This window comes from Budorcas taxicolor, chromosome 10 (genome assembly GCF_023091745.1).
Source record: "Budorcas taxicolor isolate Tak-1 chromosome 10, Takin1.1, whole genome shotgun sequence".
In the NCBI taxonomy this organism is placed as follows: domain Eukaryota; kingdom Metazoa; phylum Chordata; class Mammalia; order Artiodactyla; family Bovidae; genus Budorcas; species Budorcas taxicolor.
In genome coordinates, this window is record NC_068919.1 from 35347934 (window position 1) to 35462919 (window position 114986).

At 48.4% G+C, this 114986-nt stretch overlaps 5 protein-coding genes and 1 non-coding gene across 9 annotated transcripts; 3 read left to right on the forward strand and 3 right to left on the reverse strand.

Moving 5' to 3' along the window:
* Nucleotides 1-299: 299 nt before the first annotated feature.
* On the forward strand, nt 300-45952 carry RTF1 (RTF1 homolog, Paf1/RNA polymerase II complex component). Its single transcript, XM_052646332.1, has 18 exons — nt 300-509; nt 12439-12549; nt 22112-22259; nt 22655-22859; nt 31134-31248; nt 31928-32039; nt 36338-36473; nt 36968-37145; nt 38058-38140; nt 39289-39376; nt 39478-39585; nt 40169-40246; nt 40776-40897; nt 41071-41128; nt 41567-41644; nt 42112-42207; nt 42945-43056; nt 43291-45952. The coding sequence occupies exons 1-18, from the start codon at nt 300-302 to the stop codon at nt 43395-43397; spliced, it is 2145 nt and encodes a 714-aa protein (XP_052502292.1). The 3' UTR covers nt 43398-45952.
* On the reverse strand, nt 30072-30177 carry LOC128054937 (U6 spliceosomal RNA). The gene has a single exon (XR_008200078.1). It is a non-coding gene; the product is annotated as a U6 spliceosomal RNA (small nuclear RNA).
* Nucleotides 45953-54251: 8299 nt separating the features above from the next.
* On the forward strand, nt 54252-62107 carry ITPKA (inositol-trisphosphate 3-kinase A). Its single transcript, XM_052647125.1, has 7 exons — nt 54252-54740; nt 60385-60481; nt 60565-60781; nt 60905-61109; nt 61347-61448; nt 61742-61813; nt 61904-62107. Exons 1-7 carry the CDS (start codon nt 54252-54254, stop codon nt 62105-62107), a joined length of 1386 nt encoding a protein of 461 aa, XP_052503085.1.
* Nucleotides 62108-62740: 633 nt separating this feature from the next.
* Nucleotides 62741-68545, reverse strand: LTK (leukocyte receptor tyrosine kinase; the record flags this gene model as incomplete). Its single annotated transcript, XM_052647357.1, is given in 15 exon segments — nt 62741-63145; nt 63148-63207; nt 63309-63364; nt 63367-63424; nt 63484-63581; nt 63683-63773; nt 63855-63948; nt 64073-64176; nt 64270-64365; nt 64367-64394; nt 64587-64680; nt 66590-66677; nt 68139-68279; nt 68282-68313; nt 68389-68545. Coding segments are annotated over 15 exon segments (1602 nt in total), but the record flags the coding sequence as incomplete, so codon positions are not given.
* Nucleotides 68546-73192: 4647 nt separating this feature from the next.
* Nucleotides 73193-89664, reverse strand: RPAP1 (RNA polymerase II associated protein 1). 3 transcript variants are annotated; one of them, XM_052646267.1, is made up of 25 exons: nt 89616-89664; nt 88599-88855; nt 88162-88310; nt 87790-87879; nt 87232-87352; nt 86172-86393; nt 85119-85298; nt 84010-84125; nt 83291-83389; nt 82159-82260; nt 81771-81938; nt 81456-81638; nt 81197-81331; nt 80931-81101; nt 80346-80503; nt 79723-79881; nt 79368-79569; nt 78836-78945; nt 78412-78607; nt 78088-78240; nt 77744-77889; nt 76422-77178; nt 74008-74184; nt 73807-73866; nt 73193-73703 (listed from the first exon to the last, which is right to left on the reverse strand). In XM_052646267.1, exons 2-25 carry the CDS (start codon nt 88777-88779, stop codon nt 73551-73553), a joined length of 4188 nt encoding a protein of 1395 aa, XP_052502227.1. In that variant the 5' UTR covers nt 88780-88855; nt 89616-89664; the 3' UTR covers nt 73193-73550. The 3 variants fall into 3 exon arrangements, with proteins under 3 accessions (XP_052502227.1, XP_052502228.1, XP_052502224.1); XM_052646268.1 differs by lacking the exon at nt 89616-89664 and adding an exon at nt 88970-89028 and having other exon boundaries at nt 85143-85298; XM_052646264.1 differs by lacking the exon at nt 89616-89664 and adding an exon at nt 88970-89028.
* Nucleotides 89665-95485: 5821 nt separating this feature from the next.
* Nucleotides 95486-114253, forward strand: TYRO3 (TYRO3 protein tyrosine kinase). 2 transcript variants are annotated; one of them, XM_052646469.1, is made up of 19 exons: nt 95486-95578; nt 98748-98931; nt 99168-99268; nt 99839-100009; nt 101479-101565; nt 102320-102435; nt 104797-104974; nt 105663-105808; nt 106337-106481; nt 106866-106995; nt 107079-107179; nt 107466-107561; nt 107892-107972; nt 108397-108489; nt 108899-109020; nt 109429-109538; nt 109713-109872; nt 110068-110204; nt 112798-114253. In XM_052646469.1, exons 1-19 carry the CDS (start codon nt 95572-95574, stop codon nt 113186-113188), a joined length of 2556 nt encoding a protein of 851 aa, XP_052502429.1. In that variant the 5' UTR covers nt 95486-95571; the 3' UTR covers nt 113189-114253. The 2 variants fall into 2 exon arrangements, with proteins under 2 accessions (XP_052502429.1, XP_052502430.1); XM_052646470.1 differs by lacking the exon at nt 95486-95578 and adding an exon at nt 96864-96999.
* Nucleotides 114254-114986: the final 733 nt, after the last annotated feature.

Here is a 114986-nt window from a genome sequence, read left to right on the forward strand (position 1 = left end):
ACGGTGCCCTCGAGACTCCATCAGTGTCAGACAGTCGAAAGGCTCCTTAGAGCAGACCCAGATGCTTGCGGCTCCAGTCCAAAACAAGTAGGCAGTACATGAAGCTTCGGCCCCACAGCAGAGACACACCCAGAGCTTCCAGTTGCGGGCGCTGGGTACAACACCGTCGTTCACCGCCCGGAACCCAGCCGGGTGTCCCCGCCTCCCACGCTGCGTCGGGGGGGAGGGGCGGGGCTTTGGGCCCCGGCGAACGGCGTGCGCCGAGCGGGGGGCGGGGCCAGGGGCGGAGCGGAGCGCGCATGCGCGGTCGCCTTTGTGTGGGTCGAACAGCAGCAGCGGCGGCGGCGGCGACGGCGGCAGTGGCGGTCCCACTGGCAGGCGGGCAAGAGGGGAGTCCGGGCGGCGTCCGGCGTGGGAGCCGGGGGACCACGATGGTAAAGAAGCGGAAAGGCCGCGTCGTGATTGACTCAGACACGGAGGACAGCGGCAGCGACGAGAACCTGGATCAGGTTAGGACAGGCCGCGGAGGCGCGGGCCAGCGGAGCGGGAGGGCTGAGTCCCGGCCACGGGAGTCGGGAGCCTGTCGGGCCCCGGGCCTCCTGGCTGGAGCGCCCGGCCTGCCTCGTGTCCTGAACGCCGCTGCCGCCCCCTCAGTCCTCCCCGCAGTGCCCGCGGCCCTTGGAGTCTGGCCGGGGCCTGGAGACGGAGCCCGAAGGACTTGGCGCCTTGGGCGGGGAGGCGGGGCAGGGGCCAGGCTGGTGGGCCTCGGACTGGGGGAACTGGAGGAATCCTTGGTCTGCCACGGCCAGATCGGGGCGGCAGGCAGCAGGCCAGGCGATCCGGCCACGGAGAGATAGAAAGTATCGCTCGCCAACCCGGGCGTTTGGGAGGTTTTGGGGGCGGTGCGGGGGGTGGGAGGCGGGAGAGGGAGGCCGAGAAGGTGCAGGCTGTGGAAGATGAAGTTTTTCAGACGAGGGTGTGAACAGAGTGAAGGGCAACCTTTCCGTGCTTGGCGAAGAATACTTAGCTGTGGACACGAATCTACTTGGCAGCTAGGGTGTTTTGTGTTTGTTAAGGGTCCCCATTGAGATGTCAGACCCAGGAAAGCTCTTGGGAGGAGGAAAGTGGGCATAAGTGGAGAAATATCTAGGGCGGCATGGAGGCCCTTTTCATGCAGCATCCCAGAATTCTTTCTACTTGAAAGATGTTCAGGAGCCATTGAAACTAACTTTACGTCTCACTGTCTTGGGGTTGCTTGAACTGTTTATATACTCTGGGAGATACTATAGGGAGGAAGCTGTCCTTTGTAGCAGTGCTCCAGTGATAACAGAAGATTCAAAGAGAGTTTTCCCCCATGTTTAGTGAACAAATTATATACAGAAAGGATATGCAAGAGCTAGTAGTTCTGTAAGTTGAGTAGAGGACTGAACTTAGAATCTGAAATTTTTGAGTTCTAGGCTGTGCTGTTTTCTAGCTATGTATCTTTGGCCATAACTGTAAAGTCTAGATAAAACATCAGCCTTGTGTATCTGATTGGGTTATTACAAAGGATTGAGTATTTGTAAGAATTAATTGATACAAGCACTTGAAAACTAAAGCTCTTCTACAAATGGCTTCTTGGGAGTCCTCTGTATTAGGTCAGAGGTCTCAGGACTTAAATATTAGGGCATGAAAGGGGAGGACTTTGAGAAAGAGGGACTGGAGAGGTATTGAAGAAAAGAGGGCTCTTTTGAAAATGGTGGTATAGAGGTAGGAGATGAGGAAGTAGTAGGGCCTGTGGAAAAGTATCAGAGGGATAGAAACCTTGTTATGGGATAGAAAGTGAAAGGTAAGGTGAAAATGTTCACAGGAGAGACTCCTGAAATATGTAAAAATATATTCTTGACTGTAAAAGTTTGGCTGATAAGTTTAGACTGGCACTTAGGATTAGAACTTAAAAAACAACTATTTTCTAATTTTAAAATGTAGGTTTTTCTGATGATAACATCAGTTACCATTTACATAGGGCCTGGGGTGAACGTCCCTAGATCAGGAAGATCCCCTGGAGAAGAAAATGGCCACCCACTCCAATATTCTTGCTTGGAAAACCCCATGGACAGAGGAGTCTGGAGGGTTCCAGTCCATAGGGTCGCGAAGAGTCAGACAAGGCTGAGTGACTAACACTGGGGTGAGCTAGTCACCTATGTGTTGTGTGTGCTTAGTCGCTCAGTGATGTCCGGCTCTTTGAGACCTGCAGAAGGGTACTGTAGCCCCGGAGAAGGAAATGGCAACCCTCTCCAGTATTCTTGCCTGGAGAATCCCGTGGACAGAGGAATTCAGCAGGCTGCAGTCCTTGGGGTCACAAAGAGTCGAACACGACTAAGTGACTGAGCACATACTGTAGTCCATTAACCTCCTCTGTTGGTGGAATTTTTCAGGCAAGAATCCTGGAATGGGTTTCCACTTACTTCTCGGGGAGATCTTCCTGACCCAGGCATCAAACCCTCATGACTGTGTCTCCTGCATCGCAGGTGGTTTCTTTACCCGCTGAGCCGTCCAGTCACTTCAATTAAGTGCTTTATTTACATCGTCAGGTTTTCAAATTCTGATGAAGTAGGTACCATTTTCCCCATTTTAGATATAAGAAAAATGGAGCTTGAAGATATAACTTACCTAGATTCACACAACTTGGTAGTAGAATTTGAACCCAAATCTGTATGACTGCAAGGCCTATGCTCTTTCCATATACCAACTATTCTGTGTTTCGTATTGCAAAATGATGTTTCATAGTCATTTTCTATGTTACTCGAATGCATGTTTGTAAAGTAGATTGAATAGAGGAAATTGATACATCAATTTAAAAGATGATTTGGGGGGCTTCCTTGGTAAAGCACTCTTAAGACATCTGTTCTGATGATAAATGAACTAAGCTGTAAATTATACTTTGATTTTTTTCCACAGAAGCCTGACAAATAAAATGAGTAGAGAGCTTCCTTTTGTAGCAGAAAGATTTTTCCTTATCCACAAAAAAGTTTTTTCAAAGTGGAAACTGAAGGGATTACAACTTTAAACCCAACTTTATCTATTTGTAAAAAGAAATTCGCATAAAATTTGTAAGTAATACCTAATACATTTTAACAGCAATTTCAGCTTTCTCCTTTTCAACTCATTGGCATTCTTTTTATCAGATGGGAACCAGATCAAAATCCCCATTTCCTGTGCATCCTAACAGGCATCAGTGCCTTCTTTCTCTTCAGCCCTGTGCCAGGCTTTCAGAGGAATCAAAAAGTTCTGTGCTCTCTAGAAGTTTTCCCAGAGATCTTGAGCAGAAGTTCAAAGTCAGCCTAGTTTTGCGGTCTTTAGGAATCCTCAGAACAAAGTTAATGCCTTCTGGGCCTTACCTCACCAAGATGCCTTGGTCTATGCCATCTATTTCTTGGTCTTCGTTGGTGGGGTATAGCATTGTATTTGCTGTCTAATGAGCAGGCCTTGTGGAAAGGAACAAACCATGACAAATCCCTGAGTGTCAAGTGTGAGAATGGAGCACAGTTAGTAAGGAGATCCTTTGTCTATGAGTTTTCCAAGTGGGAATCTAAGCCATTATGTCAGAAATATTACCTCCAAATTAGTCTTTACTGAAGGTGAGGCAGGTCAGCCTTCTACACTGGTTTTTCCTGGTGGTGAGAGAAAGAACATGTATGTATGAAACTGCTTGGGTTGCTTGTTTAAGATGTACTTTGCAGGGGCTCCCATCCCAGACCTACTGAATCAGAAGACTCTCAGGGGACTCTATCCTCTGAGGTAAAATACGGCATTTTACCAGTTACAGTCCAGGTACTTATTTGTGTTAAACACTGAGACCACTGTCTGTATGCAAGTTAATCTTTTTCATAAGACACTGTAAGTAGTTTGGGAGAGAAATAGCTTCCTGTCTCAGCCATAGTGTGTGTGCACACATAACCAAAGGAACTTAACAGAGATGTTTAAGGTGGCTTCCCTGGTGGCTCAGAGGTTAAAGCGTCTGCCTCCAATGCGGGAGACCCAGGTTCAATCCCTGGGTCGGGAAGATCCCTTGGAGAAGGAAATGGCAATCCACTCCAGTATTCTTGCCTGGAGCATCCCATGGATGGAGAAGCCTAGTAGATTACAGTCCACGGGGTCGCAAAGAGTCGGACACGACTGACCGACTTCACCTCAAACCTTAAGGTGGCAAAGCAGCTGGTTTTTCTAATCTCTGAAGCCATTTGAATTGTTGGGATGCTTTTTTTGAGGCCTGTTTGTTTTTTCCCTTTCTTCTTGGTGGGGAGAGGTATGTAGTAACTGAATTGGAGTTCTTTGAAATTTGTTTTAACTTTCAAAGGTTTTAAAAACTCAGACCTTTGAAGGATTCATTTTAACATCTGACCTGATAGTGACCTTATTTTTTATGTTGGCCACACCTTTTTTTCAACATCTTAGAATTGCAAATCATGGAGTTATTGCTTTTGGTGCTTCTTGGGAAAAAAATAACACAATTTGAGCCAAATCTAGGCTTTTTTACCCCACCATGTACCTATATGAAGATAATATGCCACTCTTTTGGAATAATATTTATGTAGTGGGTCCTGTAATATGAAAAGCATCCAAGACAAGAAAGGAATCCGAAGTTGTCTATTCAAGTCAGTACAACTCAGTGTTTATAACAAGAACTTTACTCTGCCTTTTTCAAGGAAAAAAGAAAAGCTACCTGCAGTTATTTTGTAGTTTTCATCTTTATTTAAAATGATGGTAATTGTGTTATCCTGTCCTCTTTGCTCATGCTACTTGAAGTAGCCATAAATTAAACTTTTTTTTTAATAGGCCCTTAAGTATTTTATAGGAATTATTTTTAGACATTATGTGTTTAAAATATCATTCTTATAAAGTATCCTTCCACAAATCTTTCACATAAAAGTTGGGACATTTAGAAGTGCTTCTTATTAATATAGTCTTTTTTTTTTTTGTCAGTGCCAGGTCTTAGTTGTAGCACATGGGATCTTCAGTCTTCATTAAGGCATGCAAACTCTTAGTTACTGCATGTGAACTCTTAGTTACAGCATGTGGGATCCAGTTCTCTGACCAGGAATCCAACATTCCTGCATTGTGATCACGGAGTCTTAGCCACTGGACCACTAGGGAAGTCCCTAAGGTCTTTTTTCATGAGTCAGAGCAGTTTGAAGTCTAGGATGAAGTTGTGAGAAGTGTCAGTGTTAACTTCTGTAGTTTTTAAATATGTGCCATGATGTTGTATCTCGCCTGATGTAACTCATCTGCCAGTTTCAGTTGACTTTCCTTTAGAAATAGTGCAGGGAAGGTTGAGTCCAGTGGGAGCCATAACAGGCTTTTAGGAAAAACTGAAAACCTGTCTTTCAACACCCCTTCTCTTGGTTTGTACTTATTTGCTCCCTTCCTAAGTTCCCCAAAAGGAAAGATTTTTTTCTTTTTTTTTTTTTAATCTTTCAACAAATGTGTTAGACAGTGCTAGACAATAAGGCTATTGGATGAACAAAATGGAAGCAATTCCCACCTTCCAGGAGCTGGGAGTAGGGGAGCACAGAGGGAGGGACAGGTGCTGAAATCGCTCAGAGAGTCATTTCCTTAGATTTGTGTTACATCTTAGGAAGGAAGAACAAAGATGCTGTGACAGTTTGACCTGGGACCCAGTGCTAGCCTGATGGGAGTGACATTTAAGCTGAGACATGGAATATGGATTAGGGACAAGGAGATAGGTGACTGAAGAGTACAGGGACATGTGAGTGTTCATGGTTGAGGGACCAAAATGTACAAAACCGTTGAGGCAGGAAGGGCCTAGCACCCTCATGAAACTGAAAGAAGCAGAGTGACTACGATCACTAGTTGGAGAGAGAGTGGTCCAAGCGAAGCTGCAGAAGCAGTCTCTTTGGATTCTTTGAAAATGGAAAAACCAGTTTAGTGGATCACAACCAGTATTAAAAATAAAAACAAAATTGAATCAAATATAAAAAATAATTGTATGTCAGACTTCATAAAGATAAGTATGTTTCATAAAGATATTGTTTCATAAGGTCTAATTTATCTCTCTGGGCTGAGGTTGAAAAGAAGTTTTAAGCCACTGGCAGGATCAGGTCAGCAATATTCAGGACTGTGAACTCTATTCTGAGGGTAATGAGAAACCAGTGGAGGATTTTAAGCTGGAAGAGGTGTTCCTCTTTGTCTTTTGAAAAGTTTTCCCAGACTGACATGTGAAGAGTAATCTAGAGAAGGGACACCAGTTAGGTGGCAGATAGAGGAGTCCAGGTGAGAGATGGTGGAGAGGGTAAGTTCCACTAGGATGGAAGCTCCGAGAGGGCAGTGGAGTGTCCCTGCATCTAGAATAGTGTCTGGCTTGCTGCATGTGCCTTGTCAATATTTGTTGAATGAATGCCTAACTTGGACCAGTGTGGTTATAGACAACGGCAGAAAGTGGATTCAATAGGACATAATATTCACGCTATGAAACTGTGAGTTTGATGATTGATTGGATGCTGGGGGTGAGGAAGAGGATGTTCTGGCATGAGATAGGGAACCCTGGAGGAAGATCAGGTTTAGAGGTGAAGAGTAAATGTTCAGTCTTAGATGTGTAGAGATTAAAATTGTCTTATGAGACTCAAGTGGAAGCATTGTAGGTAGTTGAAAATAATGCCTGCCTGACACAGAGTAGACAATTAATAAATCTTTGCTGAATAAGCAAATGCTACTTGTGGCATATCCATGGTAGAAAGTTAGATTCTAACTTTTCTGTATAGTAGGGTTGCTTAGAGATAAAAAGGACACTGTCAGATTGGGAGTTCTTACTCTAGCCTCTGCTGTAATACTGATATCTCTTCTATAAGGCCCAATGTGCATTAGTTAGAAAGTATTCAAAGAGGGAACCAATTACAAATAAACAACAGTAATAGAATTTTTTAAAGATTTTTATGTACTTTTTATTTTGATTGTGTTGAAAGCTGATTTTATTTTATCAGTTCTGTGGCAGTGTGGGCCTTTATAGAGCACAGTATTTTATCTATAACTATAATCACTTTGCTGGTAATTGGAAGAAGTTGCCACAGTTAGCTCCAGTCATGCAATATGTAAAAGAATGTTATACTGTCACTTTGGAATTACTTATTCTGAAGGGTTTTTGTGTTTGTTCATTGGTTTGGTTTGTTTTCTTTTGTTTTTTAATTACAAAAATAGTGCATGCTTGTTGAAACAGTTCTAGCAAAACAGAATGGGACATACATGTATGTACAGATACATGTATGGCATACCTGTATCCCACAGACATGTGTATACACACTGGCTGTGTTCCTTATTCTTTAAAAATAACCGGTGTCCACTGTTGGAATGATGTTCTTCTATCAACAATTTTGATATGAAAGAAAAAATAGGAATTAATCTCAGATTTACACTTCTGTGAATTATTACTCTTTACTCAGCATCTCTCAGGTCCTCCCACTTCCTTGTGTCCCTGTGGCTACTTAGGCTGTCCAGGCCACATCCACTCTGATTGCCCTGCTGTGGACCCCTCGGTACTTCTTCCCTGGCCTTCTAGTCTATTCCTGTTGGTCAGCGTGCTCTTCTAAAAGCCCTCTCGGGATGGTTACTTCCCTAGCTTAAAATCATTTGATGAAGGCTCCCCACTGCCTTCCAATAACATTTGTTCTCCTGATCCTGCTTTATAAACCTGGGAATGATGTGGTTTCTTCTCGCCTCTAACCTGCCTCATTCCATCATCCCCTACCCCTTGCCTAAGAAGCTCTAGTCACACTGGTTCCCTTTCAGTTCTTTGGTTAAGCCAAGCTGTTGCCAGTCTCAGGGCCTTATCTATTCTCTCTGTAGACTTCTGTCCAGAAGACTGCTGCACCCCTGTCTCCTCTTGCCAGGTTTCTAGTCTCAGCCTAAATACCATTGCCTCAAAGAAGCAATCACCCTATTGCAGATAGGTGTTCCATCCACTTGACAACCACCTTCTCAGCACTTATTACTAGATATAATTGTTTCTTTATCTATTTGTCTCTCTCCCTCACTTGATTTTATTTATTTATTTTAAAAATTTTATTGGAGTATAGTTGATTTATAATGTTGTGTTAGTTTCAAGTGAACAGCAAAGTGAATCATTTATTCATATACCCCCTCACTTGGTTTTCAGTTCTGTGAGATCAAAGGATTATGTATCTTCATGACTGTCTACTCAGGACTTGGTATATAGTAAGTGCTGATAGCAGGGGAACTATTAATATCTGTCCCAGCTTGCCAGGAACCGAGTTTCCCAGAATTCAGGACTTTCAGTGCTAAAACCAGGACAGTCCTGAGCAAACCAAGATGTCTGGTCACCCTAATTGGCAGTAATCACTTATATCAGTTGTATTTGTGGAAAGAATAAGTGAAAAATACATGCTAATTAACTATTAGGGGAAAAAAACCTCTGAGGTTTATCCATATGAGCTTTTATTCTCCTTATCTGGGGTACAGAATGTGTATCCCACTTTCATGTGATCATGGGAGGTTTGATTAAAGAGATGAGACTTAATTTCCTTAGAGTAAGGGGAAGCTAAATTGCTTTATTACAAGTTGATCCCAACATGGCATAACAAAAAGCTCATTGTGAATGATGGGGTTGGGGAATTCAACCCTCAGGTTTATGAATCTTGACATATTGATGGATTAAAATTATAATTTTAACCAAAATAATACTATTTTAATAAATATTACCTTAGTGTAGTTAGGCTTGCTTTGTTAGGGTCTGAGTTTTGGCCACCTAGTTTAGTGTTGAATATCAAGCAGTGTTAATGACACTCCTCTGGAAGCCAGATGTGGCATCCTACACAGCCTTACCTGCGGTGTGTTGGGCATTGGCATTACTCTCAGCAGATCTTTAGTTCAGCTTCAATTTGATAAACCATGCTGGCACCCTACACTGCCATGGCATCCTAGAGGAATCCCGAGAAAAGAGGTTTTCACTAGCTGTGATGAAATACAGAGAGGATGGTGAGAGAACCAATGGACACACACCAACATCATCTCAACCAGTGTGGCACAGTGAAGTGGGCCTGGCAAGAGAGAGCTGCAGGTGGATCTACCCCCATTCATGAATCAGTTTTAATCTGGCTTTTGTGAGTATTGGTGTTAGATAAATCCACCCCTATAGGTAACAAATCTGTGTGTGCGGTATTGGCAAGACCTTTCTGTTGCACATTAGTGTGTTCAGCTGATTTATGAGCCCTCAGAATGTAAACGACTTAACTGTGAAGAGTAGCCTTTCACACTTTTTAAGGTCTTTGCTGCTCTGTGCTGTTGTTAATATGGTATTTAATGCTGTAGAAGAAGGACTGTGCCTGTCAGATGCAGTTGTCCACTAATGAAGAGCCATTTGCTAGGTTTTTATCTTTTATTTTATTTGCTTATTTATTGTTAAATTTTTATTGGGGTATATTTGATTTACAGTGTTGTGTTAATATCAGGTGTACAGCAAAGTGAATCAGTAATACATACGTTCACTCTTTTTTAGATTCTTTTCCCATATAGGTCAATTACAGAGTTTTGAGTAGAGTTCTCTGTGCTATACAGATAACTTGCAACGGTTCTTATTATTTGTCTTAGGTTTTTAATATTATGTGGAATCTCTTTAACAGGAAGACAGTATTAACATCTTAACACTTTAGTTACAGTAACTGTTAATGCATATCTACTGCTTGTAATAGTCTGTGTTTCAGGGAAGAATTTGATTGCCAACATATCCAAGTCCATGTTATAATGAGTTGGTATTATTATAAAACAGAATTCTGTTGCATTTGTGAACCTCAAAGGGTCAGAAAAAAATTACAAATAAGAAATCTTTCCTATTTTTATAAATTTGCATGAAGGTAATGTAGAAAAAAGATAATAGTAAAGGCCATACACAAATTACCATATAACTCGGCATTTATCCAGGAGAAATAAAAACTAGTATTTACATGAAAACCTGTACATGAACCAATAATTGCCCCAAGCTGTAAACAATCCAGATGTTTTTCAACTGGCAGATGGGTAAAGTGTGATGTATCCATACAATGGAATATTATTTAACAATAAAAAGAAACAAACTGCCTATTCCTGTCCCAGCAACATGGATGAATCTTAAATGCATTATTCTAAAAAAAAACCGGATTCAAAAGACTACATGCTACATGATTACATTTATATGATATTTTATGATAGGCAGATGTATAGGGACAGAAAACAGGTCTGTGATTGCCAGGGGATGGAGGGAGGGAGATGAAGAGCACTAACTTCCTGAAAAGGCTGAAGGTCATACATACTCTACTTTTTCATATGAAAGTAATGACTCCTATTGACCAGTGCAAATTACAGCAAAATTTGGAGGGCGTGATGGGACTGTCCTATATCTGGTTCACAGGAGTAGTTCAGCTATATTTGTCAAACTCATAGAACTGTCCATAAGAAAGGATAAAACACACTATATGTAAATTACATACTTGTTTTTACAAGACTATAAGCACACAAATATTGTTGCAGTTCGTATTTGGTCAGTAGGAGTTACCATTTTGGTATGAAAAAGGAGAGTGTTCTTATGATCTGAAACCTTTTCAGGAAGTTAGTATGCCAGCTCTGTCTAAGGAAATGAGAAGAGTAACGTTTCATGACTGCTTATGAAGACAAGATCATGTCAGCTGTTAATCTGAGAAGGTCATTTTCTCATTCTGGCCAAGGAGGGTATACTCCTAAAATAGAAAGAGACTGGAAGAGGAAAACAGATATTTTATAGCAGTCTTTAAAAATTTTGTCTTGGCTGTTAATCTTTAGTTGTATAGCACCATCATCATCAAGGAATAATGCTACTAGTATTTATTAGTTGTATTTTTCTCTTTTTTTGGCATAAGGGGAAAATGTAAACCATGATTGAAATAGGAACTAGGATTTTATCTGTCCTAGTTTGAATCCTGACTCTATCATACACTGGCTGTATTATCTTGGGTAAATTACTTAACCTTTGCTACTACTTAGTTTTTTTTATCTTTAAATCGGGAGGGGTGATGATATTTACCTTAAGGTGTTGTGAAGATTACATGTTAGATGCTTAGAAAAGTATCTGACATCTGGTAAGTGCAATATAATTTTGGTCTGGTATTAATATTATCCAAGAGCAAGAACCAGAGCAAGTATCCTTTTGTTGTGTTTTTGAGTGGACTGAGTTGGGGAGAACTAACAGGAGAGGGGAACCATACGAAAGAGCAAATCCTGGTTGTAGCCACAACTTACTAAATGGCATGTCTCTTCCCCTTTAATCTCTTAAATCACCAGGCAAGGCAGAGATGGTGAATGGAAATATTTGGGTTATCAAATTAGGATTCTGATGTAGTGGTCAGCATACTTCCTGCTTGGCCCTGGGTTAAGCACCAGAAATGTACTTTTGCCCGCCCTGGTTTAAGCATTCAGAAAACTACCTCAGAAACTTATTGGGCTTCCCTGGTGGCTCAAACGGTAAAGAATCTGCCTGCAATGCAGGCATCCTGTGTTCGGTCCTTGGGTTGGGAAGATCTCCAGCATTCTGGCCTGGAGAATTCCATAGACAGAAGAGCCTGGCAAGCTATAGTCCATGGGGTCACAAAGAGTCGGATACGACTGAGCAACTTTCACTTTCAGAAACTTAACAGTTTGTCAGCTTATTCTGAACAGCGCCGCAGATGCCAGTTTTACCGTGAATTTTATATATATAGTAAGAAGATGCTCAGAGTATTGGCTATACCACTAAGGACAGGGAGCAGATTACCTCTGTAGACATGGTCCTGAGAATCAGTACTTCTGTAACTTATAGAGGAAATTTGGGGGTAGCCTGGGGCTTCCCTGGTGGCTCAGATAGTAAAGAATCTGCTTGCAATGGCGGAGACCCGGGTTTGATCCCTGGGTTGGGAAGATCCCCTGGAGAAGGAAATGGCAACCCACTCCAGTATTCTTGCCTGGAGAATCCCATGGACAGAGGAGCCTGGCAGGCCACAGTCCATGGGGTTGCAAAGAACTGGACATGACTGAGCGAGTAACACATATGGGGGTAGCCTACAGTTAAGTTTTCTAATCACTTTTCCATTTCAGACATACACCTCCCATTGAGGGGACAGAGTTTTTAATTTTTTTTTCCTGTGCTTTATGGCTTGTGGGATCTTAGTTCCCCCACCAGTGGTTGAACCCAGGCCCTTGGCAGTAAAAGTACAGTCTTAACCACTGGACCACCCGGGAATTCACAGGACAGATTTTGAAAACATTTCTTTACCACTTAGAAGTGTGGCAGTCTGACTGTTCATGTGATGAAAGTTCCCATGATGGTATTTTTTGATTGCAACCACAAAGAGGTAGAAGAGATTTAGGAAAAGTGGGCATTGTAGTATTTTTGGATGTATTTTCTCTGTAAACAAAACTCATGCGGCTACTTTGCCCTCTCAGGAACTCTTATCCCTGGCAAAGCGGAAGCGAAGTGACTCTGAAGAGAAGGAGCCACCTGTGAGTCAGCCTGCTGCCTCCTCAGACTCGGAGACATCTAACAGCGATGACGAGGTGGGTGTGGAGGGGTGGGCCTCTGACGGGCATCTGAGAGTCCCGACAGCCTCTTTTCCTTAACCTGAGACCTTCCTGCCTAAGATCTGTAAGAACTTCTTAGGGAAAGAAAATTGTGTCTGGAAAGCTCTCACGTTGTGATGTTCTCTGTACTGCTAGTTACCCAGCAGGCACCTCTGCAGTGCATCCGTGACCATTTTTTAGTTTTTTATTTTTAGCACTCTTACAGAAGGGGCACAACTTGTTAGTCATCATCTCTTTTATTTTTTTTGTCAACTTTTTAATCCCATTTCTATGTCAGAAAAGAAATTCTATCAAGAATGCCAAATTTTGGTGGAAAATACTTTAGAAAGACAAGAAGCTTTCTTTGAGTAGACATAATCAACATTCCCCAAAGTGGTGTCTAGGTATTACAGAGAAATATCCAGCTGTTCAGTGTTTAAGCCAAGGTGACTTTCCCAATCTGCTGCCTTACCATCAAACAAGGCCTTAAAAGATCCAGAACTTTAATGGAAGAGAGAGATTAGGGGAAAGGTCTTTGAAACACTCCTACATGTTCCTCATTTGATTTAAAATACTTTTCTACCCCTTAGTAATTTCCTGGAGGTAGACTGGATATCACCTTTGTGTTTAATCTCTTACCCTGTAGTCTAGGAAAAAATTTTTGTTTAAAAATTTTTTAATTTTTGTATTTATTTATTTCATAGTTTGGCTGTGTTGGGTCTTCATTGCTTTGTGCAGGCTTTCTCTAGTTGGAGTAAGCAGAGGCTGCCCTTCATTGTGCTGTGCGGGGTTCTCATTACGGTGGCTTCTCTTGTTGCTAAGCACAGTGTACAGGCTTCAGTAGTTGTAGCACTCGGGCTTAGTTGCTCTGAGGTGTGTAGGATCCTCCTGGACCAGAGATCAAACCTGTGTCCTCTGCATTGCAAGGCAGATTCTTAACCACTGGACCACCAGGGAAGCTCCTTAGGAGAATATTTTTAACAGTGTACTAACAATATCTTGTTTTAAAGTTCCACTGAAGTAAAAAAAAAATTTTTTTTCTAGTATAATAAAATTTAGTTAACAGCCAGAACAGTATTCACCAGTGCCCTGCATATGCAGATTAGGAAAGATTGCATTCTGATTGACTGTAGTGATATTCTCTTAATCGTAAATAATTTAACAGACCTGAAATTGTTTTGACTATAAGAGGTAGTAAATGTGTGAATTTTATTTTTTGTTTCATTTATTTTTCATGGAGGAACTGTAATTCCTCTAAAATTGATAAGTAATCTAATCTGTTAGAAAAGCAGTAGGCTTTATGAAATAATTTGCTTTGTTTTTTCTATTAAAAAAGAAGCAAAAATAGAACAGAAAAATCTTGAAATAATTCCCTTCCCCACTATTCCTACGTTAACTATTTTCATTTTCCATGTTTTAGAAGTCAGCTGCTACAGTGTAATCCCAAATCTGTGTTGTGTTTGGAATACCCTGTAGCATGTTTATGATCTTTGTACTTCCTTAAGGAAAAAATCAGTAGCTATCCTTTGAAGCTCCATAGTACTATCATTAGATCACTCTTGAGTATGCAGTTACTACAAGGATTCCCTTCATCCTTTTGAACTGCTTCTATCAAGCGGTCAGAGTATGTATCAACTCACAGCATTAGAGGAGCCCAAATATGTGCTAGGGTAGATTGAGCATCATAAACATGTCTCCAGCTTTGTCACTCTCAGCTACTTACCAACTCTTGAGTCTTCATCCTTAGAATGCTACCAGCTACTCCTGTACTTACTAGAGAAAAAGCTGACAGACAGGCTGCACCCTGTCTAGTAGGGAATTAAAGTTTGAGTAAGTTTCCCCCCGCAAAGTTCTTAGCTCTTGTAGCTGCCTCCACGTCCCATCCCCCAGGCTCACTGGCTTCTTGCAGCTCTGCTCCAGTCTGCTCACCCTTCACTGGAAATAGCAGTCTCTGTTTCATGGCCATTCTGAAAGGTGCCTCTTTTTTGGTCTGCATTATCAGTTTCTGGCCCAGGCTACTAGCTTAAGCACAAAGCACTACAAAGTTAGGGTGAATATTTCATTATTTTCGACAATTAAGAAAGCCTTTTTTAAAAAATCCTACCAACCACTAGAGAACTCAGTAGTATGGTAAACTCAGATTTATGGCTGCCATGTATACCTCCCAACACTTTTCCCCTCCCATGTGACTCTTTTATGGTTCATTGTCATTAGCAATGATAAATACAGATAGAAAGAATCATATTGTTCCCCTCAGATTTGCTGGAACAGAAAATTTGTCAGGAACAACTGAGTTAGGTTAATGGGTGGTTTGTCTTAAGGAGAGACACGCACTGACTTTAGAATAAGAAGATATCTAGCTAACTGGTAGGAGTGGGGAGGGAGATGCAAAGAAGATATGAAAGTTTCCTATCCAGAAAAAGTGGGTACAGTGGATATTAAGGTTCAATTACGAGGACTTCCCTGGTGGTCCAGAGATAGGACTCGGTGCTTCTGCTCCCTGGGGCATGGGTTTGATCCCTAGTCAGGAAACTAAGATCCCACAAGCTGTGTGGTATAGTCAAAAAAAAAAAGAAAGAAAACGTTCATTTCAGGAGGGAATAGTAGAGATTTCATTTATATTCTCTGTCGGGGGGGAGGGAATACCTAACTTTAATGGAAGAAAATATGCTTTGGTATTATTTTTGGTGAGTGAATTATTCTCAATCATACCTTGGGCACATGAGAAAATAAGAAGTAGAACTCTTCCTGTAACCTTTCATTGGCCGTGCCTGGGACATGGGGAAACACACCGCAGTGGTAGTTTATAGTGTTGTGTTGTGGCGTTTTGGTACCGTCATTTCTTGCCCCTTCTTGAGCGCATTTGATAAGAGAAGCACCACCAAGGGTGCAGACAGGAGTGGTGGGGAAGAAAAATAACAAGCTTAGAAGGAAGAGAATTAGTGCTCATTCATGAGATGAAGTTTAAAAACAAAAAAGTGGCTGAAACAAAAGTCTACTAGGAGGAAGAGAGTTCTAAATCGCGTAGTTCAGAGTCCTTTTTAGAAACATGGTGGGTCTCGTGGAAACAGATGGCTGCATCTAGGTAAGACATAAGAAGAAAGCCTAGATTTTCACTTGGTACCAGTAAAAATCATGTTAGATACCAAGAAAACCTTTTTTGTTGTTGTTCAAAGCAGAATATAACTACATTAGACAAAGTAAGGGGACATCAGACTTATGTTCTAATACCCTCAGCCTGACTGAGAATGATTATTTTATAAAGCTTCATGTACAGCCCTGTTTTCTACACTTTTGAGAAAGAAAAGTATCGGGCCCAGCCCTGTTATTCACTGCTTGTCACACCAGGTTTTTCTTCCCTAGAACTTGTGTCAGCCCTCCTGGACGAACTTCATGCTCCAGCTTACCACCTCTTCAAAAGTCTGGTCTCTTCTTGCTTTCCCCCATTCCATTGTCTTCTACTTTCTTTCTTTCTGAAGCTTCTTCTCTTTCCCTTTTATCCCATTAATCTTTTGGGCGCTCCCAGGTTGATCTAGTTGCACTCCTATTCCACTACTTTATTTATTGCTTGCTGGCTCCAATATTTTTAATAGGACATTTTGAAAAGGATACTACTTTTACTTAAAAAATTCATTTAGTAATAACTTTTCCACGAAGTTGGCCGAGATACCCAAGAGCAAAGTTTTGTTACTGCTTTACCATGCAGATAATAATCAGCACGTACTTCCGATAAAGGCCTTCACCGCCAAACTAATGTTTTCAGTGTGTATATTCATTTAGTAAGGTTTTCATACACACAATACTTGTAGAAAAAGATGTTCCATGGAGATGAATTATCCCAATACTAAAACTAAACTCTTGAAAGTTTATTATATTTGAAACTTTCAGATAAGTTTTGTCAAATATAGTTTTTTAAGCTGATTCAGTCATGGTTATGAATGGCAGTACTTGTCCTGTGAAATAATGACTTCCAGAATACCAGCGCAGGTTGGGGTGCCTTTCCTTTTCCCCCCACTGTTGTAGGTAAGCAGTGGCCATTGTCTCATCTCCTAGTGATGGCTCTGCTTCCGGCTTCCTGTATCTGATCTCTGAGGTCAGGAAGCCAGGGCCCCATAGAGTTTGTGTGAATATTCTTCTTGAATTTAACAGGAGTAGCTGTTTGAATTGCTCATAAGCTTTTTTTTTCTTAACGTACTTCTTGGTTCTTGGCTATGTAGATTAGCATACTGTAGCACCTCATTTTCTAGAGACCAAAAAAATCTCATCATAAGAAAAATAAAGTGATTTTCATGGACCACTTGCTTAAACTGTGTACAGCAAATTCTGACACCTCTTACCACACAGTGCAATGGAGTACTGATTATATTTTACTTTGTTTTTTGGTATCTTTTCTGTTTCACTTTTTATCTCGACAACCACATTGTAAGTTTTTGTGATTGCGTGTAGGGATTCTTGTGATTGTGATTTTTGTGATTGAGTGTGTTTTCCAGTTAAATATGCATGATTGCTTGATTATAAGGTATAGTAGTGTTCTTTGTACTGTGATTAATTTCAAAGTAATTAATTTCTTTTAAGGAAAAAGAAAACTTGCTATTCCTCATGTCCTTCAGGCTGACATTTGCATTTACTCTTTAGCTTGGCTGATCCTTTTCTATCTTCAAGGGGAGAAAGAAAACCACCTAAATCAGGAACCATGCCCTCTCCACACAGCTCTCTATCGGCCACTGTTTAGATCTAGAATAATGACTACTGAACCCTTTTGACAAATGCTTCCCTTTAGTATAATACTCAGTTCATATAGAATCCTACTCCAAGGGGTCATAGAGATCATTTGGATTCCCTTATTACAGATTAGAGAACAGAGGCTCACAGAGGATCTGGTTTCCTCTTCCCATCTTAAAATAGTGCCCTCCATTTATATAGAGCTTCATGGTTTCTGATGTGCTCTAAACATCTTTCATTCAGTCTCCTTTGAGTCTCACACTACCCTGATATGTGGTCAAGTATTATTCCTTCTTTACAGGTAAGAAAACAGTCTCAAGTTGAGGGCTTGGGCCTTATTCCAATTCTTTGAACCTCTATTCCTGTAGTTTATCGCTAGCCCAGCTATTCTTAAACCCTACTTACCTCAAAGTATGTCATTTCACTCTAAATTCATTTCAGGAATAACTGCACTGCAGTGGTTTCTACTCTGGGTCCTGAGACCTAGAATATGATCTTCCTTGCCCATTAGAGATAACCTCTCTGAAATGCTGAAGAAATTGCTTTTCTGTCTCCAGGATACTCAGAATATGCAGCATGTCAATGCCACCCAAGTCCAAAGCAGCCACGCCCCACCCCATGTTCCTTCCTGTCTTTCAGCTGAGTGCCAGGAAGGTCAGCTGCTTCCCAGAGTAGGGACCTGCCTATAATACACCCTACACACTCAGTCTGATACAGGGTGATGTAGTAGTTCCCAACCCTCTTTGTATTATTAGAAAATTGCCATCCATTAGAGTATCTGTTACAGGAGTGAGAGTCAAAGTGCTAATTTCTTTTAATTTATTACTTAAGAAAACATCTTACTTCTAGTCGCTGTTTTAGGTTTCCATCACTGCATATGTACATAATGCTTCCCTGGTGTTTTGTGTGGGCCTGCTTGCATATGAGTGCAGGGGAGAGCAGGATGTCAGTGCGTATGAGTCCTGACTGATCCACTGATCCTTTCCCTTTTCCAGATTGTTTTTAAGCAGCTATCCTCAGGGGATTCTCTGGCTCTGTGAAAGTGAAAGTGAAGTTGCTCAGTCATGTCTGACTCTTTGCGACCATATGGACTGTAGCCTACCAGGCTACTCCATCCGTGGGATTCTCCAGGCAAGCGTACTGGAGTGGGTTGCCCTTTCCTTCTCCAGGAGATCTTCCCAACCCAGGGATCGAACCCCGGTCTCCCGCATTGCAGGCAGACGCTTTACCATCTGAGCCACCAGGGAAGACTGGTTCTGTACTCGGATGCAAATCGGCAGGCACTCGCTTTCTCATTCTTGTCCTCTTTGTGGTGCATTTTAGAGCACTTTTAAAGTCACCACAGAGCTTGCCATTCATTATAGCCATAGTTCCCAAAGCAAATTAAGAAAAGCCAGGTCATTTCTTCTGCTCTCTCCTGGTTGGAGAGAGCCCAAGAGTATCTCTTTAATCCTATCCTGTACTCTTTAGACTCCCTTTACTACCACCCTCTGGCAATGAAAGAATTAGTTTTCCTTCTTAGAGTCAACAGAATGAGTCAATCTCTGGGCTAATGGCTGCTGTTGCTGATGTTAAGTCGCTTCAGTGTCCGACTCTGTGTGACCCCATAGATGGCAGCCCACCAGGCTCCCCCACCCTGGGATTCTCCAGGCAAGAACACTGGGAGTGGGTTGCCATTTCCTTCTCCAATGCATGAAAGTGAAAAATGAAAGTGAAGTCGCTCAGTCGTGTCCAACTCTTCACGACCCCATGGACTGCAGCCCACCAGGCTCCTCCATCCATGGGATTTCCCAGGCAAGAGTACTGGAGTGGGTTGCCATTGTCTTCACCGGGGCTAATGGCTGGGTTAAGATTATTTCTACATTGATTTTGCCTGCCAGAATTCTTGACCATCTCCTTTATGGTTTATTAGGTTCTGTGATCTTGAGAGGAGAGGTATTGGGCAAATATTTAAAATATGTACTTTAGATGTATTTAGACCAAGAAAACACTCAGAAACCTCTGGATTATAGGAATAAATGTAAAATATTACAAATATGACCTGTTATCCAGGGGAAAAAAATCTTTTGGGAGACCAATCAGAACCAATTTGAGTCTCTTTCTCTATGTTAAATAGGAATAATGAGACTGGGCCCCATAGTTTAAGTGATTACCTTTAGGTGGTAGAAATACAGATTTTTTTTTCTTAGCTTTAAAAATACTATTTTTTCCCCGAAGCTTCATATAATGAACACATATTGTTATTAAAGATGTATTCATAAGAAGTTTTATTTTTAAAACCAAAGTTACCTGCTGCTGCTGCTAAGTTGCTTCAGTCATGTCCAACTCTGTGTGACCCCATAGACGGCAGCCCACCAGGCTCCCCCATCCCTGGGATTCTCTAGGCAAGAATACTGGAGTGGGTTGCCATTTCCCTTCTCCAATGCATGAAAGTGAAAAGTCAAAGTGAAGTCACTCAGTTGTGTCCGACTCTTAGCGACCCCATGGACTGCAGCCTACCAGGCTCCTCCGTCCATGGGATTTTCCAGGCAAGAGTACTGGAGTGGGGTGCCATTGCCTTCTCCACACATAGCTTTCTAGCACTTCCTGAATTGAGTTCACCTGTGTGGCCTTGTATTTAAGCCCTTTTTGCTCTTACACACTCCCCCCTTGCCCTCACCCAGGATTTCAGAATTTGACTCTGTTGCAGATGAGTAATACTAATCTGTGGGCAGAAGTAGACCCTAGCCCATCTTGATACACGTGACCTCGGTGAGCTCAGCCTTTATGTTCTGAGCCTTTCCATATTACCTTCAGGTAGAAGTACAAAGGGACCTCTTTATACAAAGAAGGGATTTCTGTACAGTCTGAAAAGACACCCTGCTTAGAAGAGATGGGTTATGCTCATTTTCATGATCAATATTTATTGACTATCATGTGCCTAGTTGGGATATTTCTTAAAACAAGTGTAATATCTCTATTATTAGCATAGGAAGTGAATATATTTTAGCTCAGTTAACTAAGAAACTGATCACTTTGGCCTCTTGGATTCTTTCAAAATGACCTAGAAAGTATCATCCTGGAATGATTAAAATTTGAAATGGTTGAAACATAGCCATTAAAAGCATTAGAATTTGTTTCTAAATGGTAACTAAGTGTTGAAATATTAAAAGTTTGAGAAGTAAATTCACTTATAGAGTTGCCTTAACTATATATCACTTAATATATAAATGGTGTATTACTTAATATGTCATTTATTCACTTAAGGTATCATCTAGAACATTTAGCTGTTTTCTTTTCACTTGTCCCTTCTTCCTAGCTCCTGAGTACAAAAATAAAGTAGCAGTTAAAATAACTGAGTAAATTAAAATGAAAAATTAGAAGATTAAAGTAGCACTCTTTCACAGTATTTTATCAAGGTAAATTAACAGACTGTGGTTCTTAAAAATAGCTCATCTGGAGCATTTCTAAGATGGAAACCTCATCAGGACTATCCCGCCACCCACACCCCCTAAAAAACTCCAAAATAAATTTACTTCTGATCTTGGCTATTGTTAGATAGGTTCTATAATGATCATATTATAGAAGGAACAAAGACTTGGTGCTTTTAAAAAATATTAGATATAGAAATTTTATGTCAATGCCAGATTTATAATTCAATCTATGATGTTGGAAAGATAAATGTTATTTTTTATCCTCCCCCTCCATGGTTGTTCGTTGGTTTATTTAGTATTGTCTGAGTTTGCTTTACTGAGTTTTTTAAATTTTTTATTGAAGTATAGTTGATTTACAGTGTCGTATTACTTTAAGGTGTACAACAAGGTGATTCAGATATATCTATATCTATATATACATATATTCTTTTTTAGATTCTTTTCCAGTATAGATTATTATAAGATGTTGAATATAGTTCTCTGTGCTATACAGTAAGGTCCATGATGGTTATAAAGATTATTTTCAGAGTACATAAAATGAAGTTTTTCCAAGTAAAGTACTTTTCACCTAAAATCATTCTCCTAAACTGATGTTACAGTATCAAAGGAGGTATGGTTTAATGTAACTAAATAGTCTCTGTGAATTTTAATAATGATTTTATGGTCTTTCAGTCTTATCAAGTGCTTGATGAAGGTGATTTTTTTGGCCTTGGAGTGATTATGTATCGCCAGCCTGTTACTTTGATAATACAAATCGCAGGTTCCTTGTATTTAGATGTATGGGATCTCCTATTTATGATCCGATTTAAGCACTGTGTTGTAGTGTAATATTGCAGATTTTTTTAAAAAGATACACACACATGTATATTTTTCAATGATCTATTATATGCTTTCTGCCTTCTTGGAGTTGGTACCAGTGCTACTGTCCATGCCAAGCAGTGGCCTTCATCCTTTTCTCTCTGTGTGTTCTGAAGTTCTCTCTTGCTAACATGCTTTATTCCCTTGCCTTCCTGGGACCCACTCCAGAACTAAACTATGCACTGTGTACTGAAACCCAACATACCAACCTCTAGCAATTACTGACCTCTCTGCCACAGGAAACATTAGAAGCTGTTTTCTGTACTGAGTTTTAGTTAACTCAGTTGACTTGCCATTAAGATGGCATACTTGCTTTTCTATTGATAAAAAGTTATTAATTTTTATTCATTGTATAAATTATCTACTGTCTTTAAGAAAGTATAAACCAAAAGTTACGAAGTTTTAAGTAAAATTTCAAAAATCATTATCTTTCTTCCTATAAAAGTGTATTTATGGATTCAAAGCAATAGAGACTCTTGAAATTATTTCGATGAACATCGGAAATTCTTAACTCTCGAATCTTACAACTTTTCTCAATAAAATTCCTGATTCAATTTTCCCTGTAGTGGACTTTTGGGAGCAATAAAAATAAGAAGAAAGGAAAAGCCAGAAAAATAGAGAAGAAAGGAGCCATGAAGAAACAAGCGAATAAAACTGCTTCCTCAGGCAGTTCGGACAAAGACAGTTCAGCGGAGAGCTCAGCTCCTGAGGAAGGTGAGTCAAGTCAGACCTGGGAGTGAACTCTTACGTGGTAAAAGCTGCAGAATCAGAAATCAGGGAAAGGTACCTGATTTACAGTATAGTCTCTGCCTTTATTGTAAGCCTCTCTAATCTTTTCAGTATCTGTTTAAAATCTGAATGAAGCAAGAAAAATACATGCAATTCCAAAGCATTAGTTAGGTCCTTGAAACCCACAGGAAACCCACGAGGAGTCCCTGCATTAGAATCTCTGTAACCTGTGTTTGCGTTTGCCAAAGGCAGGCCAAGAATTTTCACCAGGGAAGTGAGATGAACATGTTCCGCTTCACCTAGGAGAGCTGAGGAGGAGTGATTATTAACACGTGTCTTCTGCAGCATCACCTAATCTTGTGTTTGGGCCTGTGCTGCAGGTGAAGTGTCAGATTCTGACAGCAACAGCTCCTCCTCCAGTTCAGATTCAGACTCTTCCTCAGAAGATGAGGAATTCCATGATGGCTACGGAGAAGACCTCATGGGAGATGAGGAAGACAGGGCCCGTCTGGAACAGATGACAGAAAAGGAGAGAGAACAAGAACTGTTCAACCGCATAGAGAAGAGGGAGGTGTTGAAAAAAAGGTAAAGTAGTAGTTCCTTAATGATACAGTAATAGAGTAATTTTCCGAAGTTCACATTTGGAGCCCTGTCTTCCTAGGGTTTAAGACTTAAAATTTTGGGAATTCCCCCGCAGTTCAGGGATTAGGACTCCACCCTTTCACTGCTAAGGGCACAGGTTCAATGCCTGGTTGTGGAAGCAAGCCTTGCAGCACAGCACCCCCCATCCAAAAAAAATGACTTGAAATTCTCATTGTTTATGATTTAGAAATCTGACTATCCTTCTAGGATGGTTTTTGTTTTTTTTCAAACTCTAATGTTAAATTGCTTTTTGGTATACAAAGGTGTTTCAGTATTTAGGATTACATGTGTAAATGACAAAAGTCTTTCCTTACCTCCTAAAAGCATTTCAAGGTGAAAATAAACTTGGCTTTCATCTCAGCAAATAGTCCTCAGAACTAGGATTATTCTGTCCCTACCTGATCATGTGAAAGAAACATAGAAGTGTTTTCTTTGGCAGCAAGTAGTCCCATTTCACCTGGGACCCTGGTTGTCCCTTCTGGAGACCATGTTAAGTCTGGTGAGTTATCCGAGACAAGAATGTTTGGCTTTCAGTCAGCAGCAAGTCATAGACATTGGTATGAGTGTGGATGCTTCCACAGTTACCTATATTGGAACAAACAGGACTTAAGAAACAGTACCAGAGTTGCCAGATGGTTAAGAATGACTTCGAAAATTTCTATTTCTGAACTGTGGAGAGCATAGCAAAAGGTTCACAACCAAGGCCAGTAGGGCCCTATGGTAGAATCACCAAGTAGCTCTAGAGTAGTGGGTAGCTTATCTCAAGGTTGGTTTTTATGTTTTTCACCTTGTATGAATGAGGCAATTAAAGAATGTTTGCAGTGAGGAGAATTAAGACAGAAGTTCAGAGCCATTCTCAGAAATTTAGGGGTTTGTAGCTCATTTGTTTAGCTGCAGGGCAGTACATGGTTATTCAGAAACTTTTGTGTAAACATCACTAGCATCCTAATGTGAGATGTAGTGGCAGCACCAGTAATGAGGCATCCTTTTTCGTGGTGTTTTGTTTTTTGGTGGTGTTTTGTTTGTTTGGGGGGTTGTTTTGTTTGTTTTGGAGTTTTTTGTCTTTGTTTTGACTGCTTTGCGCAGCATGCTACTGCTGCTGCTGCTAAGTCGCTTCAGTCGTGTCTGACTCTGTGTGATCCCATAGATGGAAGCCAACCAGGCTCCCCCATCCCTGGGATTCTCCAGGCAAGAGTACTGGAGTGGGTTGCCATTTCCTTCTCCAATGCGTGAAAGTGAAGTCGCATGCGGGATCTTAATTCCCTAACCAGGGATCCAAACCATGCCCACCGCAGTGGAGGCTCAGTCCTAACCACTGGACCGCTGGGGAATGTGTTGGTTTTGGTTGTTAGGTTCTTCCCCTATTCTAGAGCTTTCCCTTTTTTAGTTATTTATTTACTTACTTATTCAAGCTTACTGCATAAAGGTAACTTGGTTGTGTAAAGAGCACTGATATTTTCTGTCAGAAAGTCTAGGCTCAAGTCCAACTCACTAGCCAGGTGATCTGACCCTCCTTCTGCCTCAGCCTCCCCTTGAGGGATTGTTGTTCAGAGTGAGATGATACATGTAAGAACATAATATAAATATAAACATTTTAAATCAAGGTATAGTTGATATACAGTATTATATAAGTAACATGTATAGTGATTCACAATTTTTAAAGGTTATATTCCATTTATATTGTTTATTGTTGTTCAGTTGCCAAGTTGTGTCTGAGTCTTTGTGACCCCATGGACTGCAGTACACCAGGCTGCTCTGTCCTCCACTATCTCCCAGAGTTTGCTCAAATTCATGTCTATTGAATCAGTGATGCTATCTAACCATCTCATCTTCTGCCACCTTCTTCCCCTTCTGCCTTCAGTTTTTCCCAGCGTCAGGGTCTTTTCCAGTGAGTCGGCTATTGATGTTAAATAGACATAGTATTGGAGCTTTAGCTTTAGCATCAGTCCTTCCTATGAATATTCAGGGTTCATTTCTTTTAGGGTTGACTGCTTTGATCTCTTTGCAGTCCCAGGGACTCTCAAGAGTCTCCTTCAGCACCACAATTCAAAAGCATTTATTCTTTAGCACTCAGTCTTCTTTATGGTCCAGCTCTTAACATCTGTACATGAATACTGGAAAAATCATAGTTTTGACTATATACAGACCTTTGTCAGCAAAGTGATGTATCTGCTTTTTAATATGCTGCCTAGCTTTGTTATAGCTTTCCTTCCCAGGAGCAAGCATCTTTTAATTTCATGGCTGCAGTCACCATCTGCAGTGATTTTGGAGCCCAAGAAAATAAATCTGTCATTGCTTCCACTTTTTCCCTCCTGTTTGGCATGAAATGATGGGACTGAATGCTATGATCTTAGTTTTTTGAATGTTGCATTTTAAGCCAGCGTTTTCAATCTCTTCTTTCTCCCTCATCAAGAGGCTCTTGAGTTCCTCTTCCCTTTCTGCCATTAGAGTGGTATCATCTGCAAATCAGAGGTTGCTGATATTTCTCCTTGCAATCTTGATTCCAGCTTGTGATTCATCGAGCATTTCATATGATGTACTGTGTATAGAAGTTAAGTAAGCAGGGTGACAGTGTACAGCCTTGTTATACCCTTCCCAATTTGTATTGTTCGTTATTGTAAAATATTGGCTATATTCCATGCTGTACAATATATCCTTGTAGCTTATTTTATACGCAGTAGTTCGTACCTCTTAATTCCCTACCCCTATAGTGCCCCTCCCCACTTTCCTCTCCCCACTGGTAACCACTAGTTTGTTCTCTGTGTCTGTGGATCTGTTTTTTTGTTTCTGTTGTTATATTCATTAGTTTGTTGTATTTTTTAGATTTCACATATAAGTGATATCATACAGTATTTGTTCTTCTGTGTCTGACTTACTTCACTTAGCATGTGCTATGTTGTCAGTCGTGTCCGACTCTTTGCGACTCAGTGGACTGCAGCCCTCCAGGCTCCTCTGTCCATGGGATTCTCTAGGCAAGAATACTGGAGTGCCATTTCCTCCTCCAAAGGATCTTCTCCACCCTGGGATTGAACCTGCATCTCTTAGGTCTCCTTCATTGGCAGGCAGGTTCTTTACCACTAGTGCCACATGGGAATCCCCTTTCTTAGCATAATCCCCTGCAAATTCATCCATGTTGTTGCAGATGGCAAAGTTTCATTCTTTTTTATGGCTGAATAGTGTTCTGGTGTGTGTGTGTGTGTGTGTGTGTGTGTGTGTGTGTGTGTATACACACCACATCTTTATCCATTCATTGCATATCTTGGTAATTGTAAATAATGCTGCTATAACCATGGGAGTGTGTGTATCTTGTTGAATTAGTTTTTTGTTGTTTTTGTTAAATATTTACCCAGGAGTGGAATTGCTGGGTCATATGGTGATTCTGGTTTTAGTTTTTGAGAAACCTCTATACTGTTTTCCACACTGGCTGCGCCAGTTAATTTTCCTCCATTTGTTCTCTGTGTTCTCTTTGATGATAGCCATTCTGTGAGGTAATAATACCTCATTGTGGTTTTGATTTGCATTTCCATAATGATTAGTAATATTGAGCATCTTTTCATGTGCCTATAGGTCATCTGCATTTCCTCTTTGGAAAAATGTCTTTCCAGGTCTTCTGCGCATTTTTAAATCAGGTTTTGTTTTTGTGATAGTGAGTTGTATGAGCTGTTTATATATTTTTTATATTAACCCCTTATAAGTTTTATCATTTGCAAATATTTTCTCCCATTCAGTAGGTTGTCTTTTTGTTTTGTCAATGGTTTCCTTTACTCTTTAAAAGCTTTTAAGTTTAATTAGGTCCCATTTGTTTATTTTTGCTCTCATTTCCTTTGCTTTAGGAGACAGATTCAAATAAATATTGCTATAATTTATCTCAAAGAGTATTCTGCTTATGTTTTCCTCTAGGAGTTTTATGGTTTCTGGTCTTACATTTATGTCTTTAATCTGTTTTGAGTTTTTTTTGTTTGTTTGTTTTTTTAAGAAAATGTTCTCTAATTTTTTTCTTTTGCATGTAACTGTCCAGTTTTCCAGCACCTCAGATATTAACTTTTAAAAATAACTTTATTCAAAAAAAAAAACTTTATTCAGATATATTTTTACACACCATAGAATCCACCCATTGAAAGTGTTGAAAGTGATTCAGTGATTTTTTTTTTTAATATATTGATAAAGAAAGCTGAGCGCGGAAGAATTGATGCTTTTGAACTGTGGTGTTGGAGAAGACTCTTGAGAGTCCCTTGGACTGCAAGGAGATCCAACCAGTCCATCCTAAAGGAGATCAGTCCTGAGTGTTCATTGGAAGGACTGATGTTGAAGCTGAAACTCCAATATTTTGGCCACCTGATGGCAAAGAGCTGACTCATTTGAAAAGACCCTGATGCTGGGAAAGATTGAGGGCAGGAGGAGAACGGGATGACAAAGGATGAGATGGTTAGATGGCATCACCAACTCAATGGACATGAGTTTGGGTGAACTCCGGGAGTTGGTGATGCCTGGCGTGCTGCGGTTCATGGGGTCACAAAGAGTCGGACATGACTGAGCGACTGAACTGAACTGAACTGAAAGTTGTATAGCCATTGCCACAGTTAATTTCAGAACATTTTCATCACCCCAGGAAAAAACCCTGTACTTACTGATACTCAGTTCTCTCTATTGCCTCCTAGCCTTAGGAAACCACTAACTTACTTAGTGTCTTTGTAGATTTGCCTAATTCTGGGCATTGTATATAAATGGAATCATAAATATATAGTCTTCTGTGCCTGACTTCTTTCACTTAGCATATTTTTGAAGTTCATTCATGTATCATGTGTCAGTACTTCGTTCCTTTATATGGCTGAATAATATTCCATTAAGTGTATACGTCACATTTTGTTTACCTATTAATCTGTTTTGACATCTTTTTGCTATTAGGAATAATACTACTATGAACATTCATGTACAAATGTTTAAGTATCTATTTTCAGTTCTTTTGGATACGTACCTAGGAGTGGAATTGCTGAGTCATATGGTAATTTTATGTTTAACTTTTTGAGAAACAACCAAACTGTTTTCCAGAGCAGCTGCATCATTTTACTTTCCCCCAAGCAATGTATGAGAGTTCCAGTTTCTCCATATCCTTGCCAACACTTGTTATTTTTCCATAATAACTATCCTGGTGGCTGTGAAGTATCTCATTGTGGTTTTGATTAGCATTTTCCTGTTGACTAATAATGTTTAAAATCTTTTCAAATCCTTGCTGGAGAAATTTTTGTTCAAATGCTTTGCCTATTTTCTAAATTGAGTTATTTGTCTTTTTGTTAAGTTTTAAGAGTTCTTTATGTATTCTGGTTACTAGGCCCTTATCGTAGAAGGAAATGGCAACCCACTCCAGTTTTCTTGCCTAGAGAATCCCGTGGACAGAGGAGCCTGGTGGGCTGCTGTCCATAGGGTCGCACAGAGTTGGACACGACTGAAGCGACTTAGCATGCATGTATGCGTTGGAGAAGGAAATGGCAACCCACTCCAGTATTCTTGCCTGGAGAATCCCAGGGATAGAGGAGCCTGGTGGGCTGCTGTCTATGGGGGTCGCACAGAGTTGGACATGACTGAAGTGACGCAGCAGCAGCAGCAGCAGCAGGCCCTTATCAGATACATAATTTGCAAGTATCTTTTCCCATTCTGTAGGTTGTATTTTTTCACTGTCAAGTATTGCTTAATGCACAAAATTTAAAAATTTGTGTGTATGATAAATGTTTTTTTTGCTTGCTCAAGCTTTTGGTATCATAGCTAAGAATTTATTGCCAAATCCAATCGTGAACTTTTACCCCTATGTTTTCTTATAAGTTTTATAGATTTAGTTCTTATATATTTTTTTTTCACAGACCTTTTTTCCTTTATTAAATGTGTAAAAACGAGTTCTCATTTTTACAAGCTCAAAATCAGACAAGTATATGAGGGTATATAATTGGCACATATAAACTGTACCCACCAAAAAGCTCACTGCAGACACAATCCATACTACATTCAACGTCTGCATATTTACATGATATTTCCTGCAAAGTAAATACAAGATTAACTCCCATCACTTTAGTATGTATATGATATATGTACTGAAACATATACAAACATAATCAAAACAAAGGCAGTTTTTTCCAAACAAAATACCAAAGGCAATTTTTTTCAACTCAAGTACCAATTCATTATTTTGTACAAAAAACAGCAAGACTAATTTAAGGGTTCTGCTCAGTTTTAGTCAGCAAGATATGTGTGTATGCTACTGAAATACAGCTAAAGTTTTAGATTTTAATTACCAAGGTAACAGTACTTCTGTTTTACAATTGACCTAAAAATAGTGGTGCATGCTCAGTTGCTCAGTAGTGTCAGACTCTTTAAAACCCCATGGACTGGGGCTCACCAGGCTCCTCTGTCCATGGCATTTTCCAGGCAAGAATACCAGAGTGGGTTGCCATTTCCTTCTCCATAGTTCTTATATTTAGATCATCGATTTTTTAAAATTTTACATTGGAGTATAGTTGATTTACAGTGTTGTGTTAGTTTCAGGTGTACAGCAGAGCAATTCAATTATACATATATCTGTTTTTTTTTTAAGAATCTTCTCCCATATAGACTATTATAGTGTATTGAGTAGAATTCCCTGTGGTCTACAGTCTGTGTTGGTTATCTGTTTTACATGTAGTATTGTGTATATATCAATCCCAGCCTCCTGATTTACCCCTCTGCCCCTCATTGATCCATTTTCAGATCTCTCTCTCTTTTTTTTTTTATGGTGTGAGGTATGAATTCAGCTTTATCATTTGGTGTAGTTGTTCAGTATCACTTGTTGAAAAGACTGTTTTTTCCCCAGTCTTGGCCCCATTGTTGAAAATCACTTGTCTGTGGATGTATGGATTTATTTGTTGAATCTCTTCTGTTCTACTGATCATTGTTTATTGTTAGGCCAATATCATACAGTTTTGATTACTGTAGCTGTATAGTCGGTTTTTAACTTGTGAAGTGTTAAGTTATCCAACTTTGTTCTTTTTCAAAATTGTTTTGACTATCTGAGGCCCTCTGCATTCCCATAGGAATTTTAGTATTGGCTTATCAGTTTTCACAGCAGTGAAAAGAAACAGCTGGGATTTTTTTGTTTGTTTCATTCACTTTATTATTCCCTTTATAAAAAAAAATATGGAACGCTTCACGAATTTGCGTGTCATCCTTGCGCAGAGCCATACTAATCTTTTCTGTATCGTTCCAGTTTTAGTATATGTGCTGCCGAAGTGAGCACACAGCTGGGATTTTTATAGGAATTGTGTTGAATCTGTTTATCAAATTTGCAAGTGTTGCCATCTTAAGTCTTTCAATCTGTGAATATGGTATCTTTCTACTTACTTAGATATTGTTTAATTTCTTCCAACAGTTCTTTAGCTTTTGGCATAAAAGACTAGCACTTGTTTTGTTAAATTTATTCCTAAATATTGTATTTATTTTTTTGGATGCTACTGTAAATGGAATTGTTTTCTTTATTTCATTTTTGGATTACGCACTGCAAGTATATTGAAATACAATTAATTTTTGTATATTGACCCTATTAAGAGCTAAGTAAAAAAAAATTTTATAATTGAAAAAGAGTTTAATATTCTTATATTCTTATTGTTTATCCCTTCCATAAAATTCCTTAAATTCACACAAAACAATAGTTTTGTTTCATAAAAGCCTAATTTTTGTTACAGGGAGAGAGCCTCAGTTGCATTTGTTTTAAGAGAATAGCATATTTATTCACGTTTGTGGTGGTAGAGCTGAGGGAGTTACTTTTCCTAAATAAGAAAGATGTCGAGTGGTATTTTTAAAATATAGCCTGTGTCTTGACCACCTTCAAAATGTGACAGTGATTGTCTGTGGCTCCATTATGTTTCTAATGAGACTCCATTGGAGTTAATCCAATAATTAACTCTTTTCTTCCGTTTTGTGAAGTTGAGGAAGAGCTGTGTATTACCAGCAAGATACAGGAGGATCCCAAATATCTTCTCTCATTTTTAAGTCTATTTCAGCTGAATGCTGTCCAGTACTTTTGGTGTGCTTACATTCAGTATTTCTAACATACTTAATATATTGGAGTTTCTTGTAGGAAACTAAAACATTAACTCTGTCCCCCCTACTTATTTTCTTTCTCCTATCTAATAGAAGTCAGTCCTACAAATATTTCATTGCCACTTAAAAACCAAACAAATATCTTTTAAACAGATTTGAAATCAGGAAAAAACTGAAAACAGCCAAAAAGAAAGAAAAGAAAGAAAAAAAGAAAAAGCAAGAGGAAGAGCAGGAAAAGAAAAAACTGACACAGATTCAAGAATCTCAGGTAGGAGATACAGTAGTCCTTGTTATCCAAAGAGTAATACCTCTGTTTTGAGTGTGTATGTATGTTTATGTAAAAGATGGGTTTATATTATAATCAGCTTAGGTCAGTTAGTGCAAGACTGTTTATGTGGTGTCTTCATCTTGTAGGTTTCATTAATCTCTGGACATATCATTTCACCATTAGCTGTGCTGTTTAACTCCTTGGGAATTCTACTGAAGTCTGCATGTAAAAAAGCAGCTCAGTTGGTGTGTGAGCATTCCTTAAGGGAAAGTTGGTAAACTTCCTGTCCCGGGTAGCTAAATTGGTTATGATGTTTACTCAGGTGTCTGTCATCCTGGACTTGGTAATAAATGTAGCTTGGAAAGTTAGTCATCTCTGCGTTTATCACAAAAAGCTTTGTTGACAGTATTAAAAAAAAATTAGCTATGATCTAGGGAGTCCTTCCAGAAAGTGTTTACTCTGATATTTCTTTGGCTTTCTCTTTGTTAGCCAGGTAAGACAGGACTGACTATACTGCTGAGTCTTCTTTGTCCACAAGAGGATGCTGTCTCCCCTTAAGCAAATTTCACTTTCTGCAGCCAATATAGATTCACATTGGAGAACTGAATTATTGTTAGTTACAGAGAATGTTATCAGCTATTGGTGAAGAGAACCATCCTACATATCTTTCCCTTCGCAGGTAACATCCCACAACAAGGAACGACGTTCCAAACGGGATGAGAAACTAGATAAGAAATCTCAAGCCATGGAGGAACTAAAAGCAGAGCGAGAAAAACGAAAGAACAGAACAGGTAAGTGGGGAAAATGTAATGGCTACTTTGTGTCTTTGATCATATGATTTGACTTCCCGATGCCATTTTTATCTCCTCGTTCACCCTTTTAGCTCTCAAGTGTAGAGAATAGTATAATAAACTCATGAACCCATCCTCCAACTTCAGCAGTCAGCTCATAGCCAATCTTATTAAATCTGTACTGCCTTTTCCTTTGGGTTATTTTAAATATTTATTTTTATTTATTTGGCTGCACCAGCTCTTAGCTGCAGCATGTGAACTCGGGAGTCTCAATATGTGGAGTCTAGTTTCCTGACCAGGGATTGAACCCAGGCCACCTGCATTGGGAGTGCAAAGTCTTAGCCACTGAACCACCAGGGACGTCCCTCTTTGGGTTATTTTAAAGTAAATCTCAGCATCATCACATTTTAACCATAAATACTTTAATATGTATTTCTAAAAGATTAGGACTCTTAAATATAACTACAGTACCATTACCACAGCTAAAAAAAGTGACAAATATTTTCTTCCAGTCTGTAGGTTGTCTTTTTGTTTTATTTATGGTTTCCTTTGCTTTGCAAAAGCTTGTAAGTTTGAGTTGGTCCATTTGTTTATTTTGCTTTTATTTCTATTGCCTTGGGAGACAGAGAAAACATTGGTGTGATTTATATCAGAGAATGTTTTGCCTGTGTTCTCTTCTAGGAGTTTTATGGTGTCATGTCTCATATTTAAGTCTTTAAGCCACAAAATGGTGATATCATTCTTTCATCTACTATCTGTTACACTTATGTAAAGAGAAACTTACCAGCTATTCAGTTAACACCAGGGACATTCTGTATTTACTAGTTCTCTGAAGAATGAGATAGTTCCTTAGCAAACTCCAACTGTAACCAGTGAGATTTGTTTGTTTGTTTTGAATATCTTTGGGAACTCATGGATTTTTAACATACTTTATGTTTTTATTCCATTGCAGTTATTATTGTTGAGACTCAATTTGTCTTATCTTCAACCAGTTGTAGCCTGAATTCTTTTGACAGGAAACAAAGGCCTTAGTCTTTAATAATCCAGTGGTCTTTCGTAGCTTTCTTGCTTTCTGGATTTAGAGTCAGCCATTTCTCTAAGGAGCCCAATTCATCTTTGCGCTTTGGGGTGGGTTTTTTCCTCCCTCATGAGAAATTGTATTTTAACCATAGTCTAAACACAAGAACACTACTGGATTGGTTATTACTTCTAAAGTCTTTTTGATATCCAGAGCTAGGATTTTTTCTTTTTTTTTTTTTAGGATACATTCATTTTGAGCCTCATACTGATGTATCTGTTTCAAAACTAGGATGCCAAGGGGTTTTTTTTGTTTCATTTTGTTTTGTTTATGCTTTATAACAACTTTCTTGAGGTATAATTAAGGTACCATGATATTTACTTGTTTAAAGCATACAGGGCCTGTAATATATTCACAGCTGTGTAATAAAACTCAATGAGTTTTCAAATGTTTCATTACTCTAAAAAGAAACCTCATATCCCTTAGCTGTCACCCCCTCAGTCCTGTTATTTCCCAGCCCTAGCCTAGTCCTCTTATTTCCCAACCACTGGCCTACTTTCTGTCACTATGGACTTGCCTGTTCTGGACATTTCATATAAATGGAATCATACACTATACGGTCTCTTGTGTCTGACTTCTTTTACTTAGCATGCTTTTAGATTCACCCATGTTGTGGCATGTATCATACTACTTTTTATGTCTGAATAATGTTCCATTATATGTCTGTACACGTTTTATTTGTCCCTTCACCTCTTGAGCAACACTGAATTGTTTTCACTTTTTGACTGTTACAAATAATGCTGCTCTGAGCATTTATGTGTAAGTTATTGGGTAGACAGATTTTCACTTCTCTTGCCTATACACTTAGGAGCAGAATTGTTGAAGCATATGGTAACTTTGGTGTTGGAGAAGACTCTTGAGAGTCCCTTGGACTACAAGGAGATCCAACCAGTCCATTCTGAAGGAGATCAGCCCTGGGATTTCTTTGGAGGGAATGATGCTGAAGCTGAAGCTCCAGTACTTTGGCCACCTCATGTGAAGAGTTGACTCATTGGAAAAGACTCTGATGCTGGGAGGGACTGGGGGCAGGAGGAGAAGGGGACGGCAGAGGATGAGATGGCTGGATGGCATCACAGACTCGATGGACATGAGTTTGACTAAACTCCAGGGGTTGGTGATGCACAGGAGGCCTGGCGTGCTGAGATTCATGGGGTCGCAAAGAGTCAGACACGACTGAGCGACTGAACTGACTGACTGATGGTAACTTTGTGTTTGACCTTCTGAGAAACTGCCAGGCAGTTTTCCAAGAGACTTAATCATTTTGCATTTTCACCAGCAATGTATGAGCGTTCTCCTCTGTTTTCACATCCTCACTAACACTTGTCATCGTCTTTTTTATTATAACCATCTTAGTGGGTATGAAGTGGTATCTTATTGGTTTTGATTTACCTTTTCTAATGACTAGTGATACTGAGCATTTTTTTGTATGCTTATTGGCCATTTGGATATCTTCTTTGATGAAATGTCTAGTCAAGTCCTTCGCCCGTTTTTTAATCAAGGTCTCTGTTTGTTGTTGTTATCGAGTAGAAGGACTTCTTTAATTATTTTCAATTTTAGTCCATTATCTGATATATGATTTACAACAGTTTTCTCCTGATCTATAGGTTGTCTGTTTCCTCTTGATAGTGTTGTTTGATGCATAAAAGTTAATTTTGATGAAGTACTATTTATCTTCTGCTGTTTATCTACTTTTTCTTTAGTTGCCTGTGCTTTGGATATCATATCCAAGAAATCATTGCCAAATGCAGTGTCATAAACTTTTCCCCCTACTTCCTTTGAAAATTTTGATAATTTTAACTGTTAGATGTAGATCTTTGATTCATTTTCATTTTGTCGTATGGTGGGAAGTAAGAGTCCACTTTTTTTTTGTCATGTGGGATATCCAGTTTTCCCAGGACAAGGTTTTGAGATGACTGTCATTTCCCTATTGATTGGTCTTGACATCCTTGTCAGAAATCATCTAACCATAGATACAAGGGTTTATTTCTAGACTCTCTATTTCATTGGTCTGTATATCTTTCAGATGAGTTTTTCAAAGTCACTTGTTGGGAGTTCCTTGGTGGTCTAGTGGTTAGAATTTGATGCTTTCACTGCCTTGGCCTATGTTCAATCCCTGGTCAGGGTCCTGAGATCAGGTGGCGTGGCCCAAAAAAAGTCACTTATTAGAGTTCTTTTTGTGTGGTTGTGCCATCAAGTGAATACTTCGTTTCATTTTATTTGTGATCTGTAGAGATGATATTATTTTTTTTTCTTTTATGATTATATAAAATACAAGGTTCCGAAGTCAAACTTTCTAAATAAGGTATGTTCAAAGAAATATAGAACCTATACCCTTCTGTTTCACTCCTTGCCTCCCTCCCATAGTAGGCAGCCTTCCTTTTTAGTTTTTTAAACAAAAGGAGCAGATTCACCTTCCATCTTGAATTAATGGCAGCACATTATACACACTTTTCTCTACCTTGCTTTTTTCACTTACTCATACATTCTAGAGATAACTCCTTAGGTCGAGCAGTGGTTGGTAGACTACCTGTTTTGTAGTGATTTGATTGGAATACAGCGATGCCCATTTTTCATAATTTTCTATGGCTGCTTCCTGTCTACAGTAGCAAAGTTGTGTAGTTGATACAGTAACCATATGAAGCCCATCCTAAAATATTTACTATCTGTTCATTTAAAAAGATTTTCTGACTCAGGATGCAATGTAATGGCTCAACTTGGCTCATTCCTTGTTTCGCAGCTGCAGGGTGGCTCACTGGGTCAGTGTGCTAGAGGTGATTCAGCCACTCCCCTTTGCAGACATTTGGGTTGTTTTCAGTCTTGTGCTATTACATGTAGTGCTGTAAATTCAAAATAAGGTTTCCCTGAAAGACTCTGAAGACATCTTTAGTTTTTCCTCATTTTTCCTGCCCATCTCCAGGTGTCTTGAGAAAATAAAGGCTAGTGTCAGCAGAGTTGGTATCCCTTTTTGCCCACTTAGTGACTATCTTCCAACACCCTCCCTCACCCCCTTTATTTTTGTCTGCTGGGGCTTGACATTTGGTATGATTTTAAACTTTCTGGGTAACTCACTTGTATAGATAGCCCAAGTAATCACAATCCAGGCCAGAGATGGTGGAGCTATCTAGTAAATCTTTTTCTACATTCCAGTCCTTTTTTTCAGAGATGAAAGATGTTTCTTATTGAGAAAACCTTAGTAAACATTTCCTTTTTTTTTTTTAAGCTGAGCTCCTTGCCAAGAAACAGCCACTGAAAACTAGTGAGGTGTACTCTGACGACGAAGAGGAGGAGGAGGATGACAAGTCCAGTGAAAAGTCAGACCGCTCATCCCGAACAACGTCATCCGATGAGGAAGAGGAGTAAGCTGTGCACGTTTTGGTCTAGTAGTCAGGATGGGTGGGTTCTACGGGGAGAGGTTTAGTGTAGTTTCCAAATATCTCCTCCTGTTTGGCGACAAACTGTGGTTTGGTCCAGTACCCTGAATTGCCGAGCTGAGTTTGTGAGCACATCTGCCAAACAGGCTTCTGCCTTTGGCTCATAGGCTGCGCCCCTGAACATTTCATCAGGATTTAGCAGGTAGGAATTGCCTTCATGTCACCCTCAGATTGGCCAAGAGCTTCCATTAGTTTTCTTTCTCTGATAGTGGGTTATCTGGGATAGCAGCCTCATTCGAGACAGTTCACAGTCCTGGTCAGGAACAGGATTGTAGTCCCACTTTCCTGTTGCTTCATGTATTTCTCCTGCTGTGTGAAATCACATATACTTTGGTTAAGTTTTAAGAAGTTCGTATTTTTTATTTACCTTGATCTGTTAGTACATGAACAGTTTTCCCAGCGTCCTTTGTTCTTCACAGGAAAGAAGAGATCCCTCCAAAATCACAACCGGTCTCCTTACCAGAGGAATTGAATCGGGTTCGATTATCACGGCATAAGCTGGAACGTTGGTGTCATATGCCCTTCTTCGCTAAAACAGTCACAGGATGTTTTGTACGGATTGGCATTGGAAACCACAACAGCAAACCAGTTTACCGGGTTAGTATTTCTTTCCTTGGACAGTTGTAGGATGTTTTAAATATAATGATTCTTGGCTAAGAGTATGAACTGCTGAACAGACCTGTCACTTTTCTGCCACCATTTGATGGGAAAATAGATTCCAGTAGAGATGTCATTAGATTAGCCACAATCTGAGGCAACCAGGGATCAAGCTGACCTGCTGCCAGAAGAGTACTTGGAGCCCAAAAGTTTAGATTTAGAATAATTTTTTCTATCCTTCCATATAAAAGCAAGACGGGAGACATTTATGAAGTCTTTGTCAGGAGTTATGTAATCTGGAAGATTTATTCATTTGAAAAATGATGAAAAATTTCCACATTACATACTAAGTGACTTCTGGAACAGGGAGTTATATTGAGGTTTAAAAAATAAACAAAACCTTCCAACCTATTGAGATTATTTTGTGAGTTCCAGCTCTGCTTCTGTGGTCTGGATGACTAGAGCATAGCTGGTTGGTTTGTTTTTTCTTTTCTTTTCTTGTTTGTTTTATTCTGAGTTGTTTGATTTTAACCTATGTTTACCCCCTTGTGTGAGGACCAGTGGCCATGCCACGTCCCAGAAACCTTGGGAGCAGAAACAGACATCATGGTCTTCACATTTGATTGATAAAACTGACCTCTGAAAGCCAAGTGCACCCCCAATAAGGCAGAATTAAGTTAGAGGGGAATTTGCCAACGGGTCCCACCAGGCTAACTGCGTCATCACTTACTCTGGGCACAGGTGCTTGGCTGTCTGAGTCCTAAGCCTGAGAACGGTGCCCAGAACACCTTGAAGCTATGGGGCTCCTCTCAGTTTAGGGTCACTTGTTTGCACTCAGGCAGATGAAGCCAGAGGGTGGGGTGGAGGACTTCGAACGAGTGTGTTGTAACTGGTGTCTCTGTCCTCACTTAGGTTGCTGAGATCACGGGTGTTGTGGAAACCGCCAAAGTTTACCAGCTTGGTGGCACCAGAACAAACAAAGGGCTACAGCTACGGTAGGAGAGGTGCTTCCGTGGCCGATTCTGTTCCCACTGCAGACAGGCATGGCCTGCTGGGGCTGTTGCTTGCTCCCAGTGTTCTCTTTCTTATAATACTGTTTGTGTTGTCCCCACCAGGGGCTTGGAGGGAAACTTGTGTTCTGCCCTTGCCCATAGGGAAGGTAGGATGTAGCTGTCTCATAGGGGACGTTGAATGGTGGAACACATAGAAGGAAGACGATCACAAGATCCGCTCCTCCCAGAGTCCTGCAGGCATTCCTCAGTGAGTGTGGGCAGGAGGCTTGCTTCTGGTCCTGGCTCCATCACCAACTAACCTGATCTCTCACAAGCCAGGTCACCTTTTTGGATTTAGTTTGTGCCTCAATAACTTGATGTTGACTGAATGCTGGCTACATGCCACAGTTGTAGGCATCAGGATAGAGGTGAGAACAAAATACACAAGTCCCTAGCTTCTTGGAGCCTGAAAATTCTAAAGGCCCCGTGTGGGAAGGAATAGAAGTAGCTTGCCAGGTCACTGCAGATACTGGGTCACAGACACACCTCTGCCATGGCCTTATTTGGCCTCTGTGGTCTTTCTGTTCTCTTCTCCCATTCCCATCATTTCTCCTGGACTGTTGAAAAGAGCCAGTTGGGTTAGGCAGTAGCCATGACATGCTAAGAGTGACTGTCCCTGTGAGGCAGGCACTGACTCACGTGGCTGGCACAGGGATCAGCAGAAAGGCAGTGTTCTTTCTCTCTAGGGATAGAGCCTGCTTGTCATTCATACCTCCGTAACATTTCACATTCTTGATGCCAGTTGACTGTGACCGATTTCACTATAGACGGACTTTTGAAGCACTGGCTAAGTCTACTCGCTTCCAGTGCTCACGCTGATGCTTAATCATGGCTGCTCTTTAGAACAACCTGGAAGGTTTTTTGTTGTTTGTGTTATTTCAGTGGCTGGTTCCTACTCCCAGAGATTCTAATTCAGTTGATCTAGAGTTGTGCCTTGCCACTGGAAGTTTTGTGAATCTTCGTAGATGATTCTAAAGGGTGGCCAAGATGGAGGCCCTCAGAAATAGGCAATGTGGAGTCTGGTGGGATTGATCTGCTGGCGCTGCAGTCAACATGGCCATTCCTGAAGCTGCTGCCTCTTTTTCACGTAGACACGGCAGTGACCAGCGAGTGTTCCGCCTAGAGTTTGTCTCAAACCAAGAGTTCACTGAGAGCGAATTCATGAAGTGGAAAGAAGCGGTGAGTGAGTAGACAGCACCTCCCTAGCAGTTGTTCATGAAAATACTGACAGAGCCTCTTTCCAAAATTCTTAACAACCCTTTCATTGCATTTTGGTCCAGATGTTCTCTGCTGGCATGCAGTTGCCCACTCTAGATGAAATCAATAAGAAGGAATTATCTATTAAAGAAGCTCTTAATTATAAATTCAATGACCAGGACATTGAAGAGGTAAGAAACCTGGTATCCCAGAGTCTGGAGACTCATCAAGAGCCAAGTGTTAGAGGAGATCACGCCTGTCTTTTCTTTCCTGTATTTTGACATTTTTGGCTCTACCACTATTGCATGAGGAAGAAGGAATTCTCTTATTACTACCTTAGAATTTATAGTTCATCAGGATTTTCTTGTACATTGTCACCTGAAGTCATAGCCTAACAAAGTAGATTCAGGGCTCAGGGATCTCTGTTCTTCTGCTAGGCTTGGTCCTTCAGGAGTTTCCTTTCTCCGAGACATTTTGGTAAAGTTGTGTGATCTCTGTTCTCTTAGACAGTGGCTAGCCTTACAGTACAAGGTCCTTGGGCTGCTGCTGTCTATTGGTGCATGTTCCTTCACGCTAGCCTGGAAGACTCTCTGTGACCCTGGAAGCAGCATAGTACCCCTTGGAATGAACTCGCTCTGTATGTGGGGCGTGGCACTGCCATAGGAAGAGCAGCCCTCTTTTAACTATCTGCTTACCTCCACAATGGGCTCACCTGTCCTGCCTAGAAAAGTAGTTTAGGAATACCTCACTGCTGGTGTCTTCTCTCTGGTACAGATTGTAAAAGAGAAAGAAAGATTCAGGAAAGCTCCACCCAACTATGCTATGAAGAAAACACAGCTTCTGAAGGAAAAGGTGAGGCCTTGTGTTGGAACTTCTTTCCCTGTCCTGCAAGGAGATACGGAAACCAGACTTGTTCATCCTCTGCCAAGTCAGTAGTGGCAGGATTGGGAGAAAATGCAGGGCTTGACTGTAAGCAGCATAGATTTTCTTAGCATCTGGGCAGCATCCCTTGGCTGTTTTCCTTTCTCTAAATGGAAGCTGATCTTGCCTGTTCCATTTTCCTCCACTTCTAATCGCTTTAGTTTCACGTGTAATAAGATAGACCCCAGGGTAGTACCAGCACTGGGTCCGAACAGACGAATGATATTGCCCAGCCCCACTGTGGCAGGTGGCTTTCTATTCTTCATGTCAGGGTGGGATGAGCCTTGTTAGGGTGAGTTAGCCAGGCGGGGCCTGGGTTCTGAGGTGTTTGGTTTTGCTATTCCTTCACACCTCCTGTCATTTGTTCATCATGTGAGATATCTTGCCTGTGTTGGAAGGAAGGGGACACTTGATACAGAGCCGGTCATGGCCAAAATCTCATGCACCTCTCTGTGTACAGGCCATGGCTGAGGACCTGGGAGATCAGGACAAGGCCAAACAAATCCAAGACCAGCTGAACGAGCTAGAGGAGCGAGCAGAGGCCTTGGACCGCCAGCGGACCAAGAACATATCTGCTATCAGGTGTGCTTCAGGGCCTGTTTGGATTGGGCTCCTATCCTTGGTCCACAGTTATCAGGCGAGCTGTGGCCTTGGATGTGCTATGCTCCAGTGGCTCCACATACCTGGAATCAGGCACCATGGTTCCCGCCCTCCTTTCACAGCCCACTGACTCATCCCTCTTCCTCACCCCACAGTTACATCAACCAGCGGAACCGGGAGTGGAACATTGTGGAGTCTGAGAAGGCCCTTGTGGTGAGTGAGACAGCTTAATCTGGATCACTAAGTATAGTTTTAATTAATAAAACAACATGTAATATTTTCTGTATCTCACCTGAGTATGTTTTCTGTTAATTATTAAAGTAGCATGTACACTTAACACACACATAGTCTCTCTGTCTGTACACATACAACTGTATAAGGTATTATAATAGAAAGCAGCAGTCTTCTGTGTTAACCCTCCCCATCTTTAGATTCTGTTCCACGCATATTTATTTTTATCAGTTTCCAGTTTTTTTCTTTTTGTTATTGTTCCCATAATCTGTTCTGATGTTCTTGAAGGGAAAAGGCTAATAGACAGCCTTTGACTTTTTCAGGCCCTTGCAAAGACCGTTACTTATACATACGCTTATGATAAATGAGAGGCGTGGCGGGCAGGAGATAGAGTTCTGTAATACATGCTCTCTGTTTCAGGCTGAAAGTCACAACATGAAAAACCAACAGATGGATCCCTTTACCAGGCGACAGTGTAAACCTACCATCGTTTCTAATGTGAGTGCCTAAAGAGGACATATTTAGTCAGGACCTAGATTCTGGGACATAAATGAATTCCATTAGGAGATTAATAAGCAAGTTAAAAATAATGTTGTCTTAGTGGGATTTGCTTGCCTCAAACACTCGGGTCTGGATACTTCCTTTTTTATCTTACTGTAGGACATACAGGTAGTAAAAACCTGGCATGGATTTTAGAAACCTATGGACTAACGTGCGATGCCAGGGCAGGTTTACCAGTGCAGCAGGCATGATGAATGTGTAGGATAGGTCGCCTAGCAAGGGCCTGGCTGGGCTGGACTTTAAAGCTTTTAACTGTCCCTTTTTGTAGCCTGGAGGAAAACCCCACTGAACTGCTGATGGGCCTACTGTGGTGCTTGTGTTAGTGGTGGTAGGTGGGACAGAAACTGGTGGTGGGACTGTGTGAGTGTTGAAGAGTCTCTAAAATAACTTCCTTTTTCTCTCAGTCCAGAGACCCAGCTGTTCAAGCTGCCATATTGGCCCAGCTGAACGCAAAATACGGTTCTGGAGTGTTACCAGATGCTCCAAAGGAAATGAGCAAGGCAAGTATAACACTGAAGCTCGGCCACTGGCCTGGACACCAGAGCAGGCGCTTCCTGGTTTGGGCTTGATTGTCCCCACCTGGAGGAACTTGGCGTCCCACTTGTAGTCCTTTCTTCATCCTCATTATTTACAAATGTAATAAACAGCTACTGAATTTTGGTCAGATGACGTAAGTTCTGAACCCAACACCACTACGTCTAATGAAGGTCTAATGAAACCCCTGACTGTGGCTTTAGGCGGCTGACCTCTAGCCTTCTAATCCACATTTTCTCCTGTGTAAAGTGGGGTAATATTATATGCCCTGCCTAACTCATAGGACAATCAGGAGTAGATGATAAGTAAGGATGAGACAGTTGTAAAAGTGAAAGCTCCTTGTAAACTGAAATGTTAAACCGAGAGAAACTGCCCATTTAGAAGCCATTTTCTGCCTGTTCCTAAGGAGCCCAAACTCCCAGAAATTCCAGAGATCTTGAGTCAGGGGTGATTTGTTGTCTTAAACCTACCCTTTCTACCCTCACCCACAGACATGAACCTTCCCTTCCCTCTCCTCCTAGGCTCAGAAATGAAACCTCTTTGTGGACTCTCCCTGTCCTCCCTCTGAGAGAAGAAATCAGAAGAGTCTTTAATAGGAAGAGCTAATGAACTTGAGCAGCAGTTTTCTCCGTTAGTGGTTGCTGCTGCTGGAAGTCCAGTCGCATTTACCCCTTTGTAACTAGTTTATCTCTTCCCGTCGCAGGGTCAGGGAAAGGATAAAGATTTGAATTCTAAATCAGCCAGTGATCTCTCAGAAGACTTGTTCAAAGTACATGACTTCGACGTGAAGATTGATTTACAAGTCCCCAGCTCAGGTAGGTGAAGGTAGAGGTTGGCCATGGCCAAGGACCAGGGTGGCTCCATGATTCTCAGCCAGCAAGGAGGCCTGCTTTTGGGGAAGAAATGGGGATGTCTAGTCACCTGTATTTATGGAGGCCAGAGTAAGATAGGCTGCAGGTCCGTCTTGAGAGGGAACAGGGACCCTACCTGGAGGAGTGAAGCCCAAGACCGGGGGACCTCAGATGCCGGTTTGCTCTTCTTTCCTGTAGAATCAAAGGCCTTGGCCATCACCTCCAAGGCTCCGCCGGCCAAGGATGGAGCTCCGAGGAGATCTCTGAACTTGGAGGACTACAAAAAACGACGAGGGCTTATCTGAGCGCACCCAGCCTGCTGCGTCTGACCCCGCATGCCCATCACAGTGTCCCACTTTTCCTCCTTTCCTCTGATTTGCCCTCACTGGGCTGGAGCAGCAGGAGAACTGGGAAGAGACTCTAAACTGCCAGTCATCTGTAATATAAACCATTTGCTGTATAGACTTCCCTGGTCTGCAACATCTCCACTGACCCCCAGGACCCACCCAATGTGAACCTGGGCTCTCTTGGGCTTTATCCATGTCTTTAGATTTGTGTTTGCCTTTTTCTTTTTTTTTTTAAACCACAGTTCATTGGCCACTCTGCACGCATTCAGTATTACCGTGGAGCTGGGGTTCTTGCTGGAGCCCCCAGCAGCAGCACTGGGCAGCATCCTGTGCTGGATGGCCCTGGACCCAACCATTGAACATTTGGCCCCCGGCCCTGGTGGGAGTGGGGGCTGGGCACCTGCAGACCCCTCTCCTCTCTCTCATCTTTCTCTTCTTCCGATCTTGCGGAAGAAGGGTTTTCAAAACCCAATTTAATTTCCAAAAAGTGTACATTTGTGGGGAGGGAGGGGGTTCTATTTGAGAGAGAGTGTGTATGTGTGTATGTGTCTGTAAGTGTGTGGATTTTTTTATCATTTTTTTAAAATGCAGTACTCTTTGTATCTGTCTGTCATGGGGCTATAGCTGTTTCAGATTTTTTTCAGCTGTACTTGAGCATCTGAAACTGCAAGAAAGAAACTCATTAAATGTGATTCTTCTTACTAAACGGGCCTGACTGCTGTAGCTGTGTAACTTCTCCCCCACCTCCTTTTTCCCATCACCCTCCCACCTCGGAGAAATCTCCCCAGTTTGGCCCCTGCCCTGTCAGCTGTGTCCTGGCAGGTGGGAGGGAAGCCCATGGCTAGGTACTAGGGAGGTACAGGTGTCTTGCTCAGCCCATGTGTTCAGCCCACAGCTTCTTGGCTGAATGTAGTGTGTCTTTTCCCCGCCCCATGTACTTGTCTCTTCCTAGTGATTCTGTTTTGCCGTTTCAGCAAGAATAATACTGTGTTCTGTTTTTTAAGAGAAAGTATTCAACATGAATGTGGAGAGAACGAACACAAAGATATAGGTTGCAGATGTTACAAGCATGTGCAGTTCTGTGTGTGTGTATACATATATATGGTAAGCATATATATTGTTGTGCAGCTAGGGTGAAGCCAGCAAAGAAGTATGTATGTCTTTATAAAATGTTTGCAAAGAGATAAGCTGACTGCTTGATAATCATTCTCAGGTGTAAAGCTCCAAGTGTAAATAAAAGTGGCATTTAACAAATCTTTTCAGAACAAAGTACAGCTGACTATATAAAACAAGAACTAAGCTAAAGGAACAGCTGAGAGCTGCTGATTCCCACAAGAGGGAGAGGAATCTCAAAGCCCTGCTTTGTATCTCTTCACCCCACTTTCTATAAGAAAGTAGGATGATGGGAAATCACGGATTAAGTTGTATTTAAACAAAAAGGAACTTGGTAACTCTTCTGGGTTTAGTAGAGCCTCAGTGTTGCTTTAACTTAGTTTACACTTTTTTTATTTAAAAAAAGCAGCAATCAATGTTTTTTTAAAAAGAATTGTGACTGTAAAATTGATAAATATGACTGTAACACAGCTTATATGGTGGCTGTGACAGTTCAGTTGGGCAAAGGAGTGGTGGTGGACTCATTAAAATCATATATACTTGAATAGTCCATTGACCAAAACTCTTTATAGACTGTTGTGTAAATGTGGAATCACAGACTGTTAAACATTGCCTGGACTCCAGAAGAGTCCTGGAGGCTGCTGGGACCTCTCGTATCATGACAAACTTGGACTTTTTCTTTCTTGTTTTAAAAGACACGAAATGATAAGAATCCATATAATTTGCTGGAGACATTCTGATCCACCGTGTAGATCTGTATTTAGTATCATTTGGATTTGGAGAAGTGTCGGTTACATTATGGCTGTGTAATAAAGTTTTTATTAAAACTGCATCACACTGTAGCCACTGTGCCACTGCCTACCCACACGCAGCTGCTGAAACTTTCGTTCTGAGACGCCAGAAACAGCAGGGAGCAGAGCCAACCAAAGAAGACCGCCAGTTAACTTCTCACCTGAGTAGCGTATTTTGGTGATTGGAATCAAGACTGAGGACTTGTCTGCAGTCTCAACTGAGGCAGGGCCTCTGAACTGAGATCTTGACCAGGCATGATACATTGGCTTTATCCCACCAGCGGAGCTTGGAGGTTCGAGGTACCTCTTGTGCTGGGGAATGGCAGCAGTGGCCCACTGCTCCACCCCCACCCCACCCCCCAGGTGGTTTCAGTGTTGAAGGGTGTGGCACCTAAAGCTGCTTTATACATTTTTCACTTCCTTCCAAGAAGCAAAAAGGCCAATGTCCGTATGCCGAGCTCATGATGTATAGAGGTCTGTTTGTCTGTCTTGCTTCTGACAGGTGCAGGGAAAGTCTTCCTGCCTACAGCTTTCCTTCAAAGAAAATGCTTTTGTTTTCTTTGTTTCTGTGAAGTCCTGACCTGTCACTCAAACTGTACAGATATTTGTAAATAAACTTTATGCCCTGTTTTAACAAGGGAGTCAGATTTAGTCCAAAGACTGCATCCTGAGTGGCAACTCTCAAAGTTACGTTTTAAAAGTCCAAGAGAGCCTCTCGCTTGGCTTCCCTCCCTCCCCCTACTCTTAGCCCTGAACCACCACCACCCCCAAGTGAAAGTGTCTGTTGTTAACTCTTTAGCTACCCAGTTCCCCAGAAGCCTCTCTCAGACAATGGTTGCCTAGAGCCAAGGCAACCTCCAACTGGCCTAGTTTACTTCCTACGTTGGAAGATACCAACAAGCTCTAACAGAACTAGGTAAGCCCCTGATACACTGCCTAACCCTAGAGAGAGTGTCATCCTTCTATAGCTTTCAGTTGGCTGAGGTATAATTTCTTTGTTAACCTGTTTTCTGCCTGTCGTGAGTATGAAGGGGGACCCAGGGCTTGTGAGTATGGCTCTGGGGGTAATACTGATATACTTCCCTTCGGGCCCCAGCTGGGGACATCTGTAAGGCTCCCTGCCCTCACTACATGAGGCTGTGTCTCAAACCTTTCTAGACCTGGGAAGGTAGGGGGTGGCAACGCAATGGTACAAGCCTCGTCCAGGCCTGCCTTTGATGTTGGGAGAGGTGGGTCCCTGGGGCTCACCTAGCAACTGCATCTAATGAGGTTTTCTTAAACTCCCTATCACACCAGCCACCTGATTGTTGGAAGCAGTGGGCTCCTGGGCTCTAGAGAGCAGAGATTATAGTCCAGCCTACAGGACAGCCTTGTCTAGTTATTTCCCAGGGTTCTCTGCTGTGAGGCAGCCACTGGCTGTGGATGGAGGAATGCAAAGGGGAGAGGGGTGCGGGGTCTATTGGCTATCTCATGGCAGTGATGTTCTGGAATGGGGAAGTCACAGGCCTCCAGCTCAGATACTTTCATGTGACTTTCCTGACTAAAGTGGGCAGCTGAACTGCTTTGGGGAGGAGAGGTTTGGAGGGAGCAGCAGCACTAGGGGGTGAGGACAGAGGGGCAGTCTGCCTTCTCTGGAGGGTTCCCCAGGCTGACCCCCCAGGGCCAGTTTCTTGGCCCAGAATAGGGGCTTAGTGCAGCACAGGCGTATTGAGGGCTTCCAGACTGTGCTCTGGATCTGAGGGAGAGCCTAAAAGCCACAAGGTAAGCGGGCTCAGTGCAGCATCATGCCCCAGCTCCACCACTTAACTACCTAGGGCTGAAGCTGGTTAACTCTTCTGAGCCCATTCCCCATCTTTAACATAAAATCTATCTGGAGCCTGTTCAAGATGAAGTGTTCCTTTTCCCAGTAAAGGTTTGGTAGGTGCTGTTGTCAGAATAGAGGTCATTAGGCCTCACAGGAGAGACGGAGCAGAGTGGAGGGGTGGGGGTGGAAGGGGCAGTGTGATGGAATGGGTCAGAAACCACAGAATAGCCCCAGTGCCAGCAGAGGGCATGAAGCTCCAGAAGCTGGGCCTCAGCTGGCTCCCACCTAGGAGTGTGTGTGTGTGTGTGTGTGTCCCAGAGACTCAGCTGGCATGTGTGTGTGTGTGTCCCAGAGACTCAGCTGGCATATGTGTGTGTGTGTGTCCCAGAGACTCAGCTGGCATATATGTGTGTGTGTGTGTCCCAGAGACTCAGCTGGCGTGTGTGTGTGTGTGTGTGTGTGTGTGTGTGTGTCCCAGAGACTCAGCTGGCATGTGTGTGTGTTTGGCCCAGAGACTCAGCTGGCTCCCACCTAGGGGGGTGTGTGTGTGTGTGTGTGTGTGTCCCAGCGACTCAGCTGGCATGTGTGTGTGTATCCCAGAGACTCAGGTGGCGTGTGTGTGTGTGTGTGTGTGTGTGTGTGTGTGTCCCAGAGACTCAGCTGGCTCCCACCTAGGAGTGTGTGTGTTGAAGGGTGGGAGGAAGGTCAAGAAACTCTTGTCTCCCTATGGAGGTTCTGATGATCACTGGGGCTGGCCAGGAGAACTGTCCAGAGAACTGTCCAGCTGCCTTTTGGTCCCAACTTGCTGCTGCTATTTATCCTCTGCAGCCCCAACACACACCTTCTTTACTGACGGTGGTTCTGAAAGCATCCTCCTGCTCTCAGCCTTCACTGGCTCCGGAGGCCTCCACCTCACCACTGCCCCAGGGGACTCAGAAAGACTGTGAGGCCTCAACTCCCCAACACCACAGGGAGTAATTAAAACATAAAAACCGTGTCAAACTGGAAAATGAGTGTAAAGAAGTTCAACCAAGTTCCGATCTCTTTCATGATGACTTAATAGTATCTTCAGAATATCACTTTTCATCTCTTTTAGCTGTCCATGACCCTGCATTTTCCCCAGTGGTTCAATGGTCTGCCTGCAATGCAGTACATGCGGGTTCAGTTTCTGGGATGGGAAGGTCCCCTGGAGAAGGAAATGGCAACCCACTCCAGTATTCTTGCCTGGAGAATCTCATGAACAGAGAAGCCTGGTGGGCTACAGTCCATGAGGTCACAAAGAGTCAGAAACGACTGAATGGACTTAGCAGGCGCAAACGTACGACACTGTGTCGCTAAATTCATGCGGAGAACACATCTTGCTCAGCCATAAACACATCCACCTCTCCTGAAACGCACAGGTCTATCCCCATCGATTTTTCCCTGGAGAACTACTCTTCACCCTTCAGCGCTCAAAGGTCACCTCCTCCAGGAAACCTTCTCTGATTGCCCCTTCCCGCTCCGGTTTGGGAGCGCCTAGGCTTCTCTAGGGCAGCACACACCACGCTGTAGTACTGTTACCTGTGAGTCTCCACCTCCACCCTGGGAGCTAGTTAACGCCCAATAAACGCAGTGGAGGAAAGAGGGGCGAGACCAGCTGACTGCGTTCTGGGATTTCGGACCCCACCACTCCCCTCTGTCGTGTCCCCAGACCTCAGCGCACGGGGGAATGAGATGGCGGTGCTACGCCGCCTGCAGTAGAAGCCCAGGCTGTCCGCGTCGTATGGGTTCAACCTGAGTCCCCGAGAAAAACGGCTGTGGCAGATGGGAGCTATCCCCTTACGCCCCGACGAGTCAACAGCCTCGGCCTCTGTTCGCCCACTCGCGACCTCACAGAGCTTGGAGTCCAGGTCCGAGTGCCCCACGGGGCGGTGACCACACCGCCTGCACGTGCATGCCCTGGCCATGCACGTCTCCAACCGTGGACCCCGGCCGGGCGCGCCCCGGCGGCCTCCCCACACCCGCCGTTGAGAGCTGGGGCCTCAGATTACTCGGTGCTCCTGGTGGCTGCGTGAGGCGCCCGGCGGCGACTGATGCCGAGGAGGAGCAAGCATCAGCTCCATCAGCTCCACGGACCTAGGGCCTGCGCGCCGCTTCCCAGCTTCCCGGTGGCTCCTGTTTCCACCTGGCCACTGGAAGCTCTCTGCGCACCCCGGGTGGAGGTCACGCTGGCAGGCAGAGATCACAAATATAATTAGGGGATGCACCCACCTGGGGCGGGGAAAGATCTGGAGGTACCCTGGTAGGGATGTGGGGGACAGAGAAAGACTGCATCCCTGACCTCAGACACTACCAGTCCCCTCTGGCTCCCCTTGGCCACTGGCAGAGATTCTGAGGGTTCTGAGTTTTAGAGAGAGGGAGGAGGGGAAATACAGGCTCCTGGGAGGGATGGGAAACCTTGTTTCTGAAGTGTGTCAGGAGAGAAAATGTTCTTACTGAGCATACACAGGTGTGGTGACACATTTTGACTGTTTTGGAGGAGGGTGATTCAGAGGGTGGCGGGTCAGTGAATGCTGCTAGGTCCCAAGTTTTATCAGAAGATATTCCCAGGATATTTCCACAAATTGTATCAATTATGGGGTCAGAGATTGCATGGGGAGGAGGAGAAACCCAAAGGCAAGGAAAAGGGTCTGGGGTTGTCAAGTGAAGATGGCTGTTCACTCCTCTTTCCAGGAGGAAGGAGAACACCAATTCTTCCCCATTTGCAATAACCCTGGCTCTGGCAAACACTTCAGCACTGTCTCTACCATGCTCTGGGCAGAAAAGGGCTTCAGACTGACCAGGGTTGGAGAATGAATGGTTTGCCGGAAGCAGCTGAAAACCAAGGTCTCACTGAAAGTTCCTTGGAAACAGTAAATATAGCTTTTTAGCAACCTAGGGCCTGTTTTCTTTCTTTTCTTTTTTAAAACTGCACCGTGTGGCATGTGGGGATCGTAGTTCCCCAACCACAGATGGAATCCATGCCCCCTGCATTGGAAGCACAGAATCTCCTGGGGCTGTTTTCTGTTGTGTCCTTTCTCATTCCCTTCCTTCAAAAGACAATGTAAAATGATGCGCCACCACCCCTAGTAAGGGATCATTCTTGCATCCCTTTCACCTACCACAATGCCTTGTTCATAGCAGCTGCTTGCTGCCGCTGCTGCTAAGTCACTTCAGTCGTGTCCGACTCTGTGTGACCCCATAGACGGCAGCCCACCAGGCTCCCCCATCCCTGGGATTCTCCAGGCAAGAACACTGGAATGGGTTGCCATTTCCTTCTCCAATGCATGAAAGTGAAAAGTGAAAGAGAAGTCGCTCAGTCGTGTCCGACTCTTGGCAACCCCATGAGCTGCAGCCTACCAGTCTCCTCCATCCATGGGATTTTCCAGGCAAGAGTACTGGGGTGGGGTGCCATTGCAATGAAAGTTAATTTGCTCTATAAATGACAAATGAGTCATAGGTCACGGAATATTGGAATCTTGGGGTCAGAAACTCCCTTGGAGGACACTAAGCCTCACAGAGCATGTCTGGGAGTTGTTGTCTTGAATGAGAACCTGTACCACCTGTCCTAAAGGAAACTATGCCACCACCACCTTCCCAACATATATACACACACGCTCTCACACACTCACACACATCTCATGGAAGCTCAGCTCTCACTGGAAAGGCTTTCAAAACAACAGGTGGGGGCTTCCCTGATGGCTCAGTCCTAAAGAATCTGCCTGCCAGTGCAGGAGACATGAGTTCAATCCCTGGTCTGGGATGACCCCACATGCCAAGTGGCAATTGAGCCTGTGTGCCACCACTGCTGAGCCTGTGCTCTGGAGCCCAGGGGCTGTAACTACTGAGCCCAAGTGCTACAAGTACTGAAGCCCTGTGCCCTAGAACCCATGCTCCACAAGAGAAGTCACTGCAATGAGAAGCCTGCACACCACAACAAAGAGTAGCCCCTGCTTGTTGCAAATAGAAAAAGCCTGTGTGCAGCAAATACAAATAAAGTTACTAAAAAAACAAACAAACAGATGGCCCACTCATCCTCTCTCTCCAAGGTGAGAGGCCCTGCCCAGGGGTCTTGGGAACCAGAAACTGGCATAGAAATGGTGCGTAGTGACCTTGCTCCTGCCACTGGGGCCAATGGTCCTGTACTGTGAGTTGCATAAGAGGCACAGAGCTAAGTGAGGCAGGCTAAGGAATAAACTAGAAACCTCTCACTCAATCTCACGCACCCCTTCCACAGCTTTTGTGCCCCAGGGTAGTTAACCCCAGGAGGGATGTAGCCCCCATGCCTGAAAAGTCCTGAAGGACACAGAGGGATGAAGACTCAGATAACCCAGGATGCAGGCATCTAGGGTATAGGAGGATCCCTGAACAAAGAAGCCACAAGAAGAAGGATCAGCTCTCTTCTCAGACATGTAGCTGACCTTGTGGATAAAGCAGAGGGATTCTCATGGCCAATCTCAGATCAGCCACCTAATGACCATCAAAACCTTGAAACAATCTTCTTGGCCCCCGCACATCTATTTTTTGCATCATACAAGAGGCCATTCCTATGCCTATATTGTAGTCAGACTGACCTTCTCCACACCCCTCTAACTCACATCCATCTACTCAACTTCAAGGACTGGGAAAACTGAGGCAAAAAACAGAATTCCAGCATTTGAAAGGTCATTCCTGGCTCAACTAGGAGGACATGCGGCCCCTTTGACCTTGTCCCACAGCTCTATTGGGACCCCTCCGCCCTGCCCCAGGATTGTGCCTATGTTCTCTGCCTATGAGAGGTGCAGGCAGACTCTGCCTTCACTGGATAAGGATCTAGAGACTGAACTGCAAGATGTTAAGAAACTGAGCATAGCACAAGAATAGAAGTTAGGGCACACTCCCCCACCTAACCGTGTGGCCTTGCACAAGCGCCTTAACCTCCTTGGTCGAGTCATTTAACCTCTTTGTTACTTCTGCTATATTGTGAGGATGGTAGAGGCATATAAATGTACTTCCCACTTGAAAATCTATGAAATTAACTCATTTCAATACCCACTCGAAGGTTTGTCCTTACCTTTCCAGGGAGGAAGGCCTGAGCAGGTATGGCAAAGAGCTCTTTTTTGGTTGCCTGCCTTGGGCAAGTTCCTGATACAAGAAAAAGGAATTGCCCTAAGTTTCCTCATGGCGGTCAGGATGACACCAGCTCCCAGCCTGCTTGTGCCTCCAACATTGCCCATCCATTGAATGCCACACAGGTGTGAGCTGCATATTCCCTCTTCTCACTTCCCTTCCCTCCTTTCCAGTTCTAAAAGGTCCTTGTTGCCTCTCTCCACTCTGGTTTTGCCCCCAGGCCCCCCTCTGAGGGTACTACCGTCCCAGCTCCCCCGCTAACCAGGGGAGCTCTGAAGGAGGGATAGAAATGAGTGCAGGTGTCTCTGGTCCTTCAAGCCCTCAAGTACACCCCTTACACAAACACTCAGGCTCCTCCAAACCTCTGTGCCCCAGAGAAGGTAGCCATGTGGCTTCCCAGGTTCTCCAGAGGACTTGAGTATTCAGACTCCTGTATTTCCTTCTTTCTCTTACTCCTTCATGTCTTCTGTTTTTCTTCCCTCCTCCCACTCTTTCTTCTACTCAATCTTTCTTCCTTGGGGTTTTCCCTTTTCTTCTTTGCTGAAGGCGCCCACTGTCTCTCCTCCTTTTCTCTCCTCCTAGGCCATTCTCAAATTCCGGATGAAGGGAGATAAGGAAAGGAGATAAGAGTTCCTTTCTGTCTTCATCAGCTCAGAGGCCATCCTTCTGAGGGCTGTATCCCCACAGGTCCCCCAGTAATCTCTAGGCATCAGAATCCCCAGTGAGGGATGCTCTCTCATGGCATTTGGAGAAAAAACAGGAAATGTTGTGAAATGCTGAGTTCTACACAAAGCAGCCTTTGCAGCTCAGTTGACCACTAACACGCAAAGTGGCCAAAAGACCTACCACAACGATGCTACCGATGAGCACGATGTGGTGTATGAGATCCTTCTCCAACATCAGCACTGTCTTCCCAGTTTCACAGCCACAACTCTGTGGGTCAGGTGAGGTTTACCTACATCTACAAGTAAGAAAATCGACTTAGAACAGTGACTAGACTGCCTAAAATCACATCTGGAGTGTGGTGAACCTGAGGCTGGCTCTTTCTCCCACCCACACTAAAATTATTCTTACCATTTCGAGATATCACATCTTTCATTTTATTCTCACAGCAATCCTGTGAGGCGGACAACAACCCTGTCAAGAAAAATCAGTTCAAGGAGGAGGAATGACTTACTTCCAGCCCCACAGTAACTCCAAGCCCTGAATTCCAAAAGGAAAGGAGGAAGAAGGGCTCGCCGCCCCCATCCCAGCCTCCGCCAGCCAGCAGCCTGGGATGCTGCCCGGTTCTCCGCCAGGAAAACGTGGAGAGATCCAGGCTCCGCCCCCTGACCTTGTACTCTGCCAGCCTCGAGGAAAGGGAGTGGGGAAAGCCTCAGCTGGTTCCCAAGACACAGTCCCCACTTGGGCACACGCCCTGGGGTGAGGCTTCCTAGGGAAGCCGAAGGCCTCGAACTCCGCGCCGAAGAAGGGGGAAAAGCCCCCAAGACCAGGACGCCTTAGCCCAGAATGAGTGGAACGAGGAAAGGAGCCCGAGGGGACCGGGTGCGAGAGCCAAAGCTGGACCAGCTCCACCCCCGCGGGGTCAGGGCCCTTGGAATTGCCCTGGAGGAATCCCTGTGGAGTTGGGGTGTCGAGCGCGGCGTGGGGCGGAGCAATCCTTCCGGCCTTCCCCAGCGAAGCTGGGCACTGAGAGGCCGCGAGGGCCAGTCCCGGGTTTTCTGTATATCCAGGAGGCCTGGGCTTCCCGGCCACCCCGGAGCCACAGGGAGCCTTCCCGGCTGGGCAGGAGCCCAGGAAGGCCCGCGCTTTCTCTGAAAGTGAAAGGAGTGGGCGGGGGGCGCGGCCGAGGCGGGGCCCAGGCGGGCTGCGGCGCAGGCTCCGCCTCGGGGCAGTCTCGAGCCGGGGGCGCCCAGCGTCTCCAGTGCCCGCCGCGCCGCGGGCTGGTGGGCTCCGCCACGGCTCTGTTACCGGGAAATGACCCTGCCCGGGGGCCCGACGGGCATGGCGCGGCCGGCAGGCGCGGGGTCCTGCAGCCCCGGGCTGGAGCGGGCCCCGCGCCGGAGCGTCGGGGAGCTGCGCCTGCTTTTCGAGGCGCGCTGCGCTGCGGTCGCTGCCGCCGCCGCCGCCGGGCAGCCCCGGGCTCGCGGGGCCAAGCGGCGCGGGGGACAGGTCCCCAACGGGCTTCCGCGGGCTTCCCCTGCCCCAGTGATCCCGCAGCTGACTGTGACGGCCGAGGAGCCGGACGTGCCCCCGGCCAGCCCCGGGCCGCCCGAGCCGGAGGGTAGCTGGCTCCCGGCTGTGGGTTCGTCGCACCTGCAGCAGCCGCGCCGCCTCTCCACCTCGTCGCTTTCCTCCACTGGCTCCTCGTCGCTGCCCGAGGATTCGGAGGACGATCTTCTGAGCGACAGCGAGAGCCGGAGCCGCGGCAACGTGCAGCTGGAAGCGGGCGAGGACGTGGGTCAGGTACGGGCCGCGGGGCGGGGCCGGAGCGGGGACCTGCTTGGAGCTCGCTGCGGACCCACTCCCGCCCTAAGCTCCCTCCCCCGAGAGTCCCCTTCTCCCTCTTTAGGCAGTGGGGTCGGTGGGAGGCGCCGGGACAGTTTTTACTCCAGTTCTACAGGCGAGTAGGGGCCCTGGGGGCGTCTAAGAGAGTGAGGAATCCCCGAGACCGGCCATGGGGACCGGTGGGGCGGTAGGGCAGCGTGACTTGCCGGCCGTGAGATGGCTGGAGGGATCGGAGGGGCTTAGCGTTGCCCGGCGAACTCTCGCCGAGACGGGAGGACAAGCCTCCCTCTCTGCCGCCCCCTCTCCCTCGCCGCCGCCCCACCCCCGCCGTTGCCACGGTTTCCCTCTCCTGAGTGGGAGTGGAGCCGAGCTCCAGGCTCCGCTCGCGAACTGCCGCCGTCTGCTCCGGCACCAGGCTTGGACGCGGGCAAGGGAGGGGCGCGGGACAGCGAGCTTAGGCAGGGGGCGGAACGCTGCCCTCCTCCGCTTTGCTGCTCCTAATTCTGGCCGGGGAGGGTGGGGGAGGTAAACTGAGGCTGAGAGGGTGGGACCAGTCTGCCAATCTCCGCCCTTTGATAACCCAGGCTAGGGTGCGGTGCAGTCATTCCCCGTGCCTGCCCCTCCGGGTCGTGCCGCGCCCAGGATAGCCGTCCCGTCCCCCTTGTTTTAATCAAGGCCAAATACTTTAAATAACTATCCGCGGTCAACGAGAAGGAGTTGCTCTAGATCCACGTTATGCAAGTGTCCCTGGAGTGGAGGGAGAGGCGAAGGGCGCCCTCAGGCTCTGGTGGCTCGGGGCTTGCCCAGAAGGGCGGTGAGAGCCGCGGACGTGCGCCGGGGCGGCCGGGCCTGCGGGACCTAGGCTCCCCCCCGCGCTCGGATTGGACGAGGCGCGAGAGTCACTGTAATGGCTTGCAGTGGCTCCGTGATTCAGTTACCCCTGAGACTTACATTATCCTCAGGGCGACGTGGTTTGTGACACAGAAGGGAAAAGGCAAAAGTCTCATAGAGCAGGAACCCATCCCGACACCAGGCAGAGGGCGCGGGGAGTCCCTCTCTCCTCCCTAGGGGCAAGGGTACCCCTGACCCCTGACATTTCTGGTGTAACCCTGTTCCCTGAAAGGAGGCGGTTCCGCCCGAGGGTTTCTGAGGCGGTGATGAGGGGCAGTGAGAGGACTCCTCCCTCCCCACCCCCGAAAATCCGGAGCAGTAACTGTGGGCCCAACGCTCCCCCCGTTCAAATCTTTGAGAGCTGAGAGGCGGGCGCTGGAGGCAGGGAGCCACGAGGGCAGCCCCCGGCTTCACTCTTCCCTAAAGGCGGAGGAGGACCTGCGGCTCAGGACTGCTTACACGTAGGCAGGCCAGCTGGGGTCAAGATTGCGGGGACCAGTCGCAGCTGTGCCCTGGGCGTCTTCGGCCGGCCTCTCCCACTCTGGGCCTCCCCGTCACCCGGCGCGGCAGGAGCTGGAGCAGATGGCCGTGGAGGGCCCTTCCAGCTCCAAGGCTGCGAGTACCAGGCCTTCCCAACCCCCAGCCCGCCGGGACCTCCCCGAAGGCAAACAGCCACGGCGGTGGCAGATAAGCCAGGGGCTGTTGACAGAGGCCGCCTGCGTCCGCGTGGAAGGGCCCGGGTCGGACTTTGCCTCGCGGAGCGGCACAGCGCGCCCGCCTAGGCTGGCTTTAGGGCTTCCCCAGGCAGGAAGCAGAGCCCATGGGCTGGCTGGCCGTGAAGGATGCACCTGGGAGAAGGGTACTGCGGCAGCACTCCTCAACTCTCAGCTCTCCAGCCCCTTGCAACTCCGGCCTGGGTGGATAATGTGAATAGCGGGAAGCCTTTGGGAGGCTTGCGTACATCCTTCATCTTTTCTTTCTAGAAGCCGCACACTGTGTGCCCAGAGTCTGGAGCTGGGCTCCCCCTCAAGGTAGTTGGGACTGGGCAGCCTGCCTCCTTCCTGCCTCCTTTCCTACGGTAGAGGGAAGAATCATGGGGAAGAAAAACCATTCAGGCCAAGAGAGGAGTTGGGGGCCTGTCCCCAAGGGCAGCTGGCATGACATCCTTAGGCCTTGTCTGCCTCTTAAAACAATTTTGGGGGTGTTGCCCTAGCAGAAGAGAGGTTGTTTGACTCTTGTTCATTTGATTCTCTTCTCTCAGTGCTCCAGGATGGGTAAGGAGACCTGGATGCCATCCTGTCCTGGGCCCAGAACTCCCACACTTCACTTTTCACTAATTATAGAGCAGAATTTAGGTTAACAGACTTCCTTTTTAAAAAGCAAATGCCCCTGGGAGGGTGAAGTCGTGGGTCACTTATACCTTGGTGCAAATCATTTTATAAATTTAAACTGATTGTTCTCACCACCATCACCAGGAGTGCTTATTTGATAAAGTATTGGGAACATGGCAAGGGGGTTGGGCTGGTAGAGAGCTTTAGCCAGAGTCTGGATGGCTGTAGGTAGGGCATGGAAGTCAGGAAGAGGGGAGATGAATACCAAAGACAAAGAAAGTAAAGGGCTTCTGGCAGAAGATACACAGAGTGTCTGGTGTGATCTGGTGTGATACAAGAAGCCGGAGTCCTCAGGGCTTCTAAATAGAGCTCAGACAAAGGAGGGTCTCAGGCTAGTATTCAGCTAAGCTCTGCCCAGAGAGAGATGCTTCCTGTCCAGCCTCATGGGTGAAGAATTATCAGAGGGTCCTCCTGTGACTTCATCAAAGACTCTCACATGGTCAGCTCTCCTGAGCTTTTTGTCCCAAGGTGTCTGGGTAGCCTCTTACTGTGAGATGCTTTCTCAGACTTCTATTTGCCTGGGCCAGGCAATGGGGTTTTAACCCTTTTTTCAGCCAGGTTTCACTCTGTAACATAATAAATCTGCTTTCTGATATTCACACAATAAAAGCTTTACCTGCTCAAAAATATCTTCCCTGCTGTTGTTCATGTGCCAAAATCCCCACCCACTCACCAAAGAATGATTCCCCAAGAACCATTCTGGATATATGCATCTTTTATGCATTATGTTCCCTGGGGGAGGTAGCTCCCTCGATGAAGATGGCAGAATTCCATGATGCTTGCATCAACTCCTTCCATATCCGATCCTATCCATTACTGGCAGAGGAACTAAATCCTATCATTACCAACCAACCTCAAAAGGTAGCTGGGAGGGCTCAAATGGCATAACAGGTTTGAAAGCCTTCTGTAACCCACATGGCTGGAAACAACCTTAGTCTTTGCTGCTCTTGGCTGATATGATCTCACAAAACTGGGGTGGGGAGAGTGGAGAGAGAACCTGATGTTATCTCAGTTTGGGAGCAAGTCAATGCTATATTATCACACATCACTCAAGAGATAGTAGCTCAGGCCTGCAGGTACTAAATCCTCTTCTACCAGGTCCACCTTTCACCTTCCAGCCTCACTCACTGCTCCTACATGATTGCAGAAGAAAGGATGATGCAGTTCTCCCATCTCACCTAACCCAAGGCTGATTCCATCTTCTACTGGGGTGGCTACGGAACTAGATGAACCCTATAATGAAGTCCATCCTGGCCCGACTGTCCCCCCAAATTCTGCCAGTAAGTCCCTAAAGCTTCCTGAAGCCCCACTGCTAAACCCATCCCTTTGGATAAACTAAAGGTGTCCACCCAACGAAGAGGGGTCCCCAGGCAGATCTCAGTGTTTCCCCAGAGATCAAAACACACCACCTTGTGGCTGCAAATTGCTTCATCTTATACAAAACTCTTTTTCATGCAGGGTCCATTTGACCTCTGGAACCTGCTGGGACAATTGGAACATGGGGGTGGGTTTTGAACTTGAGCTTAGGGCAGAGACTGGGAGGCCAGCTGGAAGCAGGGATAACAGGAATGTTACTCTTTGAACTTTGATTGCCTTCTGTAAAATGGCAATAGTTACCATCTCAGGCAGCATCATGAATTTCAAACTGAGTGTGGGGGAAGAGGGTATAGGATGTGCCACTCAATGTACCTGGCACATACATCCTCCTGGAATTTTATTTGAGGATTTGGAGGTGGGAGAGTTTTATAATAAAACTTGGATTTATTATGCAGCATAATGCAAACCTTGTATGTATTTAAAGAGTGAAAAAGGGAGTTTCGAAAGAGATGTCATGCTTCTAGTGGGCTGCTTCTGGCTACACCCCCAGATCCCTGGGGATTGGACACGTGATCACACCCTACTGTGCCATGTAAGGACTTCGGGAAGAAAGCAGGAGCAATGCTGTCTGTTGGAGATGAGAAGCCTGGCGTGCAGTGGGCGGTCAGTAAATGGTGGCTCATGTTATGGCAACAGCTAGGTCCAGAGGAAACAGGCTCACACAGATGAAATTCTCACTTGAGTTCACTCAGCTAAAAAGTGACAGAGCCAAGACTGGAAGCAACTTCGGACTCCCCCCTCCAGTACTCGGTCACTGACTCCCATCTCCTCCCCATGAAAAGTGGTTTTATAGTCAGCAGCCTCCTCTGCTTAAGCCTCCACCCTAGTTCTCCCTCTCACTCTGGTGGATTGAGTGAGAACTGGATTCTTAGGTTCCAGCCCTGTGGAGGCACACATGTCATTCCTCTAAAAGGCAGGCACCCTGGGAGGAGGCAGCAGACACACTCTTTAGATGAGCAAACCTGTGCGCTCCAGTGGGTAGACACAGGAGTGATGAGCTTGGCGTGGGAAGAGGAAAGGTTCAGAGTATCAGATGATCTCAGACTAGACGCAACGGTCAAAAGGCAAAAGGTACACCAAAATCTCAATTTCCCTCTCAGTTTCATCTAAGATGACAGACCCTCCTCTCTGTACTCCATTTTCAAAACCCAGGTTTCTGGGTCCAGGTTGGGGCACCCTGGCCGTGTCAACTGGTAGGGAGTGAGATGGCATCCAAGGATAGGAAGAGGGCCTTCGGGAGCACCAAGCCATTCTTTCTTCAGGCTCTACGAGGTTGGGCTCCCTGCCCTGGGCCTGTGTAATGATTTGTTTCCATGTTTGTCTTTCTCCCTAAATGAGAGGAACCAATGGTCCCAAGTATTAAATGATAATCCAGATTTGTGCAGGTAGTGGTCCATGCCAAGGAATGGGACGGGTGGTGGGGGGTGTCACACTGAAGTCTCATTTACTACTACTCACAACAACCTGGTGGGAGTGGTTATTTCCCCATTTACAGATTAAGAAACTGAATTCAGAGGCTTCTCAAGCCCCAGAATATCCCGAGGCACTGGTAAAAGTGCAATGCTCAGAGTTTCCCTGTGGTAGACCTGAAAATCTGCTTTTTTTTTTTTTAACATCACGAGACTGTCTTCCTTACAAAAGTCCTAAAACCTCTACAGAGCAGTTCAGTAACCTGTCCATGCAGCTGTGGAGCAGCAGAACTGAGCGTTCTGACGCTAAGGCTGAGGCTCTTTTCAGCACACTGGGTATCTGTCATCTCCAGGCGCTTGTCTCAGGGTCCGCCACACAGGCTCACGATAAACTTCCCCTGAGTGAATCAGCCGTTGAAGCTCCACGCATGAGCTGCTTAGGGTAGGGTGGGACGGGGCGAGACCATGTTCCAGAGGAAGGATGGCTTTACTGCTGAGACACTGACTGGCAGACCCGGGTCGTGTCGCTTTCAGAAAAGCCACTGGCAGAAGATCCGGACCATGGTGAACCTGCCGGTCATGAGCCCTTTCAAGAAGCGCTACGCCTGGGTGCAGCTGGCGGGGCACACGGGTGAGCACAGGGCCGTGGCGGGTGCCGGGGGAGGAGGCCGGGAGGAAGGAACTTAAGCGGCGCTAACCAGGGTCTGCTCTCAGGGAGTTTCAAGGCAGCGGGCACCAGCGGACTGATCCTCAAGCGCAGCTCGGAGCCGGAGCGCTACTGCCTGGCGCGGCTCATGGCGGATGCGCTACGAGGCTGCGTGCCCGCCTTCCACGGCGTGGTGGAGCGCGACGGCGAGAGCTACCTGCAGTTGCAGGACTTGCTCGACGGCTTCGATGGGCCTTGCGTACTAGACTGCAAGATGGGCGTCAGGTATGCGTGCCCTGCGGGGCGGCTGGAAACGAGTAAAGGGCTCAGGGCGGGAACCCAAGGCAGTGCTCGACTAGGTCCGGGTGTGCGCCCGCTTACGCCGCGCCGCTGCCTGCGCCTCCGTAGGACTTACCTGGAAGAGGAGCTGACCAAAGCCCGCGAGCGGCCCAAGCTGCGGAAGGACATGTACAAGAAGATGCTGGCGGTAGACCCTGAGGCACCTACCGAGGAAGAGCACGCGCAGCGCGCGGTCACCAAGCCGCGCTACATGCAGTGGCGAGAAGGCATCAGCTCCAGCACCACTCTCGGCTTCCGCATCGAGGGCATCAAGGTGGGCCAGGACCGCGCCGCTTTGCACTTCCCGGGCCCTTCCTCCGCCCCAGCCCCACTGTGCGGTGTCTGTCCTCCGTGTTGACCTCCCACCCCGACTGCCCCCGGAAGAGGCACCTTCTGGCGGCCGTCTCGCTGTCCCTGGCATTCAACGTCCCGGGAGGTATCCCTGCGCTAGCCAGATCCTCTCCCTTTGGGCGCACACGTGGCCCCTGACGATTTCTGCCACCTTCTACAGAAAGCCGACGGCTCCTGCAGTACCGACTTCAAGACCACACGAAGCCGGGAGCAGGTGATCCGCGTCTTTGAGGAATTTGTGCAAGGGGATGCGGAAGTGCTGGTGAGCGTGAGATCCCAGAACCCTGAGATGCTGGGGAGCCTGATACCGAGGGGTGCCCCCAGGTCAGGTCATCTGACGCAACAGCCTTCCCTACGTGACCCCCATCCCAGTGTTTATCACACTGCGCTGTTATTGCTTACAACAATTCTGGGCTGCGTGCCACGTGGGGGCCTGCGCCTTCCTCACCATGGTATTTGCCAAGCCAAGCATGCATCGCGGCGTTCTTCATAATCTCACAATCGCAGAGGTTCAGTTGGTATTTAATTTGTCCTCCTCTTCTCCACCCTCTCCAGAGGAGGTATCTGAACCGCCTGCAGCAGATCCGGGACACTTTGGAGGTCTCTGAGTTCTTTAGGAGGCACGAGGTAAGAGGGGCAGGCTCACATGTCTGTGGTCTGTGAGGGACGAGGGTGGAGGGCTCCTCCACCGTGGCCTGACGGTGGGGGACTCGACAGGTGATCGGCAGCTCGCTCCTCTTCGTGCATGATCACTGCCATCGCGCCGGTGTGTGGCTCATCGATTTTGGCAAGACCACGCCCCTCCCTGACGGCCAGACCCTGGACCACCGGCGGCCCTGGGAAGAGGGCAACCGAGAGGACGGCTACTTGCTGGGGCTGGACAATCTCATTGGCATCCTGGCCAGCCTAGCCGAGAGATGAGGCTGGGCCCCTGTCCCTGCTGACCCGAGGGTCTAACAGATGGAGCTGCGCCTGCGTCCCCGCCATGCATGCAGGCAAGAGAGACTGAAACCTCGCGATGCAGAGCAGTGTATACCGCCGTGTAGGGACAAGTGCCAACCACTGTGGGACACACTGCACCCGCAGGGCCTGGCCCCCTACAAGCCCCAGTGTTCCTAGAGCCGGCGACAGGAATTAAGCAGGGGAGGGAGGAGGAGAGCTGGGTAAGTGGCTTCTTCATCCCAGCTCTTCTGAGGGGGCTCCATACCTCTCCAGAGAAGCCAGATAAAGAACTTTGTTTCACAGGCACTAGATCTACTGGTCTGAATTCCCACACTACAATGGACTCCCCTTCCCAATAAAACTCAGACACCAGCTTTGCCTCTGGCCTCATCCCCTCTTTCCCTCTGGCCCCTTCTTTCTTGGTTCCCTAGCATCTCTCAGATCACTGTGGTGTATGAGAAGAGCTCTTTTTTAGAGGCATGTGTAGCATTGGGGGCTGCCCAGGTGGAGGATGCTAATGGGGTAAGGGCAATCCAGGGAAGACTTCCTGCAAGAGGCAATTTCAATTCCCCACCTACACCTGTGGGTGGGGGTGGCCTCTAGCCCCACATATCAAAGGCTGGGAGTGGCCAGGCTCTTGCCCAGGAGGCCTGAGACTGGTTTCCAGGATGGAGAGTTCAGTGGTGCCAGGCCAGCCCTGAGACAGGCCCAGACATGCAGCCCAGACTGCAGGAGACAGAGGCTACATGGGACACAAGCCGCCTGGAAGCCTGGGGAGGAGTGCAGGAAGGAACTGTCACCATCAGTGCCAGAGTCCTCACCCTTAGGACCCTGTGGCACCCAGGAGCCACCGGTGAGATTCCAAAGGTTCCAAGGTTGGTTACTCCTGGATTCAGGGGGCTTGAGGCCAAAAGGCAGCTGGGGACCAAGGAGGCTCCCTCCCCAGTTCTTCAAGCTCCCTAGACTCAGTTCCTGGGCCTGTGGAGATCTTAGGCCCACCAAAGACAGGCTCCCCAGCCCCGTCCTGCTCCATGATGGGTTAATTCAATTGAAAGGGGTGAATTCAGCACAACAGGGTTCTTCAATAGGAAGGTCGGGGAGTAGGAGCTCACAGTGTTGTTTTATGGTTTCCCTCCTGGTCCCCAAGTCCAGGATGGTTGGGGCAGGTCAGATGGCACACCTGAGTGCTGTACTGAAGATGCTCCAAGATGCTGGCAAAACGAGGGCAAAGTTCAGCTGATGCTGTCAACACTGAGTCATGATACAGTACCTGGGGAGAGGAGTTCATTGCCAACCCTGGCAGTGAAAAACCTCCCCCTCAAGACAACACTCCACACTCACACTGAGTCATTCACCCCCACTCCCCTGCCCCATGACACAGTCGGCACCTCCTGACTGGTGCACCCAGAGCAGGGCATATAGCCCAGTGAGATCTCCCAGAGCAGCATTTAAAGACCTGCATCACACATGGTGGGAACTGAGTGCAGGGGAACCCATCAGGAACAGTTTCCTTTTCCCTTACATGAGGTGACCCAATGTAGTGAAGTGCATGTTATCACCAGGAGTCTGTCTTGGATGCAAAGATGCCCTCCAGGGAGGCTTCTGGGGGCCCCCTGCAGAGCCTGGGCCCCTCTTGTGGTAATAACTGGCCCTACAGGAGGAAGGAAGGGAGCGATGAGCTGTTCAAATGGTCCAAAGGTGCTGGTAAACTCCCTTGGAGCAACACATGCCCAGGTCCTACACCTGTAAATATTGCTTGCATCCAGAAGTCTCCAATCTTGGCCACTTGGCTGGATCCAGTGCAGCTCAGCAGGCAGTTCCTGGTGGCCCAGCAGAGTCAAGCTCACTGCCAGAACTCCAGCCTTGATCTTTTCTTTAAAAGTTATGTAAAAGGGCTGTTCCTTGGGGAGGGAGCAGGATGGGAGGTCCCCAGGGCTAGATCACTCCGACCTGCGGATGAAGTGATTTTCTTCCAGGTAGTAGCAAACCTCGGCTATGTCCTGAGCCAGCTGGAGGAGGTCTTGCATGGCCAGAGGTGATGGCTGGGCCTGGGTCAGGCAGAACGCACATCAGACCATACAGGTTTGGGGACCCGTGAACAGGTCTTTAGGTGAGCCTAGAGGGCTGGAAAACGGTCACACCAGCTGCAGCTGGCTCTGACTCAGGAAACCCTTCATGTCCCCTCCAGACACCAACTCCAGCAGAATTAGGCCAGAGGTAGCCCTGATGCACTCACAGTATTCTGATGTTCTGATGGCTGAACTCACTGAGCCAGTGGTGCATATACCCCATCACCAGCAGGAAGAGAAACCATGCTCTAGGCTCCACAAGGCTGGAGAGGAGCTCTAGCTCCCTAGAGCTGCTACCTCTCAGCCCCAGGGTGAAGAAAAGCTATTTCTGCAGGTGGGTCAGGGTGCCTCCCTCCCACTTGCACCTCTGCCCCTGGCCCCGGGTGCACCCCATGATGAGCGCCTCAGTGAGGAAATCCAGCTCATCCTGTGGACAGCAGAATTCTGGCAGAGTCCAGAGAGGGAGAAGGGCTTCCCTGGTAGCTCAGCTGGTAAAGAATCTGTCCGCAATGCGGTAGACCTGGGTTCGAGCCCTGGGTTGGGAAGATCCCCTGGAGAAGGAAAAGGCCACCCACTCTAGTATTCTGGCCTGGAGAATTCCACAGACTATCCATGGGGTCACAAAGAGTCAGACGTGACTGAACAACTTTCACTAGGGAGGAAGACAACAGAGCTCCTGAGAACCCCAGACACTTCTAGAGGGCGAGTTGACCCTATCTCCAGCCATGACTCCTTTCTCAGAGACCCTTCTCCTCTGCTCTCAGTCAGAAGCCCCACCCCTCTCACCTTGACAGTCACCTGCAGAAGGCTGGGGTCCCCAGGAAGGCCAATTACCAGTCCCTCATAGGTTTCTCCAAAGACACCACGGGCCAGGGCCCTGCAGAAAGGCAGATTGGAAGGGAGTGGGTGGTTGGGTCTGGGGAAGCGTCCCTGAGGGTCTAGAGCCTCCTTAACCTCCCCTGTCCCCTGTTCACTCTCCATATGCTCAGCTGGCCCTCTCTGAAGGTCTGAGCTCTCTGCATCATGGCATGTCCCCAAGGACAAGCTCTGCAGGGGTGATGGTGACTAGGGCAGAGTCAGGGCAGAAGAAAGGGCAGGTGTGGGGTAAGGTGGTGGGGTGGGATTCTGTGCTAAGTCTTCCCTTGGGTCCCTTCAGACGCTCTAGGGTAAAGACAATCCTTATGCCAAAGGAATCATATTTAGGGTCCCTACCATCCCAGAACTGGGGATGACAGCTGACTTTGCCAGGTTACTCCCCCTTTCAGGGCTTCTCTGACTTCCATCTCCTCTATACAAGGGGTTTGGATGAGATGCTCACTGGGATCCATAATTCACCACAGCAGGGAGCAGGATGGAGGCTGGGGATTCAGAGTGCATAGGCTCTCAGAAGGAGGGAGAGGATTCAGCTGAGCAGAATGAAATTGGCTGAGGAAACCTCCATAAGCCCTGGGGGGCAGCATACAGGACTGGCCTGGGCCAAGCCTCACCTGGAAGTAGTAGGGGTTGGGGATTGTCCTCATGGTGGAGATGTGAAGCTTGATGATCTGGAGCTCAAGGCCTGGCAGCTTCATCCACCACGGGTCCTGCCACTTCTTATGGTTCACCAAGGATGGGAGGAACACTGGCATATTCTCTACCTGCCCATCAGGCCCACCCTGACCTGCCCCCCTGCCCAGGACATCTCTCCAGATGCCCATTAAGATAAATGTTGTACTCAGGCCTCCCCAGGTGCTTCTACTCTTTAGAACCCTAGGGGAGTTTGCCACTTCTCTCCTGGGAGTAGAGGTTTGAAATCAACTATGTCTGCCCCTGGAACCCCACAGAAGCCTGTTGGCTCCGTGAAGAAATCAGCCTTGCCTGCTGGGTGCTCTGCACACAGAATCAGGACCCCACACACCGTAGGAAGGCTCAGTGTCAAGACCACCACCACAGCCATCATCAGAATCAAAAGGCCTGAGGGGGTGGGCAGGTCCTCCAGTGGGAAACTCCTCTCTGTCCCTCTATGCCAACTTTTAGTGATGCCTCAAGACTCAGCTTGAGTGTTCACTTTTCCATGATGCTTTCCTCACTTGTTAAATGAATGCAACTACTCCCTCCTCATCACCCCTAAGACACTTTACACCTCCCATGGCAACCGTCACTACAAGATATATGTAGATATCTAGATATAAATGTAGACATATATAGAGACAGTGATCAGTATCTCCTCTACCACACTAGACCACTAGACTACATGCTCCCTGAAGGTAGCGCATGCACTGATACACCTCTAATCCCCTGCCCAATACTCAGCACAGTGCCTGGCACACAGCAGATATCCTTCCCAGTGCACTACTGCTCACCCCCTCCCATAGTCCCACAAGTCCAGACCTCAGACACAGGCAGGACATACCCATGCAGGTGACGTCATCTGCAGCCAGCTCCATGCCCTCTGGGCACATGCAGTTGGCCAACTGGAGCTCGGCCTGGCATTGGCAGATCTTCAAAAGGCAAAGGCAGCAACTTAGGTCTAGTCGAATCTCCACCTCTCCGTGACTCTCCATGACAATGAGTAAAAGAACTGATATTGCTGGGTGAGGGTGGGGGCGTATGTACTTTTTCCAGTCTCATGGTTAATTTTAGCCCTAAACTTTGGAATGAGGAGCAATGCCAGGCATTTAGGGAGGGTGGGAGAGTTTGGGGGACTTCTGTCAATCTTGTATGCTTCCTTTTCTGGGATCCTTGAGCTTGCAGGTTGTTGAAGAGAATTCAGAGCAAGAGATATTTTGACAAGCAGACCAAAATGCCCCATTCTGGCATCACAAGTGACAGCCCAGCTCCCAAGTATTCCTGAGTTGTGCAAGACCGGGTAGTTCACAGGGCAGAGCTGGTGGTCAGATGGGAGGGACTGAGGGAAAGGGCTAGACTAGGCTAAAAGGTGGGGGATAGAGGCCAATATCTGCCAGAAGCTGCAGGCAGAGCTCACTGTTGGGGTGTATGACAAATACTGCACCCTTCTCATCAGTCCAGGGGATGTCAGTCTCTGAGGCATCACTCCCTGCCAGAAACTGAGATAGAGGGTTTGGCTATGAAATGGGAGAAGGAAGAGGAGCACACAGCTCCTCACAGACAGGAAGCTGGCTTATACAGCAGGGAAGCCGGAGTCTCCCCATGGAAACCCCAGTATAGCCTTGTCTACACTCACATCACACTAGTGCTGCCGGATGGCAGGTGGGAGCTGAGGGGCCAGAGAGGTGGGAAGAAATAATAGCTGGAATCTTCAAGCCTGGCTCAGGTTGGCTGTTCCTTGTCTGACTGAACCTCTCTAATCCCATGTTCTCAACTATAAAATGGAAGAGGCCCAACCCACACACTCCACTTCTACAACAATGGAGATAATGTGTATAAAGTACTTAGGAACAGTACTGCGCAGACAGGAAAGCTCCGTTTCTTTATAGGAGTGGTTTCCAAACTCTGGAGTACATGAGAATCACCTAGAGACTTGACTAAAACACAGATAATGGGGCCCTCCCCTAAACTTCTGATTCAGGAGGTTGGAGGGAGGCTGAGAAATTGTATATCTGGCAACTTAGGTGGTGCTAATGGCTCAGCCACCACACTCTGAGAACTGCTGACTTAAACTACCCCTGCCTTTCTGCCTCCCAGCTCAGCTTGCTAATGCAGCCAGCTCTAAGTTCCTGGGACTACTACAGATCAAGGATGCGACATGTTGTGCTGACAAAGATCCTGGATGTAAAAGAAAATCGAGGGAGTCCAGTCTGCGCGTGTGCTTTGCAACTTGACCTCTTTTTCTGATATTTATTACTCTACCTGCTCTGGCCTGGAAGGCGGGCTCAACACTTTTCCCAACAGTCTTCCGAGGGACTAGGTCTGTCCTTAAGGGTGTAACCTCACTTCACTCTCGGGTCTGCCTCGCTGCCCTCCCCAAGTGTGCACCTAACCGCTGCCGCCGCCCCCCTCGCAGTCCTGGCCCCGCGGCCTCCGGCGAAGCCGCCGGCTGCCACCCAGCCAAGCTTAGCCCAGACCTCCGCGTTGCCCTGGCTGCCCCGACCCCTTCCTCGCTGACTCGCCGGTGGGGAATGTAGGGAGCCTGCGAGGTCCAGCCGCTCCCTGCACCTGCAGAGAGACAAGGGGTGGCTGGCCGCGGGGACGGGAAGCACGCCCTCCCGTCCTCGCAGCCCGCTCCCTCACCTGCCGCCCCGCCTCTTCAGCTGCTCCTGGGCGCCACCGAGCGGCTCTCTAGTTTCTGGGCGGTGATCTGAGTACCCCCTCGGTCCTGCCGCTTCAAGTACGCCCGACCGCCTCCTGCGGCCGCCACCAGCAGCGGCTTCGGCTCACCCGTGCGTAGTTACACAGCAGCGACATGCAGGGGCTCGCCCTCCAGCCGTCGAATGAGAAGCCGGGCGCTGGGCAAGGGCTCGCGCCCCAGGGACTAAAGATAGGGGCTCGCAGTCAGGTCCCCGGCTTTGGGGACACCAAAGAGATCCTGTGAGTGCGCGCTTGGTGGGAAGGACCCCAACACCTAGCTCTGGAGGACCGGGGCAGCCTGCGCGGAGGGAAGCACGAACCCGAAAGACGTAGGTGGCGCTCCCACCACCTCCGCCGCCTCCTGCCCAGCGCCACGACCCTGGGACTCCTTAGATCCCATTCTTCGCCGCCCTCTCCTCAGCGGCACGGAAACTCCCGCGGGGAGTCCGGTGCCGGTGCTGCAATCGGTGGAGGCCCGGGCCCTCCCCTGCCAGTGCTGAGGTCTGAACCCCGAGAAACGCCCCTCCTTCCACCCAGCCCCTGCTCTGGGGCGCTTGAGCCGCGTCCTCTCCCAGCTGCCCCACGAGGATGTAAGGCGGCTCTCCTACAACCAAGGGAGCAGATGGCAGAGACGAAGATTCCCCGTGCCAGTGATAGGTGTCTATTGGCACCTTTGCTGCCCGAGGCGCTATGGGCTGAGATCCTGCGGAAAGCGGGCTCTGGGTCCCTGGCCCTTGACCATTGGTCCTCAGCCTGCCCGCCTAAGGTAGAGATTAGTGATGGAGAAGGTTCCAGAAGTTCTTATCTGAGGGACCTAGGGGATGTAGTGTATTTTGAAGGAATGGGGAGATTAGGTATGCACACCATAAAATTAGATTTTGCACTTATTTCAAGAGGCTTAATGGAGATGGTGAGGGAGGCTCAAGCCACCTCTTGCAGCAGCCACTGGTTATGAACATACCAATTGGCAGGAACAGGTGCCTGGGTATAGCTAACTTGGTGGCAACTATTGCCACCCCTTCCAGGGTTTGGCTGGAAGGGACAAAGCTGCTTGTCACTGAGGGATACACCAAGACTCAAAATGGAGCAGAAGTACCCTTAGTTCCCCAGACCACAGAACCTCAGATTTGCACCTGCTGCCCACATCTACTCCTGTTTCTGCCAGTATCTATTCTTTATAGATACTGGCTAGCACCCCATGCCTACCACAACTGCTCAGAGTCCCAGGGGCCCCCACTGTTAGCACCACACTGCTGCTAGTGTGGTCCCCGGCCCACTGTGTGTGCGGGCCCAAGCCAGCTCCTTGCCCTGCAAATGGAGAAGAGCCAACCTGGAAGCAGGGAGGGAGGAAAGGGTCAGGAGCACCTGCCCTAGCCTGAGGGACCCCGCACAGAGTGGAGAGCGGAGGAGAAGGGAGGAAGGAGCTCAGAGCTCACCTGGGGGAATTAGAGGAGAGGCTGGCTCAAAGCTGTTAGGCAGGGTGGTGATGTCCGGGTCCCAGGAGCTTGGAGCCGGTGGCAGCAAGGACGAGGATGGGGGAAATGGTGCCTGGGACCCCAAGCTGGAGCAGAGAATTGCACCTGAAAGGTGACGAGGCGACGGCAGGATTGGGAGAGGGCACATGTGTTAACAGGATGGCAGATGGAGAGCCTCTCGCAGCCACACCCCTACCCCCACCTAACTGGAACATACTAGCACCTGGAAGCTGCCCAAACCAACTCTGGTTGTCAAAGGCCCACTGGGGTGGGGTAGGGGTGATGTGTGCTCACTTTTCCCCAGAGAGCTTTTCCCAGTGGAAGACTTGGGCACAGCACCGAGGTCCATCCTTCAGGGGCCCCATTTTTTTCTCCACTTTGTTTGGTGGTTCTGCCCCCATGCCATGCTGAGACCCAGGGCCTGTCCCTCCTTCCCCAGCAGAGATCTGGATCCTGGGATCAGGCACCCACCAATTTCTTTACCTGCATTCCCCCTGCTTTGGCTGCAAGGGTTCAAGCGTTCAAGACCTCTGCAGGAGCCCCTTGGAACCCCGCTTGTCTCAACAGCCACCCCCAAGTCTAGGAAGTTGCCTGTAACATTACGGTCCCCTGACTGCCAGAAGGCACTTACTAGAGACATAGCAGCAGCCGAAGGAAGAGGACTGGCCCACCCACCACAGCCAGAGTTGCAGGCTCAGACTGATGCTTTTAGGAATGTCCTGCCTCTTATTGGAGACCGCTGGGTCCTAAAGCCGACCTGACTACCCCCCAGCTCAGACCCTGGGATATCAAGCGATCACTTGTACAGTTTTGTTGCCTGTGTCAACTCTGTGCACAACTTCCATGATTTGGTGAAAAGCCTGGGCCTGATATCAAAAGACGAGAGTGCCAGGAATTCCCTGGTGACCCAGTGGTTAGGACTTCGTGCTTCCACTGCAGGGGCACGGGCTCAATCCCTGGTCGGGAAACTAAGACCTTACATGCTGTGCTGCAGGGAGAAAAAGGCTAGCATCTGTAGTGAACTGGGTTTGGTGAAGAGATCACAACTCAAGGAGTTTCTCTACCACCTGCAAAATATAGGAAGGGAAGTTGTTTTGTAACCACAAGGCACACAATAAGTGAGAGGGCCACGCACCATCAGGTGGTTTGGGTCTTCTTCATTTTTTTTTTTTGCTCAAAATACCAAGTTTGAAGGCTGAGACCTAATTAAAAAATACTGAAAAAAAGAAGTTATAGTAGTTAGCTACTTGGTAATCTCTGAGTGTATAGTGCTGGTTGTAGACACTACAGTGATCTTTTTTTAAAAAAATGCCTGGCACCCATGTCTTTTTTTAACTCTTACTATGAGGTCACAGAATTTACTTTACAAGGTCCCTGTAAGCTGATGGTTCTCAAAGTGTGGTTGGTTCTGGACAGCAGCAGCAGATGGGAGTTTGTTAGAAATGCAAATTCTTGGGTTTCACCCTAGACCTACTTTATCAGAAACACTGGCAGTAGGGCCCAGTGATCTGTTTCAACACCATGTCCAGGTGATTTTTTTTTTCACGTAAGTTTGAGAACTACTGTTTCATAAATATGGGAGTTGCTCAGTAAAACATACTGTTTAATTCTGTGTTCAGCAGGTCCATTTATAGGGGATGGGTTCTTTACCTACTGATGGGACATAGCTCTCACTCTGACCTGTAAACACAATGATTATAATTTCACACAGCAAATGACACTAAGAAAGCTTAGTGTTGGAATTCAGACAAAAGAACAACCTAGAGGTGCCAAAAGGAAGAGATAAACTGATGAACCAGTTTACTTTTTGATCCAATCCTCCCCAGTCTTTGCCTACCACCACTAAAGTCCACAGCGGAAGGGGTGTTGTAGAACCTCACTATATAGAACCCCCCTACCCATACCCCGCCCCAGATCCACCATCAATCAAATTCGTATGTTGAAACTGAATCTCCATATTGAGCATATTTGAAGGTGGGGCCACTGGGAAGTGATTAAGTCATGAGGTTTTTACCTTCATGAGTGGAATGGGATTAGTACCCTTATAAAAAGATGCCCCAGGGGAGTTCCCTGGTGGCCTAGTGGTTAGGACACAGCATTTTCACTGCCATTGCCTGGGTTCAATCCCTGGTCAGGGAACTGAGATCCCACAAGCTGTGTGGCCAAAAATAAGAGGCTGCTGAGAGTTCCCTTGTCTCTTCTGCCATGGGGGAGCTGTCTATGAACCAGGAAGCAGGTCTTCACCAGATACTAAATCGGCCAGCACCTTGATATTAGACTTCCCAGTCTCTGAAAGTTGCTCAGTTGTGTCCAGCTCTGTGTGACCGCATGGAATACGCAGGCCATGGAATTCCCCAGGCCAGAATACTGTAAGTGGGCAGCCGTTCCCTTCTCCAGGAGATCTTCCCAACCCAGGTCTCCCACATTCCAAGCATTTTCTTTACCAGCTGAGCCTCAAGGAAAACCCAAGAATACTGGAGTGGGTAGCTTATCCCTTCTCCAGTGGATCTTCCCGACCCAGGAATTGAACTGGGGTCTCCTGCATTGCAGGCGGATTCTTTACCAACTGAGCTATCAGGGAAGACCTCCCAGTCTCTAGAACTCTGAGAATAAATATCTGTTCATAAGCCACCCAGCCTGTGGTATTCTAATATATCAGCCCAAACAGATCCAAGACACACAGCTACCACACCAGTCTGATTTTTGGATTCTTCTTGTCTCAGGATAGCAACTGACGGAAATAAGAGGCCATAGGAGACAAGCTGCAGTCGTCCCAGGTGGCGCTAGTGGTAAAGAACCCACCTACCACTGCAGGAGGCTTGGGTTTGATCCCTGGGTTGGGAAGATCCCTATGGAGGAGGGCATGACAACCCACTCCAGTATTCTGGCCTGGAGAATCCCATGGACAGAGAAGCCTGGAGGGCTACAGTCCATGGGGGTGCAAAGAGAGAGACATGGCTGAAGCCACTTACACACATGCATGCAGAGACAGGATAATGACCTCATTAAGGATACCTACACTTCAAGTGGACGGCTGACAGAGTCCTCCTAGAAGTGCCCCATTCCCAAGAGCATTGCCCCGGCCTGGCTTCACTCCAGAACTGGGACCCATGTTTTTGTTGTCCCAGATGTGGACTTAGTTTTTGCCTCCCATTCATGATTTCTCCTGTTTCTCTCACAGCAGTCTTGCTTCCCTCAGGGATAACCCATCCCTTGATACCAATCCTGAACTAGTATATTTGAAACCAGTCCAAATCACATTCCCAGAAGATTAAAAAAAAATTTATTTCAATGCCCAGCTCCAGTATTCATACACACTGATGCCAGGGCGTGGGCAGAGGAAGAGAGGTATAGTTGGTTTGTCTTGTCCCCAAGGGGACATAGCTAAGTCACCCTTCACTCCCAGTACAGACCCTCAGAAGTCCCAGATCCTGGGCTCCAATTATCAGGATATACAGGTAGGTTCACCAAGCTCTAAAAAAGCTCAAAGAGCTTGCTTCCTCCCAAGAAGGCAGGCCTTCCACTTTTTGTTTCCTGCCCACTCTGAGGACACAAAGCCCTTCTCTCTGGCCAGGTATCTGTTGGTAACTCCAGGAGAGTGTATCCATCTCTTCATCTGAAGCAGCTATACTAGGTATCTGACACCCCATTTGGGAGTACCCCTGAGATCCTGAGTTTCTGGAGGTACTGCTGACGCAGAGGGGGCAACTGGGGATACAGCTCAAAACCCTCGGGAAGGGCAGAATTGGGAAGCTTATAGTGGAGAAGGTGCTGCCGAAGGCCCTGCAGGGAAGAAGAAAACTTTATGCAGCAGGTAGTGAGATCCTGTTGAGATCTCTGTTCCCCAATACCCTCCATTCTCCCACCTCCAAGATGTGACCCCCACCTCATCTGTCAGCAGCCAAGTCTTCTGCAGCATGCTTCTACGGGCAGCCTTGATCTCATCCTAGAAGCAGAATAAGAGGAGGTGGCACCAGGCCAAGAGAAGGTACCTATCGCTGGCCTGGCTGGGCCCTCACCTCCTCCCCAGCTGGCCCAGTTCAATTGCAGGCTCTTTCCTCCCTTTGGAGATGGGGATGTAACTTACTGAGTTATTTGGGTCCTGGGAGAAGATGAAGCTGTTGACATGAGCCACAGCCACAGCATAGAGCACAGGGCACCAGTGTGGACGGAGTGCACCAGTAACCAGAGCCCGGAAGTAGAGCTGAAGGAGGGCCAAGTTGTCTTCAGGAGGCGCCGTGTAGCACTCCAGGGACACAGGCAGCTGTGACAGGGGATATAAGACATGCTGAGGGCATGATGTGTATCAGCGGACAATGGGGTGGAGGGTTGATGGTCACATGAACCAAATCCTGAGGGCAGAGATCTGTCCCTCTCTATCACAAGGGTCAAGGTTAAAGACTAAAGAGCTAGAAATGAACTTATTTAGAAAACAGAAGCAAACTCTCAAATGTAGAAAACAATCTCATGGTTACCAGGGGATGGGGGGACGGATAAATTGGGAGATGGGGACATATACATACAACTATATATAAAATAAATAACTAATAAGAAACTGCTGCTGTATAGCACAGGGAATTCTGTAACAACCTATACAGAAAAATAATCTAAAACAAGAGTATATATATATACATGTATATATATAACTGATTTACTTTGCTGTATACCTGAAACAATATTGCAAATCAACTACGTATCAATAAATTAAAAAAAAAAAAAGCCTAAAGAGCTGGAAAGCAGTGGAAATTGGGAAACTGAGAAGCAGCTGTGAATTTCTACTGCCACCACTGCCTGTTTAATCTACTTGAAACTTTCAAAATGTCACATGCAGCTGCTCAATTCTATTACCAAACCTTTCAAAAGTTCATGTTCTTTGGAATAGTAATTATTTTTCTAAAAAAGTATTCTTTCTTAATTCCATGCAGAATGATTATGTGTTTATGTCCAATGGTGTTTATCAGAGTGTTACTTAAAATAGCAAAAAATCAGAAACAAACTTTGATGCCCACTAAGAGGTTTTAATAAACTGTGACATATTTGCATAATGATTATATAATAAAAATATTGCTTTCTTAGGCTATTTAATAATGTGAGAAATGCTTATTATATAACATTAAATTAAGAAAACATTACATGGTGATCCCAATTTTATAAAAATATGTATACACATAAGAACTTCCCTGGTGGTGCAGTGGATAAGAATCGGCCTGCCAGTGCAGGGGACAAAGGTTCGATCCCTGTTCCAGGAAGATTCCACATTGCCGTGGAACAACTGAGTGCCTGTGCCACAACTACCAAGCCAGTGCTTCAGAGCCCTCGAGCCACAATTACGGAAGCCCACATGGCTAGAGCCTGTGCTCTGCCACGAGAAGCCACCACAGCGAGAAGCCTGAAGAGTAGCCCCCACTCACCAGCAACTAGAGAAGGCTCCCACAGAGCAGTGCTGCCAGCATATATATGTATCTCCATGAAAAAGGGGAGAGGGAGTTCCCTGGTTAGGGCTCTGTGCTTCCACTGCAAGGGGCACAGGTTTGATCCCTGGTTGGGGAAGTAAGATCCTGCACGCTGTGCCATGTGGAAAAAAATAAAAAGACTAGAAAAAGATAAATCAAAGTCAAAATGGTCACCACTGGGCAGTAGGATTATGGATAACGGTAACACTATTTTTATTACTGATCTATTTTTTTTTCCTGTTTTGGCTGCAGCCAGCACAGCTTGTGAAGTTTAGTTCCCTGCCTAGAGAGCAAACCCAGGCCTTTTACAGTGAGAGTCCTAACTACTGGACCACCAGGGAATTCCCTGTAATGTTCTCTTTAATTCTTAAAAATATTTTAATTTTTTATCTAAACTATACATTTATACTTTACATACATATACTAAAATCTTTATGTTTCAAGCTTACCAAAATAAGTTGTAATGGAAATTAAAAAAACAAATCTTAAGAGAGCCTGGAACTCTTTACACCTTACAAGTTTAGCCTGATATCCAACAAGTTCCCAGGCTGGTATCTGTGTGTCTCCTTCCTCCTCCCATCCTATCATATTTCTTTCTGCCTTTTGCTTATGTTGTTCCAATAGGTTCACTAGGTATATTCTGTCCTTCCTCAACAATCCAAATTCTACCCAACCTTTTGTATCCAGGTCAATTCCCACTTCCTCCACAAAACCTTCTCCTCATGGAAAATCCACTTTGATCTTTGCCTTCTCTGAATCCTGACTTAACACCTAGAATCTGAATAACTGAGAACTGTATTGGTTTCAGTACATCTCTTGTCTACACTGTAGCACCTCACAAGCAAGGAACAGTGCCACTAATAATAATGAACACCTATGGTATGCCAGTTACCATGATAAACCCTTTTCATGTATTTTCTCATCTCCTCAAAGCCCCCAAGAGGTAAGATAAAGAACCTCAGGCCACCAAAGCACCCCGCTGCTCAGGAGTGCTTCCAAGGCCCAGGACAGGATGACCATGGTGGGCCCTGCTGGGCTGAGAAAGTACCTGGGTCAGTGGCAGGCCCAGAGCTCGCAAGGCACCCACGTGCTCCCCAAAGAGGGTGAGGCGCAAGGTGACGCTGAATCGACGCTGTAGGGGAAGGAGAATCAGAGCCCCAAAGAGGTGGTCCCCAAAAGAGACAGCCTCAAAATGCTCCAGGAAGTTGGCATAGAGGTCCGGGAAAGATGTCAGGCCAGGAAGTGGGCAATCCAGGTTGAGATTTGGTAGGACTTCAGGCTGGCAGAGCCGGGCCAGGAGGGCTGCCACCAGGCGTTGTATTGGGGTCTCCCGGAACAACTCACTGTCCACCAGGAACACACACATGAGCCGCGCCAGACGGGCAGCAGGAGACACAGCCCAGAGCGCCCGGGGGCGCCAGCTCTCCAGAACGAGCACCCACTGCAGGGCCCGCAGGGCTGTGCCCACAGTGTCAGCAGGAGGGAGCCCTGAGGGGGTGTCTGAGGCCCGGTGGTAGAGTTGAATCAATGGCAGGAAAGGCCAGTCAGTGGGCAGCAGCGGCTCCTTAGGCACAGCGAGCAGCAAGGCTGGGACTCGCCGGAGCTCCCCTCTGTACAAGGCTTGGGAGGCGAGCAGACTAGCCCGGGCCAGTGAGCAGTGCGTCAGGTAGCAGCTGCGGATGCTGGGGAGGTCCTGGCAGGCCTGAGCTAGGAGAGTCCCTCGCCCACATCCAAGGCCTCCGCCACTTCCTAAGGAGAGCCGGTCAGAGAAGTCAGCTGCCTCCGGACCCCCCGATGCTCCTTCTCTGTAACGGAACCCAAAAACAAAAATGAGGGCAAGAACCCACAAGGCCACCAGCTCTCCAGGGCCTCCCAGAGGCTCCCAGGTCCAATCCTGCTGCTTCCTGTCCCCCTAATAACCAGCCACATGGCAGTTAAGAGGACGGACACTAGAGTTACCTAGGTGCTCATTTACAGAACTCTGCCTCAGTTCCCTCATAGTAAAATGGGGATGATAATAATGACGATAATACCCATCTCATAGTAAGGGTTAAATAATTACAGGCATATAGTTAAGGGGGATGAGACAAAGAGTAAGCACTGACTAACTGTTAGCTTTACAAGTGTACAACTAGTTTATAACCAGTTTCCAGCCATACAGTCACAGAAGTCTCATAATAGTACCCTAGTGTGTTATCCTCATTCTCACTTAACTAATGAGGAAATGGAAACTCAAGACAGGCTAAGTGTAATCCATGGAAGAAAGAAAATTAAGCCCAGGTCTTCCGGTTCCCAATTCAGAGCTGCTCTGGCAACCACCACAGCAGCTTTTTGAAAGGGCTGAGTTGATGCTACCAAGCCTGGACTTACGGGAGGAACTCCAGCCGGAACACACAGCTCAGCATCAGCTCATGAGCGAGGTGCTCACTCCCAGGCAGCAGCCGGCCCAGCAGGGCCAAGGCCATGCCGTGACAGAGGGCCGCGTCGGTGCCTGACACTGGTGGCTGCAGTGTTGCCTGTGGACAGAAAAGGGGGAAGGAGGAAGAGGAGGCAGAGGGGGTGAGGGGGCACAGGGAACAGAAGTGCGGAAGAGAATACGTGCCAACAGGCACAGATTCTGGGCCTGTCTTCAGGGAAGTAGGAGCTGCATGGCCCGTGAGCAGCAGCACATGTTCCAGGGAGGCAGGATGGGGTGGGGGGTTAGGGGCACCCACCGCTCTCTGGGCCAGAGTGAGTGCCAGGTATTGCAGGTGGTACTCATGGCGCAGGGCCCACGCAGAGAAGGGGGTGAGGTACGGAGTGGCCACGGGAGCCACACATCGCAGGAAATAGTTCTGGAGTCCTGGGGCAGCCAGTACGGTGGCCAGCTGAGGAAGAGCAAGTGTGTTCAGATTTGGAAGGTGACTTCGATGCCTTCTGGGGCTCCCCGGCCACCCGTTCCCTGCCAGACTTGGAAGTGAGGGTTTGACAAAACAGGCCTCCTTTCCCCAAGGGGTGCCCTCCCCCACAGTCCTGCAATCTTGGCCCCCAGCACTCACCTGGCCACACAGTCCTTTGTGGATCCGCCCCAGGGTGTTAAGAAGAGACAGGAGGGCCGTGAGGAATGGGAAGGGGGAAGCTGAGCCAGCCAGACTGAGAGGGGGGCGGCCCCCTGCACAGCCCAGTGACGCGAGGCTGGAGATAGTTTCGGGGGTCACAGCACAGGACTGTGGGTTGCACAGAGGGGAGCAGCACCTGGAGGCAGAGTGGAGAAGCCGAGGGGCTCTGGTCTGAGGTGTGCTGGGGTGTCTGCGACCAAGGCCAGTGTCAAGGTGGCCATGCAGACAGGGCCCATGTTCCCTGGAGCCCCCAGCTGCTGCCTACTAGGGATTCAGGTCTCCCTCAAGCTGAATGGACTCAGGAACCCCACAAGGAGCAAAACTGCCTCCCTTCACCAACCTCCACCACACACATAGTACATACCCCAGGGAATCCCACAGGCTGCCCAGAGAAGGGTGTTTCAGCAGGGGCAGCAGCAGCCCCTCCGACAGGCGCTCCATGTCCTGCAGCCAATCCTCTGGGCACAGGCCTGGCTGGAAGACCATGAGACTCAGAGCTGATGGCCCAGGAGCCCCCATTCTCCTATCCTGTGCACTCAGGCTGAGCCTATGATTCCAAGATCCCCAGAGTCAGTGTTTAGAGGCTTCTGCCTTCTGACCCTTCTGGAGGGAGAGAAGACTCTGAGGTTGTGCTGGCAGGGTCATGAGAGGGTATAACGGCTCCAGGGAGGCTAAGCTGCTATTTGGGGTTCTCTGGCCTCCACCAACATGGCTCCTTGGAAGCTCTACTGGATGTGAAGGTGGAAAGAGGAAAAATGGTAGCAGGGAAAAGGTGGAGGGCAGGAAAGGTGGCAAGAGGGAGGTATGGACAGGTGGAGACACGAGAAAGAGGGCAGAACGCTAAGACACAGACGGGGCACCTAGGGCAGGCGGGAAGGTGAGTAGGCAACACGTACCTGCTGGCTCCAGGCCTGGTAGTAGGCATCCAGGAAGAGCAGGCAGGCAGTGGGCACCGGGCCCAGGGCACTCCACATCTCAGGTCTGGGCAGCAACTTCAAGGTCTGTCTGAGACATGGCTCCACGAGAGGCTGGAGCCCAGACATCTGTGTCCAAGTGATTGAGGAAGGGCTGGCCAACAGACTGGCCTCAGCAGAGTCACTACAGGAGAGCCAAAAGGGGCTGGGTGAGGATCTGGCTGCCGGGACTGCCCTCTAGGCTCCAGCCACCCTCTTTTTGTGGAGGAGCCCTCCCACCGATTCCAGAGCTCCCGGCAGGATGACTCTCCACCGGCAGCTCAGGGCTAGGGCCTACCTATTAGGTTCAGGGGCGATGCGGCCGGCTGCCAAGGTCAGCTGGGTGAGGAGGGTGAGCAGCGAGGCGATCCTCTGCAGAGCGAGGGGGCGAGGCGGGGGGCTACCGAGCACCTTCGGCACAGCCTGCAGGGCTCGCATCAGCACAGGGTATAGCTCCCTGGTGGTGGTGGTGAGGGGGAGACAAAGACCACCCTTCAGTGTGAGGAGGGAGACAGAGACAGAAGACACGGAGAGAGGCCTGCCCTGGGGCCTCTGCAGGCTGGCAGAGGAGGAGCAGGAGGGAGGCCTGGGCCGGGCACTCTGTGAGGCTTCAAGGGAGGCTGGGGGCTGGGGGGAGGGAGGCAGCCCCTCAAGGCTTCCACACTACACACTACAGGGAATTTCAACATGATTTCACCCAGATATCAATGCCATGATGCACAGAATGTGGTTAACCCAGCCTTGCTCCACTGCCCCCTGGCTAGCCCTGACACCCCAGCTGTCTTCATTCCTCCCAGAATCACCTCTTCCTCATGCTCAGCCTCCCTCCGAGCCTGGACCTTGAGCAAAGCTGAACCGTCAGTTCAGGCCAGAGTGCAGGGCTGGAGGGGTCTTGAGGGGCCTCCCATCATCTCTTCTCACCTGTAAACGTTGCTGCCTAGGCCGTAGGAGGCCGCCACTGCCCACAGGCGGAAGGCCTCAGTGCTCAGTGCCTCGGCTTCTTCCAGGGGCAAGGCCAGATCCTGGGGGTCTTCAGCTACAAAGCGGCGCAGGCGGCTCCGGAGATCAAAGCCGTTCAGCTGGGGGTGGGCACAGAGTCCAGGGATCAGGATCGCTGGGAGTCCTGTTCCAGGACCCTCTGGTGCCACAGAGTCATAGTTCAGGGCTCAGGTGAAACTACCTCCTCCATCCCTTCCTTCCGCCCTCTTGCCTGCCTTCTTGTTAGCAGGCACTTGCTGGGCACCTCTGCCAAGGCTGCTTGGTGCCTATTTGTATGTGGCCCCCCTGGCCTGGGTGCAGGGAACAGGGAGCCTTTCTAAGGAGCGCAGAGCAAACCTACAGGATACACTAGGCCCCTTTCTGGGGGTTTCTGTCGCACTTTTAAGCAACTGAAACAGTTAGGAAGAGAAAGATGGCATGACTGGGCTGCCTAAAAGTACAAGAGCCATGCTTAGCCCCCAACCCAGCTCTGCCTCAAGCCCCCATCCCCTGCCGTGCCCTGCTCACCAGCCGGGCAGCAATATTCCTACTGGCCGAGGCCAGGACACGAAGCAGCTTCATGGCAGGAGCACAGGGCACTTGGTGTAGACTGGAGGTAGGCCCTGACCCCACGGGGGACCAGCTGGTGGGCAGAAATTCTCGGACCACAGTCTCTACCAGCCGAGGGCACTCCAGCACCTGTAAGGGCCAGGAGGAAAAGGGATGTGGGCGGCTGAGGGGCAAGGCCAGGCCCAGCAAGGCTCTTTGCCCAGTCCCTGCCTCCTGTCTCTCACCCTTGTGGCTGACTCCAGGGAATGCCGGGCCAGGCGGATGAGCACAGTCAGGATGTCAAGGACCACAGAAGGTCCTGGGCAGGTCACCTCCAGTACGTAGCGCAGCCGAGGCAGCAGGTTGGTAGCCAGAAGCCCCTGAGGTTCAGACACAAACCCCTTGACAAATGCAGCTGGGCCCCAGGCCTTGATGACCCCTCCTGCCCAACACGTGCTTGCCCTGGAGGTCACAGGACTGGTACAGCTGCCTGCACGCTTGTACCTTGATGACGTCATGTCGGGCCAGGTCAGATGGAGGCCGGTTTCCTTCTTCAGAACTCTTGGTTTTTGCCTTTTCTGCTGGGGGTTCTTCGTCCTCGTCCTCATCCTCCTTGACCTCCTGGCTGGGCATCAGAGCGAATATCAGTGCTCCGTGGTACCAAGAGAAGGCGCTGTCAAGGAGCTCCTGAGAGAGGAGAGTGAGGGTGGAAAGAGGAAGAAGGGATCGGGTCAGGAAACAGGTTGTCGGTGAGGACAGGCCCAGCAGGGGGAGTAGGGACCATGAGGCCGCGAAGCTTCATTCCTTGGCATGTTGTACCTCATCTCCAGGGGCCACCAGCAGGGCCCGAAGAGCCCGGACAGCAGCTGCGATGACCCCATCCACTCTGTCATCCAAGGAGAAGCGCAGCAGGAAGAGGAAACCAGCATCCAGAAGGAGGCACAAGACGCTGCCCACCAGCCGGTCCCCAAACTCCCCAGCCTGGGCCTTGAGGGCAGGAGGAGAAAACCTTGCTGAATCTGCGAAAGGTACCGAGTCTTTGTCCTAGGGCCTTCACTTGCCCATCTAGGACCCTGGGTTTGACCTCTTCCCAGTGTGACCCACAGACAGCTGGGGTATGGACCAGTGAGTCAGAAAGAAATGGGCAAGGGGTGGGAGAGTCTAAGGGGTAGAGGGGTGGACAGGACCGGGCCAGTGGTCCACTCACCCTGCCGATGACCTGGGCCAACACGTGCAGCGCTAGGGCTCTCTGCTGGGACACCTGGCTGCGTGTCAGGTGGAAGAGCTCCTGAAGGGAGTACCCTGCTCTCTGGAACAGGGACAAGAAGTCAGAAGGAGCCAAGACGCAGGGCAGCACCCATTAACAAATATGCGGCAATCCCCATCTGCCATACATGGAGTTGGGTGTCAAGGCAAAGACAAAGAAAAGTGATGTTTCTTGCCTCTGCTTTCATGAATCCTCAAACTGATACAGAAAATAAGACTTGCACACAAGTAACCATAGCTTAAGGCAGACGGGGGGAAATCTAGTCATCGGTGTTTAATTTGCAACTAAAGAACAGGAGAGAGAAGCAGTCCTGGAAAACTGATGTGGTCTCAGTGAGCAGATAGAGCCCTTGATGGCAGGGCATGGCTGCTGCTGCTGCTAAGTCGCTTCAGTCGTGTTCGACTCTTCGCGATCCCATGGACTGCAGCCTACCAGGCTCCTCCATCCATGGGATTTTCCAGGCAAGAGTACTGGAGTGGGGTGCCATTGCCTTCTCTGGCAGGGCATGGAGTGAAGGGTAAAGGCTTCCCTGGAGCAGGCTTCAGAAACCGAGTGCTGGAGGTCCAGGAGCAGAGGGGGTGTGTGTGGGGGAAGGTGGCCGAATGTGCAGCAGGAGGGAGGGAGGCAGAGCTGTGGGGTCAGCAGGGACAGATGGCGGAAGGGCTGTTCTGCAGGGTTGAAGAGCCAGGGCCTTATTCTGGGAGCATTTCCGGAACAAGGAAACTTTCTGAGGCAAGAGATAGCCTGAATGGGGTCAGAGGAAACCAGTACAGCAACCCCATGGGGGAGCGAACTGCAGGACAGAGTGAGAAGACATGGTGGCTGAGCAGACAAGAGGGAACAAGGCTCAGACGGAGGAAGCAACGTGGAGAGCTGACAAACAGAACTGGCAAGTTCTGGTGACTGACTGGAGTGTGAGAGAACAGGGAGAAAGATTTCAAGCCTTAGAACCAGCAGGGTCAAGAGTTGGAATGGGCGCACTGGAGGGTTGAGGCAGCTGAGCAGCTGCCCTTCTCCATATGGTTGTTAAAAGCTCTTGCTGACCCAGTACTCCTTGGAGCCCACGCCTCACCTCTGCCTCCTCTCCATGGTGGTGCAGGCCCAGATGGGTGGGAAGGTCCATGTCAGGGGCCAGCAGCTCTCCCTGAAGGCTGAATCGGGCCTGCATCCTCTAATGGGTAGAGAAAGAGGACTATGCACTGGGGCAGCAGTGAATTCCTCACGTCCTTCCTCACTGTAACCCCAGGCCTCTCAGGACTTACGTCCTGCCTGGACCTCTGACCTGAAGTGGGGCTCCTCTGGCCTGAGGGGCCAGGCAGGAAGAGAGGGGTGAACACAGAGAAGTTTCTCCAGCTCGAGGGATGAGGAGGGCCTGAGTTCTGGGTGCAAGAGCAAGCGCTCCACTCACTCCCACCCCGCTGCACCCTTGTCAGCCAGTGGGCCCATCTCACCTTCTACCCCACTGCACCTGTCGGCCAGCGGGCCCTCCATGCCTCCCACCCCACTGCACCTGTTGGCCAGCGGGCCCTCCACGCCTCCCACCCCACTGCACCCTTGTCGGCCAGTGGGCCCATTTCACCTTCTATCCCACTGCACCCATCGGCCAGCAGGCCCTCCACGCCTCCCAACCCACTGCACCCGTCGGCCAGCGGGCCCTCCACGCCTCCCACCCCGCTGCACCCCTCGGCCAGCAGGCCCTCCACGCCTCCCACCCCACTGCACCCGTCGGCCGGCGGGCCCTCCATGCCTCCCACTCCACTGCATCCCTGTCGGCCAGCAGACCCTCCTCACCTCCTGTGTCTGCTGCCGCCGGAGTGGAGGGAGGTCCTGGGTCCAATGGAGCTTCTCCAGCTCCACAGTGTCCATGTGCAGCCATTCTTTCTGGGGAGTCACGGGCAAGGCCAGAGCTGGGGAGATGGGAGCAGAGTAGTTTCCCTAAGGGGCTCAGCTTGCTGATCCATTGGGGTCCCAGGTGTCCAGCAGCTGCCACATCTACCTCTGCCCAAGGGTCTGGCAGCCTCTGCCCTCAGCTGTGGCTAACGGCACAGCCCACGGCGTGGAATGACTACTATGGCAGACATCCTGTCCTGGGCTCTAGCTCCTTGCTGACCCCAAAGATTTGCTGAGAGGGCAAAGAGGAAGAGGAGGAGATAAGGAAGAAAGGAGAGAGAAGCAAACGAGGAAGGGAGGACCACAGACATCAGGGAAACCCAGTTCTCCACTCTAGCACTGACGTTCCAAAGGAGCAGGGGAGTGGAGACAGTGAGGAGCGGGCAGCCACACTTCAGCAGAGCAAGACACCGAGACACACACCTGCCGCCGCCTCCTCCTCACCCCACCCAAGCCCCACCCAACTCGCTCAGCTGTTCCGGAGCACATCCTGGAGCAGGAGCTTCCTAGGGCTCTCCAAATTCAATTCTTCTTTTGTTAATCACTAATAAAATAATCCAGTTCCTGAAGATGAGTGCTCCCACTGGCCTTTCTGCTTCAGTCTTGGCCTGTTCACAAGACCTGCATCAGACCCTTCCTCTCCCACCATCCTGCCATCAGAGAAGCAGAGGCAGAGAGAACTGTGGGATGGAAGGAGCCAGAGCTGAGGCAGCTATTGCAAAGGCAAGGGGCAGATGGTCTGTGGAGGAGGGGGCCATTCAGCCCCATCCTACTGTGCTGTCTCCTACCGGGGAGGGGGAGAAGGAGCAGTTAACAGGCCGGGAACACAGGAAGCATGTGCGGGAAGAATATATGCATGAGCAAATGAAGACTGATTTCAAGCCAAGCATGAGGATTAGCATTACATGTTCAAGGACATAGCAGGTTCTCTCTCTTCCTATCTGCCAGACCCGGGAGAAGGAATACTTTCCTCTGCTTTCATTCCTCCAAAGTCCCCCCCTCCTCCAAACCTGGGGTTTCTGGCTCCAGCTCACTTTCCTGCCTGGGCACACTGGCAGAAGTTGGTGCAATGGCCTCCTTTCCAGTGACCTCAGCAGAGGGTCTTCCTGGTCTCTGCTCCCTTGTGGCCTTCTCTTCTGCTTGCTCACGGGTACGGCTGTGAGATTTCAAGAAGGCAACCAAGCTGGGATCTAGAACAGAGCATGGAGAGGGGAGTGGTTGGAGGCATACCCTTCCCAGCCTCCAACAAACCCAAACCTGCTGAATGTGGCCTGTCAGTGGGTGCCAAGGCACTTCCCAGCCAGGGTATGCGCCCCCTGGGCTCTCTTGCAGCCTCAGTGACCCATATCTGTCACTGGAACCTGCCTACCCACCTATCCCTCCATTTCTCACAGTCCTCTGGTCCAGGCCTCTCTGCCCATCCCTGTGCTTGGCCTCAGGTCAAGGCCCAAAGTAAGGGGCTAAGGAATAAATGAATCAATTTGACTAGGGCCCAAAAGAAGGCATTTAAGGGAATAGTTTCTCATTTTCAGTTATTTTATTTATTTACTTATGCACAAATATACACTAAAAACCTAATATATGCTGTGCTCTATGTAAGTGCTAGATACATAGTTTGGAATAAGATTGACTTGACACTACTGTTTTGGTGTCCAAAAACTAGGAGGGAGGTGTAATTCAGCACAGCATATAATTCACATAAAACAGAGTGCCCTGCAGCTGTACTAGAGTACAGCTGGAATACAGTGTATACTACACCACACCTGTACAGTATACATGATCTACTGGTTAAAAGCACAACCCGTGAGACCAGGTAGACCTGGATTTACATCCCATTCGTGTTCCTTAACAGGATGTGGTACCAGGCAGCGTGACCTGGGGGAGAATTCTTAAAAGTTTTGAGCCTCAGTTTTATTTGTTTTTCATTAAATAAATCAGGTTACCACCACCTGCCTCACAGGTACAGTTTGAGAACAGAATGAAAAGCACTCACAGTAAGGCTTCCTCAATAAATGGCAACCCCTTCCTCGCCCGATCTTGGCAGGAAAGGCCGGTACCCGTACCAAGCTGAGCCAGCAACCGCTGCTGTTCCTGCAGGATCTCCTCCGGAGCCAGGGCTTGCAGTCTCGCTATGTTTTCTTCATGGATGGTCTGGGCTTCATGCTCAGCCTCCTGGCTCTTGAGCCCCTTCCCTGTCACCAGATGGGGTCCCTGGAAGCTGTAGCTGTTCCATGGAGGCTGGCTGCCCCACTCCCTAGGTGTGAGTGCCTCACAGGTCATAGCACCTACAAGAAGAATACGATCAATTCATTGCCTCACTCCAGCTGGGATTCCTGGGCCTCTTCTCCAATCCCATTAGCTCTGGAGACAGAGAGAGGTCCCAGAGTCTACCCAGGCACAGAGCGGAGACCCCCCTGAATATGACACATGACTCCAGGCACTCTGGGCCTGGCTTGGGGTGACGTATTCATTTTCCCCCTTGGATTTACATGACGTTTCCCTCAGAAACATCCCACTGACTCTTCTCTTGGATGTCTAGGCAGACGTCTGCCTCTAGAGGTCTGCCCCCAGTTCTTCTCCTAGTAATTTGCATCCCTAAAGAATTTTGGCCTACATCTTTATTTTACAGCCTCTAACAAGACACTTCAGGCTTCCCCGATGGCTCAGCAGTAAAGAATCCGCCTGCGATACAGAAGATGCAGGAGGCCTTGGGTTCGATCCCTTGGTTGGGAAGATCCCCTGGAGGAGGGCATGGCAATCCACTCCAATATTCTTGCCTGGAGAATCCCATGAATAGAGAAGCCTGGCGGGCTACAGTCCACAGGGTCACAAAGAGTCAGACACAACTAAAGCAACTGAACACGCACTCACACACACGCCGACATTTCTATCCCCTTTTTTCCCCTATAGTCAAGTAATGACCTGTCCTCTGTCTGCACCTAAGACCCAGATATGGACCCAAGCTGCCCACACTCAATACTCTCAGTAGGGTATGGGACAGCTCCGCTTTAGATGGCTCAAATGCACTTCAGGTTTGAAGCAGGAAAGATGAATATCCAGAGATGACTTGATGATTGTGTATTACAAAAAAGCTTAGACCAAGCCTCTTCAATCCCCGCTCACTCTCTGGTGGGTCCAAGACAGATTCAACTTCTCTAACTGGTGAGACTTTGGCTCCAGATGCTCTCCTTGCTGCAATTTCCTGGGCGAAGATGCTTCTCTTACCAGCTGTCGCTTGCTTCCCCTAAAGGGCAAAAAGAAAACCCAGGTGACAGATGCTCATTACCCTACTCTCTTCTCAACCTACTGATGTCGCTGGAACAAAGAGGCACAAGAGACTTACTTAATCTCCAACGGTCACAACCCTAGTCCTCAGAAAAAGCAAGGCTCCACAGAAGCACAAGTTTTGAAGTCTGACAGACTTGGGGTGGACTTCTGGCTCTTCTGTTAGATATGTGGTGTAGGACAAGCTATCAGTTTTTTTATTTGAAAAATGGAGATAACGATGCCTACATTATATGGCTGTTATGAGGACTAAATGAAGTAATGCATATAAAGTGCTTAGTGCTGTGCTGTTTTAACAATGGAATTGTTTATCATTATTAAGATTATCTACCTGGGATGAACTATGATGCTCACATGATTGTCTCCTAAACACCATCTAAGGTGACCTTCGCCTACCTGTCTCCCCTGTGAGCGATGGAATACAGGAGGGAAAGCAACGCCACTGGACACAGGCAGGTTCACAGGCATTGAACTTGTATCTCGTTCCTGCAGCAAAAAAGTACAAAGCAGTAAAGATATAGACAAATCCCCAAGCTCAATGCTATCCCGTTAACCTTGGTACTCTATTATTAGAACCTCACCCTAACGAGTCATGAACCCACCTTTCTTCTTAAGGCACAGAGATTCTAAACCAGCCCCTACCCTGACTGCAGAGGGATGGAGTCCCATCTTTCTGAATCACTCTCTACTCAGTAAGGCTCACCACCCACACCAAACATCCCTGCTGCCCTAGGACGCTTTGCTCCACTTAACCAGGGTGAGACGCACAATAATCTTAGTCAAGACAGCAGTGATGTGCTGATCATGCCTGTTCAGCCTCTCTTCAGGGTCCTCATGTTCAGGCAGGAGATGGCCAGGGCTTGGCCTGGCTCTCTTTGGGGGAGCAGGAACCAAAGCTGGGGGCAAATCTGGGAGACCTAAGAAAGGAAAAAACCTCAGATGTGAGACTACTCATATCTTCCCAGGAAGAGATTGAGGTCTAGAGCGAAGCCAAAGGAAGAAAGGCAGCTGCTGTGGGGCCCTGGCTCAAGCTGTGTCACCTTGGGTAAGGTATTTAATCTCTCTGGACTCAGTTTCTTCATATGTAAAATGGGGCTGCAGCAACAGAGTTCCGCAGTTCTGGGCAATCCAGCCACATTAGGAAAAGGAGAAGACCCTGAGGTTGTACCTCTCTCCTTTTCAACCACATATCCACAGCCACTCACTGTCTAGCATCACCACATCCCGATGATCCTGCAGTGGAGGCTGCTCCAGGTTGGCATCCCCAGCTCTCCTGCTTCCTTTCTTCACCAGCTGTACTGCTGGGGTTGCACCAGCTGCAAGAAACTGACTCTGGAAGCGCAGCAGGTCCACCTCCGACTCCCCTGGCTTTGGTCTCGACAGCATCTTGACACTCCAGCTGCCTCCCTAGTTCAACTCTTTCCAGCACTGCTTCAGCATAGGGAATTCACTCTCATTCACCCTAGAAGCAATAAAGATAATGGGCCCTCTGCAACTGAACCTCAGTTCTTTTTTGTGCATCAGAGAAGGCTCCTTTTCCCTGGGTTCATGTGGACTCATTCCTCCTCATTCATACCTTATTGCCATTCTCTTTATTTAGCCTTTCCTGATGTCAACAGTCCAGCAACAGTATTTACTGCCAACTTAGGTTATTTACAATCTGTAGATGATAAAAACTCAGGAACAACCACAGGGGACCTAAGAAAAATGCCTTCAAGAGCCAGGCAGTGGTGATTCAGTATCAGACTGGTGGGAACATGCCTGGTTTAAAAGTATTCAAATTATTAAAAACCTTGGGCTATAAAAGGTATATAAAAATCACTTGTATTTCTACACACTATCAAAGAACAATCAGAAAACAAAATTAAGAAAACAACTGTATTTACAATAGCATTGAAAACAATAAAATACTTAGTAATAAATTTCACCAAAGCAGTCCATGACTTGTACTCTGTCAGGCCCCACAACTGCCCTAAAGAGCTGGGCTCTACGGTCGCAGGTGCTCCAGGATCACCCGTGTCAGCAAAGAGAAACCACGGAGTCTCAGACTACGCTGCCTGCAGATGGAGGGCCGTGCCTAGGGTCTCCGCATCGGAGAGGCCGCGGCCGCCCCTGGCCAGACCAAAGACACTGGGGCAGGCTCCGACCAAGAACTAAATACCCTGTATCAGAGACCTCTGCCGAGATCTCCTGCAGTCCGTCCCGCCAGCCAAACCACCTACTTGATCTAGAATCACCTGGGTGCCGCCATCTTGTCCCGTTGGGGCCAGGCTTCCGCCGCTGCCGGTTTTGAGCTTCCGCCCCGCATCCCGGCTCCGCCCACTCTTGGGAGGGAACTGCCGTTTTGGTCTTCAGGACGCTTGAACAGCAAAGTACTCCCGCAAGTAAGCTTTACGCAGGCTCTCTCTACACGAACAATACCAGTGACAGAGGCAAAGAGTTACTCAGACGCCCTCCCGCACTCACCAGCCGGGATGACTGTATGCTACGCTCTAGCACCCAAGCTCAGGAGCAGCGCATAGAAACCTGCATACTCAGGACGGTAGCCTCCCCAGTGTGATTATGGACTAGTAAGAAGATTACTGGGGCTTCCCAGGTGGCTCAGTGGTAAAGAATCTGCCTGCCAATCCAGGAGCCTCAGGAGACCCGGGTTCGATCCCTGGGTCTGGAAAATCCTCTGGAGGAGGAAATGGCAACCCACTCCAGTATTCTTGCCGGCATTATCCCATGGACAGAGGAGCTTGGTGGCCTACAGTCCCTGGGGGTCGCAAAGACACATTGGTGACCAAACAAGAAAATAACCAGGACAAAGGAAAGGTGAAACCCAAGGAATTCCTTGGAATCTTCTATCTGCGCTACCTGTGTGCCATGTTGGCAGCATACTGCCCACTATCACCTATCACCAGTTCCCTTTTCACAGGCATGTCCCCTGTTCCCTTGTGTAAACTTTGGGTTCCTTGGGGGAAATCAGGCCTTCTTTTTTGCATCCATCATGCTCAGCACCCAGTATATTGCCATGCTCATATGACCTTAGTAAATCATTGCTTGATTGAAGGCCATCTTAGGGCAGCCAATGTTAGCAGCGTCAGAAACACCTGGGGGGCTTGTTAAGCCAGATTTCGGGCCACATCTGAGTTTCTGATTCAGTCAGTCTCTAATAGGAACCAAGAATTTCCATTTCTAGCAATTTTCCAAGTATTCTATAAAATCCTTTTTTAACTCTCTTGGTTTCAACTGCAGCAGTAAATTTCAACTGCTAGGATTTAGCCAACCTTGGAATCCAAATAGTACTGGCTGGTCGGAAGTTAATGGTGAGTGAGGGAGGGAAATTGAATCCAAAACTGCAGGAAGACTGGATATAGAAAATCATTGTTTGCAACTGCCAATGACATAATTACTGCAGGCAATGATCGTCAATGATTGATAAAACTATTAGGTAAAAGGTTGATGAGAACTTTGGATGGATGGATCAGGGGGCCAACTTTTAAACCTACTGATGAATCTTAACGTCACTGAAAGTGGGGCCACTGGGCATAATGTGCCCTCTGATACGATGCCACTGAAAGTGCAAAACACATCCTGCTGCTGCTGCTAAGTCGCTTCAGTCGTGTTCGACTCTGTGCGACTCCATAGATGGCAGCCCACCAGGCTCCCCAGTCCCTGGGATTCTCCAGGCAAGAACACCAGAGTGGGTTGCCATTTCCGTCTCCAATGCATGGAAGTGAAAAGTGAAAGTGAAGTCGCTCAGTCGTGTCCGACTCTTTGCGACCCCATGAATCGCAGCACGCCAGGCCTCCCTGTCCATCACCATCTCCCGGAGTTCACTCAGACTCACGTTCATCGAGTCCGTGATGCCATCCAGCCATCTCATCCTCTGCCGTCCCCTTCTCCTCCTGCCCCCAATCCTTCCCAGCATCAGAGTCTTTTCCAATGAGTCAACTCTTCACATGAGGTGGCCAAAGTACTGGAGTTTCAGCTTTAGCATCATTCCTTCCAAAGAAATCCCAGGGCTGATAATTAAATATGTGGTCCTGATTTGTTTGTATCCTGATTCAAACAAACATACTATAAAATGATACTTTTTGAGACTGTTTGGAAAAACTAAATCTAAGACACACACTATTAAGTATTTTTAAAACATTTTTTTGGGTATGGGGAGTTCCCTGGTGGTCTGCTGCTGCTGCTGCTAAGTCCCTTCAGTCGTGTCCAACTCTGTGTGACCCCAGAGACAGCAGCCCACTAGGTTCCCTCGTCCCTGGGATTCTCCAGGCAAGAACAGGAGTGGGTTGCCATTTCCTTCTCCAATGTGTGAAAGTGAAAGTGAAAGTGAAGTCGTGTCCAACTCTTAGCGACCCCATGGACTGCAGCCTACCAGGCTCCTCTGTCTATGGGATTTTCCAGGCAAGAGTACTGGAGTGGGGTGCCATTGCCTTCTCCACCCTCATGGTCTAGTGGTTAGAATTCAGTGCTTTCACTGTCATGGCCCATGTTCAATCTCTGGTTGGGAACTGAGATCCTGCAAGCCGAGTGATGCAGCTAAATAAACAAGTCAGTAAATAAAATGTGGTTTTTTTAATGTTTTGGGTATGGATGTGGTTTTTTTTGAAAAATAAACTTTATTTTAGAATAGCTTTAGCTTTACAGGATTATAAAGCAAGAAACATTCAATTTATCCTAAACATAGTAGCACCTATCATTAATATGGCAGGTTTGTTGGTATTAATAAACCAATATTTGACATAGTATTACTAAAGTCCATACTTTATTCAGGTTTCCTCAACTTTTCCCTAATGTCCTTTTCCTGTTCCATCCAGGATACCACGTTACATCTCATTGTCATGACTCCTTAGGCTTCTCTTGGCTGTCACAGCTTCATAGAGGGTTTTTTTTGTTTTTTGTTTTGATGACTTGGACATTTTAAAATAGTACTGGTAGGGTATTTTGTGCCATATCCCGCCAATGAGATTTGTCTGATGATTTTCTCATGATTAGACTGAGGTTATGAGTTTGAAGTCCTCCCCCTCCTTGAGGCTGGACTACCTTTGTAATGTCTAAATTATAAATTATTTGTAATTCTGCATGGAAGATTTGTCTATGCTTTCCATGAATTAACTTATTAATTTATAATATACTTTTTAATTACTAACAAATTATAGTCATTCACATATATTTATATTTGACCCTTTGATATACCCCATCATTGTGTGTGTGTGTGTGTGTATTTTGGCCATAACATGTGGCTTGTGGGATTTCGGTCCCGTGACCAGGGATTGAACCAGGTCCCTCAGTAGTGAGAACTTGGAGTCCTAACCACTGGACAGAATTCCCTGAGTGTATATGCTTGATTTGTGTTTTCTGCTTTTGTTTTTGAACACTTGCTTACTTTCTGGTACTACAAAATGCTCCAAACTCATCTTGTATATTTCCTGCCCCAGTCCTAGAATCAGCCATTTCTCCAAGGACCTTTGGTTCTCTTATATTGGAAAATGGTATTAGAAACCAAGATTTGGGTGCTAGATATACTCATTGCTACTGGAGTGTCTTGCTTTTGAGCCCTTCTCAGCTGACAAAGGGAATATACGTGTATGTGTAACATATACACATATCTATAAATATTTCTATATGTAACTATCTGAATCTCTATATGGGTGAGTTTTTTAAAGCCTGTTACAGATACACAGTGTAATATTTACAGCTGAAATTAATTATATGGCTAAGATTTGGTTTTAGAACTCCAGCAAAAGACTAAAAATAAATTGGAATAATACAACACAATTGGCTAAGATAATCATCGAAGCAGAATGAAGGGTCCTTTGGGGATTCATTATACTGTTTTACTTGTGCGTATGTTTAAAATATTTCATAATAAAAAAATTTTAAAATAGCCTAAATTACCATGTTGCTATTAAAGCAGCTCGAAAAAGAACTATAGACAGCCAGATACATGGCATTCACACACACACATACTTACTACACTCTTCTTCTCAGGGCCATCCCTCAGTGAAATTTTGAAGAGTACAGTTGGTTTTTTTCCCCACATGTTTGGACTCACTTGCTATTTCAGAAACCCCAGACTTACTGCTCTCTTCCTATTTCCTACTTTTGGGGAAAAATCTGCTCATTTGAAAATCCCCCTTTCAGAGTGCGGTCTCTCCTAGAAACTTACTTTTTTGCTTTATCGTCAGCTGAGGAAGGCGTGGCACTGTTTCTGATTTACAGATTTCAGGCAAGGGGCGTTTGGCAGGTACAGCAATAGTCCCCAGCACCCGTGACATCACACCTCCAAACCCCAAAGTCATAGATTCCCTGCTTCTCTAAGGTGACGAGGAACTGATTCCGTTGGCTGCCCCATTCCTTAAAGGAAACTTCCCAACTCTTAACCTCTTTAAGCAGTAGTTGGGAAAGAATATACCCTTGCTCACAGGCCAGCAAGACTGCCATGACCCCGTGACTTGGTTCTCTCGTGGAGGAGGAGTCCTAACTCTGAGAAAGCTGCAGCAGCTACTTCCTGAGACTGCTAAAAATTGTTATCAAGGTGTTCTGCTGCTGTGGGCAGGTGGCTTTTATTTCCAGTTTTGCCTTTGTCTTTTCTTGCTCCTTGACTTCCTTGGACAGTCATTGATTGTAAAAAGCAGAGAATGGGCAGATACTTATTTCACATGAGTAGGGTGATGCCAAGGCCCAACCCGGCTCTGCTGCTGGCCTTTCCTCTCTGGTGGGATAGATCATAGCTGGCTCTGCTTCTGTTTTGAGAACAGGAACCACTTGGAGATCTGCTCCTATGTTAGGTCAAATACATTTCCTGTTGATTTGATTAGTTTCCTTCCAAGCAATGCATTTACAAAAGGAAGGGAGATTTTTGCAGGCATGTATTTGCACAGGCAGCCAACCTCCTCCAGTCACACACACACATCCTCTCCCCATCCACCCACAAAGCGTCAGTCACATTTAGGGTTTGCACAAATGCACACCCTCCCTCGTACATCATAATGCACACCCTCTCACCCACCTACACACCTCTTCCACAAAATCACACCTGCTCACATATCCTTAAAGTATGTTTCTTTGCTGTGTCCAGAGAGACAGAAAGATGGAGGAGATGGGTAAGAGTGGGTTGTGAGGGCTCAGGAAGGCAGGAGCACAAAGTCTGAAGGCCAGGACTCCACAGTTCTCCCTACCCTGCAAGCAGAAATACTAAGACTTAAGAGGGGTTCAGAAGCAGGGGTAGAGCAGGCAGGCATTCCAGTCGCCAGGCCCCACAGGGACACTATGCTGCCCCTCAGGCTGCTACTTGAGGTAGGAAGTTTGTCAAGGCTGTGAGAGAAGAGGGACTTCCCTGGGGGTCCAGTGGTTAAGACTCCACGCTTCCAATGCAGGGGGCATGGGTTCAATCCCTGGTAGGGGAACTAAGATCCCATGAGCTGCCTGGAGTAGCCAAACAAAGAAAAAGAAAGAAAGGATATAAAGACTGTGAGTGGAGAATGCAGAGGCATGTGCTCCAGAAATCCATTTTGCCTGGGGGCCAAGAATGGTCCTTGGACTGGGATTCTCATCAGAGTTCAGGAATTAATGGGGGGCAGGGTTGGGATAGGGGAGAAGAGGAAGTTAAAAGGCCAGTTTGGGCTCCAAGTTCAACATCCTCTAGGAGCAGTCTTTTCAGTGTCAGCCAGAGTCAACAATTTCCTTTCATTGGAAACTTGAAGTCGCCTCCAGAGAGGAGAGTTGGGGGAGAGGACCTTGAGAAATGACAAGTGCTCAAGGGCAGGGCCGCAGCAGCCACTCTTGCCGCAGTAGCCACGGCCCGGGTGAATCTGGCTTCAGCCCTAGACTATTGTCTGCCCTGATCCGACTCAGCGCGAGCTCCGAAACTGTGGATTCTGGAACGGATCTAGACTTTTCCTTTAGGAAAAAGTCCCAAAGCCGACCCACAGCGCCTCAGAAGACTGCCTGAGCTCTCAGTTAAAGGGACACTCAGGCCCCCGTCATCCAACTCTGACAGCACTTTCCCTGTGCTGCCGCCTGGGGGCGCGCCCAGCTGGCTCTGAGGCTGCCGCCAGAACTGCTGTTGTTATCAGTATAATAAATAAACAAGCATTGATGGGGCCAAGAGAAGGAAGAGGCAGGCCTCTGCTGCTCAGAAGGAGAATCCTTTGAAAGATCCAGTGAGGCTTCAGGGAAATGGAAGGTGAGGAAGAGGGGAAAACGAGTGGCTTGTCCCTCCTCCCTACCCAGTACTTCTGGGACTTGCCCTCTGGAGTTCTGGTCCTGGGGACCCCTAAAGGCAAGGGCAAAAGGAAGGGGACATTTGGTAAAATGGATTTGGAACCAGCTCTTTGTCAGCCAGACAGGATGTCTGTAAACACAGCTACCCCTTAGATTACTGGTGGTGGGGCAGGCCAAGCTCTGAGGCAATTATTCATTTAACAAGCATCTGTCTATTTATGGAGTGCCTACTATGTGCAAGGTAATCTACTAATAATAGCTAATGTTTTATTGGATATTGTGAGAACACAGCCAACTTTCACATCACATCCTGAGAGATGGGGGCTAGAAGCATAGGGAGCAACTAGGAAGAATGACAGTCCCTCAGAGATGTGGGCCATTGGGCTTTAACCTATGTAGTGGAACAGTGGCAACAGCCGATAAAACCAGAGGATTACCAAGATCTCAGAACTCAAGACCCAAGGCCCAAGGTCTTGGAGATACAAATACAGGGAATTTGGGTGAAAAACTCATGAATGAGGCACGAAGGTGTGCTAGTAGGTCCTGTGGGGGGAGCACTGAGTCACCACAATTTCAGGGCCTGATGGTTGGAAGTATCCAGGGGAAATTTTCTGTGCTGAAAGGAGGGTGCTAGGTTCTGTGATCAGAGTCTGGACAAAAGTTGGGGTATGGTAGAGGTTTCTAGGAAGGTTTTGAGGGAAGGATCTAGAGTACTGGGTTGGAAAAGATGCTGGGGTATATTTAAGGAAAGGAGGGGCGTGGCTGGGGTGTCCATCTAGGGGACCCAGCCAGGTCCTTGGGTTCTGCGCTGGGGTATTCTCTGGGACCGCGGGTGCTGGCCGAGGCTGCGGAGGTCTGTGGGTGGAGGTCTGCCGGAGGCCCGGCTGGCTGGCAGCTACTAGGTTGGTGCTCAGAGCGAGCCGCCCGGGGTTCCGCGGGGGGGCGGTACGAGCTCGGGCTGCGGGCGGGCGGGCGACCGGGGAGGAGGCGGCGGCTCCAAGAAGAACATGAATCAGCGGCGGCGGCGACGGCGGCGACGGCTGTGGAAGGAGCGCGGTGGCCCAGGAGCGGCCCCGGGGACCCCGCGTGGCTGACAGCCGGCGCGGCGACTCACGGCGGGCGCGGGTCTCGGAGCCCCAGCCCCAGCGCCGCCCCCCGGGCCGGCCCCCGTCCCTCCCTCGGCCCTCCTCCTCCTCCTCCCTCTCCTCCCTCCTCCCTGGTCGCTCGCGGGCCGGGCCCGGCATGGTGCGGCGTCGCCGCCGATGGCGCTGAGGCGGAGCATGGGGCGGTCGGGGCTCCCGCCGCTGCCGCGGCCGCCGCCGCCGCCGCTGCTGCTGCTGGCGGGCCTGGCGGTTCTGCTGCTCCCCGAGCCCGTGGCCGCAGGTAGGGGCTGCCCGGGGGGCGGCGGAGAGCGGGGGGCTGCGGAGGGGCGCGGCGGGGATCGGAGCCCGGGGACTGCGGCCGGGCAAGCCCAGGGCCTGGGCGGGCCGGAGATTCGAGCGGGGGGCTCCAAGCTGGAAGGCCGAGGCTCGGGGGCTGGGGAAGGGGGCTCAGCGGTGGGTTCGCTCCGGGATCTCGGGTCGGGGCCCCCACCCCCCAACTTTCTCATGCCCGGGCTCTTCTGGCGGGGTTGTAAGGAAAGGAGTGGGGCTGCGAGCTGAGCGGTCAGCGGGGGATGTTAGGGACTGGCTTTTCCCGCCTCGATGTTCCGAGTTGGTTGTTCACCCCTCCCAGTCCAGGAGACCCCTGTCTGCTCGCCCCACACGCGAAGGTCCCCTCTGAAGCCACTGGGGCTGGGACTCAGCACCCACAGGACCCCTACATCATGTAGGTACAGGGGCTCTCACAGTGCCCAGTCACAGAAAACACCTGGGCATACTCGAGTCCCTGTGCCTGCTCTGAGCTTCCTAAAACCCAGGCATGTTGGAGATGATGGACTGGGGCAGAGTTGCTGGTGTTTGCTCAGCCTTGTGTTCCCACACAGCCACTGAAGCATTTGCCAGTGGCTAGAGTGCTTCTTGCAACACCCGGGATCCCTAAGTTCACACTACACACCCCTGGGACTGCCTGTCCTGTATGGGGTGTAAAGCTACCCCTCTTTGCCCTGTGACTGGTCCTGAGAAGGTGAAGAGAGTAAGAAGTGACACCCGGCAGAGCAGCAGGTATCTTCTTTTCAGACAGCTCTCCCTGCCATATCAGCATCTCAAAGGAGGACAAGGAAGGGAAATAGTGACAAGTATTTACGAGTGGAAGAGTGTGTGTATCTTAGGATCAGAGAGCTCAGAAATTTGCCTGGCATCACACAGCAAAGGGCAGGAAGAAGCTGGACTGGGTTTCAGTTCTATGGATAGTTCACCCGCCCCTCTCTGCCTTACTGCTTAAAAACACACAGGAGGAGTGTGTGTGTGTGTGTTCAGAGGTAGTGTTCTAGAGGGTAGCCCCCTGTTGGTGTGACAGTAGCTCAGGGGTCTTGGGCTCAGGGCCCCTCCCTTCCCTTCTTACCTCCTACCTTCCTAGCACCCGCCCCTGCACACGTTCAGGTATTAATAGAGCGGCCGGCTGCCAGGAAGGCTGCCATGTGTTTGATCTGACGTGGTTTTGCAGCCATATGTTCTCCACTTCGGGGGAGCACCCCCTCCTTCCCTTCCTCCTTACATTTGCCAGAGGCGGGGGTGCAGGAGGATGCCAACAGCAGTGCAGGGTCTGGGCTGTCACCTTGGGTGGAGAGCTGGCTGCCTGTTGCACTGACTGGGTACACCAGTGATTCCGAGGGCAGTACCTGCCCCAGGTTATGAGGGTGCCCCACTGTTGCAGACTGGCTTGCTTTCCTTTTGGTGGTTGGGCCCGACTTAACACTGCCCAGCAGGGAGGTATGGGGAACAGGTCACTTCCTTACAGCTGGGAGGAACTTGGCAGTGGTAGAAATGGTGCCTGGAGAGCTTGTCGTGTTCCTTCCCGCAGCCCTGGTTAGGCCACCTTCCTTCCCACACTGTCCTGCCTGTGCTTCCTTGGCCACTGGCTAGGAATGAGCCTTCTGACACAGAAACTAGGTGCTAGGAGAGGATGGGGGATATTTCCAGACTCAGGGTGCCTGTCAAGCAGAATGACACATTCTCTTTCCCACCTCTCAGGCCTGAAGCTCATGGGGGCCCCAGTGAAGCTGACGGTGTCTCAGGGACAGCCGGTGAAGCTCAACTGCAGTGTGGAGGGGATGGAAGAGCCTGAGATACAGTGGGTGAAGGATGGGGCTGTGGTCCACAGCATGGATCAGGTGTACATCCCCGTCAGTGAGCAGCACTGGATTGGCTTCCTCAGGTGCAGGACTGGGGGAGGGTGTGGGATGCCAGTCTGGGGGCATGTTGTGTTCTTGCCATGGGATTTGGGAGCTGGGGGCAATGCTGATGTCCATAGGTCTGTGGTTTTTTGTTTTTTTTTTTTTAATTCTGCCACCTGTGGATACTTCCAGAAGTGGGGGTAGGCTGAACCCATTGAGTCTGCCCAGCAGAGCTGCCCCCCTTGACTCTGGGAGGCCCTGTGTCCTGTTTCCACAGCCTGAAGTCAGTGGACCGCTCTGATGCAGGGAGGTACTGGTGCCAGGTGGAGGATGGCGACGAAACTGAGACCTCCCAGCCAGTGTGGCTCACGGTAGAAGGTGAGGAGGCAGAGCCACGGAGGCGTGTTGACCTGAGCAGGCGCTGTCTGCTAGGGACCACACCTATGCCCAAGGAAGCTCAGTGGAATCTGGGCGGCCCCACTGCCTTCTGGGACCTGGTTGCACCAGACTCCGGGCCCAGCCCCTACATGCAAGGCCTGGGGATTTGAGAGCCGAGGGGACGGCTAGCACCCAGCATCTATGGGGTGCAGTTGAGTTCCAGTTGTCTGACAAACAAGCCTTGAGCACCCATCTGGGGCTAGACCTTTTTCTGCCAAGTGGCCAGGCCAGGAGGGGGAGGACTGGGGGAGGGGAGGAAGACTCCACAGCTGCAGGAGCTCAGAGCTGTTGAGCCCAGGAAAACAAAGTGACTAAGAAAGTAACAAAGGCCCCTGAATGGGATCTAGGGCTTGCCGGCAGAACTCTGCTAAAGCTCCTGCCCACTCCTCCTCCTTGTTGCCCCTCCCCCAGCTCCCCACCGTCTGCCTCTTCCCTGGCTTTGAGAAGGGCTGTTAGAGAAAGGAGAATCCCTCTCTCAAGGCTCACTCCCCGCCTGCCTTTTACCCCTAGGTGTGCCATTTTTCACTGTGGAGCCAAAAGACCTGGCAGTGCCGCCCAATGCCCCTTTCCAACTGTTTTGTGAGGCCGTGGGGCCCCCAGAACCTGTCACCATCATCTGGTGGAAAGGAGGCACGCAGGTTGGGGAACCTGCTCCCTCTCCTTCCGTTTTAAATGTCACAGGTGAGCAGCCTCCCAAGGGGCTCTGAGCAGGGGTGGTGAGGCTGGCAGAGTTCTAACCTGCTTCAGTCACTAAGCTTGCTGTTGTGAGTGTCCAGAGTGCCTGAGAACATGACCTGCACCATTACTAAGCTCATTAGTCAGGTGTGCTAGACTGGCCTGGTGGGCTGATTTGTGGTGAGCCTGCTGTGTGTGCTTAAGGAGATGCTGGAGCCTCTTGCCTTCGTTCACAGTAGGCTAGTTCACAGCAGACTAGGCCGTGCACAGCTGGCTCTGGGAGGTGAATGTGTAGGACCGAGGGCACCCATCCCCCCACCCCTCCCAAGGGAAGGAGCCAGGAGCCAGCCCACGCAGAACTAGGAGGAGTGTCTGGCAGACTGGTCTAGAAGACAAGAATCTCAGGCTGCCGTGTTGGGGATAGTGGGGAGGGGTGGGGTGGGCAGGGAGGAAAAGGGGGAAGGGGGAGCCAGCACACAGATACACGAGCATACTCTTCTAATGGCCCTTTCCAGAAAATCTCCAGACCTTTCCCAAACAACTGTATCTGGCCATGCCTCTACACAGTTAAACCAAAGCTGCCATGCCTGCACACCCACATGGACCCCAAGATCCCCAGGCACACACCTCACGAAGGGCTCGCTTATGTGTGAAACAAAGTTATTGTTTCTGGTGGAGGCTTGAACTGGCCGAAAAAGATGGGCATCTGAGCTTGGTCTCATGTACTGCAAGTTGGGAGGGATGGACACTGATCTGCCAAGTCCCTTAGGAATTTGAAAAAAGATGAACTGCAGGATCGGTTGGAAGTGGGGCAGGTCCCATTCGGGAGGCACTGTGTTGGAGCAGATGAGAAGGGAGGTCGGGTTCAGTTCTCTCTAGCAGTGCGTGGTGGGGACCCTCAGGCAGACAGCTAGATAATAAGCACTCACTGAACTCCTACTCCACACACCACACTGCGCTAGGCACCACGGGGGATCTAGGACAAAAGAAAGAGAAGCCATTGGTCCAGCCCCCTGGGAATTAGTATAACTGGGGAGATAAGACTCGTGCCTTCAGGAGCAGAGAACTACTGAAAAGGCAGAGAATTTGCAAATAGAACAATGTTTTGGAACAGAGCAAATACAGAAGGGCTCTCTGGAATGTGCAAAGGAATGACCAGAAAAGGGAGGCAACATTGTGCTGTCTGCCAGAGATGGGATTGAGGTGGGGGGGTGTCACATGTCACATTTCTCAAATGTTTTACTGTGCACTTTACATATGTTATATCAGTTGGTTCTCACAACTCTGCCATTCAGAAGATGAGAAAACAGAGCCCCAGCCTTGAGATTTATATCGGTCCCTATGGTCTAACCCTTTCTTTTGGCTGGAGGGTATTAAGCTAATCAGACCCAGAGCCTGGCTATCCCCCTTCCCCAATCCCAGACTGAGTGGGAGTTGATGCTCAGGGCATGCTAATTAAGGTTTTCTGGCCCCAGGGGTGACCCAGAGCACTGTGTTCTCCTGTGAAGCTCACAACCCAAAAGGCCTGGCCTCTTCTCGCACCGCCACTGTTCATCTTCAAGGTAGGAGGACCCCAGGAAGTGAGGGGCGGTGAGGCAGAGGCCCTCTCTGCCGGCTGTGGGTGAAGTTAGAATTGTTTGGTGTTCCAACTCGCCTCGGTCCTGCTGGGATCTGGTGGATGAGGAGTTAATTGGCATAGCTCCATTCCTAGTGGGAGCACCTGAGACCCTGCCACGGCTGCGATGAGAATAGAAACCTGACGTCACAGCAGATTTCCCATCTCAGAGCAGAGTCCTTGGGAGGGAAGAAGGGAGGCAGCTGGCAGGAGACGGTCAAGGCTCATGCCCAGTCTTGCTTCTCCAGCCCCTGTAGAGGGAATGGGGGTGGGGGAAACAGCCTAGCAGGATGGTAGAGACCCAGAGGGCTGCTGTGCACAGTGGGAGGGGTACAGAGGGAGAGAGAGCTGATGTATGCTCAGGAGTGGGCTGTGGCTGCAGGGCCAGTTGCCTCTCACTGGTATCTCCCAAGGCCGAGATACTGTGTCCCCCACCCATCCACTGTCTTATCCTATTCCTTGATTAGACAGGGCTCTTGATTCAGGGAGAGGCGACCTATCTCCACAGCCTAGGCCCCCTCCCAGGTATGAGCAGCTGTCTGCTGCTGGTTGCTTGGCTTCTGTATTACTGTGGTCCTGGGAGTGCTTCGTGGCCATCATTTTGGTGGGGAGAACCCTAGGGAGGGCCTCATGGCTCGACTCCCATACTCTCTCCCTTTCTCTGTCCTTCCTGGGCACTGACTCTAAGTCCCCATTTGCAGCACTCCCCGCAGCCCCCTTCAACATCACAGTGACGAAGCTCTCCAGCAGCAACGTTAGCGTGGCCTGGATGCCGGGGGCCGACGGCCGAGCCCTGATCCAATCCTGTACAGTCCAGGTAGGCTGCGAGGGTGGGACAGGCTCTCCTGGCCATCCTCCTCCTGGCTGTCTTGGTGGCACTTTGTTGACAGTGGTATCACATTTACCTAGTCTTGCCCTCAGGGCTTGGACTCCACTATTCAGGTGTCATTCCCTTACCAGGAACAGCCCTGGCCGTTGCCCCTTATCATAGGGTGCTCTGGCAAACAAGTGATGGCAGATCAGTTCAACCTGTGCATTCTTCAGGCTAGAAAACGGATCGGTAGATCAGACTGGGGATACCCTGGAAGAGTTTTACTTATGTAGGCAAAACCCCAAAGCTTTGATTTATCTGATGCCTGTACTCTCGAGCTCTACACCCTGACTCAGGCCTCAGACACAGGGGCCCAGAAGGGGTCCTGGACATTAGAGAGTGGGAGGGCCAAGTAAGGTGATCAAAAAATGAGGCAATGCCAGCTCATTTGTTTTTGTCTGTTCACTCCAAAGCTATTTAAGGGGAACCTTTGAAACAGTTCTAGGCAGTTCTCCTGGGCAGCAAAGGGCCCTGCTCTGGGTGCCCACCTTTAGAGGACCCCACTCTGGCCCTCCTTTGGTTGCACCTCTTGCCGCCGGGCAGGGAATACATAGGGCCAAGGGAATATACCCATCCAGCTCACCAGGACACCCCCCCCTCTTAAATCTGTCTATTTCTGGGGCTGATATGGGCCTCTTCCCTGCTCCATCCTCCCAAGGATGGATCACACCGAGGTACATGCACCACTAAGCCCCAAGGACAGCCATCTGAGGGGGAATGGGTATGGAGGCCACTGTCCACACCCATGCACATGGTGTCCCTCATGGTGCAGACCCTTGCCTGGAGGCTGGCTCTTCTTGTGCTGTCTCATTCAGGCTTGGAACTCCAAGGATTCAGAGAATTGTAGAAAACTGCAAACCTGATCTTACGGGTTGTTTTGTAGCTTTGTTTGTCAGTATATTAAGATAGAAACTATTTTACTTAATAGCCTGTTAGCTGATTTTTAACATTTAAAATCATAATGTTTAGTCATGTAGTACACTGGATCTCCCCATTTGTACTCTTGCCCTGGGTCCCCAAAGTGTAAGGTGCAGGCCAGGTTCATGGTGCCCCTAAGATCCTAGGCACTTTGCCCTTGAGAAGCTCTAAGACTCTGGGCTGGCATTTATTTTTATTTATTTATTTTTTGTAAGTCTTTATTGAATTTGTTACAATATTGCTTCTGCTTTATGTTTTGTTTTTTGGCTGCAAGGCATGTGGGATCTTGGCTCCCTGACCAGGGATTGAACCTGCACCCCCTGCATTGGAAGGCAAAGTCTTAACCACTGACCGCCAGGGAAGTCCCTGGGCTGGCATTTAAACAGTTACTGGGTTGGCCAAAAAGTTTGGGTTCTTCTGTAACAACTTATGGAAATGTAAACGAACTTTTTTGCCAAATGAATACAAAGAGTGGTATCTACTCTAACATAATTATGCGTCAAGCACAAAGGGGCATCAATTTTACTGAGTATTTGAGAAAGTGTTTCACAGAGAAAGTGATATTTGCACTGACTCTTGAAGGATGAGTTGGACTTCATTAGGAAGAGCAGGTTATTTCCAGCAAAGGGAACAGAATTTGCAAAGACGTAGAGGTGTGGAATGTGCAGTGGGGGAGGGTGGGAAGGGATGGGTTGCAAATGTCTGCTGATAGTTTTATTTTTTAATTGACGTATAGTTGATTTTCAGTGTTGTGTTAATTTCTGCAGTACAGCAAAGTGATTCAGTTATAGATAGATATGTTCTTTATTTTCCGTTACGATTTATCACAGGACATTGAATATAGTTCCTTGTGCTATACAGTAGGCCCTTGTTGTTTACCCGTCCTATGTATACTAATTTGCATCTGCTAATCCCCAACTCCCATTCCTTCCGTCTCCCCCACTCCCCGCCTTGGCAGCCTCAAGTCGGTTCTTTATGTCTGTGAGTCTGCTTCTGGTACATATATATATTCATTTTTGTTGTATTTTAGATTCTACGTGTAAGTGATATCATATGGTGCTTGTCTTTCTCTTTCTGACTTGTTTTGCTTAGCATGATGATCTCTAGGTCCATCCATGTTGCTGCAGATGGCATTATTTCATTTTTACGGCTAATATTCCATTGGGTATATATGTATGTATGTATACATACACATACCACATCTTCTTTATCCATCCATCTGTTGCTGGACATTAGGTGGTTTCCATGTCTTGATTACTCCACTGATAGACTTGAAGAGGCATAGATTAAAGCCCCCGATCATATCCATACCCATCCTACCTTCCATCTCATCTCACATGCCTAAGAAACCTCCCTCCCTTACATCATTGATTTTCTGCTATTCTGTAGGTGACTCAGGCCCCAGGAGACTGGGAGGTTCTGGCTGTCATGGTCCCCGTGCCACCTTTTACCTGCCTGCTTCGGGACCTGACACCCGCCACCAACTACAGCCTCAGGGTTCGCTGTGCCAATGCCTTGGGGCCCTCTCCATATGCTGACTGGGTGCCCTTTCGGACGAAGGGTCTAGGTAAAGGACTTACAGAGCAGAGTACCTGGGCAGGGATGAGGAGGGGCGGGGCAGTGTCAGCTCCAGTTCTGAATGGAGTTGATTGAAAGAGGGTTACCTAAGAGGGGGGATCATACATCAGTCAGCCAGCACTTCACTGAGTGCCTGCTGCTTACTTGTGAACTGGATAAATCCAGCCCCCATCCAGCAGCTCTAGTTCTAGTGGGTGGAGCAGACAAGCAGAAAAGATTGGATAGTACGGTGGTAAAGAGTACCCTAGGGGGCTCCAGGAATACCTGGATACAGAGATCTGAGGTCTGAATGATAAGGAAGGACCCATATTTGGGGGGAAATCCATGTAGAAAGAGGGCGCAGTGACCCTATAGCACAGACATGCATGGAGTTGCTAGCAATTGCAAGGAGGCTGCTGGGCTGTGAGGAGAGGGGAGTGAAGGATGCCACTGAGGAGCCACCAAGGTGATGAGGAGCAGTACCCTGCCTCGCTGGGATGGTCCAGGCCTTGCCATTGCTCACCCTTACTCCCCAGGACAGCAGGTGATAGCAGTGAGCAATGGCAGACACACTGTTCCCCGACCTGTTGCTCTCAGAGCAGTTTAGTTCTATGGAGCCGGTTCCAAAGGCCCACGTGGGCTAGTGATGGTGCGCAGGCAGGGCAGGGCTCTTAGCAAGCTTTTCTCTTTGGTAACAGCCCCAGCCAGCGCTCCCCAGAACCTCCATGCCATCCACACAGACTCTGGCCTCATCCTGGAGTGGGAAGAAGTGATCCCCGAGGGCCCTTCAGAAGGCCCCCTGGGACCCTATAAAATGTCCTGGGCTCAAGACAACGGTACCCAGGTAAGGGAAACTTCCAAGTGCACTACAGTCAGCCATCAGGGCTCCAAGGCCCTTCAAGATTCAGGTTAGCAGTCCTTGGTGAGCGCGGGGGGCCGTGGTGGGCCTTCCACCACCCCTGGGAGTCTACGCTGTCCTGCCCTCCTCTGCAGGCTGCATTGTTCATTGGAGTCCATCTCCTGTGAAGACTGCTTCCAGTGTCCACTTTGAAAGTCAAGCAGGAAGTACATTCCTGCACAAACCAGGGGAGGACACAGATAAGGCCTTCTTATCCTCTTCCACCCCTCAGTTCCCTCCCATCCCCCACCCCTGCTTTCTCAGACTGAGCCTTGTTTGTGTTCAGGAGAGGCCTCTGCAGCCTGCAGCAGGAATGTGATGACTCCCAGCAGGTTGTGTCCCTGCATCCCCTGAACCCACAGTGTTCCTAGCCGCCCATGTTCCTAGTGAGATCTTTTTCTGCCTTCAGGCCCCACCCAGCTGGAGCCTTTTTCCTCAGGCTCAGTGTGGGATGGGGACTTTTCCTGGCTGCAGGGTGAGCTGACAGTGGAGGGGACCAGGGCCAACCTGACGGGCTGGGATCCCCAGAAGGACCTGACTGTGCGTGTGTGTGTTACCAATGCAGTTGGCTGTGGGCCCTGGAGTCAGCCACTGGTGGTCTCTTCTCATGACCATGCAGGTAAGGCCTATAAGGGGAAGGGGCCACGGGATTGAGGCTTTCCAGGGCAACCTGGACTGATGGGAGGAGATTGGCAGCACCTCCCCTCCTAAGAGGCCCGAAGACTCAGAGTCATGCACTTGAGGCCAGGGTTGTATCTCATCCTCCACCCCCATGCCATGCAAACTAGCATAGAAATGCCTGGTCACACTGTAGGTCCCAACAGCCAGGGCCTGTGGCTGACAGAGTAGGAACTCTTGGGTCTTCCTTTGGAGCCTCTTTCCACTCTGCTCCCTTACTGACTGAGAGGAGCCATTGGCTCAGGCTCATTGACCCTCATTTACAAATTCTAAAGGGTCTCCGTGGTGTCAGCCCAGCTTGTGCTACTGCCCCTGTCTCCCACAGGCCAGCAGGGTGCTCCCCACAGCCGCACATCCTGGGTGCCTGTGGTCCTGGGTGTGCTGACGGCCCTGGTGACGGCTGCTGCCCTGGCCCTCATCCTGCTTCGAAAGAGGAGGAAGGAGACACGGTTTGGGTAAGGGCTGAGGACATGGAGAGAGAGGCCGGCACTGACTGAAGACCTTGGAGCTGACTCCAAGTCCTTGGGTCTCCTTTTAGGCAAGCCTTTGACAGCGTCATGGCCCGGGGGGAGCCAGCTGTTCACTTCCGGGCAGCACGGTCCTTCAATCGGGAAAGGCCTGAGCGCATCGAGGCCACACGTAAGTGAGTGGTGGGGAGTCCTACGAGGAAGGAATGGGCTGTCTTGAACCTGCACCTGCCTTTCTCTTACTGATTTGACCAATAGGTCTGAACCTTGCTGAGTCCTAGGCACACCATGGAAAAGACACGTAGACCTATCCTGGCAGAGGTCACCGGCCCAGCTGTGGGGGAGCTAAATAAAGCTTACCTCTGCTTTGAGGGTGGTGTCTGGGGTGGAGGAGGCAGGCTGAGTTTTGGATCAGGACCAGAGAGGTCGCTCCCTTTCTTATGACCGCCTGCCTGCAGTGGACAGCTTGGGGATCAGCGATGAGCTGAAGGACAAGCTGGAAGACGTGCTGATCCCGGAGCAGCAGTTCACCCTGGGCCGGATGTTGGGCAAAGGTATGTGGGGCTGAGCAGGGACTGGCCTGAGCTGCCAGGGCTGGGTGTGTCTGCTTGCTTCCATGTCACTCTGGGCTATGGATATAGGTCAGCTCCTATGAACAGGATGTGCTCATAAACTCCTGGCTGCTGGATGTTTAGGGGAATGGAGGCTGGGGTCGAGAAAGGCTGAAGTGTCATCACTCCTAGCTTACTTTGTTTTGCTATGAATGAGGGAGCCTCCTTCAGTGGCCCCAGAAAGTGATACTGTGTCCCTATGAAGGGTCACTGGGGAGGTGGGTCGGGGGAAGGAGGCCAAGGGGACTCACCACTGTTTGGATCGGTTCCTAGGAGAGTTTGGTTCAGTGCGGGAGGCCCAACTGAAGCAGGAGGATGGCTCCTTTGTGAAAGTGGCTGTAAAGATGCTGAAAGGTGAGTGGAGAATATTACTATAGTGGAACTGAGGGTGTCACTTGGGAAGGTGAGAGGGGGCTGATTCTGAAGCAGGCTCTGCTGGGCCCCTAGACTTTCCAAGATGTGTTAGTCAGTGCTAACTGTGATGCTTTCTCTGCCACGTGAATAATTCACAGGCATAAACCCACTTTCCTTGGTGCCCCAGCCTCTGTCCTCTGCCTCAGCAGTGACTATCCTCTGGTTTCACTTGGGGTGACTAAAGCTGTGGTTGGTTGAGTGGTTTGGCTGTCCAAACCAAAGAGAAGGCATGAGCGAGTGGAGATATTGGACAGACCAGCCTGTGGGGTTTCCTCCTGCTCATGACCAGACTGTTTCCCCACGCCCACGGTGGTCAGCCCACGGTGGTCACGTCTCCCTCCTTCCCTCCCTCCTTTTCTCCCAGCTGACATCATTGCCTCAAGTGACATTGAAGAGTTCCTCAGGGAAGCGGCTTGCATGAAGGAGTTTGACCACCCACACGTGGCCAAGCTTGTTGGTGAGTCCCTTCTTGGGGGAAGTAAAATGAGGCTAAAGCTGTGCTCCTCCAAGGTGCTAGGGCAGCCTGTGGGGAGAAGCTCAGACTTGCCTGGTGAGTAAGCAGACACCAAAATAGCAAGGAGGGGCGTGGCTGAAATCTGATCAGGCTCCAGGTAAGGAGCTCAGTTTGTAGACCCTGTACATGAAGACTGCTTGTGTAAACAGAGGAGGAGGAGACAGAGAAGATGCTCCAGAGATTCCAGGGCAGCCAGAATGACTCCTGGGGAGTCACTGGGCCAGTGTGGAACTTTTGGGGAAAGAGGTAGCAGAGCCAGGGCTAGAGGTAGGACCGGCAAGTGGGGACCCAGGCCGATGCTTGGACTGTCCCTTGACCTTTATGTGCCCCGCTGACTCTCCCTTGTCCCCAGGGGTAAGCCTCCGGAGCAGGGCCAAAGGCCGTCTCCCCATCCCCATGGTCATCCTGCCTTTCATGAAGCATGGGGACCTGCACGCCTTCCTGCTCACCTCCCGGATTGGCGAGAACCCCTTTGTGAGTGCCTGGGGTGGGAGTGGCCAGGGGTTGGAAAAGCACAGAAACCCTGGGAGAGAGGTTGGCTTGGTGGGCAGGGCCGTTTGAGTAGGTTGGGAGAAGGCGGGCTCTAAGTCTGACCTTTATTGCTAACAGGCTTTCTTCTCGCTCACAAGTCCCCATTGGGAATTGAGGCTTAGCTAGGCCCCTTCCTGGGAGAGGAGCCCCATGGGGGGCCCAGATTGGGACAGTCTTGACTTTTGGGTGCCCTCCCTCAAGTTTGCCAAAGCTTCCTTGCACTGGGAAGCCCCTCCACCCTCTTCCTTTCAGCAATTCTGAGTACAGTTGTTAGGTTTCCTGGTCAGGGAATCCCTTTCCTCCTGCCCTGGCTAGGTCTGTCCTGAGTTTGCTGTCCTGTCTGCCCACCAGAACCTGCCGCTGCAGACCCTGGTCCGGTTCATGGTGGACATTGCCTGTGGCATGGAGTATCTGAGCTCCCGGAACTTTATCCACCGAGACCTGGCTGCTCGGAACTGCATGTATGTGAATTCTGGAGGGTTCGGGTGGGAGGCAGGAAGCAGTACCAGGAAGAACTAGCCCCCGCCTGGAACAGTATCTGCTCTGTGAGGAGATGGCTTGGGGACAAAGACACCGTGGATTTAGTAAGGCTTCGGCCTGGTGGAAGGCTGACCCCACCCTCCAACCCCTCCCAGGCTGGCAGAAGACATGACGGTGTGCGTGGCTGACTTCGGGCTCTCCCGGAAGATCTACAGTGGGGACTACTATCGTCAGGGCTGTGCCTCCAAACTGCCCGTCAAGTGGCTGGCCCTGGAGAGCCTGGCTGACAACCTGTACACTGTGCACAGTGACGTGGTGAGCAGGTGGCGGGGCAGTACTGTGGTTAGCGTGTGGGTGGACCTGGAGCCTCTCCCAGGCCTAGCCCACTCGGCCCTCTGCGCTCTGGCTGTCCCAGCCTGAGGCCCCTGAGCCCCAAGATGTGCTTGCTTCGAGACTGCCTGGCCTAGGAGGCCTAGTGACACCTCCCCCCCAACCTCGATTCTGTCCCAGTGGGCCTTCGGGGTGACCATGTGGGAGATCATGACGCGTGGGCAGACGCCATACGCTGGCATCGAGAACGCTGAGATTTACAACTACCTCATCGGCGGGAACCGCCTGAAACAGCCTCCGGAGTGTATGGAGGACGTGTGAGTGCCCCAGGGAGGGGATCCTGGGAGGGAACAGGTGTTTGGGGTTTCATCGGATGGCTACCACCACACCTGCTGTCCTGGCGGGGGCTGCGACCCTCAGCTGAACTTTTGTGGAAATACCCTTGTCATTAGAGGTGAGTCTGACTTCTACCCTGAACTTTCTTTTTCATCTACGACTCCTGTTTTCTTTCTCTCCTCCTTTATCATCCTATAGTTCTTCCTCCAGCCTTTACCGATTGCTCATTTTCTCCAGATTCTGGGGAGAACCAGGAATCCCCCCCAGAGGCAGAAGGTCCAGGGTTGGTTGGGCAACAGTGGCTGCAGGTTCCCCTGTTAGCATTCTCCACCCAGACTCCTTCTCCAAAGCTGAGCTCCCTCCCCCTCCGGGAGTGCTCCCTGGGGGCTGGGAAAAACTGCTGCTCCATCGCATTCCTTGCTTGACAGGGAGGGGGCGCTGGGGGCGGGAGGTTGGGTTCCTTTCTTATCTGGGCCTCTGCTCTGGGGGAGTGGAGAGACCTAAGATAACAGACTGCAATCCCGGGGAGAAGGGCACTGTCTTCCCTGCTTTCTGGAAGCCTGGAGCCCTTGGGAGTGGGGCGGGATGGTGATACACTTGCTACTCCAGGGAGAGTCATGAACCCCGTGTGACTAGAACACAGTATCGCTAACATCAACTGGCTACTTCACAGGCATTCTTTCAGGTAATCCTCCTCTAACCCTATGAGGAAAAGACTATTATTATCCCCATTTTGTAGATGAGGAATTAGGATTAAAGAGGTTAGATAACACGACCCATGTCACACAGCTATTAAGTGAATAAGTTGAGACTTGAACCTAGATCTATGTGATTTTAGAAGGTGCCTATTAAACATGACCCCCACTATGACTTGTCTATTCTAGTATTATTCTCTCACGCCATGCAAGCCAGAGATTCCCTGGGCCCCCAGAGGACCTTTGCACTAGTACTAGGGAATGGGAGGCTACAAATCTATTTCCTGCTCTGGGGTTGGACCTCCAGAGGTTCAAGAATGGAGACAGGCAGAGGAAGACTCAGCCTGAGTGGTGGGATCCTCTTTCCTCTAGGGTAGGAGCTTTGAAGGACCCTGAGCCTGGACTGTGGGAGAGAGGGAAATCTGAGTGCACAAACCAGGGCTTCCCCTCAACAGAGCTCAGGGGAGTCAGAAAACACTGGTCTCCCAGTGGCTGCAGCCTGCCTGGGCCTCTGAAGCCACAGAGGCTATACTGGGCAGTGGGGACCAGGCTCTGGCTTAGTGTCATTCAGGACTGAAGTTAGTGTTCTTAGTAGGGGGTGGGCAGGCGCTGGCCTCCCACCAGGCAGCCCGTGGACAGGCGCCAGTTGGCTCCTGGCACGGCCTTGACGGTATATCCCAGCCCAGCCACATAGCCATGGCCTGGACCATTCCCACGACCTATTCAGCGTCTGGCATGGCTTTGCCCCATCATTGGAGGCCCCTGTCAGGAGGCCTGGTATGTGGGAGTGTTTGGGGCTTTTATTGTGCGCACAAGCAAGAAAGTCAGGCATTTGCTTTGACTAGATCTGGTCTCAGCCCCTTCCTGTTAGATTTTTTTTTTCCTTCAGCATGAGGCATTCCCTGGGAATAGGAATAAGACCTCAGGGAATCTATAAAGCTCCTAAAGTTGTACATAAAAAATGTTGCTGCCAGGGAAGGGGCTGGAAGCTTTTCTGATTCTCAAGGTGTCCATGAATAATGAGGATTTAAGACCCCCTGAATGGATGAGGATTTAGGACAAAGGGTGAATGCTCAAATCTCACTCCCCCCCAGATAACCCTGACTCCTGGCTGTGTCTCACAGGACAAAAACACTCCTACTACCCACTCCCAAAACAGCAGAAGAGGGTCTCTAGACCCTACCCACCTGGTTTCATCACTTTCTACCTGTGTGACCTTAGTCAACGTTCTTAACCTCTCTGTGCCTTTTTTTGAACATTGGTAGAGAAGGAATCACTTAGTTCATAATATTGTGAGAATTAGTAATAAATATAAAATACTTAGAATAATGCCAGATACACAGTAAACCCATAGTGCCAGTAAATAGTGCCAGACACACGGTGTTCGATTTATATGTATTTGACCTTGCCATGTGGCTTGCAGGATCTCGGTTCCTTGATCAGGGATTGAATCTGGGCCACAGCAGCGAAAGCCAGAATCCTAACCACTAGGCCACCAGGGAACTTCCATAATCACATCTTTTTTTTAAAATATTTATTTATTTATTTCGCTCCACTGGGTCTAAGTTGAGGCACTCAGGATCTTAGATCTATGTTGCAGCATGCAGGATCCTTAGGTGTGACATGCAGTATCTTTTAATTACAGCACGCAAACTCTTAGTTGCGGCATGTGGGATCTAGTTCCCTGACCAGGGATCGAACCCAGGCCCCTGGCATTGGGAATGCTGAGTCTTAACCACTGGACCACCAGGGAAGTCCCATCACATCTTTTTAAATTGTGGTTTCGTATAATAAAGGGGCCTCTGCTTTTGAAAGGAGGACCCTTCTTCCCCTTTCTCTGGCTCCTTACTCCCTCCCCTCACCCTTCTCTTTGTCCCAGGTATGAGCTCATGTACCAATGCTGGAGCGCCGACCCCAAGCAGCGCCCAAGCTTCACGTGTCTGCGAATGGAGTTGGAGACGGTCCTGGGCCGCCTGTCTGTACTGTCCGCCAGCCAGGACCCCTTGTACATCAACCTTGAGGGGGCCCAGGAGCCTACTGAGGGAGGTGACCTGGAGCTGCTTGGCGGGGACCAGGCCAGCAGTGGGGCGGGGGATGACAGTGGCCTGGGGGCCGTGGGGGGCACCCCCAGTGACTATCGGTACATCCTCAGCCCTGGGGAGCTGGCTGAGCGGCCTGGGCAGGGGCAGCAGCAGCCAGAGAGCCCCGTCAGTGAGTCTCAGAGGCTGCTGCTACTGCAGCAAGGGCTACTGCCCCACAGTAGCTGTTAGCCCACAGGCCGAGGGCATCCGGGGCCACGTGGCTGGCTCTGCCGGCCGCTGTGCTGGCTGACTAAGCCCCGTCTGACCCCAGCCCAGGCGGCAAGGCGTGGAGGCTCCTGTGGTAGCCCTCCTGAGCTGTGCTGGAAGCCTGGACTGACCACATCACCCAATCCCAGTTCTTCCTGCAAAACTCTGTGGCTGGCCTGGCATCAGTTCAGGCCTCTGCTGGGTGGAGGTGGGCCAGGCCTGGTTGTCTAAACGCAGGCAGCTGGCAGAGGGGGTGGTTATGTTTCCATGGTTACCATGGGTGTGGAGAGAAGCTGGGGCCCCTACTCTCCCAGCTGAGCGGCCCTGTGGCTTCAGTGCATGCATTGAGGCGTCTCTGGCCTGGGGGCCCATCTGTGTCTGTGCTTGGAGTTTAAATGCCCAGGTTTGCCCCTCCTCACAAAGAGATGCCCTTGTATTATTCCCCTTTAGGTGAGAATTGGTAAGGGATTGGTACAGTCGGGTCCCAAGCCCTGTAGCGTGAGGTAGTGGGACACTCAGGTCTGAATTGTTATCACCTTCCCGGTTACCCATCCTGTCTAGGTCAGGAGTAAAGAGCAGCTGAGCAGATCATGGCCAGGAATGCTGAATGACATGGGCCATCCTTTGCCCAGCTTTTAAAGGCAGTGCACTGAGGAGCTGGGCAAGAGGAAGGGGTGCTGTGTGGCTTGCCCAGGAATGAATGAGGCCAGAGAGGAGTTCAGGAGCCCCTCTTCATGCCCTCCTGTCTGAGCATGCTACCATATCCCAAAATATCCCAAGACTAACAAAGGCAGCTGTGTTTCAGCCCAGTCCTTCCATGCAGCATCCCTTAGTTCCAACTTTGCCTCTAACTGGAGACCCTCTTCTGTTCCATGTCTCCAGAGATGGAGAGAAAATAGGCCTGGTGACTGGTGTGGCTGAAGGGGAGTAACTGGAGCCTGGACCCCAGCCCTGACTAGGGGAGCCTCTGGGAGTGCATGGGGCAGGCCCTTGCTGTTAGGGACTTTTCCAAGCCGTTAGATGCTGTTTAAAAACAGAAATAAATTGAAGACTAAAGACTCAAGGCTTTGTCTCTTAAATGTTTACATTTCTTTCCAGATCACAAAAATGAAGCATCTCTGCAGAGAGAAAAGTCTGAAAGACATATGCCAAAATGTTAACAGCTGTTTTCTTTGCATGATGTCATTAAGGGGACTTTTCTTTTTCCTTTATATTTCCCAAGTTTTCTGCATTGAGCACAAAATGCTTTTGTAATTACAGACGGTCCCAAAGAATCTTATAGTAAAGATAATACATAGTCAGAGATAATTAGGAAAATGCAGAAAGTAATTTTTAAAATGCCAAATACCTATAATCCTACCACCATTGACCTTTTGAAAATGCAAATGTTTTGAAAAAGTGCTTTATCTTGGAAGAGAGGCAAAGAGACTACTTTGGCTGCCTCCTAACCCTCTATCAGACTCTGTTGGGTGTGGAGACAGCGCTTACCTTCACAATGTTGCTTGGACCCAGCAAGCGTGAAAAGTGGGCAAAGAGAATGGTGAGCTTCTTGGGGATTAGAAATAAGAGCATGAAGTTTGCTTTCAAGTATTTCCACCTGAAAACTTCAGAAGCTTTTAGAGCAAGCTAATGGGAATGAGCCACAGGAGGCGTGAGAAATGGCCGCTGTCTTTGTTGAGGGGTGTGGGAAGACTGGGAGGGACGCAGGTATTGCATGGCTGGCTGAGGGCAGTGGAATGGGGCGGATACTTTTTGAAAGCAAATATCCTGAAAAACCTGT

Coding starts and splice junctions, on each gene's coding strand:
- RPAP1 (XM_052646267.1), bottom strand. CDS start 88,779: ATGCTGTCGAGACCAAAGCCAGGGGAGTCGGAGGTGGACCTGCTGCGC. Junction 87,353..87,789: donor ATCGCTCACAGGGGAGACAG/GTAGGCGAAGGT, acceptor TTTGCCCTTTAG/GGGAAGCAAGCGACAGCTGG. Junction 77,179..77,743: donor TTCCGGCTGGAGTTCCTCCC/GTAAGTCCAGGC, acceptor GTTCCGTTACAG/AGAAGGAGCATCGGGGGGTC.
- TYRO3 (XM_052646470.1), top strand. CDS start 96,879: ATGGCGCTGAGGCGGAGCATGGGGCGGTCGGGGCTCCCGCCGCTGCCG. Junction 98,932..99,167: donor CACTGGATTGGCTTCCTCAG/GTGCAGGACTGG, acceptor CTGTTTCCACAG/CCTGAAGTCAGTGGACCGCT. Junction 105,809..106,336: donor CTCAAGACAACGGTACCCAG/GTAAGGGAAACT, acceptor TCCTGGCTGCAG/GGTGAGCTGACAGTGGAGGG.
- RTF1 (XM_052646332.1), top strand. CDS start 300: ATGCGCGGTCGCCTTTGTGTGGGTCGAACAGCAGCAGCGGCGGCGGCG. Junction 12,550..22,111: donor CATCTAACAGCGATGACGAG/GTGGGTGTGGAG, acceptor TTTTCCCTGTAG/TGGACTTTTGGGAGCAATAA. Junction 41,129..41,566: donor AGTCTGAGAAGGCCCTTGTG/GTGAGTGAGACA, acceptor TCTCTGTTTCAG/GCTGAAAGTCACAACATGAA.
- ITPKA (XM_052647125.1), top strand. CDS start 54,252: ATGACCCTGCCCGGGGGCCCGACGGGCATGGCGCGGCCGGCAGGCGCG. Junction 61,110..61,346: donor TCCGCATCGAGGGCATCAAG/GTGGGCCAGGAC, acceptor CACCTTCTACAG/AAAGCCGACGGCTCCTGCAG. Junction 61,449..61,741: donor AAGGGGATGCGGAAGTGCTG/GTGAGCGTGAGA, acceptor CACCCTCTCCAG/AGGAGGTATCTGAACCGCCT.